The sequence below is a fragment of the Harpegnathos saltator genome, unplaced genomic scaffold (genome assembly GCF_003227715.2).
Source record: "Harpegnathos saltator strain DR-91 unplaced genomic scaffold, Hsal_v8.6 scaffold626, whole genome shotgun sequence".
NCBI classification, from domain to species: Eukaryota; Metazoa; Arthropoda; class Insecta; order Hymenoptera; family Formicidae; genus Harpegnathos; species Harpegnathos saltator.
In genome coordinates this window covers 1-139323 of record NW_020230456.1, presented here as the reverse complement: position 1 = coordinate 139323, position 139323 = coordinate 1, and the positions used below count along the sequence as shown (strand labels likewise).

Below are 139323 nucleotides of genomic sequence, written 5' to 3'. Positions count from 1 at the left end.
CGGAAGGTCAGGTCGATTTATCATCTCCGTGTCAGTCGTTGTCCAACCGACGCGGCTCTAAGGGAGATGGTCCATCGCCGGTTGGGGTTCCAAAGCCCCGATGAAGAGAAATCAAAGCAGAACACCCCCCTCATCGCAATTCCGCCGTCGTCGCGGAGGACGGCGTTCGCGTAGTGTTCTCTCAGTCTATATACGGCTAGGTCGCCCTTGACGAGAAAAGGAAAAAGAATTGAAGCAGTGGAGCAAGACCCGCGTGTTTCGAATCAATAAGAAAGATATCCCGGCGCCCCACTGCCCCCCCTCTCAGCAGCCCTGGTTCACCTCTTTTTTAATTATTACGAGGAGATATACGCGTCGTGTGCATTACACCCCGAAGCCCTTCCACCACCGAACCTTTTGCCCTCACCCCCTGCACCCGCAACCCTTTTGACCGCCCCGCCAGCCCCCCCCCCCCCCCCGCCCCTTTCTGAAGTTGCACTGACTGTCTTTATCGTATCCTTCTCTATTATATTTGTTATCAATCACACTGGCCTTGGACTCCTCCCTATCTCGGCACGACACTATGCTACTACTACCTCTCTACTTCTACTACTACTACTTTCTACTACTACTACTACTACCACTCAAAACTCCGATTGTTCGGCAACCCCCGTAAAGTCGCAGCCAAAGTCGTTGTCCAAAAAAAGAATGGTAAGTCCCCGAGAGAGCCGACGACTTACTTGACGCCAGATTTTTTCTTTTTTCGAAGCGTGCCAAAAAAAAATAACCCAACGGATTTTTCTTTTTGTATTACGATATATTTGTGATATATATCTTGATCTTAACATTTTCTCTCTCTCTCTCTCTCTCTCTCTCATCTGTTTCTCCGTCTTTCTTACTCTATCTCTTAGTCTCTTTTTCTCTTTCCTTTCTCTTTTCGTCAGTGTTCTCTCTTGCTTTTCGTTTCCTTCCTGTTTTTTGTTGCTTCCTTCGATCGCAGGGATGCGCTTCGTGACGCGTTTTGCTGAATTCAAGGACGTTCTCGTTGCATAAACTTAATATCCTGCAGTCATGCGTTTCTTACTCCTAGCGACGTAGCTAAACAAAAAGGTAATGCACGGTCTCGCCACTGCAATTTTTTCTTACATTAATTGGCAACATTCATTCCCGACGTGCAACGTCGGTATAATAATTATGCCGTTTGCTGATGAATTTTTCTCTCTCCACTCTCGACTCTCCGTCAGTCGCGGCGTATGCCACCACGATCGATACCCCGCTAGAAATGAGCTCGTGTCCAAACGGCAATCGCGCACACGTAAAAATTCTCCGCGCCAGCGGGGAGTGCTTTTTAAGAGTTTCGCGTAAATATGTTCTCTCTTCGGTGAAGAGCGCAGCGTCTTTTCGACGAACGACAGCAACGGTAAAACGGTGTCGGCACGAGCGTTCCACGCGGTAATATTATTTTCCCGTCTTGTTGAGTTGATTTTTCTCTTCGTTTTTGTATATGTATTTTTTTTTTTTAATTTTTTCTCTCTCTCTCTCTCTCTCTCTCTCTCTCTGTCTCTCTATATGTACTTGCATACTTCTGTCTTTCTTCGTCATCATCTCTCTTCTACTTCCTATTTCAAAAACGCGCTGCATAATCGTTTCTCGGACTTTGGATTTTGAGCTAGTATTAATCGCCCATTAATCGTCAGACTCAAACACTTTAATGCAGTTCTTTCACGTCCTCGTCTTTCTCGTTTCCTGCGTTTTATGAATCGACTTCCGTTGTGTCTCACATCGCCGCCTATGTGTACCATACATATCCCTGTTGTCTACTCACACGCTAAATCTACGCGGCGACCTCTCACCCCCTCGCTCCCTTACTCCCCCTCCCCCGCCCTCTCTCTCTCTCTCTCTCTCTCTCTCTCTCTCTCTCTCTCTCTCTCTCTCTCTCTGTCTCTTTCTGTTTCTCTGCGTCAACGTTTTATCATTTTCGTTGAGCACTCTCCGTCTGCTTCTCTTGCGCTTCTCGCGTCGACGAACGGACACGCCACGTATCAACGATAATCGCGCGTCACACAAAGTGTACACAAGCTCTCCCCCGTCCGCGTCAGCAGCGCGTCTTTTTTTATCGGCCAAGCAAACGCGAGAAAATTGTCACCTGTGTCGCAAAGCGGCGGAGGGCATCGGGCGAACAATCGAACGCCGCGGGCTGGTTAGAGCTCCCTCGCGAGGAACCGCGAGACGCGAGACGCGAGCTTCCTACGCGCTCCTCGGATTTCGCGGCCGCCGCCGCCGCTTTCCCTCCCGCCCACGTGTGCTCTCGAATCCAAAATAACGTCACGCAAATGCGCACCGCGGAAAATACGGTCGTTTCTCTACTCGTTCGGTGTGCGCGGCCACCCGGGGAAGACCCGTCGCCTACAATAACAACTGATTCACGTGAATTTATACCCGCCTCGAGTAGAGCTTCATAAAGCTCGCTGGATTAGTTGAGAAAGTTCACTATATATTATACATCCCATATTCGACCATACGCGTCCCCTGCCCTCTCCCCCCCTCTCTCTCTGTCTGTCTCTGTCTTTATCTATCTCTCTCTCTCTCTCTCTCTCTCTCTCTCTCTCTCTCTCTCTCTCTCTCTCTCTCTCTCTCTCTCTCTCTCTCTCTCTCTCTGTCTCTCTTTCGGTCTGTCTGTTTGTGTCTGTCCCTTCCTCTCTCTCTATCTTTCTCTTTCCCTGTGTGTTTTTACCCCCAACTCCTCTCTCTCTCTCTCTCTCTCTCTCTCTCTCTCTCTCTCTCTCTCTCTCTCTCTCTCTCTCTCTCTCTCTCTCTCTCCCTCTCTCTCTCTTTCTCTGTCGCTCGTTCTGGGATTTAACCGACGCATTTCCGCATTGCATTCGTTATGGCGTTCGCGACACGGTTTCACGACTTTTCGAAGCCTTTCTCCTCCCCTTCCTCCTTCTTCGCCGCCTCCTCATCCTCCTCCTGCTGCTACTCTTCGTCCTCCTCATGCTTCCTCCTCTTGTCCCCCGGCAGTACCTAAAACTGCCCCTCCCCTACCTCGTTTGAGTTTCGCTCGTTTGACTTGAGTTCGGTTTATTTGCGCACTTTACGATGCAGCGCGAGATATCTCGCCCTTGTGTGGGTGTGTGCTCGTGGAGTGTGCGAGTGCGCCGTGTGTACGTGTGACATTTGTGTGTGTGTGTGTGTGTGTGTGTGTGTGTGTGTGTGTGTGTGCTGCTTGCCCATTCTCTTTAACAACGTCCAGAGCGAACATTGGGCGTTCCACTAACAACGCTTCCGGTTTTACGAGCGCGACCGGCTGCGCCGCCGGCACTACGAGTTACGTTCACGAGAAGTTGCCTCGCTCCCGGCCGGAGTCGCCGATACGTACGGCGCACCGAAAGTGATCTCAAGGTCCATCGGTGCTTCGATACTTCGGAAACGCGTATTCAAATTCGCGACGTCCGTGTGTTCGCAAGGATGCTTTCACCGCTGCGTCAAGACGCCAGGAATTCATTTCAATTCGGGCGCACGATCGCGTTTCAGAAGAGCGGGACGCAAATTTCATTCAACGAACCTCTCACCCCTTCATCCCCCCCCTCTATCTCTCTCTCTCTCTCTCTCTCTCTCTCTCTCTCTCTCTCTCTCTCTCTCTCTCTCTCTCGCTCTCTACGAATACAACCCGAGCATTCAGCGTCGATCGTCGTCGACACCGCTGCCTCCGCTCCCCCACTCTCTCTCTCTCTCTTTCTCTCTCTCTCTCTCTCTTCCTCTCCCCCCCTCTTTCCTTTCTTTTTCTCTTACGTCGACGAGTATCAAAAGCTCGCGCGTATATCGAGATATTTAATTAACGAGCCCGGCGATCGTGATTCTCTCGACAATTTCCGGTCAGCTCCGCGCGACTCGGTCTCGCCGTCGCGTCGCGTCGCGTCGCGTCGGCTGCTGCGGCGAATCCTCCCCTCTCGCCGACCATGCGTCGCCTCTCCCTCCCTCCCCCTTTGCGCCTTTCTTCCGCGGTGCTCCTCCAGCCGGAGCGAAAGAGGCTTTCGGTCCGAAGGAGGCTCCGGAATGGCCCCGGGAAGCTGTACCGATCGATAGAACGCACCGAGTTCCGTGAGATAACGAGGGAAGGCCACGGAGCATCGATCAACCAGCCCCTTTTGAGCGCGCGGTTCCATCGGCATCTTTACCCTTCCGTGCAACCCCGACCGACTCGGCTCGCTCCTTCGTTCGCTCGCTCGTTCATTCGTTCTTGCCGCACCGCTGCATTCCGTCCTCGGGGCGGGGAGAGGGGGGGAAGGGATGAGGCTGTACGTCCGCATTGCACGCACACACTCGCGGTCTGTGAGTCGCGAAGCTCGCAATTTCGGACGTAGGGGAGGACGTCCGTCGCGCTGACTCGGAGAGAAAGAGAGAGAGAGAGAGAGCGCTTGAAATGTGTCCAAAGCTCTTCTGGGGGATCGAGACAGAGTTGTCATTATCGCGCGAAGTGACATTACAAAGATCGGCCTCTCCGTGTCGCGCCAGTCCTCCGCTAACGTTCACTCGCTGCAAATGAGGGTTATCGCAGTTTACCGGCGGGAGGGAGGGAATATTCTCGTCACGGAAGTTGTTTTTTGCCGAGTCGTTTGGGTAAGCGGGTAGGAATCGAAGAGCAATCGGCTCTTCCGAGCGAGATAAAGCTACTATTCAAAAGGAGCAGAAGAGAAAAGGCGGAAGGGGTTGGGGAGGGGGGAGAAAACGTGGATTGAGCGCTGAGCTCGACGAGCTTTGGCGTCACTCGTCTCGGATTTCTCGGAGGGAGAGGGTAGATTTACGCAACGGGGCGGTTCACGAACGGATCTCTCATTATTATAAGACATCCTCGACGTTAAACATTTTGCCAGCGGAACTCTCTCCAGTTTCGCCATGGCGAGACGAGGTAGCCTCGCGTGATTCGGCGATAACGGAGTTCAGTCGTAGAACGAAACGAGAAGAGGCTGTCGCATCGGGCCGAGTCTCCGAGCGGACTCATTTTTCACATTTCCAGATGAGCACGCCGGCTACGACGTCGCGTCGCACTTTTCCTTATACATATTTTCCATTCTCTCCTCTTCCCACCCTCCCCTTCCTTTTACCGGTTCCTCGAGCCCGGCTCTTTCGTCCCAGGTGAAAATCGGCGATCCCTTGCCTCGTTTTCGCCGACCAGCCCACTCGCTCCCCCCCCTCTCTCTTTCTCTTTCTCTCTCTCTCTCTCTCTCTCTCTCTCTGACGACTGCGATCGATAAAAATTCGACACGGCCGAAATAAATTCACGTCACCCGGGATTCTCCTCTCCTCGAGTCAGTTCCCGCTTTTGAGAACGGAAAGTCCCTCTATCCCTCTTTAATTGACCAGTGCGAAGCGACCTGCCCTCCCTCTTTTCCTCCAGTCACCGCCGTGCGTTTTCTTCGCGGGGAAGCTCTGCCCCTTGTCGCCTCATTATTACAGACTCCGTCGAGGCTTGTAATAAGCGAGTTATCGAGCCGAGTTATTTCTCCCCGCCTGTCTTTACCCCGCGACAGTCGCGCGTCCTTCGACATCACCGCCGTCGTCTTCGTCCTCATCGTCATCGTCGTCGTCGTCGTCGTCGTCGTTTTCATCGCCTCTGTCGTCGTCGTCGTCGTCGTCTACTTCTCTCTCTTTCTCTCTCTCTCTCTCTCTCTCTCTCTCTCTCTCTCTCTCTCTCTCTCTCTCTCTCTCTCGTTCTCCCTGCTGCCCCCGCTCTCGACACATTCTCGATCTTGAGAACAATTTCAAGAGAGACGTGCCGCGCTCACGCTAATGCACAATGCACCATTCCCGAGCGCGCAAAGCTGCCGAACACACTTTTCCACTCCACACAAAAATCATTCCGTTGACCGACATTCGACGCCGGGCATTAATTTTTTTTCTTCTTCTCTCACTCTATCTCTCTCTCTCTCTCTCTCTCTCTCTCTCTCTCTCTCTCTCTCTCTCTCTCTCTCTCTCTCTCTCTCTCTCTCTCTCTCTCTCTCTTTGTCACTCTCCGCTCGTTCTTCTTTCTCTCTTTCTCCTCCATGTACGTTATTATTTCAGCCTCTCTCCTTCGTACACATCTCGAATATTCTCTCTCATTTTCTCTCTCTTTTTCTCTCTCTCTCTCTCTCTGTCTCTGTCTCTGTCTCTGTCTCTCTTTCGCTCACTATCACTCTCTAATCTGTCTCTCTTTCCCCTTCTCCTTGAATCTGCTCGTTTGTTATCGTCTTTACGCTTGAGTTGTTACCTCTTTTTCAATTATATTGAGTACGTGTATCCTTGATTTCATTCGGTTTCTCCGCCAGCCACCGAACGTATCTCTTGATTTCCAGTTTTCTTTCGCGCATGCTAGTGTAATATATACTTAGTATTTCCTAGGATTAACCGAGCGTATTAGTATATGATAGCAATAATAATAATAATAATAATAATAATAGTAATAGCAATAATGATAATGATAATGATAATGATAATGATAATGATTGCGCGCAGAGATCGCGAGAGGACCGCTCGCCAGTCTTCAGTGTTGATGAATGCGAGTAACGCGCGTGCCGCGCGATGTCGCCCCGATCGGGGCGCGGAGGCGGCCTCCTCGAGCGATCTCGCGATCTCGACTTATTAATCGACTTCTTTTCTTTCTCTTAAGCAGTTACTCCAGGAAACTCCTCTGTGTAGCGGCGTTGCGCCACGCACCATGATAATATCTCTCTCTCTCTTTCTCTCTCTCTCTCTCTCTCTCTCTCTCTTTCTCACACGCGATGATTAACCGCGCTGCGTTACGTCGAGATTACTTTCGTTTTGTCCGCGTGTCTCGATTCTTTCCTACCGATTCTTTCACGTCGGAGTCACGAAGGGAGTCGCGACTCTTGATTGATCCTTTCGCGGTGTCTCTCTCTCTCTCTCTCTCTCTCTCTCTCTCTCGCGTACATAAATAATTTGAAGAAGATTGCCCGTGGATTACTCCTTCTCTTCGCGCGTATAGAGTCAATCTCCCGAATCGAGGCGAAGTAATCTCCGACACGGTCGAGCCTTGCCGCGGGCGATCGTACACCTACGTGATTCTGGTCGTCGCTGAAGACTCGAGCAACGCTCGATTGTAATAGATTTCGATCGTTTGAAATGTCGCGGTGATACACACGCAGGAATGCGTCGGAATGCGGTTTTGAGAGTCAGCCATTCGTACGAATGGAGCATCGATGATCGATTCTTTCTGTCACTCGAGACGCATAGCGGGCGGTAGTTGTACGCTCGCTTGGAAGGTTCGACAACTTGGACGCAGGTCGATCATCCTCCCCACACTAATCAACAATTTTCCTCCTTCTATATTTCAGTATTACCGTACCCACGCCCTTGACGACGAAATAGCGGGGGCGTCCGTAACGCGCGGTGGTCGTTTGCGCGAATCCCAGCATCGGCGAAGTCGCTCGCGCGAGACGATCGCATTTTTTCAGCGTATCCCATTCGTAACCCGCTTCGTAAGACATCGCGAGTGCCCCGCGTAGGTCTGTGCGCGTCTGTGTGCGTGTCACGGCGCAAAATGAATTCTCATACGAGCGCTTGGCATGTTTGTCGCCGCGACTGGCGACTGGCGAGTGCGCGTTTTCCCGAAGGAGTCCTGTCGTCGGCTCAGGATATAATCATCCCTCATGATTCCCGGGGATTCGTTTCGCAATTACACGCGCGGGAGGGTCGCGATGAATGTTGCGTCTCGCACTGGAAGAGATGTCCTCGCAACGTACAAGTACAACCCGGCTCGTCTCCAGGCGGGTCCTCCGTGAATACTCGCCGCGCGAGCAACTTCGCCGATCACCCCCCGAATCGGGTTCTTCGGTGGCGGATTGAGCCGCTCTCTCAGAGGAGAGGGAGAACGGTCTCCTCTCAGAGGGTCTCCTCCTCGACCGAGAGGGTGACTTCGCGAAGGGTGTCGAATGAAGCGCGCCGCCTCTAGTAATCGCCCGCGCAATCCGCCACCGACGAACTCGAGCCCTAACGCGACTAACGGCCGCGAGAAAGCAAAGGAAAAAAGAAAAAAGAACAGTGAACTATAACGACAATAGGAATTGTCTAACGCACATGCTTGATTGAATGCCACTTACGCTGTGCACACATTTTTTCTTGTCTGTTCTATGTGTTGTTTTCTTTGCGCAACATTCTACAACCACCTCTTCGCAACCACCACCACTACCATCACCGACTTACTACTACTACTACTACTACCACCAACTACCGACACCAACCAACCAAACAACCAACCAACCAAAAAACCGTCAAAAAAAAAACACAATACGTCTTCCCATACGGGCTGTGTCCGACAAAAATCTCTGCCACCCTCTATCTCTTCTCTTCGGCCGCATTTGACGCTGCTCTCACATTGTTGGTTACTTCTGTCCTTTTACTTACGTCCACGCTCACCATCGGTAAACCGACCATGGGCGCACCATGGCCACCATGGTAACCCGATGGTAACCCGACGATCCGGTCCGAATACGACCCCACCTACCATCGCGTACGGTGAGTTATTTTCTGTTGAAAGTGCGAGTAAGACCTACGTACTATAATCTATCCTCTCTTTCTCTCTCTCTCTCTCTCTCTCTCTCTCTATCTCTATCTCTATCTCTATCTCTATCTCTCTACCTTTATCGGCCGTGTATGACGAACCCGCGGGGACTCAACGCCGTTCCCTACCGAACAACGTACTCGAACGAAAGCGAGCGTCTCTCATTTGATACTCCCGTAACGAGACTCGATAATTACGACTCGGGCCGCGCCGCGGCGGATCATCATCGATCCGCATTAACGAGCGATAAACCTCGTTAACGGCAAGGCGCAGACGGCAGGCAGGTGGTCTGCCCGGGACGAAATCGGCGAGGTTCCGAGGGTTCGGGAGAAGCCGAACCCTCCGCCATCGCTATTCACCACTTTCTACCGTCCCTCCTCCTCGTCCGGAGATCTGGAAAGATTCCGAAGGACCCGCGCACACGTGTATGTTCGGCCGCGAGTCGTCGATCGAGGCAACGGCGTTAAGTTCCCCGGCCGCAGTTATCCACGATTCGAGAAGAAAGAAACACACACAGAGTGTAACCAATAGGAACGTGTCTTAGCACCCAATGGTTCCCGATTAGTCGCGTTGCTCGGTCGTTGTTAGCCCTCTACTGCTGCTCCACTTTTTCACTGTTCGTTGTAGCATTTCCGTGCAGGGTCTATCCTGTAACCTTGAACGTCGCGCAGGTCGCGCAGAAATGGTTTGCAGAACTTCAGCGCTAGATTGAGAAAGCTACAGATATTGCTGCGTCAAGAATTGGACTTACATTTGAGGGAACCAAGTTGACCTTCGTTTCACTCAAGGTCAATTTTTTTTTTTTTCAAAAATTCTTTTACACACGAAAGAAGAGAATGGGACTTCAATATCTCGTGCGAGATATGTTCGATCGATGAAAATTAGCGCCACCTAGTACGAGAAGGAACATGCAAAGCTGCGCGATGACCACGACGCTACGACGTCAAGAGTCGCAGGATAGGCCTTGCAACTGGAGAAGAACGTCGACTGGACTCTTCGCAGTGCGAAAGACACGCGAGTCACGCGTGAGACATTCCGCGTCGCGATTTCTTTCTCCTTCGAGCCGCGAGTCGCTTTGTCGGACGCATCCGAAAATCGCGGAAGTAGTCGAGGGTTAAATGTCCGCCATTGGGTATACGATCCCTCCTGGCTCTCGCTGGGCGACCCGCGAGAGAGAGGAGGCATCGGCGAGAGAACCGACGGCATAGGCGTCGTCGCAGCCGCAGGCGTTGAAGGGACGAGCAAGTATTCGTTGGAGGTTCTGTCTCGCGGCGCGGCGGCGCCTATGATGAAGAACAAACGCCGAAGGCCCGTTGTTGCGCGAGAGAGATCGAGCGACACGTTCGACCTGCATTCGGAAGGATCGCTTCGAGCCGATTCGCTGATGACCTCGCGAGGCGCGGCGCGCACCGACCGATGCGCAAGCAGAGTTTTATTAATCGAGAGGCGCCAGTCGGCTCGAAGGGGACGGTCAATCGCGGCTTCAAAACTGCTTCCGCAGAGCCCGGATAGAGCGCTAGAGAGTAGTCCTGCGCGTGCGTTTTCAGCACACGGGGAGAGGAAGACGCGAGTCACGCGGAATCAGGTCGAATTGATCGCCGGCGGAGTCGCGTTCCTGCGAGCCGCCTGAACGTCGACAGCGGCTCTTCGGGAAATTCGAAGGTCGAGCCCGCTCGACAACGACGGGAGATCGTCGTAATTAATTTTCTCTCGCAAAACGTCTCCGCCGCAGAGAGACGTTCTCGACTTTTTGCCGGGATCGCTTTCGCTGATCTCTCTCTCTCTCTCTCTCTCTCTCTCTTTCTCTCTTTCTCTCTCTCTCTCTCTCTCTCTCTCTCTCTCTCTCTCTCTCTTTCTCCCCTGAATCCTCTGAGCCGTTTAGCGGATGTGTTCGTTGATATTTCCGTGGGAGTCGCGCGCTCGACGATGAGAAGACGAACGAACTTGCCGAGACAGAAAGAGATATCTCCCTCTGTCTCTCAAGGGCGCACGACGGGCCTCCGCGTATGCGAAGCTCGGTGCCAGACTCGAAGTGCGTTTTGATAAATGTTAGCTGGATAGAGACAACTGTCGCAATGGCGGCCGCTCGGTCGATCGGAAACAACACGCGCTGCTCGCGGCTCGCGATCTTTGCACATGGATCATTGCGATCCATTCCGCCGGGTTACTCCAAGCGCTCTTTTTCTTTTCTTTCTTTGCCGCGCTTATTTGTTCGACCGCGATTTGTCACCGACGACGGACTCGCCGCGACTTGCAGATGATTTGCTCTTGTCGGTGGCGGTAGCGCAGAGAGAAAAAATCGTCGTACCGCCGCTGAGTAAAGCTCGGTTGTTCAGTTTGTTCCCTTGCTTTCGAGTAACAGTTGTCTTCGACGAATAATATCTCCCCGGTGATGGCCTCGAAATGCGCGTTTGTGAGAAATCGAAAAAATTTACGGAGTATTTTAATTTTGTAATTTTAAAAATGGACGAAATCGGAATGTTGGAAAATCATTATCATGTATTGAAAGCGGAAGAATCTATCGCTCGCTTGTTGTCAATTCATTAATTATTAATTTCTTTGTCTTTTTTAACTTGTTTATTCTCGCGAAGAATCTTTTCTCTCCTCGAGGATGTCGTAAAACTTACATCCTTCATCCAGGGGGAAGCAAATTTTTCAAACAAAACAGAAGAGAGTCTACTGTCCGTTTGTTGTTAATCTATTAATTATTTCTCTGTCTTTTTTAACTCGCGTATTCTCGCGAAGAATCTTTTCTCTCCTCGAGGATGTTGTAAAACTTACACCCTTTTTACAGGGGGTAGCATATTTTTCAAGCGAAAAAGAAGAGTCCGCTATTCGTTTGTTATTAATTTACTAATTATTAATTTCTTTGTCTCTTTTATCTTGCGTATTCTCGCGAAAGATTTTTTTCTCTCCTCGAGGACGTTGTGAAACTTCCCTCCGTACAGGGGAAACAAATTTTCGTTTCGACGATGATATTCTCGATTGAAGAAGCTAGACTAGGAATCAGAATGTGTTCCGAGCGAATCGGAGATGCTTATGATGAACTGATGCGATAGACTCGCGGGTGTACAAACTTGCGAGATACTCGAAACTAGTAACGTTCACTTGAATGCGGTATGTATTTTTCTGTGTGCAGTCGCGCCATGTGCATACACTTTCGAGACGGTTTGTGCGCGTTACTTCACTTCCGGTTAGGATATCTCCGCTCGGGTCTCCGGCGTATCGTATCTGAGTCGGGAGTGGTACTATTTAATATATTTGTGAAGCTCCGAAGTTTCCGCGTAATGCGAGGTGCTTGAAGAGTCGAAGTTTAGAGCGACAATTTGACTTGGAAATATGGAATCTTCGAGTTCCGCGCGAGCATTCGAAACACCGAAACTTTCGGTCGAGCTAATTTTGCGGAGCGCCACAGATCGCGGATCTGCTCGCGTTGCAAATTTTTTTTTCATTTCATATCGCATATTGATCGCAGCGATATCGCGTTAAAAATTCTTCACGACTGTGATCCTCCTGGACCCTAACGAATATCCATGCCTGGAAATTTCATTATTCGAATGGCTCCTTCGAAGCTGCTGAAGTTCAAAGTTCCAGAGACGCGAGGACCAGCGAAGACCTACGTAATTTTCCATCACGACCGTCGTCGATTTCGGACAAGAGCAGCGCCACGATCACACGACACGCGAAATACGCATATATGCATCATCGTGTGATTACCGTCGCGTTTAACGCGGCTGAATTGCTGATTGCTGATTGTCACGAGGGCGCGGCAGTCATAGCGCAAAAATATGCAGATGCGATGCGTCCGAGCCGAGATAACCCTAGCCGTCAGTGAACGTGACGTGGTAGAGTCGCCAAAGTTTTCGCCCGTTGCAACAATATCAGCCGTAACGGAATATCAGCCCTCTGCAATATCGGCGTTACCGTAATCCATAAGTTTATTTTCGCCCGCGGTCCAGCCCGTCCCGCCGCGCGTGCGCGCGCGGGAATTGTACCCGAATTATTGTTACATTAGCCGCGCCGTCGCGTATGGATGTATGTGTACGTACACGGAGCTGCATAATAGCCTCAGAGCCGGCGGTGTGTGTATCATCAGTTTAGCGGCGTTTTCTAACCGCGCACGTTTATTTCCGAACGTGACCCCATCACGGTGACGCCGGATCGCTCCGCCATCCTTCGAGGTCGATGGATAACGTGCGTGCGATTAGAAAATACTGATGGGGAGCTTTTGCAACCTACCGTCTCTCTCAGATACGGTAGACGTAAATTGTGAAGGTTATTCGCTCAGAAATAACGTCGCCACACTGAGAGAAAAGTATATGATGATTTGGAACTATAATGATATAGTAACTAAATTATATAGTCCGAAATATCATATTTATAGTAAGCATTACCATAATGTCGGTAATAATTACGATATAGTATAACCAACCATGTAATATTTTTACTAAGAATTATAGCAAGTTAAACTAAAATTATTGTATGGATACAAATGGTAAAATGGTAGGTAAAGTAACTCTTTTATATAGTCAATATTACCAGAATGATATTTGCTAAATGATGACAGATGTAACTATATGAATATTAAATCTCACTATTATTATATATATATTTGTGAGTGAGAAATTACCATATATATGTGGTAAGAGTAACTAAACAATTATTTAAGACAATCATTGACTATATATTTGTGTTTATTCTACTATATTTTGCAGGTTCCACCAACTATAAAAATATGGTGGACTATAAAATATAGTGAGAGATTATAGTTGATTCAACTATATTTTTCTATCAGTGCATGTACCAATAGCGTGGGACGATCAACATTTACCGTATCTGAGAGACGGTACTGCAAAAACTCCGTAATAATAACTCGCTCGCATTTCTGCGAAAGCTGCGGCTATTGTGCCGCTTTATGCGTGCGTGCGTGCGTGCGTGCGTGCGTGTGTGTATGTATATATGTGTGTGCGCCCGTTGCCGTCACCGGGGCGGCGTTCGATCCTCGAATCCTGCCGTCTCGAGGCACGACGACGACGACGAAAGCCGCGACGCCGTTGCGACAAGTTACGTGTGCGTAATCGTGCGCTGACACATAAGTGTATAGAGAGCAAAAGGCTTGATCTGTTGTACAAGTTAGTAGTTGACGTATACGTCGTTGTATGTGTCGCATCCTCTCGCTCGTAAGCGCAGGACGCGCGTGCCGGATATACCGATCCGATGTCGAAGGAGCGGCGGGACGCTCCTTCCCGGCGCTCCTGCCGCCGTTGTTCTCTCTTCTCGGCCATTCTCTCGTCGCCTTCGAGAGAACGAGCGACGACAGAGACCTCTTCGAGGAACGGTCTCTCTTTCTCCTCCCTTCTCCCTTGCTCTCCTTCTCGTTTGCTCGTCGTGAGCGGTCCCACGCGCGAGTCCTCGAGGAGTCCGATTCTCCAGAATTGAAATATCGAAGATGGGCCGACCGCGCGACGGCACTCGGGAAACATTTTTACGGCGAGGTCGCGCGTGACCCGTGGGGGAAGGGAGGGGGGGACGGTCGAAATGTTGACCCTACTCTCGACCTCGGTATTCCGTTTAACGCTGATTTCATGCTCCGAAGCCTGAGTCAACTTATTTCGATTCGATTTAACCCGCAGCTTTCTGCTGCGGAAGAGGTCCTCTCGAGAGGCCACGTGCAACAAATTGTTCGTTTTCCGCCATTTCGGCCGCCGAGTAGGAGCCGGAGGAGGACTTGAGCTTCCGTGTAAATCCGACCTCCGCTCCGCAGTCGAAATTTTTATTCTGCTTTCGACCTCGAGCTCGATCTCGCTTAACGCGCAACTTGACGCGCTAAAGTCAGCCAATCTTGATTTTATTTAAGCGACACCTTTGCCGGCAGATTCTCTCGAGAAACCGCCAATGACAAATTGTTCGTTTTCCGCCGTTTCGAGGCGCTGAGTAGTTTCTGCATAAATCAAGACCGGTATTTTCAACTCTCTCTCTCTCTCTCTCTCTCTTTCTCTTCTTTATCGACAAACGTGAGTTTTAAGATGGATCACGGGTCCTCTGCCGATTAGCCGCAAGCCACCTTGCCATTGGTCCCCCCCTCGATTCTATGAATGTCACGGACGTTTCAGGCAGGTCGAGAGCCAGATTCGAAATTTCGACTCGGCCGTTTTCGAAAACGCGATATCGGTCGCGCACGGTCAAGGGGACTCGCGCGCGCCCGGGAAGATTGAAATTTCGCGAACGAGCACGCTGACAAATCGCGCGATACGTTATCGTGGCAGCGGCCTAAGGAGCGCGGATCCGAGCCGTAAATCATTGTTGAAGCGGGTTGGCGCGCGCGGAACGACAACTTGAACGACGTGTTTCGCCCCGACACGAGCCGCGAGAAACGACGTCGATATTTTCGCAGCGCGGACTTTCCCTCCCCCGCCGCCCGCCGTGGCCGCTCGACTTGAACGGGATTTCGATGGAGGGATAGCGAGAGAGACTCTTTGATAAAAATCGAACGAGCAAACGTAATAAGGCTCTCTCTCTCTCTCTCTCTCTCTCTCGGCCGAGCCGCCGCGCCGGTTGCAGGCGCGGTTTGCTTGTGTTCCGCGATACAAAGTGCCGCGCGCAATTCAATGGAATATCAAACAGATTGATTTGATAAGCTTGATTGATATTTCCTCGAATTGCACGTGCGCGAGAGCGCTTTATATCGCAGAGCACAGCGAGTCACCTGCTCTCGCCGTTGTCGTTGCACCTGCCTGCTCGTCAGCGGCCGGGCGGAATTTCGCGCGGCGCGGAAACGAACGCGCGGAGCGCGAAGCTACGTCGATCATCCGGCAAAGTTCTCTCTTTCCCTTTTTCGCCCGTTTTTCCTTTTCTTTTTTTAACGACTCTCCCTTTCCCTCACGCCGATATACACACGCGTGCGTCAGCTCGGCCTGCGCTCCGGCGAGAAGTCGGCAAATGCAAAATGTCTCCTCCTCTCCCGCGCTTCTTCTCCGCTAACGGAAGACCTTTCTCGAGCGGCCGACGTTACGAGAACGTATTATTCCTCTCGTTAAGGTGGTATGTCGTGTCGCAATCGATCGAGCAGCGGCGAGCTCGGCTGCTCCGACGTCGATTAAACGAGCGAACGGAAGCAAGCTCGCGGTGGCTCGGTGCAAATGAGTTGCTCGCGCCCCGACGCGCGCTCCTCCTTCCTTTCTCCTCATTTCCCGGCTCGATGTTACTCGCGCCGCGCGGAGCTCGAAGAGGAGCGGCCGGAGTCGAAATCTCGGGCCCACTTTCGACCTCACACGATGCCGCGCGTTCCATCACGCTAATTTCATCAGCTCCGAAGCGCAGATCGGTCTGTCTCGATTGTACTCGAGGCCCCGCGCCGCCTGCCGGCTGCCGACGTCAGGAGCGACGGAATACACGCTGGAAAATCCTGCGGAATACCTCCGAGCGGAAAGACCCGTGTCCGCAAAGTGACACTCGCGATCGATCGATCGAGAGCGGATCGGTAAATTGCTACGAGCCCTTTCTCTTTCGGCCCGATCACCATCGATGGATCAGCACAAAATTCACGCGACCATGCAACCTGCCTCTCTCCTCGTGACGTTCGTCCTGCGTTAATCCCTGCATCCTTGTCGCTTGTTGCACGCTCGAGCGAAAGGACAGTGTTCTTCGGGCTGCTTCACCGAGAGCCGATCTCGAGCCGATCGCTAGTGTCATTCCACGGATACATCTTCCCGTTCCGTCGTGCGTTTCGCAAGAATTTTTACAGCGTCGTTCGCTCAACGTCAAGATGGCCGCGGCGCTCCAGCGCCGCCGAAAAGAATCCTCCCGAGGACCCACGAGGACACGAATTGCAAATTGCGCGCCATTTTCCGCCCCGCATCCGGAGGATCCGCGCTGATCGGCTCTTCCGTTCCGTCTCCGCGAACGAAGCGTCCCCCAGGAATCCACAGGCGTGAGACGGAGACGCTCGAGGTCGAAGGTAGGCCCGCGAATTTCTCGCCGGCGCGCGTTCTCCATATCGAAGGATCGAGAATGCCTCGATCGAGACGCGCGCGCGCGCGCCCCGGCCGGCGAGGACGAGCGCAACCCTCTCGGGTGCGCGGTGCAGCGCGGCGGCGGCGCCGGCAACCCCTTTGCACCCCGGTCACTCGAGGTAACTCGAGCGAAATGCCAGAGGGAAGTTGGTAACGAATGAAGTTTGTAGTGACCGATGGTGCGTACGTTTCGCGCTTACCCCGCATGTGCATGCCGCTCCTTTTCTTTCGCATCGACTTTGCGCTACGTAACTTGCTATGCGCGTAAGTATACGCACAGTGCAATGTGCCTCTACGAGGATTCTCCACACCGTGTACATATATATGTATATGTATGTATGTATGTATACACACACGCACGCACGTTTACGCAGCTTCTGGTGCACTCGCGTGCGCGCGCGCGTTCGCAACCGCGCGCGACTTGCGTGCTCTTCTCTCTCTCTCTCTCTCTCTCTTTCTCTCTCTCTCTTTCTATCTCTCTCTCTCTCTCTCTCGCTTTCGTCGTCTCGTTTCTTCTTTTTCTCACTTTGCGCAAAAGAATTCCTGAATATTCGGGATTCTTGAATTCTTCGCGTCCGCGCGTCGTGGCTCCTCGAGTCGCGCGGCAGGAGAGAGGAAGCGCGCTCTTTGCGATCGCGGCGACGAGTCCGCGCGCGACTTCTCTCGTCCCTTTGTTTCTCTCTCTCTCTCTCTCTCTCTCTCTTTTTTTTTCTTTCTTTATTCTTATCATTGTTACCACACGCGGCCGCTTACACGCACTCGCCCGCGACGTGCACGGGCTTCTTTGCCTGTAACTTGGCGTTGTTGTCTTGGCGTGACCCGACGAGAGTAACGAGTGATTATTAATAACGTAATGAGCGCCCCGGTAAGCTCTCTGGTGGTGATGAATAACGCAGTAGTGGTTAACGTAACGACGGCGAGAATCATCGCGGCTGATTTGCGCTCGCGGCTGTCGCCGCGAGGCAAATCCGCGACGACGACGTGGCGCGAATGGCCGAGCGCTCTGATGGGAATCTCTTCCTCCTCCTCCTCGCGAAAGCATGTCGCATTATTATTATTATTATTCATTTCCTCAGTGTGATTACTTTTTTCACTATCCTGCACGCTTCATCGCGCCCGTGAATCGGCACGAGGCGAAGACTCGCGGAGAGAGACAACGTAATGTCGGTTCTTCGCTCTCGTCCTTCTCTCTCCCTCCCCCCTCCCCTCCCCTACTCCCCCCTTTTCTTTCTTTCAACTTGAATTCCCCGTCGACGAGCAACGTCGATCGCGCTCTCTCGCCACGTCGATCGCCGCCGGATGATGTAGACGCGAGTCTTACGTCCTTCCCATTCGGACGTCACAAGCCGTGTCTCTCGTATTTATAGGTGCAGCAGCTAATCTACGTAAGGAAGTGATCCGCAACAAGATTAGAGCCATTGGCAAGATGGCGCGTGTCTTCTCCGTCCTGAGGTGAGCGAACGCGGCCGAAGGATAGCAGCGCGGTATGTACAATGCGCCTCACTCTCTCACCGGGCCGGGTCTTTCTTTTGCAGAGAGGAGAGCGAGAGCGTGCTGCAGTTGAAGGGCTTGACGCCGACCGGAGCCCTGCCGCTCGGTGCATTATCCGGCGGCAAGACCTCCCTGAAAAATGGTGAGCAATCGCATCAGTCGCGATCGCGATCGGCAGTTGACGCGTGAAACGCGCTCGGAAACGTCGCCGCTGATCAAAATGTCGTTGTCGTTTCACTTTCGGATCCGGGAGAAAGACGCGAGAGAGACCAGACGTTCTCATTGTTTGCGGACGCCGGCGTCCTATAATGATATTACATTCGGGTAATCTCGAGAAAATTGAATCTTCGCTCCGAGCTCTCGATAATCTTCTGACATTTTTTCTCTTTTCTTTTTTCCCTCTCTCTCTCTCGCCCCTACCTTCCACCCGTCGCCAGCTCTCCAAGGCTTCTCGCCGAATCACAAAATCACCACATTCGCCGAGGCCAAGGGCTTAGACGCCATAAACGAAAGAATGCCACCGAGGAAGGACGCACCGCCCACGCCGGTGAACGTCGAGGAGAAGCCCGTGACAAAACCGCCGCCTCCTGCGGGAGACAAGCGGGACCACAACACGCCGCAACCGCAATCGTGAGCCCCATACTCGTCCAATCAAGGTACGTGGCCGAGAGGCATCCGTCCTAAACGCCGCGGCAGAAGGAAACTGAGAGAGGCCTTTCTCTCTTTCTCTCTATCTCTGTCGGCTCGCTCAAATTTTACGGAACTGTTGCGCGCGATTGCGAGCACGCTGCCGGACGCGTCGCAGCGAGCTGACTCGTCGAGTGAGAAGAGAAAGCAGACGTCTCGCCGGCCTGAAGGGAGACTGAACGTCTTTTACGATGAGGATTTCTCAGGGCGGACGCGCTTCGTTTCGAAAAATCAGACCAATACCTCGAAAACGATACATACAGGTGGTGCATCAGTGTCTTTGTATTTGAGTACACTCTTGTACTCGAGTCGGTAGATATCAATGCATTGTTCCGAAGTACCGAGAGTCAACACTCGAACATTCTTCAAATTTTAATTCTAAAATTTTTCATTTTAATTCCTAAATTTTTCATTTTAATTTAAAAATTTTTAATTTTAATTGTAAACTTTTCAATTTTAATTTTCCTCAAGTGCACAATTACTCCGAAGAGAGACCATCATCCTAAAAACAATACGCACAAGTGTGCTAACATCTACTCATTCGAGTACACGCTTGCTGTACTCGAACGAGCAGATACTCATTCACACGGCTGTGTTCTCCTGGAAAATTGAAACTTTGAGATTCAGAAGCTGGGATGATTTCCCGAAAAGTCCCAATACCGAAATCCGAATGTCGAGTCAACACCCCGAGAGACATAATTTTTCCCAATCCACTCGTTCGAGTTGACGCTAATTTTCGTTCTCAAATGAGTGGATATCAACGCAGTCGACTACGTGCATCGTCCCGAAACGTGAAAACTTCGGAATTCCGGAGCTGGGACGATTTCGTGGAAATTCGGTGTGTGACACCGAATGCCAATCTCGAAATACAATTCTGTCCCAGAGAGAGAGACTATTACAACAAGAAAGAGAGTACGTGTGTGTTAATATCTACCCATGCGAGTGCACTCCTGCTGTAGTCAAGTGAATAGATATTAATTCAGCCGGCCGTGCAACGAGGAGACAGACAATCCCAGTGAAATTCCGGTGAAATTGTATTTCGGGAGGTGATTCCGGTGTTATAGATTTTCCGGCGGGAGTTTCGTCTCGCCCCTGAAATTTCGATAAATTTCCTACGGAACGGTGCGTGTCCGCCTGTTTCACAGTGTGTCCGTTGTTTTCAGATGGCGTGGACGGGTCCTAAAGATCCCCGGCGCTATCGCCACCGCCACCACCACCACCACCACCGAACATTGCGAAAACATTACTCGTCTCTTCCCCCGGCTGTTACAACTAGCGCGCTATTCATCGAGTCAGGAGAAGCCGTCGCCGTCGCAAGAGGAAGATCAGGAGCGAACGAACGGACGGGCGGGAGCGGAGCGCGATCTCTCGTCGTCGATACAACGTTTTTCCAACACCGAGCGTGATCAGCCGCGCGAAAGAAGAAAACCGAAGAGAAGGAGCCGCGCACGATCGATATATATACACACACACGTACACACATATGCACACACACATACATACACACACACACACGACACACATACACGTCCAGCCGGGCGTTTTAGCGGAACTCCTCTCCTCCGAAGATCTGCCTCCGTCTCTTTTCGCGAGCAGAACGAAAAACGTTTGTTTAGCGCCTCCTTTCTGCGATGAACCGCGCTACGTCCTCCGATCTCTCTCTCTCTCTCTCTCTCTCTCTCCTCTCTCTCTCTCTCCCCCTCTCCCTCTTTGCCCTTGCTCGCTCACTTTTTCATGTCGCCTCTCTTATCGCAGTCTCGCTCTCTCCTTTTCCCGGCATGCGTGTGTCCTGCGGGCTACATCGCGCACACGCCCGCAATGTATCGACTATGAGCGATCGAGCGATGTGTAATCTGGATAGATTCGTTACGCGTCGGCCGGGTCAGATGTCACGCACAGGAGGGTGGACGATCCTAGGCGCTATATTTCTCTCTCGTCCTTTCCATCTCCTGCGCAACGACGAGGGAGTGAGAGACAAAGAGAGAGAGAGAGAGAGAGAGAAAGGAGAAAGAGACGGAATGGACGACACGCGCGCGGTTAATGTCTAATGAGAAGACAATGGTAGACAGCAGAGACAGCGCATGAAAGAGAAAGAGAGAGAGAGAGAGAGAGAGAGAGAGAGAAAGAGAGAGAAAGAGAGAGAGAGAGAGAACGGACGAGCGGTCTCCGCCAAAGAAACAAAAAGGCAGCTGGCCTGTCGGTACACGGCGGAGCTTCCGGTTTTAGAGGTTTTACTAGGTTCTTAAGATGTCCGCCCTGAGGTGATGCAAGGGCGTCCCCCCCACGCACTGGGTGGGGTTACTTAAATCTTAAGTCGAGCTAAGCTTAGGGCTAAGTCGTAAGTTATATATCGGAGAATTTATTTAATATACATAAAATATAAATATTATATACATATATATTATATGTATACATGTATATATACATATGTGTGTGTGTGTGTGTGTAAATATATGCACACATATGTATGTATATATATACATATATATAAAATTATTATCATTATTATGATTATTCATTATGTAATCCGAATACCGTGTTTCGCTGCCGCGCGTGCACACGTCCGTCGCGATCGCGGTCGCCGAAGTAATTAACGCGCGAAAGGCGCACGTCGTACGCGCGCATCCGCAAGTACCCGAATGCGCTCCCCCGTCGCACACAACGCTCTCTCCTGGCCGTTCCGCCCCTCCCCCCCTCCGACCGATCCGATCGACGTGTCCTCGTTCGTGCGATATCGACGGAGGTGTATCTCGTTTCCGTTGTTCGATTTTCCGCGTTCGTGCGCACACAACACACAATCTTACCGGAAGAGGCGCGTGTAAGATTATCGCTCTTCTCAATTAAAGCTGTAAAGTTGAATCTCGCTGTACCGAATGTAGCAATCGGCTCGCACCGGACCCGACTGGTCCAAATAGTGCGTGCACCGACTTCTCTTTCCCTCCTTCCCTCTCTTCTTCTACTTCTTCTTTTTGACTGAGCCGACAGTTACAGTCTCACACGAGAATCTCGTCATCCTCTTCTCTTTCCGCCTTCTCCTCCCTCACGGATATTTCACAATCGTGACGTCGGGCTCGATCGTGCTGCTCTCACATATGAGAGCCTTATGGAGATCTCCGCGTCTCCCTCTGTCTCTCTCGTCTTTCTCGTCATGTCCCGCGATATCGTAGGGATCGGTTTAACATCACGTATGACGGAAACGAGATACTTTTGAGTAACGGCCCGCTCCACGCGACATGTCGGTGAGAGACCGCCGGATCCTCGACCGCGCACGAACGAGGAATCTAGTACGTACATGTGATGCATATCTCTTGCCCCCAACTAGTCGCACAAGTTTGCTAGAGAGAAAGAGCGCGAGTCCGTGAGTGACCGTGTAACATAGAACCTAAGTCTCTCGGGCGATAGGCTTGAGATGAAGAACCGACATAGTAGGTATCATAATGCCGCAATGAGGCGACGTGTTTGAACCTCGGCTGCTTCCGCGTCGCAAAGAGAGGACGAACGCGCGAAAAGCAAGCCGCAGCGCTCTGCGTCGCGCCGCGCAGGAACGTATTTGTCCTTGATTTACATTCTTTAACGTGTACTCACCCTACTTCTGTCTCTTGTAAATCTCCAGTCCACAGCCGTGCGCTGCTTGTACCTGGCGGCGAAAGTGGATTCTCCGTCGATCGGTGGAGCAGGGCGGCGCGGAACGACCCGCGAGCGTTTAGAACAAAGAGAAAAAGAGGGGGAAGAGAGAGAGAGAGAGAGAAGAGAGAAGGAGAAAACAAAGAGAAAAAGAAGAAAGCAGAGAGACGCAAGGAAAGCGCGAAACAACGGCGACGACGACGTGCCCCAGGAGTCTCTAGGACTCTATGAAAATTTTCGCGAGTTACTTATTTCGTCGAGAAGAAGAACCCATCGCGAGCCACAAAGTAATCGTATCGTTCCGCGCGTGGAGTCTCGCGATCGTCGTGACGTTCCCGCTCCGATCGTCCGCGCTGTCGCGCGCTACACCCGCCCTCGCACGCGGCGTCCCGAGGATAATCAGAATCGAGAGGCGGCTAACTCTCTCTCTCGCTCGTGTAATATTTATATAGTAATAATCGCCCGCGATCGCGTCGCGGGATTTTGTCGTCGTTTTCGCTGTTTTTTCTACCTCTTCTCTAGAGATCGGGACGGCGCGCTCTAGCATTTGCGAGCCGAGGTAGCGTCGGGTTTGGGCAGCGCGGCAGATAGCGAGCCTAATCATATCGGGTACTGAGAGAGGGAAAGGGAGGAAAAGAAAGAGGAAAGAATGAGAAAGATGAGAGACGAAGGAGGCATATATAGTCTGGGAGAGAAAGGAAAGAAAGATCGAACGGTGGCACCGTCAGAATTACGTGGTCTGAAACATAATAAAAATAATGAAAGAATATTATAATATAAATGAAATAAGATATATATCTCTCTCTTCTCACTATATGATAAAACAAATATACAGTGAATAATAATTCTATCTCTCTTTGCTACCAAGTTGTACTTATTCTTAATTAATTTACTTGTACAAAAGAATGTGTTAAATAATAATGAAATATATAATATAATATACAAACAATTATAAATAATATATATTATAATTATAAATATAAATATATATATAAATATATATATATATATATATAAAAGAACACTATAATATATGCAGGTTGCGCCAGGACTCTCAGGTCGCCGTTCCTCTCATCTACGGATTATCTTTCTTCTATCGCGACGATCTCCCCCCCCCCGATGGAAATTTCTCCGATTCCCGACACGCTCGCCGATCGAAATTGAAAACAGCGAAACTCTTACCATTTCCTCGTCCCCCCTTGATTCGCTCGTGTATATCGTCCTCTCGTGACACTTTCTCGTCCGCGAGAAATCGAAATGTGAAATTCGATCGAGGGATCCCTGGATGAGAGGAAAGCAATCCCGACAATTCCGGGGCAGCCCGTGTACACACATGTATACATATATATTATAGTGTTGGTTATCTAATATTACTACAATCATACACTATGATTACGATGATTATTACTCATTTGATTATGATCTTATTATTGCCACTGTCATCACTGTCGCCGCTGCAATCATCTCCGCTAATCCACTCTACTGTTACCACTTCTACTGTCCACGTTGAGATCGCGAAAGACCGCGCGCAAGAATGATTCTCAAAATGGAACGACACGCGGCTCGAATTACTATTAGCGTACACGTATACGCGCGCGCGCGCGCGCGCGTATGTGTCGTCACCACGGTGCTAGCGATCATCGCGCGATCGTCCCCACCTGCGCCGCGATCTATCGACGACGACGAGGGTGATATGCGATACACACGATGAGTATAATTCACAGAACGCGATATCGTCAGGTTGCTCTTTATCCGAAGTCTGCACAGAGGGAAATTTTAAGAACAGCGATTGCTCTCGATTTACTCTCCTTCGTTCGAGCGACGTGGTTACCTTGGGCAAAGAATGTTTGCCCGATAATAGTCTTGAATTGTATTCGCAAAAGGACGTCATGAAACGCCATAATTTTAATCTAGTATCCTTGGTTAAGAAGTTGACGACGAAGAAGAAGTCTCGATGAGAGGGAGAACTAAAAACTTACTGCAATGTATTTTCAGTTAATCTAACGCTTGTGACAAATTCATGTGTTAAAAAAATTTGCGGACGCGTAGAAACTTATAAAATGCAACTTTGTCAGAGACTTTGACTTCCACGTAGCGTGAATTTCACCGTGTGTATTCTCGTTTGTGGAAGCGATCCGTTCGATCGATTCGCGCCGAAGAAGGCACGCAAAGGAGGCCGACTCTGACCGCGCGACGGATTCAGGCACTCCCCCCTCCCCCCTCACGCATGCACGACGACTCCATGGACCATCCATCCATTTTCGGATACCTGTCTCTTGACTTGTGCCTTGTTTAGACGTTCCAAATCGTTTGATCAATACGCGTATTAATCTCCGCCAGTGCTCGCGCTTTGACCGCTCCCCCTCTCCTGCCCCCCTCAGCTTTAACGAACATGTGAACGAACGAACGAACGAACGAACGAACGAACGAACGAACGATCGATCGATCGAACAAGCGAGCGAGCGAACGAACGAGTGAACTTTCGACCGTGTGTGTCTTCTGCCTTCTCTTCTTTCTTTTATATCTTATCTCTCGCCTCCCCCTCTCGCGAAGAAAATATTTCGCCAGTCCTCGGGAAAGTCGATCGCACGTCGGCCCTTGTCTCTCCCCTTTCGAAGAGAAGGTCTTCCTTACGTAACTCTTCTCGCGGCTCGTTTTCCATCTCGTTTTCGTCGCATCAGCTCGCGGACATACCCTTGCGATCGGACGGACTATTTCGGCTTCGAATCGGCAGCCTCGCGCTGCTTGCAACTCGGCTCGATCCTTCGTCCTGCGTTCAGGGTGACCTGACGACACTCCATCGACGACGCGGACGACGCTGAGCGGTCGGTCGAACGGGCGTCGTGCGAACGTGTCCTGCTTCATGAGCTTCTTTGCGCGAGTACACCTCCCAGCATCATTTCGCCTCCCACCTCCCCCCCCCATCTCTCTCATAAGCAGCGCTATCCCGAGAAACGAAACGAAACAGAAAAACGATCGGAAAAAGATAGGTAGAGCGCGGGAAGGAAGGCTCGCCGGGACCAACGCGACGCAGCGCGATGACGAGGCACCAGCTGCGTCCTGGAGGCGACGGATTTCCCGCGTCTCTCCCGAGTCTCTCTCGCCTCGGGGAACCGAGGCGTCGGCGGTTCCGTCCTCCCCGATCCGAGTTGCATCCGCTCTTCGTTCGCTGTCGCGCGGGTTCCGGGCTCGAGCCGTTCCGCCCCGCGCGGAGAAGGGAAGGAAAGAACGGAAGAGAACCCGGAGACTCCGATGCGGCGGCAGTCGCATCGAGAGCGCTCGACCGATCTCGAGTCGACCGAGAAACAATTTTATGTACCTGTTACGACTGATTATTATCGTGTACTATCGCTAAGGGCAGTGAGAGAATACGTGTACATGTATGTACATACACATGATGCCCGTTTGTGCGTATGTATATATATCTATATAGTATATTATCGTAAACTGTTAAAACGATTGTTTTGTAACTTTATCGTTAAATGTCATCGGCTGCTTGTTGTTACCGACGGCTCGCGAGCGGCTAGCTCTAATCGCCAGACGCATGTACATATCGACTTTTCAAAAAGGGGCCCATGGTGGTGAGGAGCGTGCGCACGGCCGGGGCCGGTCTCGCGCTCGCACCGAGGTCGAGTCCGCTCGTTCTTTTTGCCCGTAAAATGTCGAGAAGCGAGGAGGAACGGAGCGCGAGCGAAGCGAGCGTTCTCGCGATTCCTGCGCCGGCTGATCACTCGCTCACGTCTCGTCGTCGGACAATTCGCCGAGGCGAACCACGCGGACCGACCTCGGTGCGAGGATCAGGCCGTTCAGCCGCCGTGCGGACGCTGAGTCGTGTTGGCCCGGTCGTTGATTAAGGTGTGTAACGTTCGCCTGCATATCACTTGCGCCGATCGTTCCGCAAATGATGATGCGCGGAGGACGAGCGACGTTTTACGCTCTCTCGCTCGAGAGCGACGAGACCGAGAGAAGAAACGTGCCCCGCGGCGGAAAGAGAGAGAGAGAGAGAGAGAGAGAGAGAGAGAGAGAGAGAGAGAGAGAAGAAGAGAAGGAAAGAAAGTAAGACGAGGGCGGGAAGGAGAACTGAGAGAAAAAACGGGAAGATCGGTCTTTCCTTTTGCGGGCTGCGCTAAGGTCGCCGTTAACGCGCGTCACGCTAAATCCGAGGGGTCTTTTCTTTACGCCGTCACGACGCATCTTGTTCATTGGCTCTGACGCTTCGGTTGCGCGTGTCCTGTTCGATCGACAAGATGAGGAAGTAAAGAACGTAAGCAAGAAACAAAGAAACAAAAAGCTCGATGTAAGATAAACGTCTCTCTCTCGTGAGTGTCGTTTTACTTTCGCTCCTCGATTATTTAACAAGGCAAGGTCTTCAAGCACGGCGTGGTCACATTTCCCTATTTAATAACTGTACCTATATAGTGTGTCGTTTAATTAGATCTATTTTCTACGCTCTGCCAGCATCGTGTGTTTGGCATTTTACATAAAATAAATAATTCCCGAATTGCGCGCGTCACACACACACACACACACACACACACACGCACACACACGTGGAATGCGCCGCCCGAGGTGAAGTGGGCTGCGAGAGGAAGAGAATCACACACACACACACACACAACATCCATACACACACACACACACACACATAGCCGCATCGAAGAGTGCGAATTTAATTATCTTTCCGAAGAAGACAAAAGAAGAAAGAGATATCGCAGCCTTAGACCCCATTTCTCTCGTCCTTTTACGCGAGCATCGCCCGATGGACGCGACGCGCGAATCCCTTGAAAAATTGAGAGCGACCGTTCGACAAATCGAAGCTGATTGACGCTAATCGACCGACTTTCAAAGGGACGTGTCCCCGGAAAAAGAAGAAGTACCTTTGCCGAAGAAAGTATTACGACGTACAGAAAGATGCTTCTCCCTGAGACAGTTGGTGCGGCAAACTCCGATCAGACCAATCGACGATCAACCGACAGGATCAATGGCGATTCGCGGCCGTGTAATTTGTCGCTTACGTCCTTGCAATGATGAAGACGAAAAGAAATCAGTGATTCCGTGTATGTTGACAAAATGAAGCAGTCTGTTGCACTTGACTGTCCGATCGCGACGAATATTTTATCCATAATAAATTAGAGGGGCGAGGTAGTGGGAAAAGCGCGAGAGAATGTCCTTTGCCGCTCTGATAACAGGCCATCCTGTTTTCCATATCGGCAATATAGCGGAGTTAATCGTCGATCGGCTGAATCAATCGTGAGTATCGGTGAGGCTCGGTGAGGCTTTTTACTCGCGATGAATTTCCGAATATCCTCCTGCGTTACCGTCTTTCTCTCTCTTGTAACGCGGACAGAGATATGACTCTTCAGCGTCGCGGCACCTCGAGCGGCGTTCGCGAGATCGGCCGAAGAGGCTCCGTCCGCACGTCGAACGTGCACGTCGCGATCCTCGTTCTCCTCGGATTTGTGCTCGTGATTGGACATCACTCGCGAACTCGCGGAATCCGAAGATCGCGCCGGTGAGGAGACCTCCGTCGCCGGGGCTCAGCCCCGATGTGAAATGCGGCGAAGGAAGAGCTCGCGAAGACGACGCTCGGGGCGCGTTCATCGGGCGAGTTCATCGTTCGCGAGCAATCGGGCTCACTCGCGGGACTCGACGATGAATGAAAGGAAAAGGGATAACACACATACACACACATATGAGGAAAGAACTGTACATATATATACGTGCGCGTTTACTATTATCTACTTACTATTACGAGACTTACTCCTAAGATCTTTGGCTAAATACGACTTTATAGAAGTGAGACTCTCTCTGATCGAGGAAAACAACAAAAAACGAGCTACATTGCATACATTGTTTAGCGCCATTGTGACTCTATCCCCCTTCTTAAGAGAATAAGCATATATATTATATTTGTTTATATATACATAAATACGACACACACACACACACAAAACACACACACACACACAACAAACACACGTATATAGACGCATTGGTACTATTATTATTATCATTATTATGGTTAACGTTACACGGTTCTTATCATTATTGATATCGCGTCTTCACTATTATAATTATCATTGTCGTGTGAAGAGATACGATGAGTAATTATTAAAATAAATAAAAAGGAAATCTTACTTATACATAATTATAAATACGTCATGACGATATATTCGTAACGATTAATTATTACGGTAAAGCATAATGACATTATTATTACTATTATAAATAACACCCTATTCCCATCCGTTGTGAATGTTTACGTTGTTTTATGATATTCAGAATATTCTAAAAATAAAGTCTATAATTTCCACGATCCCTCGTTATCGCAATGTTTCAACTAAAACACTCCCCTCCCCCCCCTCCGAGCCTGTGACGCAACTTGCGCTTGATGAAAGAAACATTTTATGCGGAATCAGTCGCTCGCTCGACGAAAAACTCGCTGGCAGAGATACACTCCGTCCACTGCCGCAATTTGCAAGTGCGAGTCGAAACGATAAGACGTATCTGATGCAGTGCTAAATATGGAATTAGCCCGATAAGATATGCATTATCTATTTTGCAAGTCTACGTTAACGAAATTGCATATTACATAAATAACATAGCGACATTCCTGCTATGAGCACGTAAACGTGCTCATAGCAGGACATTTTAACATGTGGAAAAGTACGCATCAACATTTCGAACTTGGTCGACCAACGGACCGAATGTCGCGAATTCTTTCAAACGCCGCGCGACTTGCTCGAGGCTTTTCGCTCGAGTCGTGATTAGAGTTTCCAATCCCGGATACAATTTAGGATCCCGGGATTTCAGGAATTTTTGGATTCCATCCCGGGATCCCGGGACTAGTCCCGGGATTATATATATGTAAAGAAAGTAGAAATGTGCGAATCAAGAATTTTTCGAATCGAATCGAATCGAATCTCATTTTTTTAATTCGAATTCGAATCGAATCGAATCTATGAAATTTCATTCGAATTCGAATCGAATCGAATCATTAAAAAATTTAACATGACTATTAAACATGCACATAATGATGGAAGGTTTTAATATGAAAGGGGATATTGATATTGTAATATCATCTTAAAGTAAAATATGTATTTAAATATTTAAAGTAATTTATAATTAAGTTATTAATTATAAGTTAAGTTAATTACAAGTTAAGGGTTCAAACATACAGGCCCAGATGTCTCGTTTTGTACTTGATGCATGCAAATATAATGCACGCTAATATATTTGATTCGTAATTGAATCTTCGATTTGAAATTTTCGAATTATTCGGATTCGAATCATAGGGATTCAGATTCGAATCGAATCGAATTACATTAGATTCGATTCGATTCGATTCGAATTCGAATAGTTCGCACATCTCTAAAAGAAAGAAACAAGGAATATTTACAAATAATAGAATTATTTTATTTATAGAATGTTCATAGACTTTTATGAACATTATGACGAACAAAAAGTAAAATTTCAGTAAAAATGAAAGCAACTTACATTAATGATTGCACAAAAACCGTTACAATTAAAAATTAAAGTTTCTGTAATAAAAATAAAAATAATTATTTCTTCTTTTTCACATTGAAAAAGCGACTTTAAAAATAATAAAACATAAATTTTGTTAAAAAATATCTGATCGAGGATCCCGGATTCAAGGATCTGTGTTGCGCCACTTTAACCGCGAGATTTAAAATAGAAAACTCCCTTAATATTTAAAACAGATAAAAATAATACATGGAATTAAATTTAAAATATAAATACACACTTCTCTAGCAAATGCTCTAAAACATCAGTGATAAGTAATAATTATTAAAGTGAAATTTTTGTAAAACGTAAGTATTATATAGACACTAAGCATTAAATTTTGAAATCCCGAAATCTCGGGATTTGTGATGTTGTATCCCGAGTATTTTCGGGAACAAAATTTGACCGGGATCCCGGGATCCCGGGATTGGGAACTCTAGTCGTGATGCAATGACCTCGTACCTTGAGGTTGTCAGAGTCCGAGGAAATTCGTCACACTCGAATCCCGAATGCTTTGGCAACTTTCAAGTTGCTCACGCTCAACAGCTCAATATCGTTATCGTTATCTAGTCGTTGCGCGACTTTGCTAGATTTTGCGCCTGCGCGACGACAACATGACGATATAACGACGCCGTCAGCTACAAAAGAGTCACAGATGCGATCAACCTATTCCGTAAAATTTGTAAAAAAAGTGTCGCGAGACAAGTGAAATTTCTCGGCAATAAGTTCGAGCGAGACAAATATACTTTTTCTCGTTCTAATTCATTGCATCAGCGGTACAGCTTCAAAGAACGGCTTGCCGTTGAATTGTCCTTGAACGCGACCCTGTCCGAAAGCGACGGATTTAGGCGACGCAGACCCGCGGCTGGTAGCGAAGCTAGTGAGGCCGCGGGCCCTCGCGGCCGAGGACGACGACGACGACGATTACAAAAGTATCTAAAACTTTCCGTACTTGATCTTAGCTCAAGCAGCCGAGAAGTGGCAGAACAGTATGAGACTTTTATATTTCTTTTAACCCGCCCTATGTTTTCACGAGCTCTGCAACAATTGTTACGAGACTTCCTGTATATGAGGTGTTGCGAGACAATTTTTACAGAGCTCGTGGAAATATAGACTGGATTGAAATCAATATAAAAATCTCATAGCGGTTTTCGATATTCGTAACAGTTTATTAATGACAGAAATCTGACGAGTAAGCGCGCGCTGAGATGGATGGAAAAGCTTCGCAGAGCCGTCGGGCCACAGCGCGGCCTGATCGATCCAGCAACTATTTTGGCCCCGCGGGGGGGGGGAGGGTAGGTGCGACGAGGTAAAACACGAATAGTCGCGCACCGGCAATAGTTGTTAGCTTGAGTGTTATCTTGAGCGTAGCTATAGCAGTCGACATTATCATCGCGCTTCAATCACCCTTGAGGCCCCTTGGTCAATACGAAAATTTACCCAGGGTTGACCCAGTCTTAATATTACCTCGTCGGTGTTTGTAGTCAAGCGCAAAAGTCAATTTTAGAGCCTCTATTTTCATAAAAGAATATTTAGAGAGCTTTAGGTCGAATTGTCTGTCGCGAAGACGGCAGCAGCGGCACGGCCGGCTGTGAAGTTTTCCAAGGACCCCGAAAAAGCCCCGCGAAAGAAAAGGAGGGCGTACTAGGTGGCGACGGGAGACGCCGTGCGTTCGGGACCTGCATCTTATTTTCGTTCCGAAGAGAGAAAAATATCGAGAGCGCGGTAGTCGTTAGACCGGGAATCGAACCCGGGTCTTTCGCTCGCCGGCCGACTGCTCGAAGAAGCGAATCAAAGAGGCACGACTCGCGAGGCGCTTTCAAATTTCGTGCGGCCGAGCGCGGGGCGCGAGCGCGGAGCGGCGACGCGCACCGAGCGACGTTCTCCACGGGCGCGGGGCGGCCCTTCACGGCGCGTCATATTTAGGACAATGATCCGGCGAAGGGACGGGCTCGCGGACGAAGCGGCGAGGACGTAGCGCGTGCTGTACGCTGCCGTATTCGAAATTCGAAACCCGCCTCGATTCGGCCGTGGCGTGGCGGAGCCATCGTGGCGATACTAATATGCGATGTGCTAGCACCGCTGCTACATGACGTAAGTCACGTCACGGGCGAGTCGGTGCGAGTTCAGTGCGGAATGGGCGGCGGTAAATAGAGACGAGCGAACGCGGCGAGTTCACGTCATATTTTGCGACGCGGCGGCCGCCGCGATCGAGCCACGTCAAAACGCACGCGGGGGACTGTGACCTGAAGAAGTGGCCGGGGAATGGCGAGTCTGACGAGGAAGATGTGAGCGAAACGCATGTTCGAGAATTTATTGTGTCTGCGGCACGAGAGACCGAGACTGAAAGAAAGGGGGAGGGAGAGAACATCAGCCAACGTTTTATCTGTATTCCCACGATTTTTATGAATCTGCCTGTGCCTCGGTGAGAGACGGACGGACAAGAGAGCGGGAGAGAGAGAGAGAGAGAGCGTCAGACGTGGACAGACGGGAAGCGAGAGAGCGGAAGAGCCAGCGTTGAAAATGTCATTTGAGGGGAAATACAACGCGAAGAGCCCAGGTAAGCATCGCCGAGGCTGCGTTGACACGCGAATCTGCGCCGGTGCTTTGTTTTGACCGATCGCACACGACGGCCCGTTCGTGCGTTTCCGAGTCCAGGTAGCTATTGTGCGAGTCCGGCTCTCGCACACCTGTCCTACGACGTTGTCACTCTTCTTCGTCACCGACGTTTGTGCCACCGACGTGATTTGATAAAATGTGATTTTATCTATGCATATCTGCAAGCGTATGTGCGATGAATCTTTGGTTTAATACACGCAAGGAACTCGATTGAAGATTGTCCATAATGAGAGTAAGAATATGCAGTAAAACGTAAAACGGTTTATTATAAAAATAATCGACTATGGTTGATTTATTTCTTACCGCTTACGTCTTATTGCAGATGAGTGCTTAATCCACATGTTTTTCATGCAGCAATAAACATAGATCTTAAGCATTGTATAATGTTATCTTTTCCTTATGTAATACAGCGGTGAAGCGATTAATGAGAGAGGCACAGGAACTACACGAGGCTACCGAAGAGTATTGTGCGTATCCTTTGGAGGATAACTTGTTCGAATGGCATTTCACGGTACAAGGACCACCGTCTACAGATTTTGAAGGTGGTGTATACCATGGGAGGATCCTACTACCACCAGAGTATCCCATGAAGCCACCAAATATCATCTTGTTAACGGTAAGCTTAAATCAAAGTTGAAATATATGGGTCATAATATATACATACACATATGTTTAATACTTGATGATGATATATTGTGACAAGTTGATATTATTTTGATATAGCCAAATGGACGCTTTGAGATCAACAAAAAAATCTGCCTGAGTATTTCTGGCCACCATCCTGAGACGTGGCAACCATCTTGGAGTATTAGAACAGCATTGTTAGCTTTAATAGCTTTTATGCCTACACCAGGAAGTGGTACCATAGGAGCTTTAGATTACAGCACCGAAGAACGACAAAAACTAGCTAAAAAGTAATAATGCTTGCAATCAATATTGCAAGGAAAATGTCGAATGTATTTTTCTAACAAATCCCTATGTTATAGGTCACTGAATTGGCAATGCGATACATGCGGTAAAGTAGTGGACTTGTTGTCCAAGAATTCTGTAAAAAAGCCCATCACCGAGGAAGAAGAAACCATGTTGAAAACCATCGCTCTGAAGGTAAGCGATTGGTCTCGGTTTCCTATAATTTCCCACAGACTCGTTTATATGTCGACATGTATGTTTGCACAATTGGAAAAGTCGGCGAGCACAATTACATCTTAGCGGATTCGCGAAAAGACTTGAGAAAGATAGATGTTTGTGAGAAAATTATTATTATTATAGGCAGACGACTCACCTATTTTGGACACGTTATTTACGGATAGTAACACAGAGAGCGTATCCGAGAGCGAATTACGGCATCGTAACGTGGAGACGAATTTGTCGGAAAACTTAGACCGCCAACAACCTGATATTATTTTAAATCCTGTAGAGACAATGTCTTCTTCGAACGATTTGTTTTGGAGTATACTTATTGCCTGTTTAGTATCGGCGATTATTCTCTTGATACTCCGACGACTATTTCTCGTTTAATTTATTCGTATGTATGTATGTTGTGTTTGCATGTATATACATATATATATATATATACATATATTGCGCATGTATATATGCATACTATATACATATATATATATATAAATATATATATATATATATATGTATGCGTTTGTATATACATGCAATATATATGTATATACATACACCACGCGCGGCGAATGTGATGTTATTAAAACAAGGTAAATTTTATACATGTTTTGTGGATATCGTTTCTAAGCTTACGGAAACAATCGGATTCAAACGATGCACGTATATGTAACATATTGCAGACTATCTGCTTCTCATGAAGAATGTAACACATGGCGAAAGTAAATAAGTATTAATATATGTTAGTACATGTCCACCTTGTTCCTATAAACTGCACTTGTATCTGTTTCATAAATCCTGGAAAGTTCATTTAGTTCATACCACTGAAGCGAAGAGTCTGTTGAGAGACCAAGTCCTCTCGCTCTTGATTAATTTACTATGCGCATATGATTATAATAATTCTAATTATTATAATTTTATATATATATATATATACATATAAAATTTGCTACATGTATATTATATTATACTAGTCGCTTGCTTTCCTTAATGGCGTTAGTGATGAAAAAGAGATTTCTCAAGTGTAAGCACAAAATAAGCATATTATTTCGTTCGATATTAAATTCGATATTATGATGGATGATGGATTGTTTTTTTAATAGAAAATGTAGATGAGCTAAAGTTATATTATATAGTAAAATCTGGTAATTTTGATATCAATAATTTTTAAAGATACTCTGAGCTGCCTATGAATGATTGCTGTATCATTTCTTTTCCGGCAAGTTACATTGCGCGATATCTTAAATCGGCACCGTTTCCTAACAAACGCATACGAAAAACTTTATAACTTTCGTATACTTCATTATACACGTGTATAGCCACTGTAACAAAACTCGATGTATGATACAGCTGATTAGGGAAAGGATTTAGGACAGATTTGGACTAAGTTCAGTTTTTGTATGTACATAGAAATATAATAAAGTAACTATTTATTAAAGCATATAAACATATTACCTCTTAACACTTATTACAGCCCAAATATAATGATGTTCTTCAATTCCACACATTTTCGCGTTTACATTTATCAATCTACAATCTCTTTTTAAATTGATATGACACGTCTCTTCGGGAGTGCTTACTTCTAACATCCGAATATATAAAAAAAAAAGAAAAAAAAACCCAACGTATTTCTTAAACTTGGTGTGTACGTGAGTGTGTAGAGGTCATCTTTAGGTCGTGTACAACAATATAACGGAAATATCTATTAAAATGTATAAAATGTGGATAACATAACTGCAGTTCTAAACAAATTTGTAATTTTTATTATCTACATTAAGGCATCCTACGCGTATTGTTTATATCATAACTGTTTCAGATATTTTTCGCGTGCACTCCACTACGATAAAACAATTCCCTGCTATTTCAGTTTTGTACACTTGCGCTATTTCTCGTATTTTCCCAGTTATTTGATCTGCCGTTTTATGCACTTTAAACTCTGTTCGTATCTTTTAAATTGTAATCTAATGTCACTCTGGAATAGCTTGAAAAGCAGGCAAAGAAAACAATAACACAAGACGGAATGTGCTCAATGTACTAAAAAACTTACAAAGCGTATATCTCGCGATGCGATATATAATCTTACTCTTTAAATAAGTTATTGTCAAACGGAAGCTGCAGATGTGAGCGAAATTAAAAACACCGACGTTGCTAAAGTTCACGATATAAAGTCCAATTAAATGCACAATCGCACTTGTGAGCCGAATATTTAAATTTCAAAATAAGAAATATATATATATATATATGTGTGTGTGTCTCATTTATGTACACGAATTTATTGCACGTATGCAAATACCGTCAAAATATTTATCTCGCAAATTCTATATAGCATTTGGCGTAGGAATTCGTTTCGTATTAAAGATTATTACAAGGTACATCGCAACACAAATACTCGTCCGATCTCCGTGCTCGATTATCTAAATTGTACAGCGTATGTTTTTGAAACGATATAAACGTGTCGCGTTATATTGTTCCAAGAATTGCGTGATATCGAGCCAGTACGATACTTCTTCGCTTTCTCGTTCAAAAGTACAGAGCAGATCTGTAACTTTGCGCGGTAAGTCTTTACGATACAAAAATACAAACAATTCCATTAATTACAATTGAGTCGTTTATCAGCTAGTGTCAGCATTGCTCCATTCGCCCGTCTCTTTCAGCGCTCTGTCTGTCAATCGTTCTATCTCGGTCAGAAGCTGCTCGGTGTCTATATCGACACATACCATGTCTGGCTCAACCGGATCCCATTCTAAACTGTTTGGACTCGAAACACGAGACCAAGGAGATGCTGTCAAGCTAGAGGGCTGGCTATTATTAACTGACGTTTGCGTTAAAGAGCCCTCAGTGTCGCCTTTTTCGTCTTCTATGATCGGCAGAGGCATCCCTGTATGGGTGTACGATATATTAATACATTCGGCATTCCGGAAGATTAAGTGATGGTGAAAATTACCTTCGTGTTCCCACTCGAGATCCAGCGACGATCCCGGAGTGGAGGAAACATACGTCTGCTGTCTTATTAAAGTTCTTGCATCGAGAACTTGAAGCGATGTATCCAATCCCGAACTAATTTACATGATGTCTTATTTTATTACTTACGTACTTATTTTATTATTTACGCAATGCATAATAATCTCAAATGTATAATTAAAGTTGTGCGATGAAATGTACCTTGTAGAAACATCGTTTCTAGAGCTCAATCTGGCATACTTGTTGCCACCTCGTGACCATCCTCCATCTTCCAGTAGTTCCAAAGTTACCGGGACACCGTGTTTTTTCTATAATTCAAATATATCATTGAATAAATTTTTATTGTGATGAAGCATGCAAAATATACGGTACAATGATATGATACAATATTATTACATGTGTATGATATTTACCTTAAGCTTTTTTAAAGAGAGAAACGACAATAAACTACACATCCAGTAAGCATGGTAGTAAAGGTAAAGAAGTAAAGGTAACATTAATATTGTGTGTTATTTACAATTAAAAGTGATAAAACCAAATGAGTACATCTTACCTTTTTGATCCTTTACTTTGGTCTTCATCTCTTTCAGTATCCATGAACTAAGCGCAAAGTAAAAGCGATACTAGAATTATTAATGCCAGCAAAAAAATACAAACTATTTTACAAAAGATACAAATAAATATATATACTTCAACTTGTTCTTCTCCTTGGAAAGACATCCTGGTATGTCTTGGATAGAACCTGTGCCAAAAATAATAAAATTTCCGATAAGTATACGGAGGATAAGCATGTTAGAAATTTGTAATATAACATCTCCAACAAATCAGCAAGGCAGGAGAGTCTGAAGCTACTAGAGCATGTACATACAACTTTGTAAGTATGACGTACGTACACACACACACACACACACGTACGCAACTTAATCATGACACTGTCACTCTCAACTCGTGAGTCATACTCGCAAGCTGACGAATAAAAGTAAAACAATTTTCTCAACAAAACTCGACAGCCAGCACCGTTCTTCGTCGCAGTAATGCTCTAGCAGCCGACGTTTCTCTGTCAAATACCATCAGTGCTCCAACCTGTACGGCAGAGAATCTGTGACTTTCGCAAAGCAGTGGCCGAGACAGGCCCCCATGACCTGTCAACACACGGCGCCTCGCCGTCATCTAACTGATATGGGTGTTCAGATACCAGCGTTTAATTCCACGTGACACGCGATAACGAGTGACTGCGACCCTTCGCTCGGTGCCGCCCGGTGTTGCTGATACCGCGACAGGGCACGACGACTGCGACTCATCGTTTCTGACCGAGGCCAATACCTCCGCGACCAGCGCATCGGAGCGTGCTCACGTCCACGTCAGTGTGCGGGGTGCATCCCTTGGATGTGTGTCTACTGTCTATAGACATATGATGCTTACGGCGAACTTTTAAACGACAGACTCGTCAGTTATTAGCTGGAAGAGACGCTCCTGATGTGTCATCCAGTCTATTTGAAAAATAAAAGTCCTCCTCTAATCTGCCGTTGGCTCGTACTACTTAAGAAAATTAATCCGTCAACTTTGTCGTCGAGTCATACCACCTCCACTCTGCATCGAAGACAATGGCGACTTATAACGGAGACTTTGGTACTAACGAGAATATCCTAATCGAGACTGGATATACTTTTCTCTTTAATATACCCATCAATGTATGAGATACAATCGATAAATTTAAACCTTTGAAGTATATAAAATAATAGATTAATATTAATAGAATATACATTAAGCGGGATTAAGGCCGGTATTCATAGTCGGATCTTATACTCAGGACCGTCTTAAGTTTAACTTCAGATTCTGTACAAATCATTTCATTGGCTATGGGATATCTGGAGGTAAACTTAAGGCGGTCTTACATATAAGACCTGACTGATGAACACCGGCCTAAATGCAGTACCGTACGTAGTACGATTCCAAGATAAAGCAGACGGATCTATAGTTCTAAGTGGTGCGACTCAATGACTGAATAGAGAATCTTTCGTTTTCAAATTATACGACTTAACAGTAAGACAGAACGGGCCTTTTATTCTGAAATAATATAACTCTGCGATTTATCGAGTGCAGTTTTTAATTCTCAGTAGCATGTACATATATGGATTATAAATTTGAATTATCTAATCGTTACGCGCAAGAGCGCTGCCTAGACAAGTCCTCTGTTAACGAGAGATAACGGCGAATGGTGGTGGTCACATGTACTATTTGTCTTTTTCTAAATTTAGCACAACGCATTCGTCCGAGGCAAAGTTTTTGTCCATAAACATGAACGATGTCTTCGTGTGTGTCTCGAAGACGTTAGGGCGATAACATCCACATGACGTTCTCGTGAATCACCGAAGTAACGTCACCATGGTCTCTACAGCCCCATTTGTTTTGTTATTTCTCTTCTTGCTCAACGCTGAAGCCGGTGTACTGAGTGCTGAATATCCAAAGTTACTGGTTGTTTCCTACGATGCGTTCAGGTGTGTATGCAGTATGCGATGCGTCCAAAAATCGGAATGTTATTTGCATTTTATGTTTCTTTTGCTCCAATTTTTTTCTTCTCTGCAGATACGACTATTTCGAAAGAAACTTGACACCGTTCATGAGCCAGTTGAAAGCAAAAGGTACTCATGCGGACTACATGATGAATATCTTTGTCACCAAGACATTTCCCAATCATCACACAATGGCAACAGGATTTTATGCGGAAACACATGGGGTTGTAGATAACGAGTTTTATGATTATTCCACACAAAATATCTCAAAATATTCATATAATCTATTTCATTACAACAAGAATATTCTTCCTATTTGGGTGTGTATAATGCAGTATCATTATCAATACTCTATTTTACATAAGATACATTCATGTATATGATTTATATTTTACTGATTGAATAATCTAGACTATCAATGAAAAAAGTGGCAAAGGTAGACATAGCGGTACAATGATGTGGCCAGGTTCGATATATGAGTATCAAGGTATAACGCCTACTTTTACAAAGGTTAGTGGATATCATTAGATAATATTAGATAATTTATATTCTAAGCTTATTGCATTGAATTATATCAATGACTGTATATTTCAGAAATTCAACATTACAATGTCGTTTGAGGATAGAATTGATACTCTGATATCATGGTTTATACATCCTACGAACCCGATAAACTTTGGTATATTGTATATCGAGGAACCAGATTACCATGGGCATGCCATAGGAATTAATAATCTAGAATTTAATAAAATTCTGCAAAAACTAGACAATATTACAAAATATCTGCATGATAAAATAGATTATTATGGTTTGACTGATCTTAATATAATTCATTTGAGTGACCATGGCATGGCATCTGTTACAATGGAAAGAATAATAAATTTAACAAATTATGTCAACGCTAGTGATTATACTTCAGTGGGGACATCTCCAGGACTGCATATTTTTCCAAATCCTGGTAAGGCTATTTGTGATGCGAAAATCAATGATTTATCATTATCATTATTAAAATCATATCTTTATATCATATATTTCCTTTCAAAATTTTTTTTTTTCTCAGGGAGAGAAGAGCAGATTTATCAAAAATTAAAATCTGCTGCGGAACAGACGAAAACGTTTAAAGTATACAAGAGAGAAGATATCCCAAAAAAGTATCATTACGGTAACAACACTCGTATAGGACCCATTTTTGTTATAGCTGAAGTGGGATATGCATTTCAGAATCTTTATGATACCATAGAAATCTACAAAAGGAGGTTCAACATTACAGGTGATTTTATGTTGTGTTTATCATGTATTTATTTTTATACTCATTGTTGTATTGTTCTTAACATCAAATCATTATTCCCGATTAGTTAACAATCAAACAGAATTTGGATTGCATGGCTACAACAATGAGGATGTACAGATGCATCCGTTCTTTTTTGCAAGCGGGCCCGCCTTCATACCGGGGTGCAAATTAGATCCTTTTAACAATACAGATCTATTTCCTTTATTTTGTAAAATACTTGATTTGGAGTGTCCCGCAGTTAATGGTACTCTATTACATGTAACAAAGTGCCTTAGGACACATTCGACGTATATTGCATCATTTCCATCTAGCATAATCAGTAAGTATATATATGTATCTTATGTGCGGATATATCCTGATAATTGCATACACTTTTTCTAAATTTGTGGTAACATCTGTTTTAGTAACTGCCTCAATTCTTTGTGTATTGACGGTATTAGCGTTATTTATATGGAACATAAAGTATTGGAGGAAACGAGGATCAGGTTTTATCAATATAGAAGAAAGCGAAAATCAATACAGGTTATAAGGTAAATCAATATAGAGAACGAATGTATCGATGAAAATTAATGTATTCTGAATAAGGTTTAGAGATTCCTCATTTTTCTTATGTTAATAATATTATCATCTTGTTGAATTGGCGAAATAAAATGGTAATAACATTTGTACGGACATGACAAGATAATCTTACGTTTCCGGGAATTTGTTCCTTTTTTTGTACCGGATAATATTGCAAAATTATATCGATACACATGACATTGTTTATATTTTTTTTATTAATTTTTAAGTTTTAGGTTTAAGAAATGGAAACTGGAAGTATTGTGTATAATGCATATCATTGTTTCTTGTTTTTTTTTACAATGAAAGTTAAGTATTATTCGAATGTTCTCAGACCTCATATCGGAAACATGTTATTAATTCCTATGTAAATAATTATGTATATTCAGTGATAAAAAGATATTACTTAGAGATTCTTAGGGAGGGGTTCTTAGCGTTAATGCAAATTTTTAGACCTTTTACCGAATATGTAAAAAATTTTTTTAACATGTATAGTAAGAGAACACATACGTAAGCACACGGACGTAGCAAATTTATCAATTTACTAATATCAGTAATATAATATATAACGTAATGTATAATGTAATATATAATATAAGTTTTCTCTATGTATGGATTAATGAGTGCATAATATAGTTAACATTTACCTTCCGTTCAAATTTCACTTATAAAAGGTAAAACCCGACAAATTCCCGAGTGTCCAGAAAAGCTTCGGCTCTGAAAACGTATAATGGATTAAAAAAATAAAAAAATAAATAAAACTTATAGTAGTAAAAACGTATGGCGGATTTTGCAATTGAATCGTGAAAATAATCAGCATTCCAAAATATATGACATGGAAATACCCGTAGAATCAATTTATTGGCAGAGTAACTAAAAAGTTTGCGTGGAATCCACTTCACTCGTCGATGTATCGATTACAAAGCATACAACCGAGATTCTTCGGTCGCTCGATAAGAGTATTAAGCATTCGACCGAGGATCGATCCGCGTCGTATCCACATGGTCGGGCTGATCTATCCCATCATGCGATCGTACGGATTAATCAAGGACCAAGCAGTTCCCCTCGAGCTCCTTTCTCGCACATTATCCGATCCAATTGCTGCGCCGGCGCGCCGATCTCGGTATCCGAGAATGAGGCGTACACAAACGAAGCGATTTGCATTCAGTTATTCCGCATGAAAGTCCCCGCGTTATCTACCCGCGAGATCCTTTTAATAAACGTAATGACACAACACGCAGGCCTCTCGCTCCCCGAGAGATCGTTCTTGCGTACTAGCGCGGGCCGTCGCGCGGCGTTTTATCGCCGCGGAATACGACGCGGAGAGCGATTTTCTTTCGTGCGTGCGCGCGCGCGCGCGCGCTTCCTCATCCGCGATAAGGTTTTCATACTACAGTAATTGCACATCAGATCATTATCGCGCCTCGTCTTCGTAAGTTGTGTGAAATTAATCACACCTGCAGGATGCCAATGGAGAACGGATTTCGTGCGCGAGAGAGGGAGGAGGGAAGAGGAAGAGGGATATCGATTGGAATCGCTAATGAAACGTGCGGCGTTAACGTTGCCCCTGATGATTCCGCTCGATTCGCCTATTTTACGCAAGGATGGTTACGTATGATCGCTATTAAAGCAAACATGCAGGTGGTAGAACGAGGACACGTGCGCGCAGCTTTACTTTCTGTGGGTGGGAAATATCGCAACGGCGCGAATGATCGCCGCGAGTGCGAAATTCGCAATTAGCGAATGACGAGAAGGGAACGGACGAAGGGAAGAAGAAAAATACTACGCGGCTCGGTCGGGAATTGCCCCGTTCGAGCTTGCGCCCTCCTTATTCAGGACGATGAACCACTTACCGCGGTAAATAGAGATGTTACAGATAATGACTACTCGGCTGATGAATCATTCGCGTCCCCGATAAACGCACGATAGATACATCCAGTCGGAAGCAAAAGCGAAACTGAACATTTCTGAAAGGGTCGATTTTCCGGCCGTAGTTTGCTAGACGCTTTTTACTCGGTTTAACGCGTACTCTCTGTCTACCCTGCGAATCCTGTTTTCTCGAGCACCCTGTATACATCTATTCCCTATGTTGAAAATTTTGGTACTTTATTTGGTACTATTTAAAGACTAAATAACAACAATGTTAAGTACCTCTCTCCTCGTCCGTCGGTCGCACCTTTTTGCACAAATTCTTCCTGTGCTTCCTTTTGCCTTGCGACCAACGAAGCCTGCCATTATCCTTGTCGTTAATCCGGAGAGGGATTTGTATCCGGAGATTTATATTTCTCCTATCATCCTCGATCGCATCGATCTGATGATCGTAGAATTACTGAAGAAGCGATAACGAGAACTCGCTCTCTTATCGAACGAGAGTTTCTCCGATAAAAATGGCGCCCAGCGCTTCTGGAGCGGGAAAGAAAGGACCCCGGGATATACGGTATTCCCGCTGAGACAGGCGAGACGGGCTTAATCCTCAGCGCGCTCTTTCGAGCCGCTGACAAGTTGCGTGTCAATAAGCGTAACGTCAGCGAAGTGCACGAAGACGTGCGGTTTTCTTATCGAAATTTTCGTGCAATAGCGCGCGCTGAGTCGCTGAGTTGCGAAGCGCGACAGAAGAAATCGAGCAGTCATCGCGCTGCGCCGTGGATTCGCTTCTCGGTAGTTCCGCTCTCGCCGCGCCTGGCCGCGCCGTAAATCACGCCGTTTCGCGGAGGAAAGTGGAGTTGATCCTGCGGCGATACCGCGGAGCTCGCCGCGCGACGCAGAGAGACATTTTAATAACACTCGCATTCCTCAGCCCCGTCGCTGTCGCCGAGCGATACAAGCGATAACGGGATATTTAACGGTGTTATCCTAGCGCCCGTAACTTCGATATCACTCAGAAGATAGTGCGACAATTATGTTAGATAAGATTACGTATGCTTTCTTCGAGTGTGCTTCGTCGAGGATCGACGATTGCGTGCTTGCGTAAATAAACCGAGATACAATAAACATGTACATACGTACACACGTAGACACACACACACACAGACGCGCGCGCGCGCGCTCAAGTCGCGTCTACCTCGGCCCGATCGGAGGAGCGCATTGATCGATCGATCGATCGATCGACCAGGTGTCGGGAAAGCGGCAGGAAGAACCGAGCGTTCGTCGCGCGAGTCGTCTGACTCATCGCGAGTGATCGCTTTGCATTTCCAGACGCGGACGGAAGTGAACGTTCTCGAGCGGAAGCAGACGCTTCTTCCAGTTCGCCGGCGTCACTGCGGTCTCCGTTGATCCTGCGCCATCGTCGAGCGGGATTTACGCCGGGATCGCGTCATAATTTATTCGGCGGCCAGAGGAACATGACTGTCCACGATACAATCGCCGACGTTTTTCGCACGGCAGATTCCGAGATATTTCATTTCATGGGATTCATTAGCGAGATTAACTCGTAGCAGTCATAAAAATCAAGAAGCGGAAAATTTCGACGCTCGTCCGATGGCCGCCGCTTTTACGGCGTTTCGTCGCTTCGCGGACAAGCCTCTCCTCGCAGCCGAAGTGCAGCCGAAGCGCTGGAACGAAAAGGGCCGGAGTTGAAGTTCCGCTTGAGGTCGCGACTCGATTGCATTGAACGGTTACATAATGACAATCGGCCTGCTCCCCTCCCCCCTCGTCGAGTTAGATTGATAACGCTGCGATAGCGTTCTTGCGTTCTCTCTCTCTCTCTCTCTCTCTCTCTCTCTCTCTCTCTCTCTCTTCTTCTTCTCCTCCCCTCTTCCTCGGTTTCTCTCTGCTGCTGCGAGGAAGCTCGACGTTTCGAAGCAAATTCTTCAAGTGGATGAACTTTCCGCGGATATATTACGCGCCGGATGTCCAATCGATATCCCAAAATATCCAGCGGGGCTGCAGGCAGCGGCGGCGACGGCACCGGGGGGATACCCCGTACGTGCGCACCGGCCGCCGGCGGTGGTTCGAGCGGCAACGACGGGGGCGATCGATGTGATCCGTGGTGCGTTCAATGCCACTCGGAGAACATTGAATTGTGTTCAGCGAGGAGACAGAGAAGGAGAGTGAGTGAGAGAGAAAGAGGGGGGCATACCCCACGGTCGATGCCTATATAGCCGGCCACGGGACAGACCGTTCCAGTCGTGGTCTCTCGTCTCAGGATTAGCCCGCTCTCGTCTTTTCTTTTCCCTTCTTCCCGCCGATTGATCATCTCGCGCCGGCCAACCTCGACTCTCTCACTCGGCCGCGGAGGACTTCGCCGTAGAGCGATATGCCGACCGCTTGACCGGCCGATCGCAGCCTCGACGAGCCGTCGCGGTACGTAGGAGAGCGCGCGCGCGCGCGCGCGCGCCCGCTGATCGCGCTCGAGACGACCAGAGTCCCTCCGTTATGTTCTCCGGGACGTAGCGGGCCCTCGGCGAGGAGAAGGTCCTCGAGGTCCAAGAGCGCGGTTCTCTCGTGTCCGTTCCGTTAGTCGTCGCTGGACGGCCATCGAGGATTTCGCGCCGTCGTCCAGCATCCATCCCGAAGGCTGGAGCCGAGTTGCAGCGGTTGCAGCGACGCGAGGAAAGCGGTGCCGTCCTTAGCACTCGGAGGAGCCACCTCCGGGATCCGAATCGCCGGCGAGATGCCGCCGCAGGAGAAGTTCTCCACGTCGGCCAACGGGGGCGACCTGGGCTCCAAGGACACGAGCCCCGACGACCTCTCGGTCTCTTGCCGGGACTCGTCGTCCGAGGGCTTCCCCGTGCCCAGCGAGAAATGCGTCAAGACCCGGCGCAATGGTCACCGACCGAGCGACGGCCAGCAGGAGGCTCAAGAGCAGCCCAAGGACATGGACTTTGACGAGCTGCTGCCGCATGTCGGTGAGTTCGGCACCTACCAGAGGATCCTGTTCATCATGATGATCCCGTTCGCCTTCTTCGTCGCCTGGGTGTACTTCTCACAGATCTTCATCACCCTCGTGCCGGAGCAGCATTGGTGCCGCGTACCGGAACTGGAGAACCTCACGGTCGCGGAAAGGTAGGACGCGAGCGAAGGAAAAAAAAACGAGGCAGAAAAAGAATGAAGTAGACTTCTCGCGCGCGGACATGTCCGGAAATCCGCGACCCGTCTCTTCCGGATATCAACCGCGCGCGCGGTCGTATTTTCCGAAGGTAACCCCGCGCGACATTGAGCGCAGCCGAAGAGCCGATCGTGGGTGACCGGCTCGAAATTTCGGCGCTCTATTTTCGACCGACATCTAGAGAGATCCTGGAGGGGGATTGAGTTTGCATAGAAACGAAAGTCCTTCAAAATGGCGGAAAACGCACCATTTGCCACCTGTGAGTTCTCGAGAGAGAACCTCTCGACAAAGCTGTGGATTGAACACGACTAGGAGTAGGCTCACGTAGCCTGAAGATGGAGTCGGGATTTTGAGCTCAATATTCCATTTAACACTAATTTCATACTTTAGCCTACTTAACCCGGGCTCACGAGGGCTCCTCGTGAGAACCTACAAGATTGCGAGTCTCTGCTATTTAGGGCTAAGTGAGTAACTCTATATAAATCTATCATATCATATCATATCATATCACATCATATCATATCTATCATATCGATACAAACTAAATCTTCTATACAAATTCTATACAAACTAAATCTTTGTCCCGAGTTCGAATTTCGATTCTACTCTCGACGTCAATACCCCACTTGACGTTAATCAAATGCTCTCAAGTCTTCCGAGTCGAAATTTTTATCCCGCTTTCGTTCTCGATGCTTTATTTAACGCTAATTTATTACTTCCTATATCAATCAATCTTGTTGATACACTTGTTGTCACGGTTAACCCGCAGTCTTATCGAAGAGTCCACCTGAGAACACTTAACGGTGGCAAACTTTCTGCCATTTTCTGCCACTTAGGGATGCTGAGGATTTTATCTTTAGCGTCAGCAAGTGCAAGATCGAAAGTACGATCAGAACTTCGCCGTTTCACGCGATTCTGCGTATCGTTATCGCGCCGTTTCCACTGTCTTTCCTCATTGCTCGGAAGTCGCTGAATATCTAGGCCGATTCCTCGTGTTAATCTGCCCGCTTCTTACGGAGATCACGGCGCGATCGCGAGTAATTCACGCGCGAGCACAGTTCTGATAAGATACATCAATCTATACAAAAGAATAGCTCGCGTCTCTCTAAGCGCGGCGCAAACATCGCGGCGCGACCGGCCGACAACTTCGAGCGATAACTCTGTACGGCAACTTTAACGCAGACTAAACGGGCTCTGTGTGACGCAACTGTACAAATATACGTAGGTGGTGCCGACAATGGAACGCGACGTGCATTATAGCTCAATGAGGAGATCTGCCGTCGCGCAAAAAAAAAAAAAAGGAAAAAGAATGCGAGACGCGGCAAAGCAGGATGTACAAAAGGGATCGCGCGCGCGCGCGCGTGACACGTCGTCGTCTCTTCACGTCGCGGCACACACACGATTGCGATTGCGTTCTCATGGATACTTATACTTTTTCCCTTCTGCCGACCGTCTCGAAAGGCGAGCAGCGCGCGGAAGCCGAAGGACGATGAAACGATCAGTCAAGGATCGCCGCGTCGGCGGCCCGAGAGAGTTTCGCGACGACCGTCGCGATTGCACCTTTAATCACGCTCGCGTCGGTTATTCCGCTTTAAGAGCGCGTTTGAGAGTGGAATAAATCCTTAACATTCCAATTAACCGGAATACCCAGAAGCGGTGATTCACGACGGTCTGTTGTGTTCCTCCCAGACAGTCCGGTTAGGACACTTCGCGCCGGCGCGGCGCGGCGACGTCAAGTGTCACGCGACGAGCGCGCGCTGAAAATTGCAACTTTTGATTATCCGTCGATTAACCGGCACCAAGCTGAGAAGAGAGTCCTTCGTGGCAAGAATAGCCATTCTCCGAGTTCTGCTTCGACGAATCTCGGAAGTCCTTTCCCCAGCTCGTTACAGCTAAAAAGGTGTAGAAAACAAACAGTGAGCAAACTTAAAATTTTCGAGGCTGCTTTCTCTTCCCCCAGAGATCTTCAATTTCGCTCATACGAAGATGAGCTCATTTTCAAGACATCGACGCAGTGAAGACTCATTGCTCTCCGAGGCGAAAATGGTGATGACAGAGAAAAAGGAAAGAGAAGGAGCACTTCCTTACTCCCACTTGAAACGTCGTTTTGTGCGTAGTCTTTAGGACCTTCTTTTGAAAAAAAAAAAATCTATAAGGCGTTCAATTCCAAAGTCTTGCACCAATATATCTATCTATGTTTCAGCTATATACGGTAATTTCTGCACATTGTTACCTTCAATGTCAACGAGCTCCCAAATGAAAAGGCATTTTGAATATTCCTCTTCCCCGGAAAGCGGAAGAGAGCCATTCCGGCGGAAAACCGAGCATTCCGTTCTAAAATCTCATTGAGATCTTAGCGGAGGCAAAACTATTTGGCGCGACCCTTCAAATGGAAATCTCCTTCAACGATGCATCAGACGTAGCAGAGCCGCACCGTACCGTCGGTAACCGCGGTACAAATTAAACGCAAACGCAAAAGCGGCGGCACCGATGCGGCATGTTTCGCTCTCGTACGATTTACACTTTTCAGCGCCACCATTTTAAATATGCAAATCTAATCGCGGCAGAGCAACGACGTAACCAACAACGCTAATGACTCACAGAGGAGCGTTCCTAACGATCTATTCTAACGATCCACTCGGCACGGACTGTATACTTCGCGTGTGTTTCGATAAAAAATGAAACGACACGGCCAAGCGGTGTGCGCTTACGAAGCTGCTATTCTCGACCAGTCGATCCTCGCCGACGTTTTTCACACCGTCCTCGTCGTGGCCGCGGCGGCGGGACGGGATCATCGCGATTTTTCGTGTCCGCGAGAAACGGCTGGAATCTAGAAAGCCGCGGGAGAAGAGAGATTAGCGCGCCGGCCAGCGCCGGCGAAAGTACGAAAACGCGACGCGACGAGGCCTTGCGCGCGGCTGCGATTCGATTGCGCTTCGGTTCGACGAGGCCCGCGAACGAGATTAGTAATCGCGTTCAGGTTAATAGTCTCTGACGTCAGCGCAATGGCAAATAAACGACCGGTTGATACCGGCTCTTTCGGGGAGGCCTGAGTAAAATGTAAGGAACAATGCGTTTTTAGATCGTCGTCGTCGTATCGGCGATCTGTCGCAGCTTTTATCTGACAGCAACTCTGCGGGGCGATCCGCCGTCTCTTCCGCGGCGGATCAATCGTCGCTTCGACGAGGCCGCTGTAAAAACACTCATACTTAGCGACTCTGACACAGGGCATTAATGATTCTAATTAGCTTAGCGCTGCAATGTCGTTAAAGATTTTCTCGCGTGAATGTGCGTCGTCGTGCTGAGCGCGCTCGCGCGAAATTTTCTACCGGGCCGTGTTTTCCATCCCGCGCGGACGCTTCGCGACATTCGCCGGCGAGAGATCGTCTCGATCGCGACGGCCGCGGACGGAATTTCGCCGCGCTCGCGTGAATGCATTATCCTGTACTATCGCGGATAATTATTCGGCCACTGATAAATATATCCCGTGTCTCGGTGCACGCTCAGCTGCGCGTTCGGCCGCCCGTAGACCGGCTGCGAGTATTCGTGGATAATGAATAATGAATTTGCTCGAAACCTTCGTATGAGCAATGAGAGCGTGAACGTGAAAAATACTCGTGTAAACCTTTCGACATAACGTCGCGCTAACGCCACGCTGATTGCACGTAAGCGACAAGAAACGGATACCTTGTATAGGATGTGACACTGCGATGGGTATTTCTCTCTCTCTCTCTCTCTCTCTCTCTCTCTCTCTCTCTCTCTCTCTCTCTCTCTCTCTCTTTCTCTCTACACTATACTCTGTATAATTGTACGATTACCACAGCAGCAGCGACGGGACAATATGCGCAGGAGTTATTTGAAAGATGCTATCGCGCTCGCTCAGACATGGCACGCAGAAGATATAAGGAAAATAATTTCCCGCTATCTCAGATATTGTGTGAAAGTCACAAACGACAAGTACACTCTCGAGCTCCTCGCGGGAATTGTTCGATCGCGAAATTCGAGAATTCGGTAAATCTTGAAATTCGCCTCGCGGGACCAAGCCAAGGATCAGATTTTCGACGTCTCAGAGCGACGAAATGTACGCCTCAATCTCACAGAGAGAAAAGTCGTAAATTTTCTCGAGACGTTGGCAATTGCGATAACGTTTTCGATAAAGATACGTAAATGTATGTAAAAATGTATATATCGGACTTTTCGTATCGGCAGTTGTTTGCGCGTCGCCAATTGCAGAATTCGAAAATTATCATAAACACGTACCTTGATATTTACCTCATAAAGATAAAGATAGATTAGGAAATCGACATTTACGATTAGAAAATATTGACGCTTATGAATCATACGCTTTTGAAATGTACGCGCAAGTCTATTTTCTTCCTCGCGAAGATGCTGCTGTATACATAAATCGTAAACTCACGCAGGCCGCCGACAAAGAGAATAATTTCACGCTACTTCAGATACGGAAATGTACATAAATGCATTTCCCGGAACGATAATCATTCGCGTCGCCAGTTGGAAAATTTGAGAATTGTCATAGACGTACCTTCAAATCCCGCGAGATCAAGCCAATAAATCGCACTGACGATGTCGATGTCCCAAGTGCCGAAATATAATATAATCATAAGTTTATCCTTCCTCCTCGCAGAGCCGCTTCTGCCTGCGAAGAAGTCGCAAATTTAGGCTGGATTCACACTGTCTAGTCGACGGCAAAACTCCGTCAATTCTCCGTCAAAACATTCTTCGATGCCTTTCCGTTGGAGTATTTACGGTACGCATCATCGTCTCAGCTTAACCATATTTATCAAAAAAATTAGACGGAAGAGATTGACGTGGGTCTGTCGCCGTCTGTCGACGGACGATATGAGTCCAGCTTTAAGCAGGACGCCGATGAAGGAAATAATTTCGCGCTATTGCAACTGCGTAAACGCACATATTAAACTTTTCGCACAGACAATGATCGACGTGAGATTCGAAAATTATCGTTTACGCGCCTTCAAATTCGCCCCGACAGAATTAAATCGGAAAATCACTATCGACGCTTATGAATCGTACGTGCTGAAATGTATGTTTAAGTTTGTTTTTCTTCTCTTGACGGAGACTCTTCTGCAAGACAGAAATCGCGGGTTTGCACGATCCGACACCGTAACTAAATACTCAATCGCAGTTACCGACTCGTCAGAATGTGCGCGAAGTGCACGTTCGTGCGCGCGTATCGAGGATGAAAAATGTCGTACGTGTATTGCAATGCGGTATCGAATCGGCGTCCGAGCTCGAGCGCGTAAGTCTTGCGTAAAGGTCAGATTGCGTGCGTTATTAAGCGAAGATAATTGAAGATCTTTATCATGCAGCACGCTTGGTCTTAATTGCCCGTTTGCGTCTGCATTTTTCGATTTCCCGTCGGGATGCTCCCTCCCCTTGACATTTATCGAGTCGATGCTTGACATTTATTTATTTACGGATAGCCCCTTACTTATAAATAAATAAGCGCACATATAAGCGGATATCTCTTCAATTATAAATAAATAAATAAATATATGTGCGCGTATGTATACGTATATTTTTATTTATTTATGTATATACACATACACACATTCTGTTTATCTCTTATCGGGAACTTTTTTTCTTCCTATTATACCCCGCTCGAGCCCGTATAGACATTTTTAGCCCTGTTTGTCTTTCAGGATCGCGTTGGCGATACCGCCCGACGAGCACGGCTATTCGAGATGCGAGATGTACGACGTGAATTACACGGAGCTGCTGTTAAACGGAACCCGCGAGGCCGACCCGAGCTGGCGGACGAAGGGTTGCACGCACGGCTGGGAGTTTAATTTTACCGACATCCCCTATGAGACCGTGGCGACCGAGGTAAGGGGGCAGGGAAAATCGTGGAGGTGACCGTACCGACGGAAGCGAGGGTCAAGCGAGAGTGTTCGACCGCGAGGAAGCTTCCGGCCCACGCGATTTTCCCAATCGAGCGCGTTCGCCGCGTTATTACGATATCTCAAGGTCACTCGGATGCAAGGCACGCAGGAAACAAGCGGCCAGACCCCCGCGACGTCCGGCTAATGGCCGAAAGGACGCTAGTCCTTCTGGCAACAGGTGTTCACTCGTTCGCTAGACTGTCCGAGCACATTTTTCCCGATGAAGGCAGAAGTGAGGCAAATGATCACTGGACTGTGAGTCACTTCTTTACGGGCTTGTGTGTAGTAATCGCGTGACTTGAATAGACTTGAACGGACTGAGCGCTCGCAGCGAGAAGCTGCGAGGACTACTTGAAAAGGACGGCTTGCGCCACGGGCGTTCGATCCTTACCTAGCTCGACTATTGCCGCGTCGAAGAAAGCTGGACGAAGGTAGAATACCTGAGGACAGTGAAGGAGAATGCAGCTGCTCTTTATATATTTTCTTTTAATTGCAGCTTGACGACTTCAGCTGAGAAATGATTGTTCTCACCTGTGAACTCAAATGATAATTATTTCGGGAGATTGCGTGTTATAAGTAGGATTGATTTGTTTCTCTTTTTTTTTTATACTCGAATACCCAGGAGAGCCCCTCCCCCCCCCCGTTCAACGAGTTTTGCAAACGAGTGCACGCTGTCAATGTGCCAAATGTTTTCACTGTGCACGCGCCGTTACGCGGCTCGAAGCCGCGTGAACACGTGCGGCTAAAACGTCACGTGTAAACGGATGCTGAAATGTCGCGATGTAAGGACACATTTTATTGCAACTCTCAGACGCGATTGCGGCATCGAATTATTAAGCAACAGCCGATATTCGTTAACTCGTGCGGTCTACTGCTCGCCAATTGGCAGCGTCACATTCGAAACTGGTTCGGAGAGAGTCGATCCCTCTTTCCTCGCGTTGGATCTTCGAGGCCTCGTCGAGTGCCTCGCGACAAGGATAATTTCTCTTTCAATGTTCGCACATAAACAAATTGACTGTTTTATATTATTAGGTGAGAATGTCATCCGTTTCTCGGATGAACGGTGATGGTCGTGTTAATAATTTTATATAAACCCTTTGACTGGCAAGCTGAAATTCGCAAAAGTGCTCAAGTTGGCAGAAAGAAAATAGACTTTTTAAATAATAAAGTAATGTTGTTAAAATTTTCCAGGTATTTTGTGGACACTGTTTACGAATATGAAGTAAAAATTTTTCAAATACAAAATAGCCGACCCGACATCCGACGGCCAAAATCATAATTTTATTTCATTAAGATAAGACTGGACATCTGTTATGAGAAAAGTTAAATAGAGAAAATGCAGAATAATTTGATCTCAAATTTCAAGCAATGGAAGATAACGAATAAATATAGATATAAAATTTTGAAATTGAATAAGTAGACAATGAAAAACCGTTGAAAAGCCAAATTTACGAATATTGAACCATGAAAAAATATCAAACGGCAATGTTGCGTTTCCCAGTTTGGACCACTCTTTGCGAATGCGTTTCCGCCGATTAAGGGACCCGCGACGAGATACTTACAGCGCGCACCCCTCGCCGGGGTGGTCGCTCTCACCCGGCGAGTGACGAGAAATCGCACATGTCGATGCGCGAGAAATAAATTATTCGATCTTAGATCTCCGTTGCAGCTGGGATGGGTGTGCGAGAACAGCGCGCTGCCCACCACGGCCCAGAGCGTCTTCTTCGTCGGCGCGATCTTCGGCGGCCTGATCTTCGGATGGATCGCCGACAGGTACGGCAGGATACCGGCGCTGGTGGGTGCCAACGTCACCGGGTTCCTGGCCGGCGTAGCGACCGTGCTGGCCGGCAGTTTCTGGGAGTTTGCGTTGTGCCGATTCTTCGTGGGCTTCGCCTTCGATAATTGCTTCACTATGATGTATATATTAGGTGTGTATACAATGTATTCACGGCTGCGCGTAATGCAATCGGCTCTGGGTCGGTTCGCTTTAGATGCTCTATTAATTAACTTTCGTTGACTTTCACGCTAATTTGACCTGATTGCTTCGACGCTCGAATCTCAAGCTTGAATCGCTAAACGTAAGCACAAGGTAAACAAGTGCAAATCGCGATGCATATTTTCGCTAGCTCCTTTCTTGGATTCTACGTTACCTGTCGCTTGAACATTTGATTTTTTACGTGCAGTCATTTGCGTCACCGGTCGCATGTGAGTTAATCGTGCGCGTAATCAGTCGCGTTTCGTACGTAAATCGGTTACAAGTAAGTTAGTTGTATATAATCAGTTACGATTTTTACATAAATTAATGAGCGTCGATTACCGCTGATCCGGCCGTAGCGGCCGATATGTTAATTTCTATTTAATGTCTCCCCCCCCCTCTCTCTCTCTCTCTCTCTTCAAATCGCCGCACGTCAATCACGAGGTACCGTTTCTAGCTTTCTTTTCGCGTTTTGCTCCCACGATATCGGAACGCCATCGCGACGATCTCCCGTTCGACCGCGACTCGCCATCGCCCGAAGCGACGGGAAGCAATTGAAAAGACTGAACGGGCCGCGAAAGGAACAGGGCCCACGGCTTCGCGCCATCGATCATCGCCGTGGGTCCCACATTCGCGAATAATACCAGTGACAATGACCTCGTTGATCTCGAGCGAGCGACTGCTCGTTAACGCGAGCCAGTATGCGGATACTCGATTCGCTGGATTCTGCAGATTTATTCCCGCGGGGAGTACATTCAACGATCTCCGATCGCGCGCGTTAATTAATTAATTAATTAACGGCGGGGAGCCGGGGAAGCGAATATCGAGCCGGCATTGCTACTGTCACTCACGATCAGCCCGCTCTCGCTCGATCGCGATCGGCGACACAATAGCGTCGTGTCGACCATTAATCAGCGCGCTTGATTAGCGATCGGTTATCTAACGGCGGCCGCCGTCAAACAGGATTGCAGATCGATGGCTTCGCCGATCAGGAGCGGCAGGTCTCGGCGATTTTCGATCAACTTTTCTGCTGCGGCCGCCGTACACCGCGTGTCGCTCGTTAGCGAGCGCTAATTAGCGGCTTACTCGCACGTCGAGGCACGCTTCTTCCCATATTTCGCCTTCAGACGCGAAACAATGAGTGCCGCAATTGTCCCCTCGTTCCCTCGTCAGCGTATCGTCTCGCATCGACCTTAACCCCGTCGGCTATCGCGATTCCTGCGTTATTCCGTCGCGTTACAATGAGCGTACGCGCACGTCACGAAAGCGCGGAGAACTCGGAGACTCGGAATCGCGATGACGCGGAGATTTAAACGCCGAGGAGATTTAATCTCGCGGCTCCTAATTGGTCCCTCCTTGCACAACCAACGGTTGTTGAATTCAATTGTCGAGCGCCGGCCTTGGCGATAGATCGGCGATCTGGTCCGAGTGATTGTGTTGTCGGCCCCGCCGGCCAGTTTTCGAGTATCCGATCGAGTCACGGCCGATTCCGATCTCCGGATTCAGCTTTCAGGTCGAGCTCGCCCTGAAGGCTTTGACTCACGGAGTCACGGTTATTGCACCCGCGTCTCGCCAGTTCCGTTTCGCCGATTTCCGCCGCTGAGAAGTGTGGCCAATGTCGCGCGCGCGCGCGCGCGAGAGAGAGAGAGAGAGAGAGAGAGAGAGAGAGAGAGAGAGAGATATGCACATGCCGTTATTGAATTAAATGAAGGGAGCGCGCGCGCAGCTTGCGGCGGAATTATTCCGTTTGACTGGCCCCACATTCGCTGACATTTCATCGGGCCCCGTTAACTGCCCCGCGGGGAAGGGCGAGGGGGGTGCTCGCGCGATATTATCTCCAATCATTCTTTCCGGCCGCGTGACAACAACTGACATATCGTTAGCTTTACGCACAGGTACTGTCTCGCGCTCCTTCAACGGGGAATTATCGAAAGGCTTGTGTCTCTCCGACACTCTCTTTGTTCTCTTTTCTTTTCTTCTTGTCGTTTTTGCCACCTCGCGGTGATTAGTGTCCGTAGAAAGATCAACGATCGGGCATGTCGCTCGTGCGAGAACGGTACAGGCGTTTTTCTTCTTTCTTTTTGTACGGAACGACTCGCGCTTTGCAGTTTCCAGCATGAATCGGTTTCCATCGCAGCGTAGCCTTGCGGCTCTGTCGTTGAATATGCAGAAGATCGGATCATTTTACGCTTCACAGGTGGATGGTAGCGTGCCGAGTGGAAAAATGACCGTTCACCGATCTAATTGCGATACGTACCGCGGCGGTCTTCGTAGCAACAGGAAGCGTGCGGGATGATAAGCGGCCGTTATTGCGACACCGTGAGCAGCCGTATCATCGCTTAAGCAGCGGAGTTTGCGCTGGTCATTACGCACTGCTCGCTAACGGGCATTACTTAAAATCACGGGAAAGCCCCGGCGAGCTCCTCGGTTTCGGTCGCGGGCGAGCGCGAGGCCGCGAGAGAGCAGGATGCCGCGACCTCGGCGCGAATAATTCGAGATCGTCGGAGCTATCGAGGCGAGACACTCGCTTGCCAGGCCGATGCTTGAGATTACGAGTCTTCATCGAGCCCAAATCACGGGAATCGTGCCGGCTAAATTAATTAATCAAGCCCCGCGGTCGCTCCACAGTCGTGCCTTCGACAGCCGAGGAAGCGGACAATGGGGCTTCCTTGGCGGGGGAGAAGGATCTCAGTTTCGCCGGGACGAAAATAAATCCGATTGCACGAACGAATTGTTTCTTTTTTTTCTGCGCGTGGGAAACATTGTTTGCGCAACCGGATGGGGACCGGACGAAAATTCCCCTCGATGAGGGGAAATGATGTCTTTCTCTTTCCGCTATATGATATAGTCTAGTTTCAGGAAAATATTGTGGAAAGAAAGACAATTTTCATGTAATTTTTTTCTAAGTCGATAAGGAAAAACGATGTCTCAGTCTTTCCGCCACGATATAGTCTAGTTTCAGGAAAATTATGAATACCAAAACTCGTTTGAGATAACTGAACGCGATTAGTCGCGTAAAAGTCCCCTCTACACTGATAGAAAAATATAGTTTAATTAATTATAATCTCACTATATTGTACAGTTCATTTTGGCGTCAACGATATTTTTATAGTTCGTGGAACCTGCAAAATATAGTAGAATAAACACAAATATATAGTCAATGATTGTCTTAAATAATAATTGTTTAGTTACTTTTGCCACATATATGGTAATTTCTCATTCACAAATATAGTGAGATTTAATATTCATATAGTTACATCTGTCATCACTTAGCAAATATTCTGGTAATACGTATTGACTACGTAAAAGAGTTACTTTACCTACCATTTTATATTTGTATCCATACAATAATTTTAGTTTAACTTGCTATAATTCTTAGTAAAAATATTATATGGTTGGTTATACCATGCCTATATCGTATTTACTGTCGTTATTACCGATACTATGGTAATACACCATATAGTTACTATAAATATGATATTTCGGACTATAATTTAGTTACTATATCATTATAGTTCCAAATATCATACACTTTTCTCGCAGTGTAGAGATCTTGCCACTTGGTTCTTGTTCTTCCCAGGCAATAACGGACAGTTTAGTCGCACTGAGCGAAAATTCGTTGCGATAATTCATGAATGAAGGAGAAAGTCTCCGTTCTTCCGCTAATCTGTCCTTATCTCTCTTTTCAGTATTGGAATACGTGGGACCAAAGTGGCGCACTTTCGTGGCGAACATGTCGATCGCCCTCTTCTTCACGTTCGCCGCCTGCATCTTGCCGTGGATCGCGTACTTTCTGGCCGACTGGAGGATGACGTGCATCACCATTTCCGTCCCTCTAGTTCTGGCGGTAGCGGCGCCCTGGTTGGTGCCGGAGAGCGCGAGGTGGCTCGTCAGCCAGGGTCAGGTGGACAAGGCCATCGAGATCCTCGGTAAATTCGAACGCATCAACGGCACGAAGGTGCCGGAGAACGTGTACCAGCATTTCCGTGTAAGACTCGTTTTTGCCTCCGTCGTTTTGCCTCCGTTAGCGAGATTCGCTCAGATTAGTCTCGACACGTTGAGTTCGCCGGTCGTGCGAAAGATTCATGGCTCAAACAACTTGTCTGTCTTTCTTCGTTCGCGCGAAACAGGAGACCTGCGCCAGGGTGTGCAAGGAGCAGGAGGCGGACAAAACCTACTCCGTGCTGGACCTCTTCAGGAGCCCGCGTCTGCGAAACATCACGATCCTCCTCATTTTTATCTGGTGAGTATCGCCACATCGCACAACGAGTAAAAAACTCGTGTAAAAAAATCGAATCGTGTCGAGAGAAAAAAAAAAAGCATGAGAATATTCGCGATGACTGTGCGAAATGCTGTGTAAAGTAAAGTCCTTGACACGTATTGACACCCGGCGCAGGATGGCGATATCGTTGGTATTCGACGGTCACGTAAGAAACGTGAATAATCTCGGGCTCGATGTCTTCATGACGTTCACCATCGCGGCGGCGACCGAACTACCCGCCGACACGTTCCTCACCCTCGTTCTCGACCGCTGGGGCAGGAGATGGTTGGCCTGCGGCACCATGGTTATCTCCGGGATTTTCAGCATCTGGGCCAGCGCGGTTACGAACAGTGAGTTCGTCTCATTCATCTTGTCATCGGAGTGCAATTGGAAGATGCATCTGTAATATAACACGTGGGCTCTTCTTCCTTCGGCCGGCTGTTTCAGACATTTACTCGGCCACCTTGGCGATAATCGGTAGATTCTGGGTGAACATTTCGTACAACATCGGTCTCCAGTACGCGGCCGAGGTGCTGCCGACGGTGGTGAGGGCGCAGGGGGTCGCCTTGATCCACATCATGGGATACGTCGCCAGCATTCTCGCGCCCTTCGTCGTTTACCTGGACATCGTCTCGTCCTTTCTGCCACTGCTGGTCCTCGGCACCATGGGCATCCTGGGCGGCCTCCTGACGCTGTTCCTGCCGGAGACGCTCGACAAGGACTTGCCGCAAACCTTGCAGGACGGCGAAGACTTCGGGAAGGATCAGAAGATGTGGGACATGCCGTGCTTCTCCAAGTAAGCATCGAGAATGCTGTTTCCTTTTTTTCTCACTTTCTTCAAGCGAGTGAAGCTTCACACCTCTCGTTAACTCATTCTTCTTCTCTCAAATATGATTTTCCTTTTACTCTTTTTGCTCGATACTCTTCTTGCTTGAGACACGTCACACACGGCAATTTGTCCATTTTCTACTACTTGGAAACGCCGAGTAGGACTTGAATTTCTATATAAATGAAACTTCCATTCAGAATCTGTAGAGATGCTGGAAAAGTTTCGGCGAAGAACAGGCACAAATTGCGACCGGCCGACAAATGTCGACTCGGTTAGCTTGTCGACCCAGCGTGACTACTGCCTCTTTCAAACGTAGTTCGACTTTAAGCCCCCCCGTCGAATTTCGCCGTAATCGCATTCGCATCGTTTCCTCAGGAAAGCCGCTGACGCGGAGGCACCGCCTGTGGCGATCTTCCGGTCCTTCGAGCGCAGCAGCCTGCGGAACTCGATGAGGGCGTCCACGCGCGGCGAGACCCTGAGGAGCAGCATGATACAGAGATCGAGCATCCGGTCGCGCAAGGGCGTCCCTGGCCCGGAAAAGCCTGCGGAGACGGAAAAGCCTGCGGAAGGTGATTGAACGCAACTCCACACGCAGCCTGTTCTTCCCGAATAATCGGGCGTATTCCCCGGCGGCACCGTCCACCGCCCTTCCCAGAATCCAGTGTGTGATAGCGGAGCTACCAGAATCAAATTATAGTCGACGCATATATCTCAGTCGATCTTCCGATGTAGCGCGCCCTTTAGCTTGTCCGTGAAAAAGAAAACAAGAATAGAAAAGAGACGAGGCGCTCGCTCTCCCGAAGCGTGAGCTCCGTACGGCTCGCTCTCGCGATAGAGCGACCTCGCGCGATTAGCAATAATAATGTGTCAAATTCTGTATGTGTGACGTCTGTGAAATCCGACTTGGATTTCGAGTAAAGTTACTTGGAGATTTTACGGGCAGTCGTGCAGTATTAACGTATAAAGAGAAAGAGAGACGGCAGAGGGAGAGTGATGTGCAGGTTCTTTTCCTCACTAGAGCGTGTTCTTCTCCCTCGTTTGCATTTCAAAGTAGAGGCAAGAGAAACTCGTTTGCACGTGGAGGTGTGCACGTCGAGAGACACGCGAGCGTTCGTTTCTTGCGAAAACGTGTCCTTCGACGGAAGTGTCCGAGCTTCGAATGTGTGCCAATTCGGGCCCGAGCTAATCACGTAGCTACGAAAGACTTGTCTCAAGTATTGCTCACGTACATACGTATATAGAGTACAATGTAGGTATCCGAAATCAAATTTTAAGTTACCTTGAGGAACGCGTGTCGAATTTTCGTGCGCTGTCTCTTCGTCGCGAACAAAATTCTCCGAATCCGAAAGCGTCGACCCCGCGTCGAGAGCTGTGAAATTCACTTTCGCACACGCTTTGGATTTGTACATACAGTATTTTATAATACAAATAAGCTAAGGACGGTATGAAAAAAGAAGTACTTTGTATATCCCATTAATGCGTGTTAATAAACGTACGAATTATCGAGGATAAAGTGAATGTCCCAATTAGTGACAACCGCTCATTCGTTTTCCTTAATAAACCGGTTAGTGCGGGTTCATATTTTTTATGTATTATTCTAAACATGTGTATTCTGTTGTTCAAAATTTTGGATTCAGTCGTCGTCGGTTAACATAACAAGTCTCGAATAAAATTAAAAGCCCTCTCGTACTTTGTCGAAAGTGAACTGTTATGTTACTAAATGATACATTTCAGGCATTTCTGAAGACACATCATAAACAGATTAAAGGAACTTTCCATAAATTAATATATATAAAGCGCAATTAAAGTCTTAAAAGTTTTCGGGCTTTTCAACGAAATCCACTTTGTGTATTTAGCTTAAGCCGTATATATCATTAATTTATCAATTATTACTGTTATTAAAACCTTGCGACTGCGGCGCGCTCTAACAAAAAACCATCAGCATTGCGCGGGAGCGCAACGTCGCAATCAGAAACACGAACATCGTTTATGTAAGCGCGCGAGGTGTTTATTTATGAATGAAACAAAAAGATAATAAAAAATAAGGTAATAAAACTTGACATTGCTGATAAAATACAGTGCTATACCAGTTTAGTAACAACAGCAAATGTGTGTTGTAGTGAGAAAAATTCGTTAAAAGTATATGTACGCCTTTCGCAGTCAAAGGGTTAATTTATTTTCACAATAAGGCTCTTTGAGAGGGGAGGGGAAGACGATTCTCTAAATGGAGCATTACCTAAGATCAATCAAACAGAGACAAACAGGTATACGAGCCACGGCAGGTCAGTTTTCAGCAAAGCGGTCGCAGCGGTCTTTTTAGCAGAGCGGTCCGTTGAGGATGCAATTACCGTTGAACGGTAAGCTATCGGCGACACTTCTAATCGCGTTACCGTGGATAAAAGAGAAGTTGCAAAGCGCAAGGGCGTTGCAGTTGAAAAAAATTTCGCGTACCGCCCGTCTGTGCGCGTTGACGTTCGACCGACGCAGATTTGCTGCTTAGCGTCGAGTGTAATGAGAGATCCAACGCAGACCTTGGTATTATTAATAAGCGACCGTATTATTGCAACATACGTCATCTGACTTGTCTTGTTCGCGTGTACAGCTCGGCGATTCCTTTGAATCACGATCAGCTTCTTTATCCCCAGAGACGGCTAATCGCACACCTCGCGACGAACGACTGAAACGCGCTCGACGACCGTCTCTCTCTCGTCTCTCGCGTTCGCGTTGATAGACTCTCTCCCTCGTGTCCAACCATCCAACTTGAAATTTTTATGCCACTTTCGACCGCGTTCGTATTCCATTTTGCGTTAACTTAACGCTCCGAAGTCTATATGAACTACATTTTGCGCGTATCTTCGACCTACAGCACTTTCGAGGTTTAACAAAAAAAGGTGTCGAGGGCACCTTCGTTTCTGCAAATTAAATCTCCCTCCCTATAAATTAAATCTGCATCCCGAGTTTTGATAATTTTCATCTCAATTCCATTTAACGTTATTCTGTTAATCTAAAGCCTTCTTCTCATCAACTTATTTTAATTGCACTTTACTTTCAGCTTTGCCGAAGGTCCTGTTAAAAGTCCCTACAATTTCTACATTTTCTGCCACTTGGAGGAGCTGAGCAGGATTTCAGTTTCTACATAAATTAAATCTTCATACTGAAATCTCCTCCGGAATCTAGATTTTGAATCTAGACAATTGAGGTCGAAAGCAGACTTCTCAAATTTGGGCTCGGGCAATGTCAGGATTGGAGGCTTCGCGGAAAGTCGTGATCTCTCTCGCTCTACTTGCACCTCGCGATGCTGAGACCGATGAGAATAATTACACAATACGGTCTCGTGTTTGCGGATGATAAAATATCGGTGATTAAATTGCTAATTAAAATGATCCGCCAATTATCGCAATAGGAAAATAACACGTGGACTTTGCGGGACGCGATGAGTGCGATATTTTCTATCTCTCGGCTTATCTCTCGAGTCCTCGTAATTTTCTCGATAATATTATTGCAGTAGAAAATTGCCGCCTGTTTAGGAGACACGCGTTAGTACGCGACTGCGACGTTCTCATACATACTTTCCTCGCAATTTCACCACGAAGTGGGGCTGTCCGCGTCGCCCTCTCGCACGCACGTCACGCGACGTAGTGAAATCGTATTGAACGACCGGCGTTTAACGTCGTATTGCGGAAAACGACGCGATTATCGACCTTCTCTCGCGTCGTCTATTTCTGGCGCGCGAGTTTGGCTCGTTCCAATCGCGTGTCGGATAAACCGCAAACCCGCGGTATAGAAGTCGCAATAAAGAGCAAGAGGGGGGGAGGGAGAGGGAGACCGATGACAACCGGCTTATGTGAATGACGTACGAAACAGTTTCGACTCGCAGAAGAAGTCTCATCACACACGAGAAGACGGTCGCGCGCGCGGTCACCCCGCGAGCATCCTCCGACGACAAAAAGGAAAATAGGAAAGAGACGATAGCGATCGGACGATCGATTAATCCTGCCCGACATTTATTATTCATATCGCGTGATTCGGTGCGAAGTCCTGAACCGCCGCGCCGCGCTGCGCCGCTCCCGGCTTTGACGCCGGCTCTAGTCGTCTAACCGCGGCGTCTCGCGACTTAGGCGACGTGTCGCACCCTGAGGAGATCGATTTCTCCAGCACAATCGATTGATCCCGAGATCCCGAAGTGTCATGTGAGACGAACCTGCCGGACTTGCGCGAGCGTAGATCCGTAACGCGGATCGAACGCGGCGCGGCGCGGCGAGGTGCCAATTTTCCTCAAGTGCGCGAGTGGCGAATTTGCATACGACTCCGGCGCGGCGGGAACGAAAAACTTGTACGTGTCCGTGTCGGCGAGTGAATTTGGCGAACCCATTTGGACGAACGGGTTTCTCATGCTGGTCAACGGAAGAGGTAGGTTCGCATATATTTGTGTGTGTGTGTGTGTGTGTGTGTCTGTTTGTAATGGTACGCGTTGAAAAAGCATTTTTAATTTCTTGATTCACCTTCGTCTTGCTTCCAATATAACACATTCACCAAGTTGTCGAATCTATCGACGACTGTCGAGCTATCATCGATTTTGGAATGTCCACGCGAAATTTCCGAGATATCTCGTCTCGTTTGCTTCGCCTCGAGAATTATGATTTTTTCTGGAAAAGTTTGCATCTCGCTCGAAGACATTTCATTGCGGAGACATTTCATTCCCGCTCTTCTTTATTTCCATCATCTTGCGAGTTGACGTCGATCGTTGAAGTCGATAATATATCATCTCGCGGGATACCGTCGCGTTTGACTCGAGGCTTCCTTCGAGAGATCAGACGAGTTTCGTTTGAAACACTCCTTAATTTCACCTCGGAGAAAAAACTCAAGCTTTTTCCCTTCCTTCCTTGACCACTGCTTTACTTGTATTACGCACATGCCATTTCGTGTGTGCAAAATTACCAATGATTATCGAGCTATTGTCAAGTTGGAAGTCGATAAGAACGCCATGTCACCGCCGCCGGGAACGTATACACACGCACACGCACACGCACACGCACACGCACACACCACACTACGGCAAATATATCGCGTTCCGTGCCGGGGGGCTCGTATATCAACGGTGCTCCATCGGGTTTCCTCTTCACACAAAGCGTTGTGCCTTGCGACAGAGGACCTCGTCATCATCAACGTCGTCGCTTAAAGTCGTTGAGGTGCCGCAGTGGTAGCGCATCGTCGATCGATTCGCGACCCCCCGGTGCCTCCGATAGTTGAATACCGGACACCGTCCTGGAGTCGTCATTCGCCGAAGCCACTAAGCCGCTACGTTTCTCATTTGCCAGCATTCGTAACTAGCTCGCAATATCATTCCTTACGCCACTTTCTTCCTCGTGCCGGTTAGTGCGACGGTGGCCTCTCTCGTAATATCATTCTTCCGTGACGCCGACGCCGACGTTGCCGCGAGTGACACGGGGATACGGCTGAGAAACCGAGCGACGACGAAGGTGTGAGTATTATTGTTTCTCCCGTGATTTTTCCTGGGAAAAATTATCACTTAAACAGGATAAAATTATCATACGGAACTGTCTGATAGTTCCTCGTGAGCGAGTCCTTTCACTCTTCGTCTCCTCCGTCGCCGCGAAGGGGGCGAGAAACGCGGATCGCGAGATCGTCGGTCGCCAGCTGCCGTTGACGCTTCGATTTGACTTTTAATAAACTTTGAGCTTTAATGAACTTTTTTAACTTGTCACATGCACTTGGTTACGACGTTTTGCACGTAAGTTGGCCAGACACTGGTCGCACCGGTGAGTGTCAACCATGACAGGCAACGTATCGTGCGGCCTCGCACGATATTCGGCCGATTGAAAGTGGAGAGCAAGTTTGAAATACGAATTATCGCAGGCGGTATCAGCGGCCAACTTCGCGGAAAGTGCTCAAACACGCGAAATCTCTGTATATTGAGGAAAGGTTAACGATACGCGCGGAGCGATGGCCGACCTGACCGCGCGCGCGCGCGCGAGCGTTTTTAATTTGTTTAAACAAAATGCGACATTGAGTTACCGGCCACGGTTACGTATGTACGTTCCGTCATTGAGACTATGGAATCATTCCATGGATGACGGCCTTCGTGAAAGACCTCTGTTAATTAACCTTAGTAGATAGCCGATTGAACGTCGTAATATGAGTGGAAACACGCTTATCGAAAACATCTCAAGTGTTCTCAGCTCATCCTCTATCTGCCATTTAGACGCATGTTGTACTTTTCGTCACTGTACATACGCGAGCTTATCAGCCACGCAAGCAGGCTGAGTAATGAACTTAACATCAGACGCTGAAAATTGGTCAACCGCGCGAGCGGCGAGCGTGTGCACATCAAAAGCGGCCGTAACAATCTTGCAGTTATTGCCTCCTTGTCGGATGGGCAAATATTTTCAGCGGATTTATCAAGCGCGCCGAGTCACTTCGGCGCGATGCACGAGCGGCGAGCGTCGTCAGTGACCCTTAACTCTACTTTCGATATCTCGCCGTTCCTTGAGTGAGCGTCGACTTTACGCGCGTTCCTCCCGCGAAGCACCCGTTGATACTTGCAAACTGCAAATACATGCCGCGAATGAGATATTTTCGTCTCGCGGGAATAAAGGAACTGACTCGTTGATAAAAACGACAAAAAGATGTCGGTCACCCATTTCGGTCACGCGCGAGAACGTACGAGGATGAGAAACGCGCGTTGCGATATCGCTATATAATCAATGCAATATAATCGTTATATAATAATCCTTTTGTGTGATCTCTCTCTCTCTCTCTTTCTCTCTCTCTCTCTCTCTCTGAGAGATTTTTGAGCAGAAACCGATAAAACGTGGCAATATGCCATCAGTGAACGGCACCACGCGCGTCCGCCATTTAGATATTAAATTGACGAGCGAGCAGCGTGCAAAAACGACGTCGTTCAATATCGCTAATTGTCGTCCGTCGGGTTGTCAAACTCGAGTTTCATCTTCCTAATTCTCTCGATCGAGGCGCGTGTCACGAGGCACTTGATCTCATCATGTTCGGACGACACTGACTGTTTGGATCGCTTCCACTTAAGACGCCGTTTGACACGCCCGAGGGGAAACTCAAATTACACCGGCTTCGCGCAGCAATCTTAGTCGATCGTCACGTGTGTCAGCACAATCTGTTCATTATCACATCGACGTTTGCTCAACTCGGCTCGGGTGACCAGATTCGCTACATATCATAATATATATATATATATATATATACGAGCGAGCGCATTGTGTCGGTGAACAAAAGACGAGGGTGAGAGAGTTAGGACGGCGGAGGAGGGAGGAGAGAAATCGCGTTATCGGTCGAATAAGCCGGGAAATGAGTCAGTGTCTTCTAAAATTTCGCTCGCCTCGTTGAGTGATCGGAATATTCCTTTCTCCCTCCTCCGTGATACGACATATATAGGTCCTCGCTCAAACCGAATTTATTCGCCGACAAAATCCGGCGCTCGCGAGAGTAGAGTTAAGGCGAGATTCATTGAACAATGTTAATTCCACCTCAGAGCTATGAAGAACATGAACGGCGTGAAGAATTCCATAGACCCCACCGACCCGACCGAGACCACCACTTTAAGGCCCAAGTTGGAGACCTTCGACGACATTTTGCCATACGTCGGCGACTTCGGCTGGTACCAATGTCTGCTTCTGTTGGCGTTATTCCCCTACAGCGTGGCGTACGCCGTCCTGTACTTCTCGCAGTTCTTCCTCACTCTCGTGCCGCTCGAGCATTGGTGCAGGATAGACGAACTGATGTCACCGAATTTTTCGCAGGAACAAAGGTAGGATTTTCGTCGTTATTGTCCGTCCAAGGTCTCTCGTCGACATTCGACGTCATCGATATAATTTGAAAAAAAAAATAAATAATGCCATGTTTTCGTATCTGCCGAAATTTTTTTCTCTCTTCTACATCTTCTTTTTTCTATCGATTTCTTCACGCAGGAACAAAGATAAAATTTTCGTCAATATCATTCGTGAAAAAACCAGCGTGTTTTTGTCTGTTGACAAATTTCTTGTTCTCCTCTCTGTATCTTCTTTTTCCTGTGCGCTTTTTCTTTTTCTTTCTGTTAATTCCCTCGCCTCATGGACGAACCGATCTCATGACACTTCGCGCAGGAATGAAGGTAAAACTTTTGTCGACATTTATTATTCATGAAGATTTCCTCGTGATATTGTTCGTGGAAAAAAAGAAGTCAATGTTTCTCTGTCTCGACGAATTCTTTATTTTTCTCGACGTCTGCTCTTCTCTATGCGTCCCATTCTTCGCGCTAATTACATCACTGTGTCCTCACAGGATCGAACTCGGCATACCTAAATCCCAGAATTATCCGTATTACGATCAGTGCCATCGGAAGGACCTGGATTTCTCCGCCATTCTGAGCCGCGGTGGTGACATCCGCTCGATCGAATGGAAGACAAACAAGACCGTGGATTGCAGCAGATGGGAGTACAATTTCACGCAGATCCCGTACGCCAGTATAGCGGCTGAGGTGAAGTATCCTCTAGGGTGCGCCATGTGCGCCATAAGACAATAAGACTGAAGATTAGCGGCTATTCTTCCAGACGATCGACGCAATTATCCGTAATCACGATCGCGGTCCTCCTCGGTGATAATCACAGCAATAAAGAAATCGCGTCTCACACTATCAATTCGAACCGCTGCCAATCGCGTTGTCATTTGCGCGAATATGTTTCTCATAATTATCGCTCATCGTTGAGATCGACATCAGGGACGATTTATAATCGCTACCCTTAACGTTCGTCAAGAATTCCGATGCATCGCGTGTACTCGAGAGCTTACGACTCGACGTCGACCGTGACGTTGCGTCCAGTGAGCTCTATAATACACACTGGAGTGAGTCCTCAAGGAGATAAATACAGATGGGTAGATAGATTTATCTCACCTCAGGGTAGAATCCCTTTAGGTACACAACGAGGAAAGGAAATGAACGAAATTGAAGAGAGATGAATCGCTAACATGTACAAAGGAGAATCTTAAACGCGATACGATGATAAGTGAAGAACATGAGGAACAATCGCTAGACATAAGTAAAACATCGTATGCAGTTGGAAAAGGGAACAAAGAGACGCAACATGATAAAAATGAGAAAAGTAAAGTTAAATGTATGAGAACAAGATAATATATTCCAAGGAGCACAGCCGCAAAAAAAACCAAGAAATGCGGGTCAGAGAGGGAAACTTGCCTTATCCTCGCCCCACAGCCCGGTAATTCTATGCAAAACTTGCGTTGAAACGAAGGTAACGCGAGATAGCACGTCAGTTACATCATCTGGCGATATGAGTTCTAAAGATAGAATGCCGTGACTGCGAGGGATCTTCGATAAACTTTCACACGACGATAGTAAACGATAGTAAACGATAGTATTCGTTGATAATACCTTGACGAAAAAGAAATACATACGTATAATTACATACGGATTTTATCTCTTGTTTCTTTCATCATGTTTCTTTTATCGGGACACTCCGTTTGAAACGCTGAAAAAGCGTGACTGACGATAGCAATCTGAGGGTAGCAATCCCATCTATCTGCCTCGTCGAGGGCTCACTCGGCAGGATATGACAGAGCTCACTGGCGCTGTATCCCCACGCTGATCCTGGTACCTTCGTGATTAGCTAGATTGGGTATGCGACCGGGAATATCTCATATCGACGGCACAGGCTATCTTCTTCTGCGGCTCCATCGTCGGCGGCTTCGTCTTCGGATGGATCGCCGACCACAAAGGCCGGATCCCCGCGCTGATGCTGTGCAACGCGGTCGCCCTCTTGGCCTCCATCGCGACCGCGAGCGCGCGCACCTTCTGGTCCTTCTCGCTATGCAGGTTTCTCACCGGGCTGGCTTTCGACAATTGCATCAACATACCGCTGATCATCGGTGAGACCTCTCCGGCGAATTTCGTGCGCGTGGGTGACGCTTTTCGAGATCTCCTCCGTCGTCTAGTCAATAGTCGTGCCGCGAACTTTAGTCGAGTGCGTGAATTTATTGCCGACGTGGCCGGCCGGGTTGTCAATTATGCAATCAGATGTTCCGATGTTACATGAATCTGCCGACACTTGTCCGACATGCCTAATGAAATGCCGAATTGGAAATTGGTTCGCAGTGGTCGAATACATGGCCGTGAAGAGACGAACTTTGGTCGTCAATGTCGCCTTCGGCATTTACTTCGCTCTCGGCAGCACGGTGCTACCGTGGGCCGCGTACTACGTAGCCGACTGGAAGTTCTTCGCTTATATCACCGCCGTGCCGATGATGAGCGTCTTCATCACGCCTTGGATTCTTCCCGAGAGCGCTCGGTAAATGCGCGACACACACACTCTCTCTCTCTCTCTCTCTCTCTCTCTCTCTCTCTCTCTCTCTCTCTTTCTGTCAATTTTCCCATTTCTCCCCCATTTAGCCGAGACGCCGTCGCTGTGCGCAAAATTTCGTAATTCACGGTCGAGGTAGTTGCAGCTTTCCGTCTGTTTGGTTTCGCACTTAACGCCTTCGCTTCATTCGAGGAATTCTTACCACATCGTCTATCCATCTTTATATGACTGTGTAAAATCGGCTTGGTTTGTTTATACGAAAAAGGTGTATATATATATATATATGTGTAAAATTCATGAGAGAACTTTTGGTAAAGATCAGTTTGTAGACGAGAGATCGGTGCTCGCAGAAAGTAAATACGACATTTATCAAATTCCTCAAGCGAATACCGCCGCGGTGCGGTATTGGGGATGTTGCGGGACGCAACTTGAACTTCCCACGCGCGTGTGCCCCGTAAGGTCATTTCACCGTGTCACCCGTTGTCCTGTCGTCTGTACTTTCTGCTGAACGGAACACTGTTTCACGGTTAAGATGGTTCGTCGCCAACGGCAGAATAGACAAAGTGGTGCAGAAGCTGCGGCGGATAGCGAAGGTCAACAAGAGGAGCCCGGATGCGCGCATCTACGAGATCTTCGTGGTAAGTGAGGTACCAAACACAAAGCCTCCCTCCTCCCACCCTCCCGCTGACGATCCAAAGAGACCGGAACACGAGCGCAGCGTTTAATCCACGTCCGTCTTAATCCCGTTCGCAGAGAAACTTGACCGCGTCCGATACTCACACGGAGAGCGCGACCATCTTCGATCTGTTGAGGTCACCGCGGCTAGCGAAGAACGCTATCCTACTGATCTTCATATGGTGAGTACGACCTTTGTAGTTGTCGATCTTCTTCCGTTGCGCCTGATGTGGCTTCCCCTTCGCGAAAACAACGTCCCCTTCAACGTCGCGCGATATTAATTTTAGAGAATAACGCGTTTCTGTCCCGCAAATGTAACATCTCGTCCGAAATACGACACGATCCACCTATAATACCTCTCTCTATAAGAAGCCTCGAGATCTGGCAGCTTCTCGCGCACCACGTGGTTGCCCGCAGCCCGAAGATCCGTTCAATTTACATCGCGTATTATTTTTCAAGATCGCGCAAGACATCCGGTAATTCATGCCCGCTATTTATACACAGCGCTATTTTTCAAATAAAAATTTCGCATTTTCTTCTTGGCCAAGATGATATCGTTAATTTGCTTGAGGGCTGCTCGCGAGTTAAACTTCGATCGACCAAATGAACAAAAGGATACAATTTCTTCTAATTCTCTTCTCTACCAATCTCAAGTGAATTTTATCTCAACAGAATTTCGGATTCTGAAGATCAGCTTTAAGTGTGTGAAAATTAAAGAATCCTCTTACAACAACATCAGCAACAATAATGTAAATAATGGGCGCGAAGAGCAACGGACATGCTACTTCTGCTATCATATATATGTCACGTATAAAGCTGGCACTCTCTGAGCACCGATGAAATTATAAATTTTTCGCAACGCGTTTCAGGTCTTTGACGGTGATAGCGTTTGACGGCCACATGTACTCTCTCAAGCTGATCCAAAGCTCGGTGTTCGTGTCCTTCTCTCTCGCCTGTGCGACGGAACTGCCAGCCGGGCTGTTGCTGACGTTGCTATTGGACCGTTGGGGCCGCAGATTCTGCGGATTTATCACTCTGGCCATGACTTGCCTCTTCAGCTTCGCCGAGTTGCTGCTGCAGTCGAGTGAGTGGGCGGGGACAGGCCTCTCTATATGCCTTCGAGTAATATCGAGCGCTCGTCTGCTAACGCGATCTCATGCATTTTATTGTCCAGCCGTGGCGATACTCACGATGTCGGTGCTGTCGCGATTTTGCCTCAACATGGCGGCCAACGTGGGTCTTCAGTACGCCGCCGAATTGTTGCCGACCCCGGTACGCTCGCAGGGCGTCTCGTTGATTCACATAATCGGCATAATCGCTCACTCCCTCGCGCCGTATGTCGTGGACGCGGTGAGTAAACTTCCGTACTTTGTTCTAAGGCCAATTTCACACCATCTTCGATTAACTTAATCGGCCGATTATTACCCCGTTGGAATGTTGGATCGGTCGTTTTTGTCGTCGAGCAGAATTGACTGGAATTGAGCGATTAGTGTTGACAGTTTGATCGATCGATCAAGTTAATCGAAGTGAAATTGATTCTTGATTCTTCTCGCGCGAGAAGAGGAAGCTTCGATCTCTCGTCATGCCTGAAGCCGCGCTTTTCACTTTGATCGAGCCGCTCGAAATCTTTCCAGGCCAAGATCTGGGACGGCTTGCCGATGATGATCATCATCATCGTGTCCTTCGTCGCCGCCACCCTCATATTGTTCCTGCCGGAGACGCTCGGCCGCGACCTGCCGCAGACTCTGCGCCAGGGAGAGGACTTTGGCAAGGATCAGAGTTTCTGGACGTTGCCCTGCTGCCAGAAATCCTACGTGGACCGGCATCAACATTATCGTTCACGTGAGCTGTAGTCTTTTCAATTTCATTACGGTCCCCCGCGTGCAAACAGCGTGGGCACGTTATAGCTCAAGAATTTATTAACGTCACGTCGACGCGATGAATTTATGACGTTCCGTCGTACACGTTAATGTATAACACAATTTATTCAGTGACTATACTTTTTTTATATGAATTAATAAAATTTATACATAGGAAATCCGCGGCGTAAGTCGGGGAACACTTTTCGTACTTCTCCTCTTTCCTTTTTCGCTTTTGTTCTACAACTAGAGGGATCCTCCTCGAGAATGAATACGAGAAACGGATTTCGTGAAACAGCAATAAAATGTATATTTTTTTGATTTTCCATCAGTAATTCAGTTGCTACCGGTTGCAGAGATCGCAATCGGTGCAGCGAGACTGGTCGACCACATGGTCGCCGTGTGATTCTCGATAATTTTCAAGTTTGGCAGTAAATGCGTCATAGATGAGAGACACCCCTCGCGACGCAGCCAAGGCCGCACTCTGTCTGTCGGCTTTAAATTACTTAAAATTTTCTACTTATGTAACTAATTGGTGGTGATTGCCGTCGCCGTTGGCGCATGGCAATTTCGCAACGACTCTTGATGATGCATCAAGAGAGAGAGGGACTATAATCCCTTTGTCCATGCGCACGATTCGGCTAGTCTCTGCTATATTGTTTAACAAATATCGAGATTACAAGTGCACGAGCCCCGTGTCGCTCGTATCTCGACGCGATTAATAAACTGTCCTTCGCGCCAGGGAAGAGTCCTCCGAGAAAGAGGAACGAGCAACGAACGGTCGGCAGGACGTCCGTTTGCAAGATCATGCGCGAGCACGATATAAGTGAGTAATTTACTCATTAATCGTTTCGATTAATCTAAAGCTACGCAGTTGAATAGTTTTATATCACGCTGCATCGCGCACGAGAGCTGCGAGTCGACGATCGAAGACATAAGAATATCAATATGTATTGTACGTGTGTGGGAGTATATTTGCGTGCGTGTACGTGTGTGTATGTATGTGTGTGTGTGCGTGCGTATGTATGTGTATGTCGTCAGGAAATAATCCGGAAGAAAAATAATTCTACACTCCCGAAACTGTCGCACTTGGCGATTCAACGTGCACTCTGCGCGCATTCGTGTCCATTTGAGCGTGCGCCCGGGAGAATATCTGGAAGTGCATTCTGCACTTACACCCCGTCGTCTACTTACAATTAATCCGCCTCAGTCCGATCCGCTTCGGTCACCGCACATCACACTCGCTCAACGTGTCCGTTACGTCACGAGCTTCAAGAGAAACACCTAAGATCACACACGCGGGTAACACTCGGTCGCAATATTTACAACGATTCGGCAAACTTCTCTGTCTCTCTTCCTCTTCTTTCTCTCCCTCCTTCTTTCGCTCTCTTTCTCTCTCGGCGGGTTGGTCGTCGTGATTGTATGGCCGCTATAATCTGGTGGAATCGATCGTCTGGATGCTGCCGTGGAAGGCTGTGTTCGTCATACCCTGCTCCTGCTGCCGCCTTAGTGACCTCTTCAGCTGCGGCGAGCTGTAAATTCACACGAATGACGGATAAGAATTCACGAATATTTGACCGTCGGGAGTTTATTGATTCTTTAGCCGGGATAGATTTATAACTGTCTTATTTTTATTTGCATTCGGCTGGAAAAAAAGAAATTGTCGGCGAGGACTTACGAGGATATGCAGGGTATCCACCAGAAGCTCTGGTCAATGCCAAAGTCGTTGCCTTCCTGCAGAGTTTCGGGCAAGTCTTGGTTCAAGGTCTCCGGTAATGTCAGTGTCAGGAACGCATCCACGAACGACAGCAAGCCGAGAACTATCAGCGGCAGAGACGGATGCACATCGGCCTGGAACCAGCGACACATTTTTCATTTGTTGTAACTTTCTTTTCCATTTACTGCAATTTTCACCGAGGAAAATCCACAAGTAATAGAACCGAAACGTTTGAACCGAACACGTTAAAGTATATTTTTGTTTCTTTTAGGTATCATCAGTTTCCTCTATGTATTAATATTTCTCTCGAGCAACACAACGCTGGCTCTTACTAGCCTCTACATTTGTTACTTGATTGTATACTTGACGAGCCGATTTATCTTCTATAGAAACGAAACATTGTTGACACACATTAATTATTCATTTTCCCTGCACTGTTTTTCTTTTCCTTTTGTCTTTTCTTTTCTCTTTCGTTTCCTCGAATCGTTTTCAGCGAATCTCGCTGAAAAAGATCTCCCAGGGAATACTCACCAAATAAATCACGTAGGGGCCGACTATGTGAGCGATGTAGCCAATAATGTGAATCAGCGACACTCCTTGCGCCCGTACCACGGTCGGCAACATTTCAGCCGCGTATTGGAAACCGATATTTGCGGCGACATTGACACCAAGGCGCGCCAAGATCGCCATGGTGACGGTTAATACACCTGAAATATCGTGTAAATGCAACGTACTGAAAGTACCGGTTGCGCCGGATTGGAGTTTGCTCCGATGAAACTTGAAGCTTTGACCGTAATAAAGCGCGACGGGCAAACGGCAAGCTGAATTTTTTCCGTCGACACTTTTCCTTCTTCTTCTTCTTCTATCGTTTTACATTTATCGTGACTTAAAGCTTCGACGGACAATTAGCAAAACGCTAATAGTCGACGCAACTCACCGGGAGGAGTCAAGAGCGCGATTAAGGAGAAAACGCCGCATGTGAACATCGAGGCGAAGCCCATCCATCGTCTGCCCCATCTATCGAGGAAAAGTGCCAGGAGAATCGCGGCCGGAAGCTCGGTCATGGCGGCCAAGGAGAAGGATGTGAATACATCGGGATCCAGCAACTTCATGTTCCAAACATGTCCGTCGAACACCCAGATGATCAAGAGCCTGTGAAGCGAATACATTAATTCAATTCAAACGAGAAAATATCTTGCGGAGCGTACAACATTTCGTAGGCGTTATCGTCGTTCTGCAAGATAATTATTCAGGAGAAACATTTCTGTCCATGTAAGCAGAACCTTTCGTCGCCCGGGGAGCAGGTGAAAACCCGTTTGTAAAAATAATAATGGAAAGATAAGGAAAAGAAAGATAAGATAAAAATAATGAAAAGATAACAAATAGAAATGAGACTTTCTTGTGGGAGCTTTTTTCGTCAGTCCGTAGTCCTCAACTGTCGCAGCCGAATCTTAACTGCCGAGCAGTTGAGTGCTCGGAGGGCGAGTCTTTCCGATAACATGGACGTCATTTCTCGAATTTTCGTCTGGTCGGTTGCACAAACTGAAACCAACGTCCTTACTCGACTCTTATTAGCCGACTCTTAGCGATTGAATGTCTGATAGCCTCAATGCTCAAGTTTCGTTCGATTGAATTCACTTCTCATTTCGTGATATTTACCAATAAATGATGAGAATAACGGTGATACGAGCCAGCCGTGGCAACTTGAAGAGATGCAACACGGTGTACTGATTGTACGATTGGTCCTTCTCAATCATCGCCTTGCAGCTCTTCTCGAACTCCTCGAACACCTCCGGCTTCACCTCCTTGCCGTTGACCTTGGCGAATTTCTTCAGCATGTCGATCGCCTTGTCTATTTTGCCGTTTATAATGTACCATCTGTGAACGATATTCCCAAAGGGATTCATTAGCACTGAGTGCACTTCAACGAAGTGTTCGATGATGACCAGCGTCGTAGAGGGTGAGAAAGCAATTACCGTGCACTTTCCGGAACAATCCATGGTCCCAGGAAGGCGACGATCATCGGGAATGCGGTAACGACGCTTAAGATTCTCCAGTCAGCGAGCCAATACGCAATCCACGGTAGAATACTGGCGGCGATGGCAAAGTAAATTCCGAAGGACATGTTCGCCACCAAAGTTCTATACTTTGGGCCGACATACTCGATCACTGCGACAAGAAAAGTATGACGGCGTTATTCGCAGTAATTTCTGCAGGATCGAGATTCTACCGCAGTATGTGTCAGACTTAGGAAGAGTAACTCATTGCTCGTAACTCTTTGCAAGTTACTTTTTTCTTCTTTTCAGTAACAACAACTTGGTGACGATTAGATTTTCATCGGTAATGAAAATCCGATACCTACCTGCGCCTATCCTCAAGGGGCTGCTTCGTTAAGACAGAAAATTCGTCTCAGTCTCTGATAATTATCCTCGCTTTATACATTTATTCTCACGGTAATACATACCTATAATGAAGAGAACGTTGAAGCAGTTGTCGAAAGACGAGCCGACAATCAGCCTCGCGATGCAGAAGGACCAGAAGCTGTTGCAGAAGGCGGTCGCGATCGAAGCGAAGAATCCCACGGCGTTGCAGGAGACCAACGCCGGTATTCTGCCATAATGGTCGGCTATGTAGCCGAATATGAAGCCGCCGATGATGCTGCCGACGAAGAAGGCCGACTGGGCCGCGGAGCCGAGGAAGGTCTTGTCGCAGACCCATTCGAGCTGACAAAATCGCACACGTTATCGCAGTCGCTCGTGATAAAGACTATTTCGCATATAATTAAGATATTTCTGGTTTTAACCCGTTGGGTTAAAACAAATAAAAATTAATTAATCGCTATTAATAGCTTCGCCGTCATCGCTTTTTCTCCGACATCTTCGTAAAGGTCGAGTTCTGTGCTTCGGTATTCGAGATTCTGCGAGAGAAGTTATGCATTTTAAAGCCGGTCCCGGTGTATTTTGTAAGGAGAAGAACAAAGGAGACTGTGACACGTGCGAGCACTCTCTTCGTATTTCAACAAGCGATGATCAACAAATTTATCAAACGATTAACTCCGTCGTCCGATAGGATCTGAGGACTCGTGTCAGAAAATAGCACCAAGCGAGAGTAAAAGTATTGCTTGCTAGAAACAACATTCTGCACGCAAAACCCGAGAGATTTAGCACGTGTACCAAACGCTTAGACCTTTCCCGAAGCTTCTTCTCGATCAGAAATGTTGATAAGCAGCGACAAGTCCACAGACACTTCGAGCATGCTTGAATCGCACCTGGACACACGTTCTCAGCGATTACACACGTTTCATTCCACTACGCTAATTGCGTAGTAAATTAAATGCGTTAGTTTCATATATTCAGACTGAAGGCAAACATCGAGCACGTCGAGAGCGCTTTCGGCTTTCGGCCAATCTGTATTCTCTTCTGCAACCTTTTGTCATTAGAGAAGTCTTCAGGCAGGTCGAAAACGCGTTTGGTAGATATGTGTACATGTGTCAGTTTCGCCGGGTTCGCGTGTAAAGAATAATAATGTTTACCAATAACATTTGCAACGTAATTGCGTTACTTTCGTTCAGTCGACTCCGCCGACTCCGTCGTCGACACAAGGATGCAAGGACTTGCTATATACTCGCGAGAAGATAAGCGTTCTCATTAAGCGCACATGATGGAGCTACCTACCTCGGCAGCGATGGAGGCGTACGGTATCATGGTGTGATTGAAGGTCCAGCCTTGCTTGCACTTTACCGTCGGCCACGATAGATTCGCCTTCCTGACACCCTGCTCGAGCAGTTCGGTGTAATTCACGTCGTACATGTAGCATCTTGAGAACGGCGTAGCGCTTTCCAGCTGCAGTTCCTCCTTGGTTGCCGGCGGTATCGCTATCGAGATTCTGCGGACATGAATGCGACGACAATGCCCGATACGTCTAATTTCCCGGCGTCGCGTGGTCGCGTCGCGATTTTACAATCGCGCCGATAAAAGGCGTGCACGCGCGCGAAGAAAGAAAAAGGGAAGGAAAAAGACTGGCCGTTAAACCTGCGTCGTGTCGCATTGCGATTATGTCGGGTGGCTCATATTATGCGCATCTTGCACCTGCGGCAGGATGAGCGAGCGAATTTTTCGCAGCGTCCGTTCGCACGAGTGGGTACGATGTAATCCCGCGCGTGGACACGTTTTCCAGGACCTTCGCGCCAGGACACAACGCTCGGAATGGGAATTGGCATGTTTGTCGTCCGACTATCGTGCCAAGTGGTAAGCCCGTTCTCTTATATCCAAACACGAGTTCTATATCTAGAATTGTAGACTTGCGTACACAAACTACGCCTTCTTATAGGCTCGAAGACATGAAGGGAAAATATTTTTTAGGGAGATTCCAGAGAGAAGAGATTTGAAGGTACAAAAGAGAGATAGCTGCATTCCTTCCCGAGCTTGCTATCTTCGCCTAGCATTCTCCAACAGGAATGAAGTTGGTGGAAGGTCGAATTCTTGAAGCACAGACCGTTCCTCCCGGATATAGCCTTGCAAACTCTTATGAAGTCTATGGTCGGTGTCTATGTTCAGAACCGGCGTGATGGCCTCAACATTTCACGCGAATACTAGAATGTCTTTTAATTACGCGACACGATTTATTTTAGTGTCCAGAAGAGAACGATTGGGAAATTTCGCGCTTTTCCTTCGCCGATAACATCAAATAGAAAATCGTGTCCGATAAAATAAGAATTCGAAAATGATGAGCGGGAAAGATATTGGGAGAACTTGGAAATTTTCCACTTAGAATCACGTAATTAACGTCATTATACTTCTAAGATTTCGTTAGACTTTGGAAAATCGAACTGGGTTCCAGTCGGAGAAACTTTCTACGCGGGATCGCTTTTCCGGCTCATTTGTATTCGATGCAACAGCGAGATCTTCCTTCGATTCTTGCCGACGGCGGAGATGGCCGTCCGGAATTGCGGGCAATTTTAGCGCATCGCATCGCCGAATAATCTCGCGGCTCGCGTGAGAGGAGGCGTCGTAAAAAATCCGCTCTTCCAGGCGATCGCTCGGCGAAGAGAAGGAGGACGACTGTATCGCTGGCTCGGGGAGCCCTGCTTCTGGAATCCCTTCGAGGTCGACGGGCAAACAGGTTTTCCGTGTAACCTGAGACACGGAGAAATCAACGATTGACTGATCTGAATCACGCGGCGGCCGCACGACGGCGGATTTTCCGCGTGATGCCCGGTATGACTGATCCGTGCGACACGCTCCGTTGACAACGTCGGCCGGCTCGGTTTTACTCCGATTTCTCGTCATACGTGAATATAAGAAGAGTGGTGATAAGAAATGGAAAGGCGCGAGAATATAAGAAGAGACCGCGTCCCGTCGCGTCGCGTCGCGTCGGCTCGCGTGAGAAACCGACGGCCGCGCCGGGAAACGCCGAGCGACCAAATGATCGGCGTTGAAGGAGCTGAAACTTCACCTCTCGCGGGTGTATTTCCTCTCCTCTCGATCGACGCGCGCGTTACGTCACGCGCAAAAAATGCAATTACATCCTTGCAGTCTGGCGCAGAAAATGTACGAGAAACGCATAATCGTGCAGCCGACAGAAAAGCTTATTTTCTTGCGAAACGAGAACGAAATTATGCGTTCGACAGGAAAAAAAATCCTAATCATTGTCTTGTATAATACAAAAAAGCATTAACTGAGCCATTCAAATGCGCGTCAGTATGCGATAAGATATTATTACCGGAAATGCACGTGTAAAATTACCACCGGGAGCATACGTGACTCTGACGGTTGATATACTTTACGTGACCGTGACTTTTCATCGGTTTATAAAACGCGTTGGAAATTTAACTGCTGGACAGAAGAAACAAACAAGCCGCGATAAAAAAGTCGACAACGAGCGAGAAACTCCGCGTCGGCCCCGTCGAGAATCTTCGACTCGTGTATCCGTACATGCATTGTTCGCGATGAGCAAAGAAGACGAATGAGCAAGCAGCCGTTCGAAAAATCCACGCGCGAGGAAGAACGCGAGAATTCGGGACACCCAGTATATGTGCAAAAAATCCGGCAGGCATAGGGGCGAGTTTAAATATAGGCCGGCCGAACCGTGGCTCTCGGTCTCGGTCAGCCGGGAACCTTGAACTGTCGTTATGAATTTAAGGCGAAAGGGAGTTCCGTCTCGTCGCGTCCTGAATTCCCTTTCATCCTCGGACTTTCACGTCGGGCCGATTGCCGAACCTCGCCTACTTCGCCATCCTCGCGCGTGTCAGCGGTCATTTCCGCACGTCTCTGCGGAAGTCCGCGAGATCGCCAGTCCCGCTCCGAAATCTTTCCCTCTTTCTTTCCGAAAGTCTGCGCTTTACTCGGAGATGCGCGAAGAGCGCAACGCTGGCATGCTTATCGGCCTGATAACGATCACTTAATCAATAAATCGCCACGTAAAGAGGGGGCGACTTCATCATCACTCACTGCTCGTAGTCGGTGAGATTCCAATGCTCCAGCTCCGGCACGGTGCACCAGTGCTCGGCGGGGACGAGGGTGATGAAGAACTGCGCGAAGTACAGGAAAGCGTAGACGAAGGTGAACGGCAGCAGTAGGAAGAACAGGAACCATTGGTACCTGCTAGCTTCGCCGACGTACGGCAGGACGTCGTCGAAGTTCTCGATCTTCTTCGTCTTGCCCTCCTCGACCTTCGTGGATTCGACCATGGCTGTCATTGTCGCGATGTCTGGAACACGAACGGGAATTCTCATCTCGCGCGTCGCCACGAAAAGGTTCACGTGAATGAGGAAGATCTCCGGCCGGCATTTACACAAAGAAGCGGTCTCGTCGGCGCTGAACGTGACGGTACGATAACGGCACGCGGGAACAAAGCTGAAGATGCATAATGCGACGCCGGAGAACACCGGCTCTGCATTCTTCCGATAATAAGCCGAGCGAATCCGCGGTTACTCGCGCAAGCGATCGAACGACGAAAGAACGAGCAGCAGAGGCGCGGCGATTACGATGTCTTCGACGGCGAAGCGACCTGGCGTCGCGATTAGCGAGCCGGTCGAGTCAAAATGTATTCGTTACAATGAAAAGTTGTCGTATAAAAATATCGTTGGAATGCCGAGGAGACGAGCGAAGGCGACGAGCAGCTCGAGAGAGGAGGAATTCGCGCAGCTTCACACTTAGCTCCGCAAATATGAGCAGTATAATAATGAGGCAGGCGCATTATATCGACGTTACATACAAAAAATTGGTATCTTTTTTCCCTTTCTCTCTCTCTCTCTCTCTCTCTCTCTGCCCGCTCTCGTCAGCCGCTCCGGTCGCAATTTGGCAGCAATTTCGCGCGCTGCTTCCGAAATGACGAATGCACCATTCGGCTGTCGGCGACGAGTCCGGAGAGCGTTTTCGCGCGCGAGCTTTCAGACGCGAGTAACCGCGAGAAGTGCAACGACGCGGATTATGCGTTCGCGTCGCATACGCTAAATGAGGAATTGTAACAGCTGACGGGCGTGGAAAATTTACGAGATCTCCACGAATGCCGTCGCGTCGGCGCGAGGGCGCGTGAGAGCGCGATAATTGCACGCGCGCCGATATTGCTGCCGATAATATACGAGGACAATTAAGCGTTTAATAAAAATATTAGCGCTGACAACGGCGTGAGCTATTTGCTAGAACCGATGTACGTGCGGCGCCAGGAGAGGATTAATCTTAATGACGACGCGGTTCAAGTCGCGTTGCGAAATAGACCAACAACAAAAATGCAGTGGCGGCGCAACCGCAAAAACGATGCAGCCTTGTTAGCGTGCGGCGCGTGAAGCTAGATTTCGTACTGATCCTTGAATACACGGTTCGGCTCTCGGACGGTACTCGCAACAATAACGATGCCGTGGTGCACAATTGATCCTTCGGACCGTCGTCCGCGGCGGCCCAGTTCGCCGCTGCGCGTTTGCGCCGCTATTGCTACCTGCGGGCTTCCCTAATGCGACGTGAAAAGCGAGACACGAATGATGTCGAGCAAATAAGCATTCGACGTTCACAATACGACGTTTACGAATCGTTAATGAGACAGATTATCTTTAGCAATTAATATTCCTCGGTTGACGCGTTCCAATTGCCGCTCGCGCTGGCTATTACCTCGTGTTGTCGATTTTTAATATTTTACTTCCTTCCCGCCTCCTCGCTAATTGTCTTATTAATGCCCTCTTGCAACCGCCGCTTTTTGCAATCTACCAACCGTAAATTTCGTAGTGTGACGTTCCTTTTTCCACACGGCAAAAAGAAACGTCGCATGGCAATATGAGCGTGAAGCATGTCGACGCTAATGAAATAATCGGAAGCGAGCGACAAGAGCAACAGGTTTGGTAGGTGCGGGGAAAGAGAATCCCCTTGTGAACCCCCTTTCCTCGACTGCTCGGTCGTTCGACTACGTTGCGTTGAAAAACCGACGCGAATCTCGCCGTGAGCGACGTAAACACGGAGCAGCCGGCGCGTGTCGACGAAAAATGATACCCCGGCAAATCGAGCGGGACACGTCGGCGAAAAATCCAAGCGAATCTTTACCTGTAGAGAAGGCTCTCTCGCACAAAGGACGACGCGCCGCAGGATCAGCGCACGCTGTGTGGCCACGCAGCTACGAGATTTATTAATCCACAGGACTCGGCAGACTCACACTTTACGGCAAGCGAGGGGAAAGGACAGCCGAACGAAAATACGAAAAAAGGATCCCGAACCGGACTTGCGCGGCTTTCGAATCGATCGCGCTCGCACGTGACTCTCTCTCTCTCTCGCGCTGGAGATCGCGCTCCTGCGCACGTGGTGGCTCCTGCGCGTGGACGTCGAGAAAATCTCGCTCGGTGCCTCCCTTGACTCTCGTTCGCGTGCGACTCGTGTTCTCCGCCGGTTTTTCGGACGATCACGCACTACATCGTCGTTTTGAGAGGGCGCGTGTAGACTGTCGACGGTGCGGCCGTTTGGTGGGGCTTTATAGCCTTCCACGACACGAAACTGTTCTTCCCCACCTCGATAGAGCCGGGATCCGATAAACGCGAACGGCCGGAGGGCCCGTCATCGTCGGCGGCGGCGGCGGCGGCGGCGGCAGCGGCGGCAGTGAATCGCGGGCCCATGACGTCACTGGAGAACGCCAGCGTCTCTCCGGGGGTTTTCTCGAGTCAACACGCACGCGACGAAGCTGCCGTTCGATCTTTCCTGCGATCGCTTTCCGCGGACGTCATCGAACACGCGCGAACGTGATTTCCTCCTTCTCCGTCGCGGCTCGACATTTCGCGGCTGCCGCGCGCAGATGAGTGTACAGGTGCGCAGGTGCGCAGGTAAGACAGGCGGCAGGTCGTCGAGACCGGCGGAAGACTTGGGAAAGGGTGCGTGTATGCGTCAATCACCGAGTATTTTCCTGAGAAAGTCCTGAGAGAGAGGGGAGGGGGGAATCTATCACGATAGCTGGGAGAATCAAAGACTGATACTCCCGACGACGTCGACGTCAGAGAAAATCGAGATGCGAGATTAGAGTGATGGAAATGCATTGCTCGCACGCACGCACGCACGCACGCACGCACGTACTCGCGGACTCGTTGCCTCGTTTCTGAAGGAAATCGGGAAAATCCTTTCTTCGCCTTCGGCGATTTCTCGCGTCGCTCGATCGAACGCTGTGCTATTGAGCAAATAGTCCAACGACTTTAAAGGCGTCCGTCTCGCGCCACACGTGTGCGACGCATCGATTTTTACGAGAGACTCGCGCGATTGTGATAATTTCTTTATGTATGCACGCGAATTTTTTTATGCGAACAAACGTGGGATATCCATCTTCGAGTATTACATAAAAAAAAAAAAGAAAAAAAAGTAGTAGAACAAAATAATACGTAATAGACGAATTTCCAGATGAGCGATAAAAGCGAACGTATCAATAGGAATATTAATCTTGATCTGCATCGAAGAGAAACATAGAGGAACGACGTTTGTACAGATGTCTCAGCAAGATTTCAGTATCTCGCTCGACAAACATCGAAGGATCACACGCGACTGGAAACAGTGATGAGTATCGTTTCCATCTTCTCGGATATCCCGAATTTCACTTGATTTAACCACAATCTGACTTTAATCAACTTGGCTCTAATCAATTTGACTTTATTTATATCCTGCTATAATTTCACTTTAATTCCATTACAATTTCACTTCCACAATTTGACTTTCAATTTTTATTTGATCTGATTTGGACTTTACATTGACTACAATTCGACTTGCATCCGGCTTTAATCTCTAATACTAACTGCAATTTAATTCGTCTAGCAGAATACATAAGGAATTAATCGCAAAGTTAACAATCCAATCTTCAGGATCTTTAAGAGATTCTTCGGAAACTTCTGGGAACTTCGGTAACTCAATCAACTTCCGTTACCAGCATCGCTTATGCGTGTGACCATGATACTTTTATTTCTATATTTACACACACACACACAAACGAAATCTGTTTTATAGCGTTATATAAAAAAAAATACAAAATGTTCCGCGAGATAAACCGTGTAAGTGAGTCGTTGTAGCGAACGTAGTAAATTGACAAACTCAAACATGCCAGAAATACTTTTTTTATTTGAACGAACATTCTCGATATCACGAATGATCGATGTGTATTCGCAAGGTTGTGTGCGCAGGCAGTTTTCGCTGGAACGCATATTTTGTAAATTTCATTTTGACGGTAAGCAAGGTAAAGATATTATCGGCTCAAACAGACAGGGGATGACATTCATTTCCAAGTGAGAAATTTCCAATATGTGTTTTGTTTTAACATGTCTTACAGAGATAACTTGTTTCGAAGTACCGAGTAGCAATATGAAAATCACCGAGTCTAGTAAGGAGAATAAGATAAGATACAATCGTGCCACAAATAGTCACGAAGAAATATTAAACAATTTATTTGAGTTACAGGAGCGAGAAAAAGAGGAAGAAAGAAGGGGGAGGGGGGACGAAGCAGAAGGAAGAGACTCGTCACTCGCGAAGTAAATCCGCGATGAATTTGCACCCAGCGCGTTTATTAGCAGCCGTGCGTGTACAGACCGCGTGTGTGTGTGTGTGTGTGTGTTCGTGTTCTAATAAAAATATAAAACAATTTATAAACACAGATGATGTCAAAATCAGAGAGTTTGCGTCACTCGAGTGAATCGTGCTGAATGACGTGTAATCGAGCTCGACACCAACCGCATCGAGACATGCAAATTTGAACGATCTCGCAGTCGAGGATCGGTTCGTGAAAGCGATTTTGCATAATAACAACGTGAGAAATACGCGAAATTCCGTTAATAAGAATTATAGTTCGCCGTCATTAAGCAATCGATCCTCTTCCTCCTCGTCGTCGCGCCAACAACAAATTTTCCTTGTCTACTAATTGCTTCGCTTTGCATTTGGCCGTTAATGTTCTTGCGTGTGTTAATATCCGCGCTTATATATTTTCCGAAGCAATTTCGCTTTAGTTTCAGACGAAACAACCGCCGATAATTGTTTTCAGATAAGCAGAAATTACACGACCAAAATATCAGCTCGACGGAAAACGGTCAACTCGGATATACGAAGGTAGTCCCAGAAGTAACTGGCCTGACGTATAGATAGCGGTTGTTGTTTGTTGTTTGAGAAGAATGACTATGGTAGAAAGTACCAACCTTATAAAGCTTAAGTTTGAAGACGCTATACGTTGTTTAGTATTTGCTTGGCAGCCATCAATAGTGAACGCTCTCAGTGAATTTGTAAACATGAAAAAAATTGGTCATCGTTATGTGATACAATACTTTCATTTGGAAGGCCTCAGTCCAACCAATACAATATCAAACAATATCAATCAACGTTATCTAGGGTTATCAGGGTTTTTTGATTACCTCTTAACGTCAGCTACCTGACGCTCCACGCTCATGACATTCTCCTCTCCCTAGATAACGTTAAGAGGTAATCAAAAAACAATATCAAAGCGGAGCTAGATTCTACTCTGGGGAAGTCTGCTCCTTCATTTACAACAGTAAAATATTGAGTGGCAGAGTTTAAACGAGGCCGTACGAGCTGCCAAGACGAACATCGCAGTGGTCGACCAAATGAGGTGACCACGTCAGAAACGGTGAAGAAAATCCACAAAATGGTATTGGATGACCGTGCGACTGAGAGTGCGCGAGTTAGCAGACATGGTAGGCGTTTCAAAAAGTGCTGTACATCGCATATTGACTGAAAATTTGGACATGAGAAAGCTGTGCGCAAGATTGCAAGGGTGCCGCGATTGGAAGAAAAACAGCGTCGTGAGGATGTTTCAATCGAGTGTTTGGCGAAGTTTCGCAGCAATAAAGCCGAGTTTTTGCGTCGATTCATAACCATGGATGAAACATGGGTCCATCACTTCACACCTGAGACGAAGGAACAGTCAAAACAATGGACACCAAGGTGGCTTGATGGCTATTTTGAGGAGCCCGACGATTCCCACTATAAACAGGGTATCGAAGCTATTGAACATCGCTGGGAAAAGTGTATTGAGCTAAAAGGAAACTATGTAGAGAAATAAAGATATTTTTTCCCAAATTTTTTGTGTTTTCTTTGTTAGGTCCGGTACTTCTGGGACTACCCTCGTACGCGCAGCAGGCGACAGGTAGCGCTTTAATTTTTCACGGGACGTATCTTCCGATACGTCACGCGTATTCGGCCGTGCTCGAGAGACGACGAAGACGACGACCTTGATCGGCAAAACATGCGTAGGGAAATCCCAAGACCCGATATAGAATGCCGGTTCGGAGAAGATATCGCAGAGGAACGTCGTCGATAGAGCCTCAAAAGATACGACTGAACGGGCAGAACCGGTTGACGGACGCGTGTGATAGTGGACGAGCGGCTTCGCGGGGTGAACGCGGAGGAATTACCTACGCATCGAATTTGTGGTATTTTCAGGAAAACGAGCAAGATTCGCAAAGAGAGAGGCGAGGCGAGCAGCTCTCGCGCCGACTTGCCGAGCGACGTTCAACGCGGCCGTCTAAATACCGGTCGACGGCGAACAGCGCGCTCTGCTTCCGCATAAAAATCGCCTATCACAGACAAATCGATTATATCGGCCGGCGGCGTTACGTAAGTGACGACGACAACACGCCATTTCAATCGCGGCTGCTGCCGCGCGAGCGACACGATTCCGACACGCCGACGAAAATTAAATGAATTCGGCGCCGCCGGGACGAAATAACAGCTGTGCCTAAAACTAATTGGATCGACCCGGCCGATATCAATTGTAGCGAGCTACGATCCGAACGATCGGAGCCGAAGAATACGCCGCGGTGTGTATGCGAGCCCCACGTGCTCCGCTGCAACTCGTCCTTGCGTCTTGCGAAGCAATTGCAATAATTGCGTAAAGTGCCCGGACCTTAACGAGCCACTCTCGCGAGAGAAGACGACACGCGAAACGACTTAACGTTTCAGCAGTCGCGGAATTACGGGCGTGTATCGAAAGCGTGTCAAAATCCGCGTCTTTCGGTTCCAAGTAAGCGAACACAGAGAACGGTGCAAGCCGTCGCAAACGCCCGACGGAAAGGCGATTTTTTCAGTCCCACGGCACGACTCGTGCTAATACCGTTTTTTTAGTACCGTTAATATTTTGTCGCGCGCGCGGTCATTAGACCGTGGATCGTGATTGGAAATTACTGGGTTGTGCGATGAATAATTTGAGAATTTTCCGAGGTGAGATGAAGCGATCGGCACTGTTATGTTGTGATTGTGCTATAAAACGATACATACCCGCCGTTTCTCGCACGCATCATGTCATGAAAGTATAACGACGTGAATGTATAATCGCTACATCATACTTGAAAAATCCGATAATCCGCTTGTTGCGCAATCCAATGCATTAAAGGCACATTACTCGTCGCGGTAATATTATCCAAGCGCGTTAGTGCCGCTGGTCGAACAATCATTAAACTACGAATTCGAGATTATTGGGCAGTGCAATAAATAATTAGAGATTTTTCCCTGGCAAGATGAAACCATTGCATCTTTATGTTGAGATAATTTGGACGCGACGACCGCGTCTGATCCACAATCTTCCGCCATCTCTCGCCCGCGTTATTTGAAGAAAGAATTGTGACGGTTATAAAAAAAATACGAAATTTCATTATACTTGGGAAGTCCGAAATCTCGCTCGCTGTATATATACGATCCGACGTATTAAAAATACATTATTTGACATAACGACACTGTCCAAGCGCGCTCGCCGATGAATCCAGCCGATGAATCCATCGCGAGCGGACTTGGAAGAAATCTCTTCTCACGCAGCGAGCGCTAAACACTCCTAGATGATTATCGGACGTGTACAAAGCGCATTTTTTTACTCTCTAATTGATTATTAAGTACATTAAATTAGATTATACGCGATTGTTACGCGATGAATTGAATAGCAGCATGCATCATACGTGCAGTAATCGTTTCCCGGAGAGACACCGCCGCGCCGCGAGAAATGCGCTCGCGGGCTTCCGCGAGCTTCTGAATCCTTACAGACGCAAGGCCGCGCGAGAATGCGATCGTGATCGCGCCAGCTACTCGCCCGGATCGGTTTAATTCAAGTGCGTCGAGACGTGTGGGTGTTACAACGACACGGTCGTATGTAAGAGCGCAAAGCCTGTGCGTTCTCCGGTAACTCCTCCTATTTATTTATCTAATCGCGCAAAGTTTTGAATTCCGCGCATCTGACGAAGGTGGATGCAAGTGTGTATGTTGCGTCACATACACACATGCGCGCACGTACGCACGCACACGTTTACGTGCTACGTAATAAGAGAGGACAGACGCCCGTCAAAGTAAGAAAAGGTCGTCGTTCCACGAATAGCTTGCGTACGACGCGCGTAAATATATGCTATTTAACATACAGATAAATCAAGAGATAATGATAAGCCATCTTAGGCTTTATCGCCTCTTTTTCCTAGCGCTATTAATTCGAAGCTTCCAGCGAAAGAAATTCGCTTCGTCGCGCTGACTACCTTCACCGTCTCGATCGACTGTCTTGAAAAGTGGGAGATAATGAAATATGTCCTAAATTAAGAAAACAAGAAAAGAGCTGCAGAAGTTGCCAAGATACTTTCCACCGATAGAGCGAAGCTAGTCCCATATAATGAAAGCCGCGTTTTCCTCGTCTTATTAGGTGTGCACTGCAAACTCGAGTGTGTTATTTTGACGCGTATAAGCTGAAGTTTCCTTTACGCGTATCTTGTTGTCTTAAATCACGTCGTTTAACGCGTTTAAACGCGTTAAGCGATATCGAAATGCATCAAATGACGTAATTTCAGACGATAAGAAACGCGTGAAGAAAGTTTCAGCTTATACGTGTCAAAATAACACACTCGGGTTTGCAGTGTGAACAGCGGTTTTTCTTTCTTTCTTTTTCCCGCATTTGCCTTCAAAGACCCTGCTGGCTTGATTGAGGAACTGTTAGCGGTAGAAAAAATTATCTTTGCGGCGGGCGCTTTGGTTCTTCCTTCGGCGCTTCGAAGAGCATTTTCGTCTGTTATCATCGGATTAATTGATATGCGCAAACAAATTTCGCGCTTCCGCGAGGTAATGCCGCAAGAGAGAGAGAGAGAGAGAGAGAGAGAGAAAGAGTTCCAGCTTCCGTAAAAATATTAAGATATATTGATGATAAAAAATCGGATCAAGGTTAATTATAATATAATCGTCTGTATGTATAAGGTCCTCTCTCGACAATTCATTTTCTTATTCCGTTGATATTACATATCCGAGTAAATACTTTATCCGTTCATCGCCAAATGTATTCACGTATACTGTGTGGCGTGCAATTAAATTCTAATACGCTCCTACGTGCTGAGCGTATTCCGTATTTCACGTGCTGTTGATAACTTTTAACATCTCATGCTCACTCGCATCATCTCCCCATTATTATCATCGATACGACGTTCAGTGAATGAATCTGCCTACTTAATTTACGACAACCTAATGTAGCTGTATTTGTTTGTGAATTCGTTCCATGATAACATCTTCGGCTCAATCCGCCAGGAATAAAGCAATTAACAACCAGACGAGCTAGTCATAATTCATCGGCGAATCTAGATAGCAACAATATGGAGAAAGATTTCCGCGGTAATGCGCTAACGCGATCAATTTCACCCGGCTCTACTAAAAAGATTTCATTTCCACGGAAATGACGTGCGGCAGCCTCTAATTAACGAAGCGCAGGAATACTAATTTATATAACAAAGCGCCACGTACAGTCCGTCTCTCGCCAGAGGCCGGAAAAGACGTTCGGCACGTTTCTTTCGATACACGAATTAACGACGTCACTGTGGCAAATCGGCGCGCAAAACCGCAACGACGCAAATCTCATCGGATGTACTCTTTTCTTATATCAAGCGTAATTTTAAAAAATTCGAGATTCCCGAATAAGAAAATTCTCGACTAGAGAAGAACCCCTGCGCATTCGAGAGATTGGAAGAACTGAGAGAGAGAGAGAGAGAGAGAGAGAGAAAGAGAGAATCTCAAGAGCGCAAAATCAACATTATGGCGGCGACTGTTTTTAGGAGGCTCGAAATCACCCCAGCTCGATCATTATGATCCACTGTAGCGCTAGCCGCACAAGTTACAGCATGAGTCGTCGGCTGTTGCCGACGCAAAAAGCAGCGCAAGAAATCAGGAATAGTAGCGCGGGCGGCGGTATACGTTGACGATTAAATTCAATGCCAGCGGTCACGCGTACGGATCGATCGGAACAAAGGCACGCGATCCTTTATGGGGACCTTTTTTGCCGAAAGTAGGAAACGTATCGCAGCCTCCGCGCTCTTGCCCGCGCGCGAAAAGAGCGCCTTTATAAACGCACACGCTTTATGTAATCGTGGCGTTCGCGGAAAAACGAATATTCCCGGCACGGCGAGCATTTCCACCGTCGCGGAGCGTTCCTTAATCCGCCGCTCGGCGAGCGGGGGATACGTTTCCTGCACAACGATAAATTGTGCACATTGTAATGTGATACTGTAACATGCTCCACAACATTGTCGACGATCCAGCCATTGTAGCAGCGATTAGATGTTGTACCTGCGGTTGATGATCTAATCGCTGGAATCTAATCGAAGATAATCAGGAAATTTATTCCAATTACTTGCATAATTTGCTTATAATTGCTTATCGCCTCGACGGAAGTTTCAAGAAAATTTTCTAATTCGGCGTGGTTAATTATTCAGCACTCTATTTTAATCAACATGAGAAATATTTCATTGTATTTGATTGCCAAGCATTACAGCAGTTTTTCTATTCAAGTTTCTTCTTGGCGTTTATCACGCTATTGCGGATTACTGAATGACGAAAGTAAGGTATTCCCGCGTATCGCGTATACATGTGTTTGCAGTTATGCAGGATATATTTAGGGTATATGACGGGACAGATGTTACTTTCGAGATTATCTCAAGGGCGTATTCCACAGGCTAATTGCCGTCGCTCGAGCTCGGCAGCCCTTCATCCCAGATCGATATTCGCGAGGATTATTTTCTTTATTTTTAGCCTGCCAGCCTGCCGCGTTCTACGTGACCTAATCTAATCCGCACTCCTACGTCCGCTCCTTTAGGAAGTCCTTGAAAATGTCAATGCGGTCTCGCTCGGGTGGTTCAGTCGATAGCACGTAGAACCCGCTCCGTTCGGAAAAAAACAGGATCGATTGTTCCATCGCGTAGAATCGCTGAGAATCGATGCATATGTATCGAGGTTGTTCTCACGGTGTCATCACGGCTGTATCTTCTTTCTCTTTAATATCCAGGAAATCCGTACGAGATTCATACATACAAATATACACACACGCGCATGCACGAACACACGTATACACTTTTCCGTAACGACAAATGATACGAGCGCGATATTTCACGTCGCTGCGTCTCCCGTGAAGAGAGAGAGAGAGAGAGAGAGAGAGAGAGAGAGAGAGAGAGAGAGAGAGAGAGAGACAGAGAGAGACACGTCTCTCTCGAGGCGTGCTAAATCGCTTGTTATTCCCCAGCAGTTATCTCCGATCGCTGATTAACGCTTTCAACGGCCGCAGCTTTACGTTTCGCCAGAGCGCTCATTACACCGTACGACACATCGCATTTCCCGACGCGATCGCGTAGAAATAATCATCGGGCCGGAAAGTCAAAGCGAGAGATACACACACGGCACGACGTTCCGTGCGCCCGCCGAAAAACATCCTCGGCTATCGACGTGTCGTCCTGACGTAGTCTGTTCGCCTTAAGCCCGTGTCACACTACGGATTGAAGATCAAGGATTGCGGATTGAAGATTGAAATTTGATCAATCGGAATAAAGCGAATCAAAACCGAAGTTCGTTGATTTGTCGAAATCTAATCTTCAATCCGCAATCCTTGATTTTCAATCCGTAGTGTGACACGGGCTTTACACGTCGTCACTCCGACGTCGCGAGCCCGTCGACGGGTCCATCTTATCGTCGGCTTCCCCGCGAATCTCTCGGCGATTTCGTGCCATGGCATTCAAATGAATTCAGATACATCATCAATAATTCATTAAGCGGTTTGTCAAGGACAGGAATCATGGAAGCATGATTCACAGCGTCGCGAGGATCGTCGCCGTGAAGGCGTCGGAGACGAGGGGGAGGGCGGTGCATTTAGGTAAACATCCGATCGATACTTCTTACGCGTGCCTGCCCACCTCTTGCGAAAACTCCCTACAAAGAAGCTCCTTCCGTGATGAACGACAGATTCACCCCCTGAGGAGCCGTGAGGGCGAGCTCCGTCGAGCGTTAGTCCGCGACCCTAAGCCGCTCGACGAGCCGCGCAAGATGACGCGTCCGGAAGGAACCTCTGACGCTCTGACGAGCGACACGCGGGCTTTTACGTAACGCGCTAGTTCCGAATGCAGTCATTAGTCCATCCGGAGCGTTAAGCCGGATTCCCTATGTCTCTTGATCCTCCGTCAATCCCCCTTTTTTATAAATGAGACATGGCGGATGTTCCAATAGAAAAGCGTAGGAGAATGTTTCGATTGGGAGAGATTGATGGACTCTTGTCCGTCGTCACTTGGGCGAATAGGTAGGTAGATAGGTAGATAGATTTATTCAACCCTGGCATAGAAATCCTTCCGAGCACATAATATCAAGATAAAAAATGCGAGATATAATGGGGCTAGATGATATGACGCTATGACGGAGGTGTAAGAGGTACGAGACAACGAGCGAAATAGTCGGGAGAGAAAGCTACGTAGGCAGAAAATTTGTCTTCAAACAAAAGGCGAGTAAATGAAAGTAAATAAAAGTGAATGGTCGAGTGAAAAAAGTGTGTTAGCGATAAGCTAGAGATAAAAAATTAAAATACCTAGTGAGATGTAGATGGGAGGATAAGAGGTTACATCAAAGCGAAAGCGCAAGCCGACAGTAAGAACCTAGCCTTGCACGAGGGAATCCCTGCGAACGAGATGTCCCGATCTGAGCCGATCGGTGATACTCCTAACAATAATGGCGGGAGACTTCGTCTCGTTAAGTGAGAGAGGCAGGGGTGAGAGAGAGAGAGAGAGAGAGAGAGAGAGAGAGAGAGAGAGAGATCGTGAGATCTGAATCTCGTTCGCATTTGAATTCCAATTTTCTTCCGTCGGCGGTGACGATGGCTGCTGCGGCGAATTGTGTTTACCAGTGCAACGCCGAACAAATAAATGGCGTACCACCTACGTCACATGATGACTTCCGATAAAATCACACACACGCACACCGCTCGCACTTCAGCTTCTCCGGCCGAGACGCACTTTCAGAACGGATCGATAGACTCCGGATAATATCCACGCGGTGTGTGGAACGTCGTATTTTCACGAGCCGCAGGTAACTCATAGTCTAACGCGAGATAATGGGATAATGGGATTCCCCGCTTAACGAAGGACTTATCTGTGCTTAATTAGCGCGGACAATTTAAGGCAGGCTGTTAATAGCTGCGCGAGCCGCCGCCCACGTCTCTCTCCGACGATGCTTCGATTGCAGCGTGTTACGAGAGTTACGGGCTGTTTTAACGCGAGATGCATCTGGCACAGCACGTGATTAATAACGTTACCTGAAACCATACTGTGATTAATTATGATAATGATCGAATATTTGATCGAGTATTGATATCAGCATCGGTCACGAGCAAACAGGCGAGAAAAAAGGTCCATCCAGGCGAAACCGATTATGCAGACGCGGCAACCAACCGAACGAGTTGGACAGGTCGGTTTCCGGACACACCTCCTCACGGATTTCTATCAACATACGGTGCAAATTAAATACGATGTTCCAGTGAGATTTATCGTATTATGCAATGGGCAAAATTATAAAAAGTCGTTAGCATACGACAACCAGCGTCGCGTCGGCCGTCTTTTCGTATTCAGCGCCAAGATATCGCGGTCTCGTGACCAAATCACATTTTTCTCTTCCCACGATTTTGACATTCGACGGATAAATAGACGCGCGTGAGCGCGAATCGCGACGCATAGATCGCGCTGCGCTGCCTCATGCCTGATCTTTATCCTGGTCGGGCGTTACCGAGGTGTGGTTTATCAGCCTTAATCGCGGGTTTCTTTGAAATTAAAGGAGACTTAGTGGAAATCAATCATTGTTCGTACGAGCCGCTGAAAAAAGGATATATATATATATATATATATAGAGAGAGAGAGAGAGAGAGATAAGAGGAAAGAGAGGTTTTCCTCCGACCGGAGCGCGAGATGAAGGCAAAACAGATGCCCATTGCTTACCGCTTACCGCGGCGATACGAGATGCATGATACAAGAGAGATTTTATCTCTTGGAGCAGCTACACACATGTACGATAGAGCAATCGCATCCGCGTAAATATCCCATTAAGATCAACATTATTCTCATGACGTTAATCAAAATTGATTTCCACCGCGAATGGTGCGTGATCGCAAACGCGATTACAGCAACAGCAATGATAATCATATCGACAGCACGTGTTTCTCTACGCAATAGCCACCGCGTTGACAGCCGCGACCTGGTTCCCAACGCGCCAGCGATATTTCTGAAGTCAACGTTTCCTGTCGCAAACACGTCGAAATCATTTCGGCTGAGTGCGATACGTACACTCTACACTTCCGCACAGTCATTTTGATCGACTACTTTTCGCGAGCGTTCCAATTCTCTTTTTTCTCCATTCCTTCCCAGCCATCGAGGTATTTTCAATCGGGCAGAGAATCGGCGGAAAAGTGGCAAACGGGAGATATGCATTGGCGCTTTGTGGACTGGGATAATACGGGGAAACCGGGCCGCGCGGAAAACGCGCGGTCGCGGATCGAGTCGCGAGTTGTGTGAAAAAAGAGACAAAAATCTCACAAGCATGTGGACCCTCGGCGAAACTCGCCAAGTGTCGACCATCGTTAATCAAACGATATTGACATCGCGTCGCCGGTTGTGTTGGGCGTTAGTCGATCAAAAAGTTTTGCTCCTCTGAAATAAGGAAAAGTCGGTAAACTGTCATGTTGAGCAGTCACATTGCGTGACATCACTGAGTAATAGTCGCTGAGTAAATGGTCATTACATAATATTGCCTGTTCCAGTCGATGAAATTATTCATCATTACACGCGTAATGATTAATTAATTTTGTCGATTGATTTGCCGATTATATATTAGTCAGCTGAGCTTTCGATCGGCCGATGCATCCGACGCTGTAACGCGCTGAATGAGTGACTAAGAGAGTTATCTTATCTTATCTTATCTTATCTTATCTTATCTCTCATTCGTGCCAAGGAACGCTCACACCGCCAAAATGTTCAAAGGACAACGAGAGAGGATGGCACGAAGAGGATGAAAGAGAGAAGGAGAGGGGCAAATAATCGTCCGCCATTTATGCTACTGTAATCACCGCAATTACTTGTCTATTGTCGCGCATTCTCCTGCTTCGAGGATTTACGAACGGCTCGTTACGCCGGACTGTATGTATGTGTGGCGCAAAATTTATGCAAACTAACGCGGACCACCATTATTGGAGCACTTGGACCGTGGCTCGAAATAGGGTAATGGGGATTTTCGAGTGGCCACATTTCCAGCAAGTTTGTATTGTTGCAGTGTTCGATCCTCCGGCAGAGCGCCTGGAGAACTAGTATGGAGAGCACGAGCATGGAGAGCAGCGCGCGCATCGCGAGCTTGGAAAAAGCGCTCCGTGTACTATGTACCCCGACTGCGAATCGAATTTCCCCGTGATCCAATCGTGCCGATTCATGCTGAAAACTTCCAGGCATACGATTAACGAGTCCAAGTCAGCCGCGTTCGCGCGCACACGCGTTTTTCTTCGTAATACTCCTGCGCACTTTGCGCAACTCCATTGACCTCTCCGAGCTCACCTTCTCAATCGAACGCCGATACAGTCGCGTGACTTCTTTAATTTATTCACAATTTTTCCCGGAGACTATCACGCGGTGTAAAATATCGACGCGACAGCAATAACCGAGTACCGAGTACGCTGATGTGTCCACAACAACACCACGGTCTCGTACGAAGAAACAAGGAAAGATCGCTTTAAGGATGTCGGCGCATCTTTTCCTCGCGTTCTATCCTGCGGAAACATATCACCCGCGATTAATATGTATAAGCGTGTGTCTCCGACAGTCGCAGGTAATATAATCGCGCCAATTACCGTCAAATGTTTCTTTCTTCCGCTGATTCTGTTTCTTTCTGATTCTGTTCGATACTCATGGCGTTACGCAACAACGCGATATTGGAAATACCGCGGCCGTCTTTAAGGAGAACTTTTTAGTCATAGCGTAATATTAATTCACATAGAGTCTATTATGCAGACGTTATTCCCATGAATGAGCAAGTTTCGTCAAGAAGTAACGCAGTGACAAGTAGCCAAATAGAACGGGGAAACGTACAACTTGTAGGTCTTGAAGAGGACCTCTCAGGTCATAATTTAAGTCGAATCGAAGCAGATTCGACGTAGGTTTCAGAGTATGAAATTAGCCTTGAGCGGAACAGCGGGCTCGAAAGTAGGATCAATATTTCGACTCGGGCTATAAAATAGAAACGGCTACTCGCAACACACGAGATACACGAAATTATTGTAATCAAACAACATTCTTAATTAAAGCCGTACATTGGTTCACATGACGGGAGTCACGCGCTCGCCTGTCATATTTCGACCACGGCAGCGTGCGAAAGGGATTGTTACGTTCGCAACGCTAATGCAACGCAACGACTTGCGTCATCGAGCGATAATCTCGCTCGATCCGCCATAATTCCCGATCGAGCGCGAAGCCATCTACATTTATTTGTCCGATATCTATATATTCGTGCGATATCCTGGCCGTGACGTGACTCGCGGTTGTCGGCGACCAACCGTTTCGCGGTTTCACATGACGGCAGGACCTCTCTCCCTGCCTCTCTCTCTCTCTCTCTCTCTCTCTCTCTCTCTCTCTCTCTCTCTCTCTCACATTCGTCCTGCCGAGTCCTCCGATGGCTGGCCGCGCCGGCGATTAATGTTTTCCCGCAACGACGGCTGTTATTTCGAGGTAATTCGCATGAATTATCTCGTCGGTGTGCACGTGCGAATAATTTACAATCGGGCGCCGAGGGCGCACTCGTCCGAACGAACAGGAACTTCTCCGCCGGCGTCGCCGTCGCAATGATTGACGCCAATGTAAGGCAATAGGCGCGAATCAATCGCGGCGGCCTGAACGATCGCCGTCGGCGCCGAAGTAAGTTTAAGCGCTTTTTAACTCGCACCAAGCGCTCCCGACATGGGCGGAAATCGAGTGTCCGGCCGCTCTCTCGGAATTGAGTTGTTTAATCTTAAGAGTGCAAGCTCGATGAGCATCGGGAAGGCCAATTTTCAGCGGAAAGCCGATAACTGCTTCGCGTGCTATTTACAAACCCGCCGCGTCCCGTTTCGCCGTCGCGTCGCCCGTCTCGGCGATTGTCTTTATTCACCTGCCCAATCTGTTTGTTTCGATCGGCGACACTTGTGTATTCTCGCCTATTCGCCGGATAAATTCATAATAAGTGTGCACAGTTGCGCTCGCGATAGCGCGCGAGACAGAAACACACATTTTCATGGAGAATGTTACGCGCACCTCGTTTCGACGCTTCTCGCCCGTGTTTTCGCGGTTTGCCGAAAGCTCAAATATCGTCACATTAATCCATCCGCGGTGCGCCCTAATGTGTTTATACATTTGGATTAAAAATTTCGTCCAACGTTCGCAACGTTCACCCGGAGGCTCCATTTGTATCGAGAGAGGAAGAGAGGAACGAAGAGGGGGAGAGAGAGAGAGAGAGAGAGAGAGACTGCATTAACGTCTGAAATAAACGGACACAGATTCACGCAATTCGATAAAGATTTCGTTAATGCGATTGAGCTGTTTCTCACGCGCTCGAAATAATTAATGAAGATTTGCGTTTCGCGTGCGAGAGAGAAAAAGTAATTTAGGAACTGCTGCTCTAAGATAATAAGGTGGTAAGTGTACTCGGAATGTAGGCGGTCAAGGCGACGATATGCAGGACGACCAGGAAAGTTCTCGCAACGAGCACTTAATTACGCATCAACGCCGTGTCTTAAGGGCAGTTAAGGGACAGCGGCAGCGTTTGACGGCAGCAGGGGCGCGGAATTGTATCGCGCTCAACCAAGTTTTAATCGTGTCGCTCATTAAGGTCGGCAACTCTACACGCCGTTGATCTCCACGCCGTTAATCCATTATAATTTAGCATGAGTCTCTCCCGACGGACATGAATGTGAATGCGACAGATCGCGCTATCGCTTAGAGCAGCAGTTCGCTGGCGCGAAATTGATGTAGCGTTGATACTGACGGAAATTAATCTCTAGAGCATCCTCGCAAAATCTCGCGATCTTCCGTGGACAAGCAGCGCGCCGGAGAGAAGCATTGAGTCCCCACGGCGGGACAAATCACTTGTCGAGTATTTATTCTTTGATTTTCCTCTGTATATTTATCGAAAAAGGAAAGAGAAAAAGTATCCGGCGTGATTATCAATCAAGCGCGAAGTCCCAAATAAGAGGAAAATTTATGTAACACAGAAATTACAGAGGCGGTCTTGTGGCAGCAATATTTTTCTTTAAGTAGAGTAACTTCGAGCATCCAAAGACCAACTTTGTTTACTTGCATGGAATGTTGTGTTTTTATAATTATTTTTAGATAGCGACTGTTAAGAATAGTGTAAGACCCTTTAATATGATGTTGAATCATCCTTGTTGAGAAGAACTGTTGCCGTCACAAGACCGTGTAATTACTGTTAGATAAGTTTTTCCTCTATTCTCATACCCCGAAGATAATGAAAATAGTTATCGCTTTACCCTGAACACATACACACATGCATATTATATGTACACATGTCCATAGAACTGTACTAAAAAAGCTGTACTAAAAACGTCTTACAACAAAAAAATGAAATATGTTGCACATGAATAATACTAATAATACTAATGGTTACCAATATTGACAGTAGTTATATGGATTACCTGTCATATTCCAAAGTCGTAAACAATTTATAGACCAGTCATTAAAAAAATACATGCGGCTTGATATAAAGATCCGCGTTTACACAACAATTGCGACCGACAACTGCGACGGGTTTATTTAACATTATCTAAACAATTCTATTCAAAACAATATGTACGTACACAACAATATGTTATTACAATATATAAAACATTACAATATATAAAAAAAGAAAAAATATACACACATATATTAAAACAATATATAAAACAATTTTACACATGTACGGTACAGGTAAATAATTAATTTTTACAAATAATTCTACGAGCCGATAAAACAACTAAATATTTTCAATTTTTATTTCTATTTTTGATCTTTTTCAGTTTTTTCTAATGAAGCTTGCACGGATATACATATAGATGACATTCTTTTTTATTGTCATCTATAAGACACACTGACACAGTTTGATCGTTAAAACCTGAGACAGCCTCTATATGCGTGTATGTGTATTTCTTCGAGTTTCTAATGCAAATCTCTCACGTAGGAAAACGTTAAATGTTTAATTTAGCCGACAATTTAATTTAGAGTTAATAGGATCCATTTTACAGATATATACGCGATATATTTGAGACGATAGTTTTGCAGTAGTCTCGAAATCACAGGGACATGGCGACGAATGAAAATCAGGCGAGAGGAAATCAACTGGCATTCACGCGAGGAATTCTTCAACCGATGCCCCTGCCCGGTCGACATGTCGGCGTCGTCCTAGCTTTCCCTACGTACGCCGATGCCACGTCACATGTGTCGAGTCTCCCTCGGCGCGCGAGTGAATCGGATTAAGTTACATTTTCCTCATTCAACGGCAGACCGACACGCTGCATTTCGATGCTGCCAACTGCAATTCCGGGCAAGCATACGTAACGTTCTCCCGTACAAAACGTTATGCAACCCAGTTTCGAAGTTCACGAGGGACGCGCGCCCGTCGGACAATGGTGCAACCCGAGCTACGTGGAGATTGTGATTAATTTTCTCAATTTATCCTACTTACCCTCCGCCCTTCCTCACGCACCCTTCCTGTTGCCGCGAATGACCGATGAAATATATAAGACACCGCGCGAACTCCCGAGAAAATTTTTTTCTCTTTCCAAAGTTCCTTCCCGAAGAGAACACCGCGCCGCTGTAATTGCGCATGTGCTTACCTGGTCGCTCTTATGTCACCTAAGCTCGCATCAATATGTATGTGTGTGTGTGTGCGTGTGCCTACTGAATATTTGCGATTACAAAGTCATTTTATAAGAAAGCAGTAATTGAGTTTTATCTACTCTAATAGCGATACTTAGCGGCCATATCAATACTTTAAGTTTAAGAGCGGTGCGATGAAATATAAGAGCGACCAGGTAAGCACACAGTGCAATTGCAGCGGCGCAATATCCTTCCATGTACTGCACGGTAGTTGCTAGAACGATTAGTTCATGCTACACCCCATTGATAACGGCTCAAACGCTCCTCCTTTATCGTGGCGGCGCTCGCTCATTCATTCGATGTTAAGAACGACGTTAATACACGATTCCTTAAGCGAACATTTAAAAGACGTTCTTCGTCTATACGTGCTGTCTTTTCGCTCTCTTGAAACGTTGCAAGCTTACGTGCCTATTACAATTAATTCGATCAATTTCTTATACTACGCGTTCGCGTAGTATACTACTAAGCACGTAACGGCGCAACGTCGATTCCTGAACTTCTTCTTTGCTCTCAATATCTTTCTCTTTCTCTCTCTCTCTCTCTCTCTCTCTCTCTCTCTCTCTCTCTCTTAACTTTGAGAAATTTTTCCAAAAGCGATAATATCGCGAACGCAGCATAACGGGGCACAATTAATCGCGAATCAGTTTGCGCTGCATCCGCTTACGTCGCATTGATAATTTCAGATATGTGTATGTGTTCCGCGTGTCTAAAATTTCGTTAAATGATATCTGATAATCGTACCTGATCATTATTATGATTATTACGCTGATATACGATTGGTGAGAATTTTCGTCAATAATGTGTACTCGTTTTACGAGATATAAATACATAGCGACCCGATCAACTTAGTCGCACGTCTTTATTTCTCTACTTTCTATTAATAGCAAAATTCTACACATAAGCTCGATAAGCCATAAGCTCGAAAAATACAAACAGTAACGAAAAATTATGGCCGGCGCTTATAGTGTTATACTTACGAGCTGTTTGAAAGATACCCGCGCGCGATATTGCACACAAAGTTTGTCGATAAAACATAGTCATAAAGATTTCAATCAAGACCGTTCTTTAGACGCGTCTTGATAAAACTGATTAAGAATGCACAAACGAGAGCAACGCGAGTCTTGGATCTCTTAGTCTTGATGATGGGGGGGGAGGGGTGAAAACGTTATCAGGCTTGCGAAATCAGGTTTCGTAAAGAGACCAATTTGTCTTTTACAATATCTCTTATTGAGGCATTCATACAGCGAGTAAAGTAGCAGATACCTCGGAGTCTTGTTTTTGTAAATTAAAAATATACAGTGCGCGCAGTGTTGAGCATCGACCGATTAGAAGATTTTAATTGACTAAAATAATCAGTGGGTCAACAGTCGAAAATTAATCAACCGTCATACATGGAATTGCGAATAATTTAATCGATCGGTCAAACTAATTGCTATTCAGTGTACGATAAATCAAATCAAAGTAACCGATCGAAGCAATCGTGTTACGTGTAATCAATATTTATTCGATGTCAATTCGGCTCACATTAGTCAAGCAAAGTTTCAGCCGATTAATACCAGATACCAATAAGTAGCGCATGCGAAAAAAAGAGAAACATTACTTGCTTGTCACGATGATGGATGCTCGGTGAAGTGGCAATTTGCGTGCATTGTCACGGCTTTTTCAGCGAGTCGCGTCAAATCTGTCGGAATAATACGCGGAAAAAAAAGTTTCACGTCAGCGACGAGAGCAAACTGCGGGAATGCGCGAGCGCAACAGCGGGCGTTATCATCTCGCGCGTTGAAATCGAATTTGCGAATTCTCGCAACGAACTCTTAATTCGGCTTTCATTCGTCGAGGCAGGGAAAAAAGAACGGTCGTAGTTAGCACGCTGTCATGCCGATTAACCCAAGCTCGCGCGCTTCCGAGCGCGTTGTGTGCGCGCTACATTTCCCAGAGTTATTCGCACGAAAAACGTCCACTTCCTTATCGCACGTCGTAAATTCTGCGATCTCGCAAATCCGCGCGCGAGCTGCGCGGCGCGGCGCGACGGGCGCCGAAAAATTTTCGCCGGCAAAATATATATTCGCGAACGAACGGAGCGCGGGGAGACAACACACACCGAAGTCGAAGAGCGGTCGGTTTCTCGCGGCCGGAAGAACGAAACAACGATCGACCGTGCGCACTTACGTCATAAAAAAGCACTCTTTCGTACTACGTGTCCTTATTCAAGCGGCTCTCTTTCGACTGTGGAAGAACGCGCGCCGTTCGACAGCTTCGCTTATCGCCGGCTAACCTTGCACTAAACTCCGTCATTTAGTTCGTACCATTATAATAAAATGCACGCGAGCGTCAGCAGACGCATTTTAGAGAGCCTGCCGCTCTGATCAGGGCACGGACGCCACTTACGCCGGCAATTCTTTGCCACTTTATGGCTGCGGTCTATTAACGAGACGGCCCCGGTTATTCTTCCGTGGAAACGTCGCGTTCACGCAATCGTATTCGCGAGAAACCGCGGCGAACCTGCGCGCGTCGGCGCGAGACGACTCTCGCTGAATTTCCTTCTTATCTCTCTTTTCCTCCTTTTCCTTTCGCAACGAGTTAAAGAGAACATTTCGGCGCGTCTCTGTTGTGTCGAGAAAGGAAAAAGAAACGAATTGTTATCTCTCCCCATAGAATTATTTCACTAATCGATTTTTTATCTTATCGCGAGCAATTTCGAAAAACGTTAGAAAAACATCACAAGTTTTCTCGTTAACGTTCTTGGTAATGTTCTTGGTATTGGTGTGCAATTTGTCCATTGTGTAATATTGCTGTTTTTGCAGCAAAGAACTTCTAGGTTACAAACAGACCTAACCTACTGGCCTCGATATTGGAAGAGCCGTCCATTGTGCGAAACCCACGAAGATGGAGGTAACGTAATGAAACTAACTAGCTTGGTCTGACCAATTAACCGACCCAAGCACGACATAACATTTAACGTACAGTCAGCTTCCCCTGTTCATGTGACTCTTTCATCGGGTGTATAGGATTACATGGAAATCCTGTGCCGGACAAAAATCGCGCGCGCCGGAGCGTCGTGCGAAAAATAATGGACCAACGTTGTGTGCGACACATCGACAACATGTCGGAATCACACGACATTTTTATCGCCAGATACAGACGTTGCGTGTACACTCACCGTGACACGCGCGCAACTCGCATTTATTTTCCCCGCGGTGCGTGAGATGAGAAATTACGACGTAATTTCTCGCGAATCCTTTGGCATCCGCATTCCTTCGTGCTTATTTTGCGCGCGCGTCTCATTACAGCGTTGCGAGTTTTGCAGCGTACAAAGCGATCAAAAGCGTGTCTCTCTCTCTCTCTCTCTCTCTCTCTCTCTCTCTCTGGGACTCCGAAAAAAATCACAGCAATTCCAATTAGCTCCCGAGAGGATCGCGCGGAAAAAAATCCGGCGGCGCGCGCGACGGGAATTAGGTGGATGCAGGAGCGACAGTTTCGAGCCACCTCGCGCGCGCGAGGAGCGGATGGGGGTGGAATCTGGCGGGTGGTATAAATTTTCTGAGGTTGCGCATCGTGCTCGGTGGAGCCTGAAACTCGGCGGTGCCGAAGTACGGCAGAGCGCAAGTGGTGCCGAAGGAAACCGGTGGTCCTCCTGTCGGATCTCATTCGTACGACATCAGTACGCTCCGTGCCGGCGCACGAGTGCTCGTCCTCCGGGGGTTGCGGGACTTTCACGAGGGCGCGGGGTGAGTTTGAAATTTGCCTCGCGATCGTCGACGCGGTCGGCACGAGCTCTGCTCGGGTGAGTCCACACGTCGGGCTCGTCGTTGAGTGATTCGACGTAATACTCTCCGCAGTGCATGCCTCGTATACCCGCGCCTCTCTCCTCGCATTACGAATTCGTGCGCGCCGCTCGTTGGACTTTGTCGAATAACACGGCGACGTGAAACGATTTGTCGCGCTGCTTGTGTGTGCGTATCGGGATTTCGCGATTTCGCGCGAGTTAATTTCGCACAGGCGAAGGCGTTTAGCCCACGATTTTTCTGTGATTCTTAATCGCGGTTCTTAGTGCGTCAACACAACCCGTGTTGGGTGGTGAGTGGCCGAGTGCTGAGAAATTCGCGAATTTCCCGCGATTGATTCGGACGAGCCTGCGAACGGATCGATCATTTCATAAATTCACGATACCGCTACACACCGCGTGTGTGTGTGCGTGTGTGTGTGTGTGTGTGTGTGTGTGTGTGTGTGTGTGTCGATTTATATGTGTAATATGAGATTCATGTCAAGTGCACCTGAATCCGGCGACGTACTTTGGCATTTTTCATTTCTTCCGCGTGCGCTCGCGTGTACTTCGTGCGACGTCTTTTCCTTTATCTGAATCTACCGAGAAGCAATTAGTATGTTGCAATTAAATACTCTCGATCACGTCGTGCGCAAGAGCTACTCTCTCTCTCTCTCTCTCTCTTTTTCTTTTTGCACGATTCTTCTCCCGTTTTATACGCGTTCATTTTCAACTTCGTGTTCGCCAGCTGTGTCTTTGAGAATAATGAGAAATTCGCAGTTTCGAATTATGAGAAGGAGAAAGAGGAGGATGGGATTATAATAAGCAGTACTCGCGCCCGCGGTTATTGGCAAAGTCTCGCTTTAATTTAAACTCGATAGGGAATTCTCCAAGTGCTATTCGCGCGGGCCGATAACTAAGAAGAAGGGATATATATATACCGTCGTGCATATTCTCGCGCACTTGATTCTCATAATGCAGCCGATATCGAATTTGGCATCGCATCAAGCGGCTGACGATCCTCTTATCGAGAAGGGGATCGCGCATCGTCGAAAAGCCGAAGCACCGAAGTTTCATCGTTCGCGCGGAGACCGGGACTCTCCGCGAGAACTGCAATTTATGAACTCCGTCTCCGCGGCTCAAGGCCGATACCACCTCGGTTTGTACGCAGGCCGAAGAAAAGGATGAGAATGGACGTATTTACGGCGTTCTCGCGTCGAGTATTAATCACCTTTTATCCGGGATTTCCGAGAGAAGGCGAGAAATGTCGTCGCGCGTACACAGTTGCGCCCTTTCCCGCTACGTTGTGTCTCCCAGGAAATTGCGAATTACGAGCGTCGAAAAGGTTCTTGTCGCGCTCTCAACGATATTAATATTGCGCGCTGCGTCTACAAAGGGGAAAATGTACGTTCGGCGGATATACACATGGCGGACTCGGATGTTAATTTCAACGACGAAAGTTTCGACGAAAAAGTAAAAGAGAGTAAATTCGGAGTTTATCTCCCCTCGAGGAAAAACGCTATATTCGGACGCGACGTTCGGAGAATTAATAACGTCCTCTCGAGCCCCGGGGGCTCGAAGAAAAAATGAAGGACTCGGCGACACCGGGGTTACTTAAGGGACTTCGGAGAAATTGCGAATTATGCGCCGTCTGATCGTGGAATATAAATGAACGCGCGGATCCGAAAGGCGGGCTTTAGTTATACGCGTTCGCCGATCGCCCGGTTATCGTGCCTCGGGGCTGAAAAAAGAAAGACGACGAGAAAACGGTAGAAAGAGAATAAAACTCGAAAATAATATGGGATATTCCAGGCTACGATATGCCTTTGACATAATATCGGGAAAACTTTTAATTGCGCCGCCGAAAAGCGTCGTGGAAAACTGCGAAGCCCCGAAAGTCTCGGTAGTGACCGAACTATACCTCGTCGAATATCTCGACGAAATAAATGCGAAATCGGATTCCTCGGCGAATACAAAACCGTCTCATTAAGGAAACTTTTGTACGTCCTCCCCTCCGAATAAAGCGTGTCAAAAGGACAAACTCAAACGAGAAGGGTCGGAGGAGAAGGAGGGCGATGGTCGTACCAAGTCGATATTCCACGTCAAGATAATAAGACGTACGTTTTGCGGAGAGCTTTTTTATAATCTCGCTTTCATCCGAAACTCTTGAGACCGTTTCCATGTCGAGATGGCCCGCATGACTAATGAATCCGCTCCCGAAAGCGGCCAAGGCGAGCTTTCAGCGAGCTAACTCGCGCGAAAGAGTGAGAGCGAGAGAGAGAGAGAGAGAGAGAGAGAGAAGGGGAGAAAAAGAGAGATAAAGAGGGTTAAAGAAGATAGGAAGAGAGAGGAAAAGAGAAAGAGGGTTAGAGAGAGAGAGAGAGAGAGAGAGAGAGAGAGAAAGAGAGAGAGGGGGAGAGAGAGGGAGAGAGAAGATGGAAAGGGAAGGAGAGGGAGAGAGAACGCGGTTGCTAAGGGTTGGCAACGTCAACATTAATACTCTTTCGACCCTTATACCTTCCAGCTGTCCGCCCACGCGACGAATTAATGTTTTCGCAGATACGGGCCATTGATTTTACGTCAAATATGGTTACCAAGGTTCGGTTACCTTTACGACCTGCCCCGACATTCGACTCCGATATCTGTTCTCGCACATGTAACCGCGTTAAACCGCCTACCTCTCCGGTTAAATTTGGACAACGTAACTACGCGCGTACTGGAAGCGGTTTGATCAAACGAATTCGCGCCAACAAGTTAGGCGACGAAGTGTCCGGTCCTATTTATCATCGTTCGTCAAGGCAATTAACGAGAGAGAAAAGGGGAGAGAGACAGAGAGAGAGAGAGAGAGAGAGAGAGAGAGAGAGAGAGAGAGAAAGAGGGTGGAAGAAAGAAAGAGAGTGTGCAAAATACGGGCGAAGTGTTCGGCCGTCCTGGAAATAATTCCGTACGTGCATATTTTTTCAGCGGAAAATTAACTCGATATTCTCTCCTCATCGTCCTTGTTCGAAAAAGAGGAAAAGGATTAAGAGAGGAAATGTAGGTTGAATGGGAACCGGACGACGGCAAATCCAGGATTAATTCGCGCTGTATAGCTTACATTCACTTGACTCGTACACGTCCAGTGCGGCCGTATCGGGGCGAATTAATGCGCTGGATTGTACCCGCTACAACGGACACGTTACACACTTCGCGCGCAGAAACATTGCCCGCCACGTGTTTCTATCGGAGAAACCATCGAGCACCGAGCATTCCAAGCAATAATCAATAAATGTCGCCTCTACACAAATCCCCAGCACCAACCACCGGAACAAACTATACTATTAATTAAATAGATCTCTTTAGAATTCTCCCTCCTTCTCTCTCTTTCCCTCTTTTTCTCTCATTTTATCTTTGTTACGTCCTAGAGGAGGAGCGCAACTTCTCCGTTCGCAGGAAAGGCGAACCTCGTTCGTACACGCGTGCCAGGGAACGGGTCAGGAACCCGACGGTAAGGTCTCTTTACTCGCTCGCTGACGTATACGACGAGCGGTCCGTTTCTCGGTCAGGGACGCGAATCCCTTTACCGGGGATAGGACCATGAGTCGACTGTTGGAAGGTGGGGTGATTTTGAAATTAATTGGTGAAAATAGATTAATAACAAATTTTATTAAAATAAGGATAACAAACAAAATGGTACAACGGCGAGGTTTAGAATATGACGATTTACAGTTACGCGAATGATTGTATGCGTATGTGTGTGTGTGTGTGTGTGTGGGCGTGAAGTAGAAAGAACAAGGGAACAAAAAAAATGGAAAGAATACGAATAGAAAGTTAGTCGGGTGAGAGGAAACGAGAGCGGTCTGGCGAATTAAGGGGAGTGGACAGTTCGGAAAAAGGGACAGGAGAAATTGAAGGGTTCGAGGAGGTGGACGCGCGTGCAGGGTAAGAGGAAGGAGCAGGGGATGACCGTTGAGGGAGAATGTAGGGTGGTATAAAGAGGAGTGACGGATCTGGGTTATAGTTAGTTTCTAAAGAAATATTGATAATCGCTCGGAGGTATCGAGCGTTAGATTCTATTGCAGCGGGATCTCTGGTTTCAAAAATTGATTCGAACGAGTCGATAACTCTTTGAATAGTCACAGTGGTATGATAGTTGTGACCCACTAAAAATGGATTCAATAATAACGGATGAAATTAATAAAATAATGGTATAACGATAAAGAATAAATAAAACTTACTGTTGGTTCAAGATGGCTTGTACAGGAAAAGAGAGCTGCCACTTTGTGTGGGTGTACCTCTCAGGATCTCTCGGGATCAGTCTAGTGCCCACACTAGCACGTTACACACAGCAATTCGTGATAATTATTGAAAATGATGAAAATTTGTCAAAATCCGAGTGACTGGATATTAACTTGTCACAGTCTGAATGTCTGAATGACTGAATGACTGAAATCTCAATACCTGAATATCAGAAAGTACTCGCAATCTGAGTGCCGAACTTGTGGTTCTGATCTGGGTGCTGGTCAGGCGAAGAATGAATTCACCTTTTCGTTTAATTAAAAATGTCATCTCGGTTGAGAGAGTAGAGTTTAGGAGGTTGCGTCAGGGTTCAAAAGTTTATGTACAGATGTGGACATAGAATTTTGTTAATAACATTTTCGGAGGTGGGATTTTAGAGTTGCGTCGCAGTATCTCTAAAATAACTATTGTAAAGGATGGGGTATCATAAGAGATTTCATCATCTCGCTAGTTTTAGTAAGAGTTGTTGGGTAATATATTTTATGATGGGACATGGAAAAGCTGTAAGTTCTGGAGAATTAACAAAATCAGATATCGACTGGTCAGGCCGGGAAGTGACTCAGCGGATCTTCCCGACAAACAACTAAAGGACTTTGGTCTAAGGGGAGTAAAAAAAGAAATTGGTATATGACGTCATCGTGCTCGAAGGGTTACGGAACATGTTAGTTGAATATAACATTTGAACATTTGAAGCGAGCAACATAAAATCAATTCGCTCTATTTATAAAAGAATCTAGAATACGCGGAGTCCACAGGACGTAACATCTTCTTCTCTGTCTCTTTTTTGTCCCCATATTCTAAAATTACACTCGTCCTTAGGAGATTAGAGTGAGTCGAGAAGTGTGAAAATAGAAATAAACGGCGAGTATCGGGAAAAAGATGCTTTATAGAAAAAAAACAAACTGGCGACTGAAAACTTCAATGTTTCTACGGAAATCTCGTTAATGCGAGAATTACAAATATGAAATAATTTCCTGTGGGAGTCGTAGCACGTCTTTGTATGGTCGTGTGAACGATATATACGCGTGAAGGAAATTAAATCTTTGCTCTCGAAAGATCTTCATACAAGAAGGGGATCAGATCAGGAAGTATCTGAATTGTGACAGAGAGAGAGAGAGAGAGAGAGAGAGAGAGAGAGAGAGAGAGAGAGAGGGAAAATATTTTCTCCAAAAGGAAAATTTCATTTTAATAATTGCTTTATTAAGTGATATTATTTTCCTGCCACGTAACACAACCGAGGTGGTTAGTTTTTAAATTTCATTTCGAATTTTGCCCTGCCCAATTGATTTACAGTCTTTCACTCGGAAAGTTCTTTAGAAAAAAAATCTCATTAACTCTCTCCGTCCTCTATCTCCCCGCCCCCTCTCTTTTGAAAGCATATCGTGATTCCGCTTCTAAGAGAAAGGCGCTAAATGGACGAAATTAAAACGGAATTATCAAATAATTATCGTCTAAACTTCCCGACGGAAATATATGCCAGAGGTACATCACCACCCGGTCGGCGTAACTTGTGAAGTTTTCTCATTTTGAGTTCGTTAACACGCGAAACCGCGGCTTACTTGCAGCCCCCCGCCCACCCCATCCGAAGTCGGCACCTTGCTGACTTGCGACGTGTAACATGAATTATACAGCGTTGTTTTAAACAGGATTATCCGGCAAGAGTGCCGAATTACGTAATCCCGCCTCAAATTTGATTCGCCTCACAGAGCGACAATGATATCGACAGGCTAGACTTTACGATAATTTAAGAGCGTTGTATCTGTCAATTATGAACAGCAGCCTCTTGTTTAATGTTCCTCCCACACGGAAAAAGTGAGGATCGTTGTTAGTCACGGTGTAATATAACGTGACACTGAGTTTTAACGAGACGTACCTTTAACGCGAGACAAAGTACCTCGAGAGCGAGAAAGTGTGTCGGGCTGTGCTTAATTAAACGACAGAGGGAATCCGCGGCAACTGTAATCGCGATACGGTGATAATAACGAGACTAATCATTCACACTGAACTTGAACTGTGATAACGCACGAAATGGCCGATATGTGGAATATACGTATATACCTGTATAACGTGGTCAATCTCGGTCAGATAACGTACATAGCCGCAAAGTACACTCCAGATATACCCGACTCCCACGTACGTGCATGAACGCATAGGTGTACGCCGCCATAAATCTCTGTGATTTTCAAGGAAGTCCAGGAAGTTCGGCCGCGTTTGCCAGTTATGTTTCGCCTTATCTGCGGCGGAGATGAGCGGGCCGATCTCCGAAATTTGATAAAACTCGCCGTTCACGCACCCCTAATCACGCAACCCTATCGTTACTCCCGAAACAAGTCGACCACCTGCGGTGAAGATACTCCGGATAGATTGCAGAGACTCCGCTGGGGGGATCCGAGGCGATCTATAGGCGATCGTGAATTACCGTAGATTACCCACAAAGATAAAGGGAGCTTCGGCAACGATAAAGTCCCAAATGAAAAGCGGCGGTGGTATAAATTTAGTCTAATTTCGGCGAATCGGTCTGTAACTCTGCCGAGTCTGACGAGATCGAGATCGACGGGGAAAGGAAGTGGGAAACGGAGACAAAGTCGGACAGAGAGAGAGAGAGAGAGAGAGAGAGAGAGAGAGAGAGAGAGTTGTTTCTGGCACCTTTGCGAACTAGACCGGCGCGATGAAAGCAATTAGCCCGAAATTACGCTCGTAACTTTTCCGACACACTCGTATACAGCCGAAAATTTCCAGAAGGGCGATCGAGTGAAATGGCTGAGGAGCAGCCGACGTACAAATTGATCTACTTCAATGCGCGAGGTCGGGCCGAGCACATCCGCTACATATTCGCCTACGCGGGCATCGACTATATCGACGAGAGGATCACCAACGACCGCTGGCCCGAGCTTAAGAAGTGTAAGTACGAAAAACTCCTCACAGTTGGAACAATATTCACTTCCGAATTCCGATTAGGTTTTAAGCCACGCCTGAATTTAGCACGTTTAGACGTGCCAGACTAAATAAGTTAATGTAAGCGGATGTTCCTTGTAAGTGACACGCTTGGACATTCAAAGCGCAGGAAAACGGACGCTAATTTCCGAACAAATACGTCCGCGCGTCTAGAACGGATGTTTTGATTCGCGAAGAAAGGGTGGAATGAGAAGGCGGAGTTGAGGCTAACAGAGAGCGGAAATCTCAAGTTCCGCCGCTGAGAAGCTCGTAATTTATGCCTAAGAGAATTAATCAGGCCCGAAGTAATCCCCCGGCCCGCAAACTAATCGATCGAAGACAAATTGCTCCGTCTCCCCTTTCGCGAGTGACTCGCATTCGAGCGTTCGACCTGTCGATCGCTTTCTCTGTTCCCCAGCGATGCCTTACGGGATGCTGCCGGTCCTGGAGATAGACGGCAAGCCGATAGCGCAGAGCAACGCCGTGGCGCGTTACCTGGCTCGCGAGCACAATCTCGCAGGCAAGGACGAATGGGAATCGATGCTGTGCGACGTGCTGGTCGATACTTTGGGGGACCTGAAACAATGTAAGTGATACGTGTCCGCCCCGGGCCGATGCATAGCCCGTAACAAAGCCAGGCGCTCCTGCGAAAGCTGCTTACGATCGTATCTCCGCGGCGCGGCGAATCGACGTGTCTCGTTACAAATCTCCCACGAGGCGGCCCTCCCGCCCGCGGTCGCTTATTTCTCGCGGAAACGACGGAACTCCGAGATCGCCCGTTCGTTCAACCTTCAGGCTCATCGCGAGCGCCGGCCCGCGCGGTCGATAAGCGTCAATGACGTCCGCGCTTTTTGCCGCCCGCCGCGATCGCGATGTCGAAAATCGAGCGGAAGGGAGCTCGAGGGGTTCCTCTTGCCCGAGATGAGGAGGGAAAAAGAGTGCGGTGCGCAGCCAATGCGCCTCGATATAAAACTCTCGGAAAATTCTGACGCGGCGGGGACGGGCGCGAAACTCCTTCCGCTTTCCGCTCTTCTGAAAGACATGAGTCTTTCTCTCTCTCTCTCTCTCTCTCTCTCTCCCTCTCCCCCTCTCTCTCTTCCCCTCTCCCTCTCTCTCCCCCTCTTTCGCATGACCTATTTTCACCGGGGTTCCGATATAATCGAGCGAATGCTACCGACCGTCGTGGAAGAGCTTTTCGCGAGATGCCCCATGTAACGTGCATACGATACCACATTGGATCGCCGCCGACATAATTCCAAGTAATAATACGCGACGTGCAATTAGACAACTTAATGAGACATTCTAACGGCACGGTTATTGGATCGCCCGCTATTTCCGGCTGATTTAGCCGCTATTGTAGTCACTCCGCAAGCGGTCGTTCTTACGCTCTTGCAATTTAGCCGGATATTTACAGCGATACCGCGCCGACCGCGGCCTGTTTTTATTTTCTCGGTGCGGGAGGAACTTTGATAGAGGTGGGAAGTCACTGAAGCCCCGCACGCGGTCTACTTTCCAGTTATTTTTCAATATCGCACGGAGGAGGATCTTTTCAAGAAGGAGGAGAAGAAAGCGAAGCTCCTGAAGGAAACAATACCGTTCTACCTAAATAAGTTTGAACAGACCGTCGCTGAGAACGGTGGTTACGCTGTGGGTTCCACGGTAATTATTCAAATGTATTAAGATCAATTACAAAAAAAACAAGTAGAAGAGACTGGTTGATTTATTGGGACGGAATTTCTGGTTCGCACGAAGCAGCGGAGATCCGCGTCTCCTCCGATCGAAACGCGTTTGATTCGTTCATTGTTCCGTTAATTCAACCAATCTGTCTTCTCCGTGCGTGTGGTTTAACGTTTTCGTCACAGGCGAGGACAAGTGAAATAGGAAGCTCGGATAGAAGTAACGAAGATTCAATGGACTTTTGTCTTCTCTTGACATTTTGCATCGAACGATGCCTGATCGTTGCCGTGTAGCACGCTGGAGTTGAACACATTCTCGCTTTGCCGATGCATAACCGCAACGATCGATTCGCGCCTTTCAGACTACGTGGGCGGACTTCGTGTTCACGGTGGCGTTGGAAAACTTCGAGAATATTTTCGGCGCGGCAGCGTTGGACAACTATCCGGCGTTGCGCGGCCTGAAGAATCGGGTGCACGAAATTTCCGCCATCGCCGACTGGTTGGCCAGGCGACCCCATTCGGAGTTCTGAATTCGTCGTCGTCGTCGTCATCATCGTCGCGACGGGAAACCAGCAGGAAAACACATCGACGTCAAAAACAAGTACATATCCGCACTCCTCCAGCTCATTATCCCGCATCGCCGCGGTAACGACGAGAGAGGGGGACGTTTCTCGCGCGTTATACTAGAGGAAAGGTCTGATGTATATTATTATTCGCGCACACACAAACACACATACACACACATACACACACACGCACACATTTTATGCTCTTGCTCAGATAAAACCGCAATATCTCGCTTGTATAACTCGACATTAAAAGAAAGGGCTCGCCACTCTATAAAGGATACTGCGTCGTAAAACCGATTCTCCAAAGTTCGTTATAAGTTTGACACGTTTACGTCCCGCGCGAAAATACGCCGCGAAAAATATACAGCACCGCGGAGAAAATTTGTCGTTTAGGCCACCTTTGCGAGTTATAAAAGGGAAACCGAAAGGACGAGAATCTTCAGCTCAGAAAGCAGCTTCAACATACATGTGAGCCGCGAGTTTCCGCGCCTCGTTGATCGACCTCAATTTGTTTTCGCACTGGTGGCGAATTGTATGAGAGAACGGAAAAAACAACGAAGTTGAAGCTGAGGGACTACGTGTATTACCGAGTGTCAAGAATGCTTGTATTCAATGTGTTCATTATCGTGCATCATGCGTGTTACGTATGCGTGAGCGGTGCATCGCTGCGCGTCGATAGATAATCGAGATTAAATGCGTGACGAGATAAGTATCTCGAGAGCGAATCTCGTATTTCGCGATGTACTCGATATACTTGTTCCTCGCTACAGAGGCGGGTAGAACGCTCTGCTGATCCTGTATTGTCCCTATCTTCTTTTGAATGAAGTCAAATCGAATCGGAGCGTAGCGAGCGAAGTACGACACATAATACAGGGTAACACTATAAATACGCGAAAGGCAGAAAAACATTATATATATTGAACGAGATGAGATTCTGTCGTAATAAAAGTGCAAGGGTATTACCGCGATAATGAACATCCGCGGTTTTTGTCGCGATGACAGCAGGAGGAAGGAGGAAGGTAGAGCGCGTGATAGAAACTTTGTAAATGTACCGTGTAAGATTTTAGTAGCAACGCACCGTGTCGAAACAAGATACCGAGCGAAAAGATGTATGCTTTTATCGTGTAACTCGTCGTCGTTAGGAGGGGGAATAAAGCAGACGAATAAAAAAGAAAAACAGCGGACTTTCTAATGCATTGCAATACAGATAATAAAGAGCTTTGTGAGCTTTCTCATTGACGCTTCATTCAACAACGTACTTGATGTACGGCAACACAGTCAATTGTAATTATCAAACGAGAAAATAGAGAAGAGAAGTTGAGAGAGAGAGAGAGAGAGAGAGAGAGAGAGAGAGAGAGAGAGAGAAAGTATACATGTCTAAGCGCGGAGATGTATGTGCAACGTTGCAATGTAATATTAAGTGTAACATTAAGTGTTGAGATTACAGATGTAATATAAATGTTATTGTGGTTATAAGAAATGGTACGACTGATAATAATAACGTGACAAGCACTTCGTGTTTACTTCGTTTTACCTTCGCTCCCAAATAACGCGATAAGTCCTCTAAATAAGTCGATTGTCTTACGGCTCTGAGATACACAATCAAAAGTAACAATATTTATGCTTGGTCAAGCAATATTTATACTCGCGTATATAACAACATTCTGCATTCGGCTCTTATTGGCCGAGGATAAATATTTCTACTGTCTGACGTTTCTCACTTCAATCGACGAATAGAAGTAAACGAATAGAGGTAAACATCAAATAACAGTAACTTTACATGAATGTCACAATTGCCCATTCGACTATTATTCACAACATAAGTTATATTACACTTACATTGTTGAATGGAAAATTACAACATGTAATATTACTATTACTCGATATTTGAAGTATGCTTTTCCAATACTCACCGATTGTTTCTTCAGCGCAAGCACAAAGCACACGGCATCACGAACTCTCAGCGTCGCAACGAACACTTCATTTCAGTTCTCCCAGCGGCGAGATTCTCTCTTTAACGGCGAGATGTTCACTTGAGGGACACTTCAACGAGATTTCGCGACGACGAACGCGCGAAACTTGCTTTTGACACTCCCGACGATACTTCGCGCACATATATGATGTTTTCTTTCGCCATTTGGAAATATAAGGCCCAACGATTTCCGGAGATCGCGAACTTCGAACCGACATGATGCGGCGCGGCTGCGTAATATTTTGCTTGGCGCTCCCGACGATTCACTTCGCGAAACGGTCATCCTTTCGGAAATTGTGGACATCTCGCCATATTCGCGTTAAACTCACCCTCGGCACGCCCGGTGATGATAACTCGCACGCGAGACTCCCCTTCGCCGTTCGAAAACACAACGATCTAATATGAACTTCGAACCGCCATAATTCGGCGATCGAGCGCCGTTTTACTCAGCGCTTCCGACAGTAGATTTCGCGAGATAGTCGCTTTTGGCGACTGTTTACAGGCATTTCGCAACAACGTCCGCGTGTAATCTGCTATCTGAATTCCAAACGACAGCAATTCGCGCGTGAAACTCACCTGCGGCCGACAAAAACAGCGAAAAATACGCAATGGCTTCCCGAATCCGAATCCGCCGCGCCGCCATCATGATGATCAAGGCTGCGTTCCGAAATTCACTGCTAGTACTGAAAATATATAGTTTGTGTCACGTATACTATAGAATTTCAGTGCTGGCTGAATATCGGGACGCAGCCCAAGATTCTCGAGGCATCGATTCGACTCTCGACTCAAAGAGCCGGCCAATCGCGAGACTCCGTTTCTTCCGTGTTTCTTACCGCGCGATACAAGTTGCGCGAGATTCTCGACATATCTCGAGTGTCTTGCAATAACAATATCAATAATAATTCCTTGACAACGTATTGTTGTGGTTGCATTCGAGAATCTCCTTTACCTTGAGAATAACGACGAATTTCACGTCGACGATAACGCAAGTGATCGAAATCGAATAGCGAGTGTTTCGTCGATGGAGGTTATTATGGAGGTTCGTCGATATCTCGGCACGAACTGCTATCGATATTGAATTATATCATCACAGCAATGTGAAGTCTCAGAAGGATGTTATCGCACAATTAGATTCTCACGCGCATGCGATAATTACGTCACGAACTCGTGCCAGACTCGTACTTAAAATTGCAATATAAGTCACGCAACATTGCATGACAGATCTATCATCAAGACAAACGCAACATATTAATGGATTTTATTGTTTATATCAATTTACTGCGTTATTTTCCTTCTTACGGCTTCCCAGTGTGCCGTTATGTGCTTCTGTCTTGCAATTCTTTCTTACAACATTTTCTCTTACTTTCAATTTCTGTGTAAAACAGGTACGGTCATTGGGAAGCGAGAGCTATGCTCATATCCACAAGCAGTTTTCGATTAATCGATTATTTCTCGACTACCTTATCTCTACTGTATTACGGGTTTATAGTTTCGCGTGTTTGTAATGTTCGTTTCGTACGTAGTTTCGCATTGAGAGTGCGGGAAGATTACGTATCGAGAATCTTGTGCCATCAGTCATTCCGTCGTAAACGATAACAAACGTCGCCGAAGTAGCGCTGTAAAAAAATATGGCTGCGTCGGCGAAAACTATGCTGCCCGAGGAGAGCGAACTAACCGTTCAGGAGATCCAAATAAGTTGGCCAGCACTTCATACTGCATCGGTTTATATCGGCAAGGCCTGTGAGTGGTATAACAATGTAAGTTACAATCTCAAGCGAAAACCGATTGTCGCAACAATGCAACGACGTAGTATTTACCTTAATTTGTTGTTCACTGAGGATTACATAATGATGTACCGAGTCTTCTAATAATGTTTGACATGTATCCATTCATAAATAGCTTAATGTACAATTATTGCTCTTATTTGACATTGCATGGTTTCATGCCCATTTACCACTGTTAATGATAATGTGTGTGACAATACACAATATTGTGCTGGAAATCAAATAAAGCACTTTTCCTGTGATAAACTTTAATTGGCTTTTTACAGTCTACAGTTCTGTAGTTTGTATCTATATAGTTTTATTGTGTATGAGATATGTATAATTATATCTTAAGATAAACAATCTTCTAAATATAAAATTTTTCTTTTCTCTTATTTATTTTCTAATATAGATATGTTAGGGAATACACATGTATATACAGAATATTTAAAAAATATTTAGCCAATGTTAATGCTATATTCCTGGCAATCCCTGAAATGGCATGTTGAGACATGTATTGCTGCTGAAGATAGTCATTCTGAACAGTCCTTATATTTTTATATAAATTTGATGTTAATTTATTTGTAATTATGTCAGGTCATATTTCACCTACAATTATGTCAGCAAATTAAATTTAAATTAGTGCAACTCATTAATGATTGGTTTTCAGATTTACATTTATCTAACCTTCTTTATTTGTTTTTATCTCTAGAATATACTATTAATGTTTGACCAAATATTTTAGAATATCCTGTATAACAAAAAGTACAATTTTTTATAATAATTAGAGAACTCTTGAAAAGTATTCAAATAAACATCATATATGAAAATTGCTCTTTCTTCAGGAATTTATGCTATGCAGATCTGAAGAAGGTGACCCACGTCGTTGCCTCAATGAAGGAAAAGCTGTGACTGCTTGTGCACTAGATATTATGAAAAAGTTGAAGAAGCATTGTCTGGAAGACTTTAATACATATATGACTTGTCTTGACAGATCATCAGGAACATTGGAATTCGCTCCGTATGTTATTTTTTATCGTAGTGATTTTTTATTGTAGTAATAAAAAGAAAAATATCCAAGTTGATTATTCTCTTTAGCACTTTATATTTATTTACTACAATAGCATAATGTAACATGAATATTACTCAGATGCCGAAAAACACAAGCTGCATTGGATGAGTGTGTCCTTAAGAATTTGAATATAGAACGTCCACCTTTCGGTTATTTCTGTGAAACTAAAATACATCATACAAAAAGGCCACGACCAGAAACATCAGAAACAACGTTTCCAGACCCGGTTCCTGGAATTCCGATCGATCAACCATACGAAAAGTCAAAATACTACAATCGCTTCTGGTTTAAGAATTAAATCTGTCAATGGATTACCACTAGTACTTCGGTCGTGCTGTGAAAGTTACATTGTCGGGCGATTCAGGTTGATTCAGGTAACTAGACAATTATAGAGAATCGAGGATGTGCAATTTATAATTGTGCTTCTAAATGCCATAAAAATATTAATTTCTTATGGAAATGTATAAAACTGCCACTGTGTAATATTGTTAATATAAATTATGAACAGTGAGATAAATGATTTAATTTGCTTGTTCATTGTTATTTTATCTTACACAAATCCAGATATCAAGCATTACATTATCACAATTTATGTTTGTCAACCTTACTAATTGTGTCAACATTACTACATACTGAAAGGGATTTTTGCAATCAGATTTAATCTCCAAGTATTATATAAAAAAAGTTCCTTTAAATCAACCCAAAGCAGATTGCAGGAGGAGACTGATTAATACGAAATATAGAATGGACGATATTTTTAATGGGATAAGAAATGTAAACAGGTAATTGAGTATTTCGAAAAAAACTATATACTTTGTTCATCGTGACACATGACCTTGTAACAAAACTTATCGCCACAAAAGCAGCATGAGCAAAAATATATTAACATATTCTCATTTTGGAAGATACATTAATCAATCGAAAGTATTGCTTCATCAACATTAACAGCACTTCACATATGTAAATGTGATAAATTTCATAAACACGTTCTCGTGATAAAATTTATCAGGCATTTTCATATACACAAAAGTGATGAATACTGCTCTTGAGAAGCACGAGATACTTCCTGATTCAACGCGAGGTACTTACTCCATCCATGTACATATCACAAACTTATTATATACCTATTAAAGAATATGTTAATAGCTTTTACGGAGAAAATCTTACATTTTTCAAAAACGACGAATGTAACCACCACTCTATATTCAAGAGTATATATATACGTTCTATGATGTAAACATAAATACAAATATCGTCAGTTCACCATAAACAATACGTTCATCTAGTCTGTTGCGTATCAAAGGAAAAATGCACGGATTATTTCTGGAATCTACAAGTCTTTCGAGAGCACAATCATGTGTTAGCTCCATGTAATGTCGTAGCCACTCCAGTTCGCACTCGGTGCTAAATGCACGCGCCGTCCGTTGTAGAAAAACGTGACCACGCCGCGATATCCAGATCTCGGTACACCACTCTGCAACACGGTGTGTTAAGTTTTTGAACGATGTTCTTTAAACCGATATACCGACCTACATATCAAACAGATGCTTTACCCTGAAATCGTCCATTAGACCAAGCAGCTTGCTTGTATTCTTGAATGATTGACGAGTGTAATAAGGTATCCGTACTGGACCAGGAGCAACTATATTACCGCTCTTCAATTCCGAATAGCTAACCACCGTCGATTGATACACATCATTGACGAAAGCTATATCGTAATTATCCTGTGGAAATTATTCAGTAATTATATACGCATTTGGCATTCTACAGGTACCTTGTGTATTTTCTAACCATATTTAAAATATTCTCTTACTTTTAGCAAATAGGATAGATTCATCTTGGTGAAAGGCACAAATTGTTCATTCAGCTTGATGTACTTCAAGTGTTTTTCAAAGAATAAGCCGCTAAAAATGATAAAATAAGAATACCGATTGAATTTAGTCCAGTCGTGCGAGTCAGTTTCAGTTATATATTTGCAAATTTATCCCCCTGTAATGTTCTTATATAACACGTAAGTAAAATTGGAATAAGTACTTGCTGACTCCAAGTTTCCCGAATGTTCTTGTTCGCGATATTTCCGGGCGAATGCAAGCTCGATTCTTACGCTGTTCCGGTTGCCTTACCCAATCGTCCCAATACCTACATAAGTAAAAGAATATGTAGTTGCAAATATACGGACATCATGAAGAACATATCCAAAATAAGTCAAGATGTACGAATAATCAAATAATACATAACAAATATGTATATAATATATGTATATGAAATATATACTCACGATTTGGGCCACTTTGATGCAAGTTCCAGCCATAAATCACGTGTAAGCATCCAACCTAAGCCAGGGAAGAAATCTGTTCTATAAAGTAAATGTGGCGCATACTCGTCCACTAAGCTGGCTTTACCATTGTCATTCCACGCTGACACACACCATAGAGAGCTATCATTTACTAATAGGGGGTAAGTCCCCAGGAAGTATTCATAAAAGTCTGGAGCAATATCCAAGTCATCTGTAGAAAAATTACGAGTGTCATATCTGTTTGTGTGAAATTTGCATCGTGAAGACTCGACTCTATCGGATATACCTTCAACTATAATTGCAGTATTGTATCCAAGCTTTACGAATACTTGGTTTAACGCCCATCTATAGTGACGAGCAATTTTAAAGTATCCCTTAAATTTTTTTTCCTTAGGTGGTATATCAATGTCTGATTGATCAGGTTGCTGAAACAATTACAATATTACTAGCGTTATCACAGAATACAAAATATGTCCTTATTGAGATCACAAGTAACGATTATAATTGTACACATAAAAAATTACAGCAGTGTACCTTTACATGTAACAGTTGATTTCCATATCTTGCTATGACATCTGCAGTTTGTCGATGATCACAGTCTTGCGATACAACTATTGGGAACTGTTCCTTGTTGGGTCTTAATTTTATTAATTGATCTAAGCATCGCTCTACCGTAATACGATTACAAGAAACAACCAAAATAGCTATTATTGGAGATCCATCGGGTAGCTTTTGCAATGAGGCAGCATTGTGCACTGGCTCGTCCTATTGTGGGACAGAAAAAGTAGAAAATTGTAAATTGCATTCATAAGTTATGATTGTGTTGTGGAAATTACTGAAGTGATAATGATTGGATAGAATCATTATATAAGCTGATAAAGACTAATCAGTTATAGTATCTATTATAGCAAATAATTGAAGCGATTACATTTTACTGATTAATCTATAAGATTAGACTAATACTTTACAGGTAAATTAGTATCCTGCGTTGGTTTCTTTTTCCTGGCATTGCTATCTTCTATCTTTTTCAATAAGATACTCTTAACCTTATTGTTCTCATGCTTGTTATATTTATCCTTCTCTGTCTCATCTATTGGCAATTGGGCAGCGCTTGATTTCTCATATTGTTCTGAAGTAGTAAATTATATACACCTTGTTATTGTTCTATTTATCTATCCAACTATATATTGTACAGATTAGCTTTCAACCTTACTTTTACGTCGTTTATTCTCATTGAGTCCTTCAAGAAGTTCTTGATTTATAATTATCTGTTGCTTTATTCTCTTTTCCAATCTACTGATTTGATTTGACAGTTTATCCTGAAAATAAAGACACAACTATATTACTGTTCCAAATTTTCCTTCATAATAGATTATAATATATCACAATAAATTGATCACCTTATCCTGGTCCTTGCTGACTGGTTGGTCCAAAAATATAAAGTATGTAACCACAGCCCATAAGATAAGGGACACAAAGATGAGAGTAACCGATTTGTTCCGCATGACACAAGACCAAGTGTCACCGTAGCTACAATATCAAATTGTATTGTAAGGATAAAAATACAGATGATACAACATAGGATAAACAAATACTCACAAGAGTTCCACACGTCCGAGTACACGTCAACACATATTTGTTATACATGGATTTCTAATATCTTCATGAATCTACTCTCCCTGCAAAATCACGACACTTGTCATATCCTAACGAATGCAGGAACTTGGCATCTGGCTCGAAGGCGTTACTCGGAGGCGTTACTTACCGCGTGTTGTGTGTGTTTGTACGATAGCTGCGATATACCTTTAATCATAAATCATACGGAAGTATCGCACTCCATGTTGTTAGTGAAACACGTTTATACGATCGTCGCACAAGACGCAGGAGTCGAATGCATAATTCACCTTTTTCAACTCGCCGAACACGATGACCGCGTTACTCGAGCGGGAAAGAAACTTCTAATGTGCACACGTATGCACAGGAAGTTCGACGATATGAGAAAATTGCACAAACGTCACTGAAATTTGCGTTCGCTAATCGTAACGCGCGATAATTTACGCGGCACAAAATCACACTTTGCAATCGGCCAGTGATATCGCGAGCTTCACACAAAGCAAATGTCACGGGAGCGAGTCGATGACATTTCCCATTACAAGCCAAGTACGTACGCACCACGGTTTAACCACGGCGGGGTTATTCACGCATTGTGTGACACAGGAAGCAGTGATACACGCTCGCGCGACGCGGGCTAACTTACTCCGCTGTTGCACGTTAATCGAATTACGAGATCGAGGCGGCTCATCTGACAAGATGAATCCGCGGCCGAGGGACAGTCTTGACGGAGTATATTTGGCTTGCGTTTTTTCTCCTTCGGCAGCTGTAAACGCGAATCTCACGGTTGCGGTAAACACGACGCGGAGACACGCTCCGCGGTGATGGCTCAGTCAGTCAGGTGGCGGTCAGTGGGGTGCGAAATGAGTGTGACAACCACACGCGAAACGGCCCTCCTTCTCATTCTTCCACGGTCGACCGCTGTCCCTTGCCGAATGGTCCGATTCGACTGAACGCTCGCGAATTTGCGAACGTGATAGTAGCGTTCGCGTTGAGTAGCGCGCGCGCTGCTGATACGTGCAGATGCGTGCTGGAAGTTGCGCGATAGTGGAGTGCACTGTGCCGTCTCTCTTGTGCAAACTGCACGGAATCATTTTAGAGAACATAGCCGAAAGCTGAATTAAATTTGGGATATAACGTACAATGATATGATGCAATCATTGTTCGTTACGTGTCCTTTTGCTCGCACAGAATGAACCTATTGGTTGCTCGTTGCAAACAAGAACGGGGTGGATCGAGCGCAGCTCCATATCCATGCATAGCTTTCTCTCTCTCTCTCTCTCTCTCTCTCTCTCTCTCTCTCTCTCTCTCTCTCTCTCTCTCTCTCTCTCTCTCTCTCTCTCTCTCTCTCTCCTCTCTCTCTGTATATATCTTTTATATACAAATATAACGATTGGAAAAGAAGGGACAATGACTAATGAGTTGAAAGCTGAGTCAAAAAAATTAATAACCTGTGACTTAAGCTTGTTTATTTTGAGAGTTGATTTTTGCCTTAAATTGGTTATTTTAAAATGCACCAACGTCAACTTATCGACTTTTCTTATATAATAATTCGTCGGTATTAAAATAACTTATTATTACTTTTTATTATTACTTATTTTATTATTACTTTTTATTTTGTGTTTCAAGCGTTAGGAACAATTTTTTCATTACATACTTCAGTTACACACGATGGCACATTTGAAATTTAGCGGGGAAGCCGCCATATTGATTAAACTTACAGCTACCGCCGTCAGATTGCGCTTGCGCCACGCTCTCGCCGAATGCACGTGAGTTTGCCCACTACGGACAGTCTGTGCTGGTCCGCACCCGTGTAAAGTGTAGTTGAGTTTGCGTATCGTGTCAGGTATCGTCGAGCGCGCAAGAGGATACGTGCCGAGCATTGCACACGCCTTAACCGAATGTGCGAGCGAGCAACCTTCCCTCGTCTTTCATCGGCAATTCGTCCGGACCAGGCGCTCTGAGCTCGTTTTCGCGCGGCCGCGACAACGGCAGCCGCGACGGCGACAGCGGCTGGTGGTTATGTGTTTTGGATCATCCGCAAGTCCGTGCGCCCCGATTAGAATGACCGCGAGTGTCGCGCGCATCCATCGCGAACTGCACGACGATCGTGTCGCGGCCAGATAAATCAGTGAGACAAACGGCGACGAAGAAGAAGACGAGAACGACGTTGTCGTCGACTGCGACGTCGGCGCGCGCGCGCGCGCGCGCGAGAGAGAGAGAGAGAGAGAGAGAGAGAGAGAGAGAGAGCGCAAGAGAGAGCGGCCCGCCGAGCGGCTGGCGATACAAACGAATGCGCCCTAAGCCGCTAGCTGCGTTCACCGATCCCTCCAGCGAACCCAGCCAGCTAGTTATGCTCGGCGAGCTATGCGAGCTCGCGCTTACCGCACGTTCGCTCGCGCCTACTGGGACTACTACGGGTGTTGTGCACCGTTGATGAGCATCCCGGTGTTTTAATATATACGGGCTCGGCATTACACGCACCCATATATATTACACACACACACACACACATACATACACACACACTATTTACACATACATATATACACACACACATACATACACGACCCCACACCAACATTACACATCATACACATATACACGTACTTATACTTATCCATATCATACATATATGCATGTAAAATATACATAGCATATATACATATATGTGTACATCGCCGGGCGGCGGAAGTGTTTTGCTCGGTTCTCTTCGTCGCGCGCGCACAGACTGCGCTACGCTACGCGCTGTACGAGCCTCTACATCGTCACCTCTCTCTCTCTCTCCTTTTCGCCCGCCGCGGCGCCGGGTACGGCCTACCGAGGAAGGCGATCCGCGCTCGCCCGCGTTTCGTTGCGACTCGATCGGACTCGAAACCGACTCTCCGACGCTGATCTTCGTCAAGCTCCACCGTGTCTGTCCCGCCCTGACGTGATTCGCCCGGTTCGCCCGCCACACGACGGGTTATGTTTCGAACTTTCATCGGGATCCTAGGTAAGTCCGCCGTCACCGGTTGTCGCGTAGAGAAAGAGAGAGAGAGAGAGAATGAGAGAGAGAGAGAAAAAATGCGCAACCGAACGGTATCGCGGCATTTTGTATATCTCAGCTTTGTCTCTTTTCATTAATGGCATATAAGTATATATATGCCATGTATATATCACACACATATATATATGTATATATATACACATTACATATATAATGTATGTATGTGTGTGTGTGTGTGTGTGTGTGTGTGTGTGTGTGTACACGTATACATGTAAAGACACTAACAGTGATAGAAATAGTGTCACATCTTTTTGTCTGGGATAATAAGACATACACCTCTGATCTTTGATTCTTTGAACTGTATAGTACTGAATGTCTTTAAAATTTTGTTTACAGGAGTTTCAGTATCTGCGTGTGCGCGTGTCATGTGCGTGTGTGCTCCTTTTTTCATGTGTGTGTTTGTGCGTGCGTATATGTGTGTGTTTCCTGTGTATGAATAAGTTGTGTAGCTATACACTTAATATTTTGCATTTTTTGTGTAACCTGTGAGTAGAACTCTTGAAGTAATATGAATGTATAAATATAGAATGAAATAATATCATTGTGAGTGATTGCTTATGTTTGAACAAGTTGAATCAAGTCCAGAGATACTTTCTTATACATATGCCAAAAAGTATATATAGTTTCAAGTATAACGAAACATAAAGGGAAAAATGTTGAGAAATGATAAAAATACATCAAAAATATCTTTGAAAAGAAAAATACACATCTATGAATATTTATAATATATAATTGTGTCTATGACAAAAAATATCTTGCAATTGATGGTTATCGCTTGGATTTCTACTTGGATTGTCAATTCTTTCATTGTATTTTGAACAACTTTACTAAAGACAATAATAAATTGTTAAAGTTGCACACAGTAATTATGTGACAGCAAACGTTAAATCAGAATTGGCCATAAATTAAAACATTGGCTCGTACATGCTATTTAATCTAAACAATATATAACTACAACTAGTTTGATTACTTCGAAATAGTTATTGCGATTAAGATGAAGGAACTCTTAATTGTTCCTTTATTTTTTTAGACATTCAATCGTGGTGGGAGGTGCCAAGTATAGCGCACTTTTGCTCATTATTTAGAGCTGCCTTCAATCTTCTGGATTTTGATATCGAGGTATCTAATTAAATGCTAGCTCTTACGAGTAAGCAGCGTATACAAAACCTGCTAGTACCGCTTCGGTATTTAGACAGCAAACCACGCTGTCACGCTTCAGCTTGATTGTTTTATTTATCAGCTTGTATACACTATTTTGTTCCCTCCTTGACCATGGATATCGCATCGGTGAAACATGTTTCAATATTAATGTCACACAATTGTAGGACTTAGAAGAGGCTTTATTAACTGACGGAGGTACCGAGGGACGACTGCTTCAGGAGCTAATAGTGAAGTTGTTGGAGGGTTGTTTGCCAAATGACACTCGCAATGACATCTCTACCTTTAATTATCAGATGTTTTTACGTAGACTCTTTCGGAAGAAGTGTCAAGTGAGTATGTTTCTCTAGAAAAGGACTTGCTCCGTGGTACAAAATTCTCCGAAGTCGCTGAACCTTGTTAACAGATCTGCGTCTTTACAGGAATACAAATGCGAAAATCCTTTCAATACAGACGTAGACTTTGAGTTATTACCTCTCCGTCAGAAAGTAGAAATACTACGTGCTCTCTGTGACTTCAGGCTAGACGCCGAAGACGTAGTATGTGTTCAGCTAAGCGAGATATTACACGACAATGCATTATGATTGTTTAATGTTACAATGTTAATAACAGGAGCAGTCGTTAAGTAATTTGGACTCGGATAGCCTGCGAGTCGAACCTTTGGGACATGATCGTAAGAATTCTGCCTACTGGTACTTCTACGGCACTCGACTGTACAGGGAGGATTACATTGATACTTCTAACGGTGCCTCATACAAGCAGAAAAGTAAGCCACGGGACAAAAAGCGTAAAAGACGACGGAACAGAGTGGCGAAGGAGGAACAGGAAGAGGAGGAGAAGGAGGAAGCTAGTTTAATAGACAACGAGAGCAAGGGACGAGAGAGCGTTTGGCAAGTGGTTTGTTTCACTCAACAAGACTGGAGCAGACTGGTTGAAAAATTTCGCGACTCGGTAACGATTACTTCCATTGTACTGCCGCGAAAATGCACCGACGACGTTCGCTCAAGGTACTTCTCTCCGCAGGAATACGACACCGAGCGTAAACTTTACCGTACGTTGTCCGAAGACTTCATGCCGGAAATACCAAAGTTGTTCGATTTGAAGGAGAAACAGCAACGGCGCAAACTGTTGCAGCGCAATAGCTCGCGAGTGCTTCGGAGCCAGGAACCTACCACACAGATGGACGCAGTCATGGTCAGGTCCAAGATTAAGACTAAAACGACCAAAGGGGCGAAAAAGGAGACGCAAAGCTCAAAAGCTGTCTACACCAAGGAGGACACCTCGCCGCCGATACCGACTCCGCCGATTCAGAAGAAGGGACGGCAAACGAACAATTCCTTAGCCTCGGCTGTTGGTCAGATTGTGATCCACACTAGGGACGAGGTGCAGGACTTGGAGAAGAAGAAGGGTGTCGGAAATCAGGGCGATGGTAATTACTTGTCGTGCAATTATGGGTACAAGTTCGGCTATTCCTTCGGGATCGAAGAGGAGGAACGTCGCGTTGGAATGCACAAAGTACTCGAAAGTGTCAAGGATCATACGGACGCCTGGCCGTTCATTGACCCCGTCGATGAAGAGTATGCACCAAGGTGTGATTTGTTACATGATATATTTTATAATTATAGATATGGTTTTTTTTTTCACATTGATTAGTCGTCCACCTGACGGTTTCTTGTTGACGGCTTCATCTTCTTTTGTTGTTATCTTTGTAATATATTGCTAATGGGACGAATAATGTTTACAGGTATTATAGTGTTGTGCGTAGGCCTATGGATCTCAGTACTATGGAGGAGAAACTGGAAGGCGGCTCGTACAAGAGTTTAAGTCAGTTTAAGCGCGACTTCCGACTTATCGTTGATAATTGTAGGCAGTACAATGGTTCAGATAACGGTATGTAATCCTTTTACTCGGTTTCTTCCAAAATCACTTCTACTGATGAGTAATACTTCAATACTTTGACAGAAATACGTTTTATGTATTGCAGAATATACGGAAATGGCAGTTAATCTTAAAGAAGCTTTTGACAAGGCTGTGAATCGTTATTTGGAATCAGAGACGTCCAGTGATGAAGATGCTACATCTCCTCGATCGTTAGCTGGAACGCCAACGTCTCCGTCTTATCCGTCACGCCTGTTATCTTCCTCGCACCACAACGCACGTAAACGTTCGAAGAAATCCACTAAAAAGTCTAAGTCATATAAGCCCGAAAGTAGAGCAAAGTCCAAGAGCGAAAAAGTGGACGAGGATGAGAAAAGGAGTAAAAGTATCAAGGTCGCTAAAAAGAAACGAGGGAAGAAAAAGGGTAAGAAGGTGAAAGAGGAAGAGCTGGATGAGGATGAGGAGGAGCAGGAAGACCAGGAAAGCGAAGATGCAGTGTCCGAGACTAGCATAGCAGCGTCGAAGAGACGGAAAAACGTTGATGTAAACAATTTACTTAAAACCAAAAAGCTATCTTCTAAAGAAACGGAGGAATTAAAAGCGCCTAATAAAAAAGCCAGCAAAGATCGGCACAAACCGAAGAAAGAGTCGGAAATTGTGCGATCTGCGAAAGAAACGAAAGAGAATAAAAAGCGAAAAGAGGATTTCGAGGAAGATTATGAACCTTTGGTGATCGTGAAGAGCAAGAGCAGGAAAATAGAAAGGAAGGAACTGGAGGAAACCGGAATACTGGCGGACAACACGAAGAAGAACGCGAAGAAGATCGAAGTGGAAGAAAGTGACGCGGTCTTCAAAGAGGATAAAAAGCAATCTTCGCACGTGAAAACGAAAAAGAGTCGCAGGAAGGAGAAGGCGAGCTTAAAGACTGCAGCAAAGGCTGATGAAAAATCCGACAAGAGCCATACGAAGGAGAAAGAGAAGAAATCAAAACAGAAGAACGAAGAACTGAAAAACGGAGAGTTGAAAAGCCAGGCGGATCCCAAAGATGTAGAATTAGAAAGTGCTTTGGATTCAAAGCATACTCACGCCTCCAAGAAACTCTCCGCATTAATCGGTAATAAAGATTTAGAGTCGCTTGATAGTTTAAAGGATGTGATAAGTAATAGAAGACGCGAGGAGAAGTTGAAAAACGAGAAAGAGAAGCAAAGGAAAGCGGTAAAAAGCGACACTCACGGTGTCTTTTCAAAAAAAGTGCCTTCAAATGGTAGTACTTTTCATGACAATGACAAAGATAGTGCAAAACGATCAAAGTCAAAGAAAGGTACGAAGGAAGATAAGAACACGCTTAACGACGACACGATCAAGAAGCGAGACTCGGAAATTAATGAAAATAAGAAAGTCGCTCAGGTTAAACATACCAAAGGACTAGGAGCAGACGATAGTATCCTGCGTCAAGCGTTAACTCAAGCGACAGAGAAGACGCTTCATGTAAGTTTATAAGAGTTCATATCTAAATATTGACACACGCACTCTTTTACTCGCTCACACATACACACGTGCTTTTATACAATTTATATAAATATTATATACAATTTTATATACAGTAACAAATATACAATTTATATAAATATATTATTGCGCGATATATTTGTTATTCTCTGTCCATGTTAGCAGGATCATTCTCTTTTCTCGATATTTAACTCTTCGTGTTTATTTACTTTTGACTCATAAATCGTACAACAAATCACGAAACATCGTTATATAATCTAAATTTACTTAACCAAAACATATGTCACCTAACAGGATATCAACAAATGGCTGGACGACGCGCCGAAGCTTTCGGGTTTCTCGTCTGGCAGCGACTCGCCGATGTCTCACATTCCGGTCGAATCCAACCGGTCGGGATCGAAGTTGGAAGCTACGCGCAAGAGACCGAGTTCCATCAAGATATTCGGCCCCCACGGGCCGAGTCGACCGAAGAAGATACAGCGCACAATGAACCGTCTGCAGCCCGGCAAGAGCAAGGGGAATTTGCTGCTGAAGAAACCACTCAACACTCCCAACGCCAACACCAACGACGCGGTCTACGCCGCCAGTGATAACGACCAGCCGAGCAAGGACAACGACGAGGAGCCGAAACTCAGTCTAGGCACCGTCCTGAAGAATGTGGACTCCATTCAGCTGATTTGCAAGAGCCTGGTGTCATCGCCGAATCCCAACCTATCGAACGACGACGAAGAAGAGGATCACACGCGCACACCGTCTCGAGCGTCCAGCGTGAAGGAGGAGAAAGCAGCGGGTGCCAAGAGCGCCACGGGAACGTCGAGCACGTCGACGGCGACGGCGATGGCGGACGATAAGGAGTCCCGACCAGCCACAGAGGAGCCGCAGAAACCAAAGTCTGCCACGCCGAACCTGAGTGCCTGGTTCAAAGCTTTCGGAGCGCCAAAATCAAAGAAGAAAGACGACGAGGCGGCGGAAGAGGTCGCGGCGAAGAAGGACGGCGACCTGCAGGAGGTGTTCTGCGGCAGGCAACGACGGATGAGTACCGGCGGCAGCAGCGTCAGTGAATCCGTGTCGAGCTTCTCTCAGGAGTCGCCACCGGCGTCGCGCGCCGTCCGTTCGCCGCAGAGCCAGCCGATGGTTCCGGCGAACGAGCCGCCGATAAGGGGTGCCGGTTTCTACCAGGACGCATTGTCCACCGGCAGCAGCCCCTACAACAGCCCGTTTTACGCGACGCCTCCGCGGTACAGCGCGCAGCTGCCGCCCACGCCGTCGCCGCAGAATCACCCGCTGTCACCGGCTTACCCATCGTCCGCGTCCTATGAGCAGCAACCGCCGCCGCCGTATCCTCAGGTACACCCGCAGCCACCGTTGCCGCCACCGCCGCCGCCGCCGCCGCCGCCAGCGCTGCCGCATCAGCCGCCGTATCAGAAGTCCTCGCCGCAGGAGAACTCCAGCGAGACGTACCCGCAAATGTCGCCGACCTTTCCGCAACGTTCCCCGCAGAGCAGCTTCCCGCCACAGAGCGCCGCGGTCCAAGGCGATGCTTACTCGGCGCAGATAGCCGGCGGCAACACTCAGAACCAGTCGCCCGTCTACGCTCAGCATTCCCCACAGCCGATGCAGCCAGTCTACCCGCAGCCGTCGCCTCAGACCCCGCCGTCGAATTACTCACAGCCATCGCCGCAGCAGCCGCCCACTCCAAAGTACTCGCAGCCGTCGCCGCAGCAGAACGCGGTCGCAAACTATTCGCAGTCTTCGCCGCAGCCGGTAGCCAATTACTCGCAGGCGTCTCCGCAACAGCAGCAGCAGCACTCTCCGTACTCGCAGCCTTCCCCGCAGGCGCCGCCCAACTATTCGCAGGCGTCGCCGCAGCAGCACTCCCCGTACGCCCAGTCATCTCCCCAGCAATCCGCCGGCTACTCTCAGCTGTCGCCGCAGCCGCCCGCGAATTACTCTCAACCTTCGCCTCAGCCGCCGGCTGTGTACTCGCAGCCGTCTCCGCAGCCGCCTCCGAGCTTCTCTCAACCATCGCCACAGACGCATTCCACCAACTACTCGCAACCATCGCCGCAGCCGTTGAACTCGTACCCGCAAGCATCGCCACAGCCGCGAAACTACTCGCAGCCATCGCCGCAGCAGATCCAGAGCTTCTCTCAACACTCACCGCAGACGCAGCCGGCTTATTCGCAGTCGTCGCCGCAGAACAGCCCGTACTCGCAGTCATCGCCGCAGTCATTAACCAATTACTCGCAGCCGTCGCCTCAGCAACCTACCACGTACTCTCATCCGCTGCACTCGCCGCAGACCCCGTCCAACTACTCGCAGCTGTCGCCGCAGCAGGCCCCGGCGGCGAGCTACTCGCAGTCCTCGCCTCAGCGGAAGGCGACCTGCCCGCCGCTGGTGCAAACCCCGCAGCAGTCGCCGAGTTACCAGCAACCTTCTCCCCAGCGGCCGCCGAGCTACCCGCAGCTGCAGTCGTCGAAGAACCCAGAGGAATACTCTACGTCAGCCACGACGTCGACGCCGAGTTATCCTCAGGGCTTCAAGCAGAACCCCCCCACGTACGTGCAGCAGTCGCCGACGGCGTCGTCGTCCTCGGTGAACGAGCCCGAGCACCAACGGACGGAGTACCTGAAGCCCAATGCCAACGAGAAGGCCGCGACGTCGGGCGAGCAGCAGAGAAACTTCCCCGTCCAGTCGGAGTCGTCGCTGAACCTCAACGCGAACCACCAGATCTACCAGTCGACCCCGGGCCAATACCCGCCGCCGCCACCACCACCGACATACCCCAACAGCTTCCCCAATATCGAGCTCCAGAGGTCCGCTTCACGGCACGGTTGTTCAGAACAGACACAGCAGTCTACGAGCGCGCCGCAAGAGCGAGTCGGCTTCACCGAGATCAGCGACAGCTTGAACGCGCAGAAGTACGCGCAGCCACGCGGCTTCCTCAACAAGACGTCCAGCAGCGGGGAGCAGCTGGTGGCGCAGGACCAAACGCAGCTGTTAACATTCCAGCAGAACCTGACGGCGCACGAGTCGCTGTACCAGAGCGGTTTCCAGCCATCCGGCTACCCTCTGCCGAACTCGAGACCGGTGTACGCTAGTCCTCACTACTTCGACACCGGCGCCAAGCCCGCCAGCGGCAGCGGCGCTGGCGCCGGCGGTAGCGGCGGCACCAGCAGTCCTGCGGCGGCCAGCGGCAACTTGCCACCGGTGAAGAAGCGCGTGTATAACGAGCCGTCGTCCGGTGATTCCGGCGGCTCGCGAAGTCTACCACAGGAGAGCGCGGCAACGCGCTCGGCTCAGGAGCAGTTCGAGTTCGAGCCGATGATGGCCTTGCCGCAACCAGACACAGTCTCGGCCAGCCAGTTCGACGCCACGTACGTCGGCAGTCTGGCCGACTCGGTGGCGTCGAATCCAGCGTACGCACGACTGAGCCTCGGCCTGGTGGGCCGGCCGAGCAAGGAGCAGCAGCAGTTGCTGACGATCCCGCGGCCGCCGGCGACGAAGCCGGAGCACCTCGCTTACGGGCGGGGCGCTGCGTCCGGCGCGGCCGAGCTGGATCTGAATCTGCTGCAGAGCCTGCAGAACGCAGCCAAGGGCAGCCAAGGTATCCTGGCGATGTCGGCGCGTCGAGGGGCCGACAACGCCGGGTCCACCTCCACGACGTCGTCCAAGCCGAAGAAGAGCAGGAAGAGCAAGCAGCAGCAACAACAGCAGCAGCAGCAGCAGCAGCAACAACAGCAACAGGAGCAGCAGAACGCGGCCGCGACCAGCGTCTCGGCGGCGGCCACCGTCACATCCACCGTCGGAGCCGACCAGCAGCCCGGTATCCCCGCGTTCCCGCAGTACGCGGCCGCGTCTGCCGACTCCATCGGCTTGAAGAGCGCCGCCGCGGTGGTGCCGGCCGCTGGCAGTGCCTTCAACTTCGCCGCGTCCACGAGCACGAGCGGCAGCGCGCCGTTCTACGACAAGGACGCCACCGCCGCGGCGGCGTTCGCCTTCCTGGACGAGTTCCGCAATCCGACCAGCTACTACAACATGGCCTTGCGGCAGCAGCAGCAGCAGCAGCAACAGCAACAGCAGCAGCAGCAACAGCAGCAGTCGGTGCCGCCGGTCACGGACGCCTCTCAGTCCGCCTGCAACAAGCTCGCCAATCAGCCGCCCAGGAACTACGCGCCCCATCCGTTCCTCCACTCGGCAGCCGCCGCTCAGAGGGCAGCGGCGGCCTACGGCCCGCCGGTCTCCGCTTACGTGACGCCGCATGGGCCTAACTTGGCCATGGACCCGACCGCTTATCAACAGTACATACATTCTCTCTACGCTCTTCAGCCGCCACCGCATCATCACCGACCGTCTTGGCTTTAGCCGTGACTAACTGAATCGCTGTGAGCTCCACGAAGTGGAGAGTCGCCTTCAGGAGCCGACGGGATATCGGCTCTCTGTGGCTTCCCTTCTTCCGCCGACAGGTCGTGATGTGACGCGAGCGGCGGAGAACGAGCTGGAAGGACAACTGATGGCCCAGCTCCGCGTTATACCAAATAGCCGGGTGTCTGTTGACGGATGCGCGTAGGAAAGAAAAAAGAAACAACGGTACGCCCTTTTTACTTGGACGTTTTCACTTTCTTTCGGAAAGGATATATCCTCCTGTCTCGCGACTTGTCTAGGTTTTCTTTTTTATCGTTTTTTACGCAATTCTGGTCGTCGTATTTAGACGTACATTGTCGCGACATTGTCTGGGAATTAGATGGTGGTTGTTGTAAGTTTCTTTAAACTTGCCCTCCGCTCGACTAGCCTTTTACGAGCAAACGACGAGCGAGCTTTGGCATTTTTACACTAAAAGAGAGGAAGTCTTTAGCTTCGATGATGAGACGAGAACGGTGAAACGGAAAGGAAAGCGACGTTATATGTAGCCATATGTAAATAAAGCCTACTTTCGATGTAGGAATTTTTGATAGTTTTCTAAAATGAGAGACTATAGCCGGCAGGTTTTTTGATAGCTCTAAGGCGAGGTCGCTAGCGCCGAGAATAAGTCGATTGCACTTCTTCTATCAAAAGTTCCTCCGTGTTAGCGAGCGCGCGATATCGTTTACTTGTCGGTGTGTGTGTGTGTGTGTATGTGTGTGTGCGCGCGCGTGTGTATGTGTGTGTGTGTGCGTGCGTGTGTGTGTGTGTGCGTGCGTGTGTGCGTGCGTGCGCGCGCGCGGCGGCGTGCGTGCGTGCGTGTGTGCGTGGTGGTGTGTGTGTGTGTGTGTGTGTGTGTGTGTGTGTGTGTGTGTGTGTGTGTGTGTGTGTGTGTGTGTGTGTGTGTGTGTGTGTGTGTGTGTGTGTGTGTGTGTGTGTGTGTGTGTGTGTGTCGGGACATAAAAGTATGCAATATTCGATTTACCGTTAATTAGTGACGGTCCCAATAGCTACGCGCGGTTCGGGTCCATGATTCGCTGACTGTCATCTTAGCCGTCGATTTCACGTTGATTTTGTTTCCCATAGTTCTTTCGATCTTTAGAAAATTAATCGTCGACCATTAGAGATGTACGCGAAAATTCTGCAGAGGCGAGAAGATTTATGTATAAATATATCGGACGCACTTTGTTGCTGTAGCGGTGTTCCGTGCGATATTAGCGAGATTCGCCGGTCATTTCGATCATTAACGAGCCGATTTGATCAGTTTCACTTGAAACATCGAGTAACGTCAATGTTATCTTGGTGTCAACTTCAAGGACATCGCAAGACGTGCGTTGAACCACACACGGGTGAAAGATAATTATTGCCTGCCTGCGATGACGTTCGAGCAGCAAGCGATTGATATGTCCGATTAACAATGCGTTGAAGGTTTACCATGAGTGGGTAAATCTTCGCGGTAGTTGATCGCCATATTAATATCGAGATGTTAATAATTGAGACGTCGTCGAATATCGTTAACATGGTGAAGAACATCATTACTGGTGTACGTTATGTAGATTACCTAGCGATGTAAGTATAGCACATAAGTTAGGCTTTCTTTGTATATATAAAACACATATCTCGCATAGACAATGTGCTCGATGTAAAGTGATATCTACAAGACGCAGGATTGTGTGAATGATGAGTTATGACTGGAAAGTGACTGAGAGGAGCGAAACATGCTGGGAAAAAAAGGGAGAAAATGAGTGAAAAAGAAGAAGAAAAAGAGAAAAGAAAGCATGCGCATATAGTAAACACACAATCACACACGAATATATATATATACATATATATATATATATACATGTGTACAAGCATGCGCGAAACAAAGACGAAATATACCGTAACACGCCCGCTATCATCATACACATTTAACTCAACTTTATCGCTGAGAAGAATCTGAAGCATTGACAGAAAGCAGCATATTGAAACTTATAAATATATACATATATAATGTAAATGTATATTGTAAATGTATCGACAGATTAAAACACAGTTTGTTACAAAATCGTCAAATTTCACTCCGCGGTGACTTCGTCAGTCATGTAGTTTTATAATCATCTCCCACGAATAGCCATCAGAATGAATGTCAACTCGTTAACATATTTACATATATTTGTATAATTTTAAAGAGCAATTTTCTTGCGTTTTCATACTTTACCAGAATTCGTTGTCTGTTACGTTGTTCGTCAAAATAAATATTACGGAATTCAGTTCATAAGAGATCGTTTGAATCGCAAGTGCATCGCCAAAGCGAGATATCGATAAGAGGACTAGTCGATAACACGTCGCGTATTTCAGGCGGTTGAAAAATACGAGTCAAAAGTGATAACACGCCTGCAACACCCTCGGCTGCACTTTCTATTCCTGCATCTTTTCTTCCTTCTTCCAGCGACAGTTCCATTTGCTCTCACTGCACTTTCTACAACATCGCACTTCTCTCCCCTTTCTCCTACCAGAGCGTAATTCATTAATTTAAAAGCACCGTACTGTGACGCGTCTGTATCAGACGCGCGATTGGTGGGTCTCTTCGTGCACGTTTTTACGCGACTATAAAAATCCGTCCGCACTGGCTGCGTTCCAACAGAGAGAAACCTGAAAGCGGCCAATACGACATTTTCTGCGACACCGACTTTCCGCACTGGGAAAGGACGCCATCTGCATTCATTTTGAGAGGGGAACTACGATGCTACCATCCACTTTCAGGTCTCGGTGGTAAAATCTGCATGTGGTGGAAGTCCGTGCTACATCCATTTTCAGGCGGTTTATGTTCGTGCTGCAACCACCATCTCTTGTTATCTCTATACCAGACTATGCCCGGAGGTCTAAAAAAGCGGAGGGGCGGAGGAGAGAGAGGAGCAGAAAAAATAAAAGTACGTATTAAATGTTAAATCTTCGAATACATGTTGCTGTATCAAAGTCTCCACTATAATAAACGATTTGACATGTCTGGAGACGCATGATGTATCGTATGATGCCCGCGTCCCGTTCCCTTCGTCCTGCTTCTCAATTCAGCATCCCGTCCGCTCCGGACATTCGTTCGTGACACTGACAGTGGCCGTCGGTGAGCATTCGATCCGCTCGGAGGAGCACGTGTTAATTAACGCGACGAGACTCTGATTATAAATATCTCGCGAGTCGACGAAATATTTGAACTTTTAAAAAAAACATCAAAGAAAATCACGTTGATGTTGTCATGGGTGAAATCTCACCCTGGTATATATTTTTTTCGAAATAAAAAAAGCCAAACGAATGCAATTAAATGTTATTTATCATCATTGAATATTAGATGAAAAGTAGAAGAGTTATTGTCCGCAGCGGATAATCTCCCTGTATAAAATGCCGAACCGAAACATATTAAAAAGTATTGACATTTTGAATATTGACATCTGAATTCTGCTTTCTGATCCGAAGAAAGGGACTAAAGAGTATTAGTTCTCATTAAATTTCACCGCGCTAAATGCGAGATGGCAGTGGTGAATGCTTCACATTAAAAAGGATTCAATTCATTTCAAGTATGCCTTGTACTCAATCGCAATCTATAATTTTCAAATGCAAACTTTCGTATTGAAAAGCATTCACTTCTTCTCCTAATTGTTTTTGGATTCAGAGGCATACAAGATTTTCACGTTCTATTCCCCGTAGCATTGAAAAGTATTGGCCCGTGATCCAATCTGAGATTTCCGCAAAGCAGAATTCACGACAAAATCTCGTGAATGAGAAACAACACTTTTAAATACGACATTTTATACAGGACTAACATTTAATATGAACGAGACAAAATTCGCATGGGATGAAATCCCTCTCTTTAACGCTACCATGATCTTTAATTATTTTCCGAAAACGGCGTCACAACAACTTTGACACTCTGTACAATTAGTTGCTAACACATTTTCTAATCGTACACATTCCTCTTTAATTAACATAAAGCTAACAAATGTCCGATGCTTCGACAGAGTAATTTTCTTTATTTTCAGTAATCAATAGAGTGCACCAATGTCGCGTACAGTTGAAAGGCCTCCTAGCATTCCCTCCGATGTTTCGGAAGCTTCGAGAAAAGAAGAGACGCCCAAGGGCAAGTCTCTCTTGCTTCAACCGCCGCCGAGGACCGCAATATTTACATCGCGCCGATTGTGTTTATCGGCTCGCGAGTGACGACACTTTTCGCCCTTCGTGTTATAATACTCGCGCACTTTGTGTATTCGACCTCATTCCATCAACAGCAGTCGTGCGCGACGCGCTCGTCACTCCCGTCTCATGTAATTGAAAGAAATGTATCTCGTCGGTCCTCGAGATACTCAATCGGCATCGCGTCGGCATTGCGTTGATTAACTACACGGTCGAATCGCCCGAGTACCGACATTACAAACGTGAGTGAATGAAATCCGGAGGACTCCAGCAACCGGGAAGCAGGACGCCGGCAGCGATATGTCACGTTTCCAGATATGTGGAATCATTTGTGATAAATTTCGACGCTCAACTCCCAGTAGAAGCGGAGATATCAACGGTGAAAGGTTGGAAAATTTTATCCTTCGATATCACCAAAACGGCTAGAGATACAGGCCTGTTTCTTGCACCAAAATATAGTCCTTTCAAAACCCTACATTTTCCCGTAAATGGCGACTCTCTACTCCCAGTAGAAGCGGAGATATCAACGGAGAAAGGTTGGAAAACTTTAACCTTCGATATCTCCTAAACGGTTAGAGATACAGGCCTCGGTCTGGCACCAAAATAAAGTCCTCTCAAAACCCTACATTTTCGACTACATGGAAGACTCTCTACTCCCAGTAGAAGCGGAGATATCGACGGAGGAAGGCTGGATATCGACGGAGAAAGGCTGGAAAAACTTTAACCTTCGATATCTCCTAAACGGTTAGAGATACAGGCTTCGGAGTGGTACCAAATTAAAGCCCTTTCAAAACCCTACATTTTGGACTACATGGACGACTCTCTACTCCCAGTAGAAGCGGAGATATCGTCGGAGAAAGGTTGGAAAACTTTAAACTTCGATATCTCCTAAACGGTTAGAGATACAGGCTTCGGACAGGTACCAAAATAGCCTTTCAAAACCCTACGGACTACATGGACGACTCTCTACTCCCAGTAGAAGGGGAGATATGCTGATCGG

The 139323-nt window shown here is 46.9% G+C and overlaps 11 protein-coding genes across 24 annotated transcripts; 8 read left to right on the top strand and 3 right to left on the bottom strand.

The window, feature by feature from the left end:
• The first annotated feature begins 539 nt into the window (after nt 1-539).
• LOC112589834 (serine/threonine-protein phosphatase 2B catalytic subunit 2-like) lies at nt 540-20394 on the top strand. The gene is made up of 5 exons (XM_025304556.1): nt 540-690; nt 17919-18003; nt 18087-18184; nt 18480-18698; nt 19893-20394. The coding sequence occupies exons 2-4, from the start codon at nt 17978-17980 to the stop codon at nt 18674-18676; spliced, it is 321 nt and encodes a 106-aa protein (XP_025160341.1). The 5' UTR covers nt 540-690; nt 17919-17977; the 3' UTR covers nt 18677-18698; nt 19893-20394.
• Nucleotides 20395-31727: 11333 nt separating this feature from the next.
• Nucleotides 31728-34382, top strand: LOC105181730 (ubiquitin-conjugating enzyme E2 J1). 2 transcript variants are annotated; one of them, XM_011138698.3, is made up of 5 exons: nt 31728-32437; nt 32907-33112; nt 33220-33410; nt 33483-33600; nt 33766-34382. In XM_011138698.3, the coding sequence occupies exons 1-5, from the start codon at nt 32401-32403 to the stop codon at nt 34012-34014; spliced, it is 801 nt and encodes a 266-aa protein (XP_011137000.1). In that variant the 5' UTR covers nt 31728-32400; the 3' UTR covers nt 34015-34382. The 2 variants fall into 2 exon arrangements, with proteins under 2 accessions (XP_011137000.1, XP_011137001.1); XM_011138699.3 differs by lacking the exon at nt 31728-32437 and adding an exon at nt 32484-32728.
• Nucleotides 34383-35040: 658 nt separating this feature from the next.
• Nucleotides 35041-38195, bottom strand: LOC105181731 (uncharacterized). Of its 3 annotated transcripts, XM_011138701.3 has the most exons (7): nt 37672-38189; nt 37279-37330; nt 37142-37188; nt 37002-37035; nt 36790-36896; nt 36572-36684; nt 35041-36505 (listed from the first exon to the last, which is right to left on the bottom strand). In XM_011138701.3, the coding sequence occupies exons 1-7, from the start codon at nt 37725-37727 to the stop codon at nt 36240-36242; spliced, it is 675 nt and encodes a 224-aa protein (XP_011137003.1). In that variant the 5' UTR covers nt 37728-38189; the 3' UTR covers nt 35041-36239. The 3 variants fall into 3 exon arrangements, with proteins under 3 accessions (XP_011137003.1, XP_011137002.1, XP_025160342.1); XM_011138700.3 differs by having other exon boundaries at nt 35041-36684; nt 37672-38195; XM_025304557.1 differs by having other exon boundaries at nt 35041-36684; nt 37657-38194.
• A 392-nt stretch (nt 38196-38587) lies between these two features.
• Nucleotides 38588-41601, top strand: LOC105181732 (bis(5'-adenosyl)-triphosphatase ENPP4). Its single transcript, XM_011138703.3, has 7 exons — nt 38588-39086; nt 39175-39421; nt 39513-39611; nt 39696-40059; nt 40162-40371; nt 40457-40711; nt 40797-41601. Exons 1-7 carry the CDS (start codon nt 38974-38976, stop codon nt 40919-40921), a joined length of 1413 nt encoding a protein of 470 aa, XP_011137005.1. The 5' UTR covers nt 38588-38973; the 3' UTR covers nt 40922-41601.
• Nucleotides 41602-45229: 3628 nt separating this feature from the next.
• LOC105181733 (organic cation transporter protein) lies at nt 45230-60496 on the top strand. The gene is made up of 8 exons (XM_011138704.3): nt 45230-45954; nt 51679-51862; nt 53588-53846; nt 57583-57881; nt 58024-58136; nt 58290-58504; nt 58602-58950; nt 59359-60496. The coding sequence occupies exons 1-8, from the start codon at nt 45563-45565 to the stop codon at nt 59558-59560; spliced, it is 2013 nt and encodes a 670-aa protein (XP_011137006.1). The 5' UTR covers nt 45230-45562; the 3' UTR covers nt 59561-60496.
• Nucleotides 60497-62865: 2369 nt separating this feature from the next.
• On the top strand, nt 62866-72033 carry LOC105181735 (organic cation transporter protein). 2 transcript variants are annotated; one of them, XM_011138705.3, is made up of 10 exons: nt 62866-63393; nt 66509-66784; nt 67297-67492; nt 68637-68895; nt 69122-69314; nt 69859-69964; nt 70080-70183; nt 70871-71085; nt 71176-71351; nt 71636-72033. In XM_011138705.3, the coding sequence occupies exons 2-10, from the start codon at nt 66513-66515 to the stop codon at nt 71852-71854; spliced, it is 1740 nt and encodes a 579-aa protein (XP_011137007.1). In that variant the 5' UTR covers nt 62866-63393; nt 66509-66512; the 3' UTR covers nt 71855-72033. The 2 variants fall into 2 exon arrangements, with proteins under 2 accessions (XP_011137007.1, XP_025160336.1); XM_025304551.1 differs by lacking the exon at nt 62866-63393 and adding an exon at nt 64081-64463.
• A 112-nt stretch (nt 72034-72145) lies between these two features.
• On the bottom strand, nt 72146-115379 carry LOC105181737 (carcinine transporter). 4 transcript variants are annotated; one of them, XM_011138711.2, is made up of 10 exons: nt 115361-115379; nt 80027-80285; nt 77252-77462; nt 76042-76300; nt 75554-75746; nt 75237-75455; nt 74515-74729; nt 74109-74284; nt 73539-73711; nt 72146-73392 (listed from the first exon to the last, which is right to left on the bottom strand). In XM_011138711.2, exons 2-10 carry the CDS (start codon nt 80272-80274, stop codon nt 73290-73292), a joined length of 1797 nt encoding a protein of 598 aa, XP_011137013.1. In that variant the 5' UTR covers nt 80275-80285; nt 115361-115379; the 3' UTR covers nt 72146-73289. The 4 variants fall into 4 exon arrangements, with proteins under 4 accessions (XP_011137013.1, XP_025160335.1, XP_025160334.1 ...); XM_025304550.1 differs by lacking the exon at nt 115361-115379 and adding an exon at nt 102397-102504; XM_025304549.1 differs by lacking the exon at nt 115361-115379 and adding an exon at nt 101828-102162.
• LOC105181736 (glutathione S-transferase) lies at nt 103805-114953 on the top strand. Of its 4 annotated transcripts, none has more exons than XM_011138707.2 (5): nt 103805-103955; nt 111008-111169; nt 111621-111788; nt 112719-112861; nt 113241-114953. In XM_011138707.2, exons 2-5 carry the CDS (start codon nt 111025-111027, stop codon nt 113406-113408), a joined length of 624 nt encoding a protein of 207 aa, XP_011137009.1. In that variant the 5' UTR covers nt 103805-103955; nt 111008-111024; the 3' UTR covers nt 113409-114953. The 4 variants fall into 4 exon arrangements, with proteins under 4 accessions (XP_011137009.1, XP_025160337.1, XP_025160338.1 ...); XM_025304552.1 differs by lacking the exon at nt 103805-103955 and adding an exon at nt 103990-104011; XM_025304553.1 differs by lacking the exon at nt 103805-103955 and adding an exon at nt 104028-104304.
• A 1371-nt stretch (nt 115380-116750) lies between the features above and the next one.
• On the top strand, nt 116751-118789 carry ND-19 (NADH dehydrogenase [ubiquinone] 1 alpha subcomplex subunit 8). The gene is made up of 3 exons (XM_011138712.3): nt 116751-117176; nt 118028-118203; nt 118333-118789. Exons 1-3 carry the CDS (start codon nt 117048-117050, stop codon nt 118550-118552), a joined length of 525 nt encoding a protein of 174 aa, XP_011137014.1. The 5' UTR covers nt 116751-117047; the 3' UTR covers nt 118553-118789.
• Nucleotides 118790-119040: 251 nt separating this feature from the next.
• On the bottom strand, nt 119041-123181 carry Mgat1 (alpha-1,3-mannosyl-glycoprotein 2-beta-N-acetylglucosaminyltransferase). Of its 3 annotated transcripts, none has more exons than XM_011138715.3 (12): nt 122316-123181; nt 122150-122229; nt 121951-122080; nt 121764-121869; nt 121519-121679; nt 121085-121315; nt 120837-120975; nt 120533-120761; nt 120289-120393; nt 120068-120158; nt 119784-119978; nt 119041-119728 (listed from the first exon to the last, which is right to left on the bottom strand). In XM_011138715.3, the coding sequence occupies exons 3-11, from the start codon at nt 122053-122055 to the stop codon at nt 119784-119786; spliced, it is 1362 nt and encodes a 453-aa protein (XP_011137017.1). In that variant the 5' UTR covers nt 122056-122080; nt 122150-122229; nt 122316-123181; the 3' UTR covers nt 119041-119728. The 3 variants fall into 3 exon arrangements, with proteins under 3 accessions (XP_011137017.1, XP_011137015.1, XP_025160340.1); XM_011138713.3 differs by having other exon boundaries at nt 119808-119978; nt 122316-123167; XM_025304555.1 differs by having other exon boundaries at nt 119808-119978; nt 122150-122353; nt 122455-123167.
• Nucleotides 123182-123873: 692 nt separating this feature from the next.
• LOC105181740 (uncharacterized) lies at nt 123874-134881 on the top strand. Of its 2 annotated transcripts, XM_011138716.2 has the most exons (9): nt 123874-125156; nt 126241-126329; nt 126536-126700; nt 126791-126907; nt 126981-127319; nt 127392-127957; nt 128113-128258; nt 128353-129734; nt 130050-134881. In XM_011138716.2, exons 1-9 carry the CDS (start codon nt 125129-125131, stop codon nt 134118-134120), a joined length of 6903 nt encoding a protein of 2300 aa, XP_011137018.2. In that variant the 5' UTR covers nt 123874-125128; the 3' UTR covers nt 134121-134881. The 2 variants fall into 2 exon arrangements, with proteins under 2 accessions (XP_011137018.2, XP_025160333.1); XM_025304548.1 differs by lacking the exon at nt 126241-126329 and having other exon boundaries at nt 123875-125156.
• The last annotated feature ends 4442 nt before the right edge of the window (nt 134882-139323 follow it).

What these genes read in the sequence shown, in the direction of transcription:
- LOC105181735 (XM_011138705.3), top strand. Translation starts at nt 66,513, where the DNA reads ATGAAGAACATGAACGGCGTGAAGAATTCCATAGACCCCACCGACCCG. An exon ending in ATTCTTCCCGAGAGCGCTCG is followed by an intron (nt 69,315 to 69,858) that starts GTAAATGCGCGA and finishes TTCACGGTTAAG; the next exon opens with ATGGTTCGTCGCCAACGGCA. An exon ending in GCATCTACGAGATCTTCGTG is followed by an intron (nt 69,965 to 70,079) that starts GTAAGTGAGGTA and finishes TCCCGTTCGCAG; the next exon opens with AGAAACTTGACCGCGTCCGA.
- LOC105181737 (XM_011138711.2), bottom strand. Translation starts at nt 80,274, where the DNA reads ATGACAGCCATGGTCGAATCCACGAAGGTCGAGGAGGGCAAGACGAAG. An exon ending in CGCGCTCTTGACTCCTCCCG is followed by an intron (nt 74,285 to 74,514) that starts GTGAGTTGCGTC and finishes ACGATATTTCAG; the next exon opens with GTGTATTAACCGTCACCATG. An exon ending in TGGATACCCTGCATATCCTC is followed by an intron (nt 73,393 to 73,538) that starts GTAAGTCCTCGC and finishes GTGAATTTACAG; the next exon opens with CTCGCCGCAGCTGAAGAGGT.
- Mgat1 (XM_011138713.3), bottom strand. Translation starts at nt 122,055, where the DNA reads ATGCGGAACAAATCGGTTACTCTCATCTTTGTGTCCCTTATCTTATGG. An exon ending in TGAGAATAAACGACGTAAAA is followed by an intron (nt 121,680 to 121,763) that starts GTAAGGTTGAAA and finishes TTACTACTTCAG; the next exon opens with AACAATATGAGAAATCAAGC. An exon ending in GCATCAAAGTGGCCCAAATC is followed by an intron (nt 120,394 to 120,532) that starts GTGAGTATATAT and finishes TTACTTATGTAG; the next exon opens with GTATTGGGACGATTGGGTAA.
- LOC105181733 (XM_011138704.3), top strand. Translation starts at nt 45,563, where the DNA reads ATGCCGCCGCAGGAGAAGTTCTCCACGTCGGCCAACGGGGGCGACCTG. An exon ending in ATCCTCCTCATTTTTATCTG is followed by an intron (nt 58,137 to 58,289) that starts GTGAGTATCGCC and finishes CACCCGGCGCAG; the next exon opens with GATGGCGATATCGTTGGTAT. An exon ending in GGCCAGCGCGGTTACGAACA is followed by an intron (nt 58,505 to 58,601) that starts GTGAGTTCGTCT and finishes CGGCTGTTTCAG; the next exon opens with ACATTTACTCGGCCACCTTG.
- LOC105181731 (XM_011138700.3), bottom strand. Translation starts at nt 37,727, where the DNA reads ATGGGGGCCTGTCTCGGCCACTGCTTTGCGAAAGTCACAGATTCTCTG. An exon ending in CAAAGTAAAGGATCAAAAAG is followed by an intron (nt 37,036 to 37,141) that starts GTAAGATGTACT and finishes CTGGATGTGTAG; the next exon opens with TTTATTGTCGTTTCTCTCTT. An exon ending in AGAAACGATGTTTCTACAAG is followed by an intron (nt 36,685 to 36,789) that starts GTACATTTCATC and finishes CATGTAAATTAG; the next exon opens with TTCGGGATTGGATACATCGC.
- ND-19 (XM_011138712.3), top strand. Translation starts at nt 117,048, where the DNA reads ATGGCTGCGTCGGCGAAAACTATGCTGCCCGAGGAGAGCGAACTAACC. An exon ending in CCTGTGAGTGGTATAACAAT is followed by an intron (nt 117,177 to 118,027) that starts GTAAGTTACAAT and finishes CTCTTTCTTCAG; the next exon opens with GAATTTATGCTATGCAGATC. An exon ending in GGAACATTGGAATTCGCTCC is followed by an intron (nt 118,204 to 118,332) that starts GTATGTTATTTT and finishes AATATTACTCAG; the next exon opens with ATGCCGAAAAACACAAGCTG.
- LOC105181740 (XM_011138716.2), top strand. Translation starts at nt 125,129, where the DNA reads ATGTTTCGAACTTTCATCGGGATCCTAG. An exon ending in GGCTAGACGCCGAAGACGTA is followed by an intron (nt 126,908 to 126,980) that starts GTATGTGTTCAG and finishes TGTTAATAACAG; the next exon opens with GAGCAGTCGTTAAGTAATTT. An exon ending in CGACAGAGAAGACGCTTCAT is followed by an intron (nt 129,735 to 130,049) that starts GTAAGTTTATAA and finishes GTCACCTAACAG; the next exon opens with GATATCAACAAATGGCTGGA.
- LOC112589834 (XM_025304556.1), top strand. Translation starts at nt 17,978, where the DNA reads ATGGCGCGTGTCTTCTCCGTCCTGAG. An exon ending in CGTGTCTTCTCCGTCCTGAG is followed by an intron (nt 18,004 to 18,086) that starts GTGAGCGAACGC and finishes TTTCTTTTGCAG; the next exon opens with AGAGGAGAGCGAGAGCGTGC. An exon ending in CAAGACCTCCCTGAAAAATG is followed by an intron (nt 18,185 to 18,479) that starts GTGAGCAATCGC and finishes ACCCGTCGCCAG; the next exon opens with CTCTCCAAGGCTTCTCGCCG.
- LOC105181736 (XM_011138707.2), top strand. Translation starts at nt 111,025, where the DNA reads ATGGCTGAGGAGCAGCCGACGTACAAATTGATCTACTTCAATGCGCGA. An exon ending in CTGGCCCGAGCTTAAGAAGT is followed by an intron (nt 111,170 to 111,620) that starts GTAAGTACGAAA and finishes TCTGTTCCCCAG; the next exon opens with CGATGCCTTACGGGATGCTG. An exon ending in TTTGGGGGACCTGAAACAAT is followed by an intron (nt 111,789 to 112,718) that starts GTAAGTGATACG and finishes TCTACTTTCCAG; the next exon opens with TTATTTTTCAATATCGCACG.
- LOC105181730 (XM_011138698.3), top strand. Translation starts at nt 32,401, where the DNA reads ATGTCATTTGAGGGGAAATACAACGCGAAGAGCCCAG. An exon ending in ATACAACGCGAAGAGCCCAG is followed by an intron (nt 32,438 to 32,906) that starts GTAAGCATCGCC and finishes TATGTAATACAG; the next exon opens with CGGTGAAGCGATTAATGAGA. An exon ending in CGACAAAAACTAGCTAAAAA is followed by an intron (nt 33,411 to 33,482) that starts GTAATAATGCTT and finishes CCTATGTTATAG; the next exon opens with GTCACTGAATTGGCAATGCG.
- LOC105181732 (XM_011138703.3), top strand. Translation starts at nt 38,974, where the DNA reads ATGGTCTCTACAGCCCCATTTGTTTTGTTATTTCTCTTCTTGCTCAAC. An exon ending in TAACGCCTACTTTTACAAAG is followed by an intron (nt 39,612 to 39,695) that starts GTTAGTGGATAT and finishes TGTATATTTCAG; the next exon opens with AAATTCAACATTACAATGTC. An exon ending in AAGGAGGTTCAACATTACAG is followed by an intron (nt 40,372 to 40,456) that starts GTGATTTTATGT and finishes ATTCCCGATTAG; the next exon opens with TTAACAATCAAACAGAATTT.